The sequence below is a fragment of the Oryctolagus cuniculus genome, chromosome 2 (assembly GCF_051225735.1).
Source record: "Oryctolagus cuniculus isolate XC-2025 breed Fujian yellow rabbit chromosome 2, ASM5122573v1, whole genome shotgun sequence".
Lineage (NCBI taxonomy): Eukaryota > Metazoa > Chordata > Mammalia > Lagomorpha > Leporidae > Oryctolagus > Oryctolagus cuniculus.
The window spans coordinates 155,818,697-155,962,875 of NC_142868.1; the positions used below are offsets into that span (position 1 = coordinate 155,818,697).

A 144,179-nucleotide genomic window follows, 5' to 3' on the forward strand; every position below is an offset into this window, starting at 1 on the left:
TGCCACAGGGCTGGCCCCAAAAGATATTCTTTTTTTTTTTTTTTTTTAAGATTTTTTTTTGACAGGCAGATTTAGACAGTGAGAGGGAGAGAGACAGAGAGAAAGGTCATCCTTTCCGTTGGTTCACCATCAGATGACGGCTATGGCCTTTTGTACTGTGGCTGGCATGCTGCGCCGGCCCGAAGCCAGGAACCAAGTGCTTCCTCCTGGTCTCCCACAGGAGTGCAGGGCCCAAGCACTTGGGCCATCCTCCACTGCCTTCCCGAGCCACAGCAGAGAGTTGGACTGGAAGAGGAGCAACCGGGACAGATCCGGAGCCCCAGAACCTGGGGTGCCGGTGCCACAGGCGGAGAATTAGCCAAGTGAGCCGCGGCGCCGGCCAAAGATTTATTTTTTAAAGATTTATGTATCTGTTTGAAAGTCAGAATTACAGAGAGGCAGAGGCAAAAGCAAATAAAGAGAGGTTGGTCTTCCATCTACTGGTTCACTCCCCAAATGGTCACAATGGCCAGAGCTGAGCCTATCTGAAGCCAGGAGCCAGGAGCTTCTTCCAGGTCTCCCACATGTGTGCAGGGACCCAAGCACTTGGGCCATCTTTCACTGCTTTCCCAGGCCAAAGCAAGGAGCTGGATTGGAAGTGGAGCAACCGGAACTTGAACCGGCGCCCATATGGGATTCTAGCACTGCAGGCCACAGCTTTACCTGCTATGCCACAGTGCCGGTCCCCCAAAAGATATTTTTTTTTTTTTTGACAGGCAGACTTAGTGAGAGAGACACAGAGAAAGGTCTTTCTTTCATTGGTTCACCCCCAAAATGGCTGCTATGCCCAGCATGCTGTGCCAATCCAAAGCCAGGCACTTCCTCCTGGTCTCCCATGCAGGTGCAGGGCCCAAGCACATGGGCCATCCTCCACTGCCCTCCCTGGCCACAGCAGAGAGCTGGACAGGAAGAGGAGCAACCGGGACAGAATCCGGTGCCCTGACCGGGACTAGAACCCAGAATGCTGGCACCGCAGGTAGAGGATTAGCCTAGTGAGCCGCGGCACCAGCCTCAAAAGATATTCTTCAGTAATGGTAAATGATCCACTCTATGTATCATAGATATTCCAGATGCTTAACCCACTATACCACACCACCGGCCTAAAAATAATATTATTTCTAGCTTAATTTTTCATTGTGAAGTAATGAAGAATGCTATAAATTTGTAATGCATGTTCAGAGCAGTCAAACCAGAATCTACATTTTATTTATGTTGGGAACCTGAAAAGTTACTATTAGGATTAGGATGCCATCTTAAGTGTTATATTAATAACCCATTACAAATTAATATTTACTGTCTTTTAACCATATCAGAAATTTATTTTATCATCATTAATCTACATATTTGAATCATCTTATATGTATTTTTAGATACAGAGCCACACACTCATAATCCTCAAAGTTGAAAAAGGAAATAACTGGAAAAGAATTGACTCCACATAGAGCAGGATGGCATTAACCATTTCATCAGAGGATCTTCCATAGTGCATTTTGACTTCAACAAGCAGGGCTTCATTAGGATGAAATAACTAATTCACTGGATGATTTTACATTCAATATTTTATATACTATTTGAATTTTGAGGTATTTGTTTATTTGATTTAATATTTGTCAAATTTCAAAACCTGTGGGGATTACTTTATTTAATCAAAGACATATATTAATGATAGAAGGAAGATACTTCAGAAATAAAGATTTCAATGTTAGGTTTTTCAGACTATTTTTTTAGTTTTATTTATTTATTTGAAAGGCAGAGTTACAGAGAGGCAGACCAGGGTGGACTTGTACCCGCTGGTTCTCTCTCCAAATGGCCGCAATGGCTGGAGCTGGGTTGATCTGAAACCAGGAGCCAGGAGTTTCTTTTGGGTTTCCCAGATGGGTCAGGGGCCCAAGGATTTGGGCCATCTTCTACTGCTTTCCCAGGCCATAGAAGAGAGCTGTATCAGAAGTGCAGCAGCCAGGAATCGTACTGGCATCCATATGGGATACCGTATCTGCAGGCAGTGGCTTTACCCACTACACCACAGTGGTGGCTCCCAGACTTGTTAGAATTGCCTTAAATCCAAAGTACTTCCTGGCATGTCGGGCCTCCTGTCCTTCATAGAAATCATATAACATGACTCAGGAGAAACCTTACCTTTGCTTGCTTCCTGCCCAGAGTTCTAGCTTTCTTACTTTGTTTTGTTTTGTTTTGATGTCTGTCCATAACAGCTTTCTTTGTAATCGCTGAAATCTAGAGACAACACAAATAATCTTTAATAGCAAATGGATAAATAGAATGTGGAGCATGAAGTATAACTTTCTTATTGGAACCACTGGGTTGTTCTAAAAATGGTAGATTGATATTTTTCTAAGATTTGAATTGTGAATACAGAATATATTTAGAAGCAATCTGCTCTGATGATTGATAAAATAGGATTTTTTTTCCTGTACCATTCCATTTATAGCTTAGTTACCACATATCAAAAGCTCATGATGTGGAATTAAGACATGAAGAAGTCCATAATGTTCATCATCTTTTGAACAACATTCAGTTCTCTTTTTAATACATGTTCTAGACCATTAAAAACATGACTGTTGTTTGAGCGAGCCAGTGTCAGTTCTCCTCTTGAGTTCAGATTAATAAACAGACAAACAAACTTGCAGGTAGAGATCATTTTGCTTGTAAAGTTGAAATCATAAGATATGTTTAGGTTTTTGTGCAAATTGATTTCTTTATATTGAAATCTGTGAAATTAGACAGACTTATCCACTGAATTGTGTACACTCCCTAAGGGAGAGTTTATTCTAGAAAAGGACAGACAGGGACAGCAGTCACCTCCTTACTCCATATGATAGAAGGTGGGCAGATTGATTATGTTCATGGCTTTCCTCCACCTCACAGAGACATTGTGTATAGGAAAGAAATTTCTGTACTCACCAACACATTCTTTACATTCTGAGATTGGACTGAATTACCCGGAGCTACAATGAGGGCTTCAGTCTGGGCACTCAAACATTTCTCCCTCAGAACCACTGTTGGGCTACAAAGAAATGTTAAGGATGCAGACTAACTGCTTCAAAGGCAGCACAAAGCAAAAGGTCCAAAGCAAGGACAGACAGAGATACTTAAGACATGGCTGCTATCCCCCTGTTTGGATTGACTATTAAACAGCAAACTTGATTTTACCAAAGAAGCAGATTTGAGAAACAAAGGATGGTATATCACACTTTCATAATGTCTTCCTATATTTTAGAAATAGAGGGCAAACTAGCTTAATTTCAAGTGGGACCACTTTTGTTGAATAAATAACAATCCTGTCAGTGAATCTTACAATTTGACATGTGCAAGCAGTAAGGTGCAGGGTGCTACATGTGTGTGCTGGTAGAAGGAAATGGAGATTTTGCAATCCAAGCATTTTAGCAGGTATTTCAATGGAACATGCTTCATGCTTCTCCCACAGCAGCACATGCTTCTGGTAGGCAGTTTGAATTTGTGCCCCTCAATCTCAGTGATTTCCTCTTGCTTGGCTGTAGATTCTGGCATGCCTGTGCATAAATTGTCAACTTTATTAGAGCTATAAAAGACCCGAGTGTTAACAACAAGCATGCAGATGCAATGCTTGCCCAGCCAAGCACACTTCCTGGGCCACCAAAATGGTACAGCTGCAGCCATTGTGTGCCATTAGCAGTGACAATCTGTAAATCTTAATCTGTTAAACTGTGGCACCGTCATGAGTTGCTCTGGGGTAAACATTTGCTATTTCAATTAGCCAGTGTGCAGACCTCTATAAATATGCTGTGTTTTCCCTTAGAGACCAGGCTATACATTTAAAGTCAAAGAATGTAATTATTTTCAAACGCCTAATTTGTAACTAACTTAACCATATTTTTTATGACTGTTCTTTTAGGCTGAGTCCTTTGCTTTCTCATAGTGTTTCATTTGGAAATTAGAAAATTTATTTCGAGGTTAGGACTTCTATTTAATTCGTTCGTAATGCAAGGTATTTCTTGATTCTTTGTCCTTGAAAGCAAGTAAGTCTGTGGGTCCACTTTATCTTCTACCTTAAAACTGACTCACATCTGTTCAGATAATTCTGTTGAACAGTAGCACAAAGAATGATGAATATGAATACTATATCAGTGACAGACTTTGATTAAGTAGAGAAGCAATAAACCAAACACCATCCTCATACTAACTTATTTGAAGTATTTAGCCAGTAAACAAGGGTTAAGAGGAATGAAAATCAATAAAACTGGTCTGAGAGCCTAAGTATTTAGGAGTTATTAACACAGATATTTGATATATTAATTGAATATTATGAAGATAAATCAATGTGTATACATTTCAAAATATTTGTTTTAAACCTGGGAGTTTGATGAGAAACAAAAGTGTAGCACTCGTCCTCCCTCCTGGAACTTCGATTCTGTCTTACAGTCTCCATGATTACTATATAAACTTTAAAATTCATAGAGTGTCATTTCTTTGAATATGACCATATTTTAGTTGCCAATCTCTAAACTCATAGGTGTTTATTTCTGTATTAGTTGTGTATGGTTCTGGCTGAGGGTGTCTCATACAACTGCAGCCAAGATATCAGTAGAAAGCGCAAACATTTGCAGCTGGTTCTGTGGCACAGTGGGTTAAAACCTTGGCCTGAAGCACTGGCTTGAAGCACCAGCATCCCATATGGGTGCCGGTTCTAGTCCCGGTTGCTCCTCTTCAGATCCAGCTCTCTGCTGTGGCCTGGGAAAGCAGCAGAGGATGGCTCAAGTGCTTGGGCCCGTGCACCTGCATGGGAGACCCAGAAGAAACTTGTCTGCTGGCTCCACATCAGCAGAGCTCGGGCCGTTGCGGCCAGTTGGGGAGTCAACCAGCAGATGTAAGACTTCTCTCCCTCTGCCTCTCCTCTCTCTGTGTAACTCTGACTTTCTTTTTTTGTTTGTTTGTTTTTGTTTTTTGTTTTTTGTTTTTTTTTAACTTTTATTTAATGAATATAAATTTCCAAAGTACAGAATATTGATTACAATGGCTTCCCCCCCATAACATCCCTCCCACCCGCAACCCTCCCCTTTCCCACTCCCTCTCCCCTTCCATTCACATCAAGATTCATTTTCAATTCTCTTTATATACAGAAGATCAGTTTAGAATACATTAAGTAAAGATTTCAACAGTTTGCTCCCACACAGAAACATAAAGTGAAAAATACTGTTTGAGTACTAGTTATAGCATTAAATCTCAATGTACAGCACACTAAGGACAAAGATCCTACATGAGGAGTAAGTGCACAGTGACTCCTGTTGTTGACTTAACAAATTGACACTCTTGTTTATGGCCTCAGTAATCACCCTAGGCTCTTGTCATGAGCTGCCAAGGCTATGGAAGCCCCCTGAGTTCACTGACTCTGATCATATTTAGACAAGGCCATGGTCAAAGTGGAAGTTCTCTCCTCCCTTCAGAGAAAGGTACCTCCTTCTTTGATGACCTGTTCTTTCCACTGGGATCTCACTCGTGGAGATCTTTCATTTAGTTTTTTTTTTTTTTTTTTCCCAGAGTGTCTTGGCTTTCCATGCCTGAAATACTCTCATGGGCATTTATGGACACTATGAGAAACAGTGACTTGATCAGCTCTTGTCCTGACAGTTGATGTACAATGTAATACTTCATCCATTTTAATATTTTTTTTGTTCTAGTATCATTGGTTGAACTCTGTAATTAACACACAATTATTCTTAGGTGTTTAAATTTTAACTGAAAAGTGATCCCTGTTAGGAATTTGGAAAACATTATGTTGAGTGTAATAAGCCAATTCCAAAGGGACAAATACCACTTGTTCTCCTTGATAGGTGACAACTAACTGAGCACCAAAAAGGAAACCTGTTAAAGTGAAATGAACACTATGAGAAACGGTGACTTGATCAGCCCTCACCCTGACTGTTGATGAACAGCTTAATATGTTATCCCTCTTAGTATTTTTTTTGTTTGTTCTACTTAATACTTTTGTTTGAATACTGTAATCAATACACAATGTAACTCTGACTTTCAAATAAATAAAATAAATCTTCTAAAAAAAGTGCAAACACTTGAGGCGTGATTAGGACTGGGTGCTCTGATTCACTTGCGTGGCTCTTGGTTGGAGGCTTCAGTTTCTTGCTTTATGAGCCCGTCTCTATATTTTCCCAGAACATGACAGCTGGCTTTCTCAAAGGTAAATGGCCTAAGATACAGAAAGCTGTGTTGTGCTTCCCTACGTGAGTGAGCAATATAGTCACATTCACACAGTGTCTCTTACTGCTCTGGTTAGTCATTAAAAGCAAGTCAACTTGTTTTAGCCTGCACTCCACTCAAGGGGAAGGGACTGGGGTGTAAATATCTGAAGGCCAGTATCATTGGCATCCTTACTGGAAGCTGGCTATACATACACCTTCACCTCGAGGAGTAAAGGCTTTTGTTAAAATATAGAATATGCCCTATGATTTCCAATGGTGACAAGCAAAGGTGGCAAACTATATCCTACAAGTTAAATCCACCCCAGGGATTATATTTTATGGCTTTTGCATTGAGTTTTTTTTTTAATACCATTAAAAGATTCAACAAAAATAGACCAAAAATAGCACTCAATTGTGGCTGGAAAAGCCTAAAATATTTACTCTTTGTTCCTTCACAAAAAACGGTTGTGCATCCCTGGTAGTCAGGAACAATATCTGTGGCAATGACAGTATCAGATCTGAACTAAGTTAGCCAAATATGGATTAGTTAATTACATTTTCTTAGGCATACATTTTTGTTTTCATTTGTATAATTCAATAATATACTTTTGTTAATATTTTTGTAATAGGATTTCTTTGCTTTAAATTTTACATCAAATCACACTACTATTTAATGATACTGTTGTCTGCTGTAAGATGAAACCACTATCTCTCTTTTTTTAAAGATTTATTTGGGGCCAGCATTGTGGCATAGCTAGTTAAGCATTGCTGGCATCCCATATGGGTGCTGGTTTGTGTCCTGGCTGCTCCTCTTCCAATCCAGCTCTCTGCTGATGGCCTGGAAAAACAGCAGAAGATGACCAAGTGCTTGGGATCCTGCACCCGTTTGGGAGATCCAGAAGAAGCTCCTGGCTCCTGGCTTTGGGTCAGCCCAGCCGCCATCTGGGGAGTGAACCAGCGGATGCAAGATCTCTCTCTGTCTCTGCCTCTCTCTGTGTAACTCTGCCTCTCAAGTGCTGGGTAAGGCAGAAGCCAGGAAGCAGACACTTCACCCTGGTCTCCTATATGGGTGATAGGGGCCCATGTACTTGGAACTTCTGTTGTTTTTACTGGGTCATTAGTAGGGAGCTGGACTGGAAATGGTACAGGTGGAGCAGGAACTAGATCCCATATGGGATGCTGGCGTGGCAGGTAGTAGCTTTACCAACTATGCCACAATGTCAAACTGCTGAAAGCATTTTCTTTTGAGAAGCCCTTTTTGTATTAAATTTGCACTGAATTTCACTATGTCTTTAGCAAAGTCAATGCGAGATGAAATAAGCAGCATAGAGTCATAATTAACACTGGCTTTTCGTATTTTTGTAGTCCTAATATACAGTCCAATCTTCACCATACAACACTCCTCAACTGTTTTACAGACTTTTTTTTTCTCAGAATGATGATTACAACTCTAGATCAGTATTGTAGAGACCAACTTTTAACTCCCATTTATCTCTAAGGTTCTACTGTGTGAGATAATTCTGCACTATACACAAACATAAAGTCAGTCAGCAAATAATTATTAAGAATAAGATGTTATATATATTGCTTTGTATACCATGGGGATTCCAAAGAAATGAAGATTTTGACCACAGAAACTTTTGGCAACTTGGTGAGCATACCTTGGCAAATGTAGTGCCAGCTAACAGTCAAGCCAGTATGAGTTAAGTGCTAAGTACTACAGAGAAGAAAGAGAAGAGAAAAGTTATCCTTCTGGGTTTCTTACATTTTAAAAGTAGGCTGCTGTGTAATGTTTAACCTTATGGTAATGTTAAAACTTTGTTAAAAACCCATGAAGACTGTTTTTTTTTTTTTCAGAAATAGGGTGACGAAAGCTCGATATTTGATTTTGCCTTCTTCAGCTTTAATGTTTTCCTTAGCACTAATGGCCCAGAGTTGCTGACTTTAACTGTCCCAAACCTATTTTTAGCAAGTGCCTGGAAATTATAAATATCATAACAAATAAATAATTCAGCCACTGCTATGATGATACCATGAATATTTTCATCATTCTTAAACAGCTAATGAAATATAACTGAACTATTGAGAAATTAAACGCATAATTGGTGCAGATGCAATGGATGAAGGAATGAGAGAATATCAGAAACAATGAAACAACTAATTATTTAAAAATTACTTTGTGTGTGTATTTAGTTGCCCTCAATTGTAATTCATATGTATTATTGAATGTATGTATCTAATCCTTTTACAAAACAACAAATCAAATACTATTTATGATTTCAAACTCTTAAAATTTTTTTAAACTCTCATTTGTTAGGTTTCCTAAAATATGATTATTTTGTATATTTGATGTATGTTCTTTTAGGAAGCTGAACATTAGAAATAAGAAAGGTGATGTCAGTAACAGAATGTCTTCCCATCCACTCCTAAACTTAGTTAACCTCATTTCTACCTTTTCAAAGCAATTATCTGATATACATATATATATATATATATATATATATATAAATGCTAAATTGACATAAGTAAAAATGTGTATTTGCAGGTCTGCCTGAAATTTCTATCTGATTTGATAACTGGAAATTCTCTGAAAAGTAGAGTTGTTTGTGTTCTTAGGAGAAAATCTAATGTCATACACTTATTTCAGGCAGGTAGAATTTTTTGTAAAGAACACTGAAGAACTAAAAGCATGATGAAGTGTTCAGTTCTAAAAGTTCCTAGACAATTTGAAATGTCAGGACACACATTATTCTGTTTATATTAAACAACCTGTCAGCTCAACGCATTTGTGAAAAATAACAGTGGGGATCTGTTTGGTATTTCCAAGTCCAAATTTAACTTAGCATTCATCCCCTAAACACAGAGGCTGCATTAAACAAAAATTCTTTAAAACTATTGAGTATCCTTCAGTCACATGATGACCGAATTAATATTTAAATTATCAGCAAATTAGTGACAGTGACAGTGTCCTGCAAATCAAAAAGCAGTTAAAAAGAGTACAGGATATGAATAGCAAGTAACACCACAAAAAGTGTCCAAGAAATGACCTTTATATGGAATACAGTGATGACTGATGTTGTGAGTTTATACATGTTTAACAGTACCTAATGCAATTCACCTCAAGACCTTACGTAATGTAAGTTATCTTGTTTCAGCTGGACATGTAGGTGCATATTTTAAATTTTTCTTTCTTTATTTAATTTATTCAGGGAGCAAAGAGAACAACCCAGATAGATATCCTATCCACTAGTTCACTTCCCAAATTTGCAAAACAGGACTGGGTGGGCCATTCCAAAGCCAGGATTTTGGAACTCCATTCTGGTGTTGCAGATGTGAGAGCCATCCTCTGCTCTCTCCCAGGGTACACATTAGCAGGTAGGTAGAACAGAGAAACAGAGTTCGGACTTATACCCACATACTCCACTATGGTACCCAGAGTGTCCCAAGCAGGATCTCAACTATTGGCCAAAAGCCTGCCTTGAATTTAAATTTTTTTTTATCAGTCAAGGGGAATGCCTTGAGGGTGGTACTCTCATCAAGGAAACATAGTAAGTAGACAGTATGGAGGAAACAGGGAGGGCTCTTCCAGACATGGTGCCTGTACCTGTCAAGCTGGAAGCACTGGGAAACTGTAAGAGCTTTGTTTCTAGAAGGATATCAAATATAAACAAAGATAACATGCCAGCAGATGAAGGTGGGATGGGTTGGAACTGAGGTATTCCTGAGAATTGAGGTTCAAGTGGATGAGAATATAGGGTAACAACAGGATTTGCAGGAATATTCGTAATCATAAAATAAGAAAGGTCTTCCACTTCTTTCAATGGATAGTGGATACTCTGAAATATCTAATAGGTAAAAATAAGCCCTAGAAAGATTATCAAAAATGTAGAGCCAATAGCCTCTTAAGAACACAGAGAAAGGGAAACACATAGGGGCCAAACAAAGAAGGAGACAAAATTGAGAACCAGAATGCAAGCATCTTATGGAAGCATTGGAGTTGCCCCGAGGGCTTTTGTATGTTCCAGGAAATCAAGAACCCAGAGCCCTGGATTTACCACCTGCTGCAGACTGGGAAGTTGGAGTTTTAGACTGAGCAATGAGGAAATCTGGAATGAAACTTCCATGTAAATTCAAGACCACAGAGATGAACACTCTAAAGAAAGAACTTTGAAAGGAAGGTTTTTTGATAATTTTCTTTTGCTGGGAAAAGGATTTAACTTAATTATTTTCTTTAATAGGACTTGAGGCTAGATTTACAGTTTGTATGATCAGGAAAGCTGAGAAAGGTAATGAAAGTGCTCATGAATGGCTGGTGGTTTGGGTGTCTGAGAAAAGTAAAACAAAGCTTTTCCAGAAGGGTGCTTTCTCAAAGTGGACTGGGAATATGTCTCTATTAGAGGAACCTGACCATGAGAGATATCAAACACTGAAACTACTAATTAGGAATTATGAAATAATTATTGAAACTAAAAAACAACAACAAACGCTGGGAAATATTTTTAAAAACACTTCAAGTCCTAGGTTAAATAAAAAATTATTTTAAAATGAAATACTCAGAACTGTAACAAATGAATTTGCTATCTAATAGAACAAATAAGATGAAAATTATGTCAAAACTACTTGTAAATTTGTGGTTATATATTTCTGTTATAAGAAAGGCTGAAAATTCAGATAGAAAGTGAGCAGTAAAAATCAAGTAAAAAAAATAAAAACTCTAGAAAAGAAGAATAACAAAGATAAAAGCCTTAACTAATGAAACAACAATAACAACATGATAATAGTTAGCACTTATACAGCTCTTAATATCTGCCAGGTAATGGTTTTACATTTATTAACTCAGTTAATATACCACAAATTATTTAAAGTACAATTACTAGTCCAATTTAAAGCAGGAACGCAAGAACAGTAGAAAGCCAATTACTGTTTACTTGAAAAAGTAGTAAACTAGACACACCTCTGCTGAGATTAATAAAGAAAATAATAGAAGGAAAAATGTAATATTCAGATAAAATGAAGACTATAGATATTAAAATAATTTTGTGGATAATAAAGATAATGCTATGCTAATAAATTAAAAAACTAAGATGAACTGGCTACATGTTTTAAGAATTAGAACATATCAAAAAAACTCAAAATCTCACTAAATTAAAAAGCCATTAAAAAGAAATTGTCTTTTCAGTACTTAAAAATCCAAAACCAAATCATTCTGTCAAGTCAGTATAGTTTTGCAGATATCTGCCAAACTTTCATAGTGAATGGTATTAAAATCTTATCTAAATCTTTCTAGAGAATATAAAAAGAGGAGCCACTCCTCAATTCATCTTCTGTAGACATAACCTTGAAATTGAAACTGAAATTAGGGCAATACAAAAAGTAATGCTACTTAGGCACAGATGTGTGATCATTGTAAGTATTACTAAAGCGAAACACCAATATGTTTATTTTTAAAAGAGTCAAGAAATTCTATGATAGAATGCAATGCAATGATGGCTTAATTTTGAAGTCTACTACTTTATACAGTATTATAAAGACTAAACCACATGACCATCGGAACAGTTAGTAATAATGTTTGATGAGCCTCAAAACATTTATTATAAACATTTAGAAATCTGGCAATAAAATGAACATTCATAGTATAGAATATCTCAAATATACAGCAAGTATGAAAATTACTGGTAAAATATTTGAGCCATTTTAACTCCAAGAATTCATCAAATAAGACAAGCATAAGAAGTAAAAACCAGAAGGATTTGAAAACATATGTGTTTTTAATGTTCTCAATATAGATTGTACTGTGGGAATTATTTTATGGGTTTTAAAATGTTACATAATTAACATCATATCTATTTTTCTGGATAAGAAATTGATATAATTCATCCAAATTAACAGATTACACTCCATTAGAATACACACACACACACACACACACACACAGTTGTGTATGACAATTACATAAAAAAACCCATGAGATATTTCAGATCTGCTATTAAAATTAATATGGTGGTATCTTCTTTGTTGATGCTGGCATACTTGGGGTTTCACCTCTTCTCCTGAGAGAGGCCCTGCTTACTCAACATCTGTAAATCTGTGAATTTGCCTAACTTATGGAGGATGCCCAGACTCTTTGGAAGCCCTAAAATGGTATAATTCTAGAGATCTCCACACGTTTCCAAAACCAAAGAAAATGAATACTTCTCCACATATGGCCAAGTAGATATAAGAAAACATCAGGAGACCCATTAGGTCTGAATAGGGAAAAGACATGCTGATTTTAACCATGGGAAGATAAGAGAAGAAAAGTGAGGGACTGCATTCCCCGAGGAGAGTTGGAGAGAAGGTTTGCAGTGGAAATTCTTGAGACAGAAAGATGTCATGGAGCATCAAGGATAGTACAAACACACAGTAGTGAGTGAAGAAAACATAGGCAACTCCTGCAGCCAAGGGCTGCAGACACCATTTTTATGCAGGAGGTGAGAGGTGACTACAGCAGCCTGTGTCATTGATGATATTGCCTAAGGGAGAATCTTGGAGACCACATTGACTTTGAATCTGGCCTGCAGCATGAGTGGGAGGCAGGGTGCCCACCTAACTCCATGAAGAGAGCACAGTGCTTTGTTCCCATACCCCTACAAGAGCACCCGGCAACTATTGGAGAGGAAATGCCATCTTAGTAACAGCAGTAGAGCCTCTTGGCTCACATATGGGTGACAAGGGGGTTTATCAGAGGGATAAATCTGTGAGCCACACTGACTTTGGAGGGTAGTTAGGAGGCAGGACATCCACTTAGGGCTGTGAAGCGCTCCCTTTCCTTCGATCACAGGTGCCCAGAATCAAACAAGGAAGATAGAGCACTGACAGGCAGCTGGCTCTGGGAACACCTCAGATCACTCTGGAGACTGGGCAGGCTCCAGAGATGACAGTGGACACCCCGCTCACTGTGACTGTGGAAGCCAGGCAGGCTAAGTCTCTGGGAATTCTGTGACTGCATATAGGGTGTGGGGTGTAACTGGGTCTCTGGGCAATGGCTGTGTCTGACTTCAGAGGTTCAGAGTACCATGAGAGCCTGGAGTGGATCATTACAGAGGATTCTGTGCTCACACCGAGCACCCACACGGATCCTTTGTGAGTTTCATGCATCTATGTGAGTGGGGTGTGTATCCCCAATGGACTCCCCCCTGGCATTGAGCACCATGGCAGAGAGGAAGTGAAGCTGTGGTCCTGCCTGCTGATGTGATCATACTCTCTGCTCTGCTGACAATACAGGAGATCTACCAAGCCCAACTTGGGTGTCACCCTGAACTCTTGCCCCACCCTTGAGCACTGACCATAGCTCCCTGGCTGGACTGAGCACAAGCTTGTAAATATGCACTTAAGGAGCAGACACCCCACTAAGCCACAGAGTCATATTTCAAAGATTAATGCCATTAGAGGAGAAAACCAACAAGTTTTTTCCACAAATATCTAAAAATAAATGTAGAAATAAAAGAAACATAAACAAGGAAGGCCGTAAGATTCCTCAAAGAACATAACAACATTTTAATATTAGAATATGAAGACAAAGAGATTCATGCAGTGCCTAAAAATGAATTCAAAAGAATGGTCATAAGATTACTCAAAAACACAGGAAAGCACATACATGAGATAAAGAAACCCATACGTGGCATGGATGAAAAATGCTGTCAAAAGACAGAGATAATGAAGAGAAGCCAAACTCAAATGTTAGGAGTGAAGAATTTAATATGTAAAACAGAAAATACAGTGGAAAGCATTAACAACAGACTTGGTAAGGCAGAAAAGAAGACTATCCAAGCTAGAAGACAAATCCTTGGAAATATCTGAGACAAGAAGGAGGAGGAGGAGAAGAAGCAGGAGGAGGATGAGAACGAGGAGGAGGGAGAAGGGGAGGGGGAGGAGAAGAAGGGGGAGAAGAAGAGAAGAAAAAGGAGAAGGAGAAGGAGAACAAATAATTAGAAAATTTGAAAATATAGTTCAAGATTTGTGGGATACTATCAAACGATCAAATGTATTTGTCTTAGGAGTTTGTGAAGGTGTGGAAACAGAATGGATTTAAAGGTATATTCAGTGAAATAATAGCAGAAAACTTCCCTAATTTGGAGAAAGATAGGGACATACAAGAAAAGGAAATACATAGGACTCTTAATAGATATGATCAGATTACGACACATTATAGTCAAACTTTCAACAGTATATCATAAATGAAAGACTGTAAAATGTGCACAAGAGAAATACCATATTAAATTCAAAGGACCCACAATTATATTAACAGCAGATTTCTTATCAGAAACCCTACAGTCCAGGAGAGAAAGGAGAGAAATAGTCCAAGGCAGAAAGGGAAAATAACCTGTCAACCCAGAATAGTATACAGAGCAAAGCTCTCATTTATAAGTGAAGTGAAATAAAGACAATAAAAATAAACAGAAATTTAAAGAATTTGAAACTCCTTTTCCAGCCTTGCTGATGATACCTAAGGATGTGCTACACACAGAAAGAGACAAAGACAGGCATCATTATGAAAGAATGTAAAGGCAGAAAATCTACTAGTAAAAGTGCAAACAATATCCAAATCAAACACCAGGAATGCTAATGGAAAAATCGCAGGACAAAGTTGTTACTTAGAAATAATAACCTTGAAGGTAAATGACCTAAATTCTCCAATTAAAAGATAAATATTGGCTGAATGGATTAAAACGAGACCCATCTATTTGCTATCTATATGAAAAACACCTCACCAAAAGATACACAGAGGTAAAGTTAAAGGAAGGAAAAAGATAAAGGTGTAGCAATCCTAATATCATACAAACTTGACATTAACAAAAAATCTATTGAAAGAGTCAAAGAAGGGGCAGAGCCAAGATGGCGGAATAGTGAGGGCACGCACCGATAGTCCGGGAAAATTTAGTTTAATAAAAGGGGAGTTACGGTAGCCGCAGAAAATAGAACCAAAAAAAAATTGCAGGGGAAACCCTTCTGGATGGAGCAGCCATGAATCGGAGGACCTACTGGGAGAACAAGGTCGCCCACCGCACGGAAGCCAAGTCATGGGACCGAGCCGCAGAAGCCCCAGGGTCTGCGCGCCAGTGCTCCAAGGGGAGTGCATGCCACACAGACAACAGCGGGAAGGCTTGGGACGCTCAGGGCTCCGAGTCCACACATCGGCGCTAGAAGGGGAGGTGAGCTCAATAACCCGAGACATTGGTGGGGAAACGGGGGTCAGAATCTAGAGGGGGGCCGGAAAGTGCAGCAAACTCACTACCGGAAAGAAGGAAAAAAAAAAAAGCTTCGGGGTTTCTCTTCCCCCTAACCTTGCAAAGGTTACAAGGCTGCAAGGCTTGAAGAATTCCCAAGAGACAAAGAGCAGGCCTCCTCTCTGGATTTACATATCAATGGGGGAGAGCTAAGGAACTGAGTCACTACAATTCAGTAGCCTAGGCAACCCAGTGGGAGTCCAGAGGAGCCAAAGACTGGAAGCTAAATACCATCAATTCTGCACAGTCGGGCCCTGCGGTGTTACTTACCCCCTGAATAAATAAAATAAATAAATAAATAAAAAGAGAGAGATTTACCACGCATAACCTGAGGGTGTCACCTTTGCACACCCTTAACCGGGAAGAACCAGGCAGAGCTCTCAGGCCGCACCCATCTCAAGCCTCCAAGGCTCCTCCAACAGCAGGCAGTCCACTTAACACGGACACAGTATAAAAAAAAAAAAAGAAAAGAAAAGAAAAAAAAAAACGCACAGTCATGCAAGAAGAATTAACTATGCTGAGTAACAAACACAGAAATAGAGGGAGCAAGATCAACGATGACACTATGATGCCTCCACATAAGCAAAACACCCCAAGCCAAGAGTATGAAGATGATGAGATAGAAGAAATGCAAGATACGGATTTCAAAAAATTTATGATAAGAACATTTAGAAGTTTTCAAAAGCAAATCCTTGAACTACAGAAATCCTTAATGGACAAGATTGAAAATCTCTCTCGTGAAAATGAAATTTTAAGGAAGAGTCAAAATGAAACTCAGAAACTAGTAGAACAGGAAAGTGTTATAGTGAAGAGAAATCAAAATGAAATGAAGAGCTCAATAGATCAAATGACAAACACATTAGAAAGCCTTAAAAACAGAATGGGTGAAGCAGAAGAGAGAATATCGGACTTAGAAGATAGAGCACAGGAAAACATACAGTCAAACCAAAGAAAAGAAGAGGAAATTAGAAACCTAAAAAATATTGTTGGGAATCTACAGGATACTATTAAAAAAACCAACATTCGAGTTCTAGGAGTTCCTGAAGGCATGGAGAGAGAGAAAGGATTGGAAGGCCTTTTTAGTGAGATACTAGCAGAGAACTTTCCAGATTTGGAGAAGCACAGAGATATCCTAGTACAGGAAGCTCATAGAACCCCCAATAAACATGACCAAAAGAGATCCTCACCACGACACGTGGTAATTAAACTTACCACAGTGAAACATAAAGAAAAGATCCTAAAATGTGCAAGAGAGAAACGTCAGATTACTCTCAGAGGATCTCCAATCAGACTCACAGCTGACTTCTCATCAGAAACCCTACAAGCTAGGAGGGAATGGCGAGACATAGCATAGGTGCTAAGAGAGAAAAATTGCCAGCCCAGAATATTATATCCTGCCAAGCTCTCATTTGTGAATGAAGGTGAAATAAAGACCTTTCATAGCAAACAGAAATTGAAAGACTTTGTGGCCACTCGTCCGGCCCTGCAAAAGATACTTAAAGATGTGCTACACTCAGAAACACAGAAACACGGCCATCAATATGAAAGAAGGGAAAGGAAGAACACCTACCAGTAAAAGAGCATGGGAAGTTCAAAGCATATACTAGAAAATATTTCCGGGAAAATGGCAGGGCAAAGTCACTACATATCAATAGTCACATTGAACATTAATGGTCTGAATTCTTCAGTTAAAAGACACCATTTGGCTGACTGGCTCACAGAACACAACCCAACTATTTGTTGCCTACAAGAAACACATCTCTCTAACAAAGAGGCATGCAGACTGAAAGTGAAAGGTTGGAAAAAGATATTACATGCCAACAGAAACCAAAAAAAAAGCAGCTGTAGCCATATTAATATCAGACAAAATAAACTTTAAGACAAAAACTGTTAAGAGAGACAAAGAGGGACACTATATAATGATTAAGGGTTCAATTCAACAGGAAGATGTAACTATTATAAATGTATATGCACCTAATTACAGGGCACCGGTCTATTTAAAAGATATGTTAAGGGACTTAAAGGGAGATTTAGATTCCAATACAATAGTACTGGGGGACTTCAATACTCCACTCTCAGAAATAGACAGATCATCCGGACAGAAGATCAACAAGGAAACAGCAGATTTAATTGACACTATTGCCCAAATGGATCTAACAGATATCTACAGAACATTCAATCCTACATCTAAAGACTTCACATTCTTCTCAGCAGCGCATGGAACCTTCTCTAGGATTGATCACATACTAGGCCATAAAGCAAGTCTCAGCAAATTTAAAAGAATTAGAATCATACCATGCAGCTTCTCAGACCACAGCGGAATGAAGCTGGAAATTAGCAACTCAGGAAACCCCAGAAAGTATGCAAACACATGGAGACTGAACAACATGCTCCTGAATGAACACTGGGTCATTCAAGAAATCAAAAGAGAAATCAAAAACTTTCTGGAAGTAAATGAAGACAACAACACAACATATGAAAACTTATGGGATACAGCAAAAGCAGTATTGAGAGGCAAATTTATAGCAATAGGTGCCTATATCAAGAAATTGGAAAGGTACCAAATAAATGAGCTTTCAGCGCACCTCAAGGACCTAGAAAAACTGCAGCAAACCAGACCCAAATCTAGTAGGAGAAGAGAAATAATTAAAACCAGAGAAGAAATCAACAGGATTGAATCCAAAAAAAAACATTACAAAAAATCAGCCAAGCAAGAAGCTGGTTTTTTGAAAAAATAAACAAAATTGACACCCCATTGGCCCAACTAACTAAAAAAAGAAGAGAAAAGACCCAAATCAATAAAATCAGAGATGAAAAAGGAAACGTAACAAAAGACACCACAGAAATAAAAAGAATCATCAGAAATTACTACAAGGACCTGTATGCCAGCAAACAGGAAAACCTATCAGAAATGGATAGATTCCTGGACACGTGCAATCTACCAAAATTGAACCATGAAGACATCGAAAACCTAAATAGACCCATAACTGAAACAGAAATTGAAACAGTAATAAAGGCCCTCCCAACAAAAAAAAGCCCAGGACCAGATGGATTCACTGCTGAATTCTACCAGACATTTAAAGAAGAACTAATCCCATTTCTTCTCAAACTATTCAGAACAATCGAAAAAGAGGGAATCCTCCCAAATTCTTTCTATGAAGCCAGCATCACCTTAATTCCTAAGCCGGAAAAAGATGCAGCACTGAAAGAGAATTACAGACCAATATCCCTGATGAACACAGACGCAAAAATCCTCAATAAAATTCTGGCCAATAGAATACAACAACACATCAGGAAAATCATCCACCCAGACCAAGTAGGATTCATCCCTGGTATGCAGGGATGGTTCAACATTCGCAAATCAATCAATGTGATTCACCACATTAACAGACTGCAGAAGAAAAACCATATGATTATCTCAATTGATGCAGAGAAAGCATTCGATAAAACTCAATACCCTTTCATGATGAAAACTCTAAGCAAATTGGGTATAGAAGGAACATTCCTCAATATAATCAAAGCAATTTATAAAAAACCCACAGCCAGCATCCTATTGAATGGGGAAAAGTTGGAAGCATTTCCACTGAGATCTGGTACCAGGCAGGGATGCCCACTCTCACCACTGCTATTTAACATAGTTCTGGAAGTTTTAGCCAGAGCCATCCGACAAGAAAAAGAAATCAAAGGAATACAAATCGAGAAGGAAGAAGTCACACTATCCCTCTTTGCAGACGATATGATTCTGTACTTAGAGGATCCAAAGAACTCTACTAAGAGACTATTGGAACTCATAGAGGAGTTTGGCAAAGTGGCAGGATATAAAATCAATGCACAAAAATCAACAGCCTTTGTATACACAAGCAATGCCATGACTGAGAAAGAACTGCTAAGATCAATCCCATTCACAATAGCTACAAAAACAATCAAATACCTTGGAGTAAACTTAACCAAGGACGTTAAAGATCTCTACGATGAAAATTACAAAACCTTAAAGAAAGAAATAGAAGAGGATACCAAAAAATGGAAAAATCTTCCATGCTCATGGATTGGAAGAATCAACATCATCAAAATGTCCATTCTCTCAAAAGCAATTTATAGATTCAATGCAATCCCAATCAAGATACCAAAGACATTCTTCTCAGATCTGGAAAAAATGGTGCTGAAATTCATATGGAGGCACAAGAGACCTCGAATAGCTAAAGCAATCTTGTACAACAAAAACAAAGCCGGAGGCATCACAATACCAGACTTCAGGACATACTACAGGGCAGTTGTAATCAAAACAGCATGGTACTGGTACAGAAACAGATGGATAGACCAATGGAACAGAATTGAAACACCAGAAATCAACCCAAACATCTACAGCCAACTTATATTTGATCAAGGATCTAAAACTAATTCCTGGAGCAAGGACAGTCTATTCAATAAATGGTGCTGGGAAAACTGGATTTCCACGTGCAGAAGCATGAAGCAAGACCCCTACCTTACACCTTACACAAAAATCCACTCAACGTGGATTAAAGACCTAAATCTACGTCCTGACACCATTAAGTTATTAGAGAACATTGGAGAAACCCTTCAAGATATTGGCACAGGCAAAGAATTTCTGGAAAAGACCCGGGAGGCACAGGCAGTCAAAGCCAAAATCAACTATTGGGATTGCATCAAATTGAGAAGTTTCTGTACTGCAAAAGAAACAGTCAGGAGAGTGAAGAGACAACCAACAGAATGGGAAAAAATATTTGCAAACTATGCAACAGATAAAGGGTTAATAACCAGAATCTACAAAGAGATCAAGAAACTCCACAAAAACAAAACCAACAACCCACTTAAGAGATGGGCCAAGGACTTCAATAGACATTTTTCAAAAGAGGAAATCCAAATGGCCAACAGGCACATGAAAAAATGTTCAAGGTCACTAGCAATCAGGGAAATACAAATCAAAAGCACAATGAGGTTTCACCTCACCCCAGTTAGAATGGCTCACATACAGAAATCTACCAACAACAGATGCTGGTGAGGATGTGGGGAAAAAGGGACACTAACCCACTGTTGGTGGGAATGCAAACTGGTCAAGCCACTATGGAAATCAGTCTGGAGATTCCTAAGAAACCTGAATATAACCCTACCGTTTGACCCAGCCATCCCACTCCTTGGAATTTACCCAAAGTTTAAATTGATAAACAAAAAAGCGGTCTGCACCCTAATGTTTATTGCAGCACAATTCACAATAGCCAAGACCTGGAACCAACCTAAATGCCCATCAATGGTAGACTGGATAAAGAAATTATGGGATATGTATTCTTTAGAATACTATACCTCAGTAAGAAACAACGAAATCCAGTCATTTGCAACAAAATGGAGGAATCTGGAACACATCATGCTGAGTGAAGTAAGCCAGTCCCAAAGGGACAAATACCATATGTTCTCCCTGATCGGTGACAACTGACTGAACACCAAAAGGAAACCTCCTGAAGTGAAATGGACTCTATGAGAAATGGTGTCTTGATCAGCATAGCCCTGACTGCTAATGGACAACTTAATACATTATCCCTCTTAGTAGTTTTTTTGTCTGTTCTACTTAATATGACTGGTTTAATTCTGTAATTATCACAGTTATTCTTAAGTGTTGAAAATTAACTGAAATGTGATTCCTGTTAAACATAAGAGTGGGAATAAGAGAGGGAAGAGATGTATAATTTGGGGCATGCTCGGGCTGACTTGCCCCAATTGGTAGAGTTGGAAACATACCAGGGGATTCCAATTCAATTCCATCAAGGTGGCATGTGCCAATGCCATCTCACTATTCCAAGTGATCAATTTCAGTTCACAATTGATCATAATGAAAGGACTAAGAGTCAAAGGGAGCACATAAAAAAGTCTAGTATCTGCTAACACTAACCGATAGAATAAATAAAGGGGAGAGTGATCCAACATGGGAAGTGAGATACTCAGCAGACTCATAGAATAGCGGATGTCCTAAATAGCACTCTGGCCTCAGAATCAGCCCTAAAGGCACTCGGATCTGGCTGAAAAGCCCATGAGAATATTTCAGGCATGGAAAGCCAAGACACTCTGGCAAAAAGATCTCTGTGAGTGAGACCCCAGTGGAAAGAACAGGTCTTCAAAGAGGGAGGTGCCTTTCTCTGAAGGGAGGAGAGAACCTCCACTTTGACTATGACCGTGTCTAAACAAGATAAGAGTCGGAGAACTCAAGGGGCTTCCATAGCCTTGGAAACTCATGACTGGTGCATAGGGAGATTACTGATGCCATAAACAGGAGTGTCAATTTGTAAAGTCACTGTGCACTTACTCCTCATGTAGGATCTCTGTCCTTAATGTGCTGTACATTGAGGCTTAATGCTATAACGAGTACGCAAACAGTATATTTCACTTTGTGTTTCTATGGGGGTGCAAACGATTGAAATCTTTACTTAATGTACACTAAACTGATCTTCTGTAAAAAAAAAAAAAAAAAAAAAAAAAAAAAAAAAAAAGAAATTATCAATTCCCAACTTGATTCGCACTGGGATTAAACATGACAATAGGTCTGATCTGATTTCATCATCATTTAAAAAAAAATCATCTATTATTTTTCACTTTATGTTTCTGTGTGGGAGCAAACTGTTGAAATACTTACTTAAGGTATACTAAGCTGATCTTCTGTATATTAAGATAATCAAAAATGAATCTTGATGTGAATGGAAGGGGAGAGGGAGTGGGAAAGGGGAGGGTTGTGGGTGGGAGGGACGGTATGGGGGGGGGGAAGCCATTGTAACCCATGAGTCGTACTTTGGAAATTTATATTCATTAAATAAAAGATAAAAAAAAAAGAGTCAAAGAAGGGCATTAGGGAATGATTAAGGAATTGATTTAACAAGAAGATGTGACTATAGTAAATGTACATGCACCAAATGCCAGTATGACTGCTTATTTAAACAAATATTAATATATCTAAAGGGCCGGCGCCGTGGCTCACTAGGCTAATCCTCCGCCTAGCGGCGCCGGCACACCGGGTTCTAGTCCCAGTCGGGGCGCCGGATTCTGTCCCGGTTGCCCCTCTTCCAGGCCAGCCCTCTGCTGTGGCCAGGGAGTGCAGTGGAGGATGGCCCAGGTGCTTGGGCCCTGCACCCCATGGGAGACCAGGAAAAGCACCTGGCTCCTGGCTCCTGCCATCGGATCAGCGCGGTGCGCCGGCCGCATCGCGCCGGCCGCGGCGGCCATTGGAGGGTGAACCAACGGCAAAGGAAGACCTTTCTCTCTGTCTCTCTCTCTCACTGTCCACTCTGCCTGTCAAAAAAAAAAAAAATATATCTAAAGGGTGATATAGACTACAATACAATAATAATGGGGGTTTCAACACAATATTAATTTACATTGTGGGCCAAATGTACCTAATTTAAAAATAAAAGATATTTCATCACACAACTTCAGAATATACCTTCTTTTCAATGGTGCATGGAACTTGCTCTAGGAGAGAACTTTGGCTAGGCCATAAAGCAAATCTCAACAAATTCTAAAAAAACTGAAATCATGCCATGCATCTTCTGACATCAATAGAATTAAATTGGAAATTAACAACTTAGAAAATTGTAGAAAATATGCAAATATATGGAGACTGAGCAACATGCTCCTGAATGAACAATGGGTTATAGAAGAAATCAAAAGGAAATAAAAAAAAAATTCCTAGAAATAATGAAGATGACAAGATAATGTATCAAAGCTTATATGATACAGCAAGAACAGTGTTAACAGGGAAGTTTATAACAATTAGTGCCTACAACAAGAAATTTGAAAGGCATCAAATAAATGATCTAACAATGCATCTCAAGTACCTAAAAAAAGAAGAACAAGGAAAATCCAAAATTAGTAGGATGAAAGAAATATTTAAAATTAGAGAATAAATAAACAAAATTGAAACAAAAATACAAAACATCAGTGAAATGCAGAGCTGTTAATAATGTAAAAGTATGTTTAATTAAAATAAAATATTAAACCTGATTATAATCTTTAAGACAAATTATGACAAGTTCTTAACTTCATTTACTTTTAGCTACTTCATAAATAATTCAGGAGAAACTGGACAGTTAGTGACAAAAGTTATGCAAATTTCATTTTCCACAAAGCAAAGGGTAAGCCTTTCCCTTCAGTTTCTTCTTCCAAATCTTCACTTTGTTCAGTTCTTTTATTTATTTATTTATTTATTTTTGACAGGCAGAGTTAGACAGTGAGAGAGAGAGAGGGAGAGAGAAAGGTCTTCCTTTTTCCATTGGTTCACCCCCCAAATGGCTGTTACGGCCAGTGCGTTGCGGCCAGCGCACTGTGCCGATCCGAATCCAGGAGCCAGGTGCTTCCTCCTGGTCTCCCATTCAGGTGCAGGGCCCAACCACTTGGTCCATCCTCCACTGCCCTTCCAGGCCACAGCAGAGAGCTGGACTGAAAGAAGAGCAACTGGGACAGAATCTGGCACCCCAACTGGGACTAGAACCTGCGGTGCCAGTGGCTACAGGTAGAGGATTAGCCTAGTGAGTCGCGGCGCCGACCTGTTGAGTTCTTTTAGATTTTTGGTGAGGTGAGTGGTTTCCACATTGACCGGATTCTCCTGGTAGGCTGTGTCTGCATGGAGTTTTCTTGTCACTGGACTTGGCACTTTTCCAACTTTGAAAACAACGTCAGCCACTTCATGTTTCACATGTTTTTTCCATGGGACAGGTCAAGCTTTGAGAGGCACAACATCCCCAACATTGCACTGCTGAAGGGCATCAATAGCAAAGTAAGTTTTTCTCTTATTAAAGTACTTTAATAATTAGGGATCCAGCACAAGCCTGCTCACTCTCACTTTAGCAGGTTTTTTTTTTTTTTTTTTTTTTTTTTTTTTTTTTTTTTTTTTTTTGCATTGCTGTCCCAAACACCTTCTCCATAACCCATTTGGCGTGGACTGAGGAATGAGTTATGGACATAATGTGTCTTTGGTCACTTCTCAGTCCTACAGTGAAAGTTCACAATTGGAGAGCTGATTTTTTAAAAACTAAACAAAATTGATACACCACTGGCCCAACTAACCAAGAAAAGGGAGAAGATCAAAATTAATACAATGAGAGATGAAAAATGAGATTTTAAAAGAGATACCACTGAAATAAAAAGAATCATCAGGAATTAGTATAGACATCTATATGCCAACAAATTAGAAAATCTACAAGAAATGGATAAATTTTAGGACACATGCAATCTATGAAAATTGAGTCATGAAGCAATAGAACATCGAAAAAGACCAAAAACCAAGATGGAGACTGAATCATTAATAAATGATTTTTTTTCCCAACAAAGAAAAGCCCAGGACTGATGGCTTCACTGCTAAATTCTACCAGGCATTTAAATAAGAAATAATTTCAATACTTGTCAAAATATTCAAAACAATTGAAAGGGAGGAAATCCCCCCAAATCCTTCTATGAAGCCAGCATCACCTCAAATTCAAAAGCAGAAGTAGATATAACAAAAAAAATCAGAACTATAGACCAATACCCCTAATGAACACAGTTGAAAAAATCTTCAACAAAATTCTAGCTACTCAGTCCAACAACACATCAGAAAGATGCTAAAATATCCTTCCATGATAAAAATCTTAAGCAAATTGGGTATGAAGGAACATTCCTCAACATTAAGGCAATGTAAGACAAACTCGCAACCCACATCATATTCCAGTGGGGGAAACCTTGGAAACACTTCCACTAAGATCTGGAACCAGACAAGGATGCCCACTTTCACCTTTGTTATGCAACAGAGTTCTGCAATTTTTTTTTTAACTTTTATTTAATGAATATAAATTTCCAAAGTACAGCTTATGGATTACAATGGCTTCCCCCCCATAACGTCCCTCCTACCCGCAACCCTCCCCTTTCCCACTCCCTCTCCCCTTCCATTCACATCAAGATTCATTTTCGATTCTCTTTATATACAGAAGATCAGTTTAGAATACATTAAGTAAAGATTTCAACAGTTTGCTCCCACACAGAAACATAAAGTGAAAAATACTGTTTGAGTACTAGTTATAGCATTAAATCTCAATGTACAGCACACTAAGGACAAAGATCCTACATGAGGAGTAAGTGCACAGTGACTCCTGTTGTTGACTTAACAAATTGACACTCTTGTTTATGGCCTCAGTAATCACCCTAGGCTTTTGTCATGAGCTGCCAAGGCTATGGAAGCCCCCTGAGTTCACTGACTCTGATCATATCTAGACAAGTCCCAAAGGGACAAATATCATATGTTCTCCCTGATCGGCGGCAACTAACTGAGCACCAAGGGGGAAACTTGCTGAAATGAAATGGACACTATGAGAACCAGTGACTTGATCAGCTATTGTCCTGACGGTTGATGTACAATGTAATACTTCATCCATTTTAATATTTTTTTTGTTCTAGTATCATTGGTTGAACTCTGTAATTAACACACAATTATTCTTAGGTGTTTAAATTTTAACTGAAAAGTGATCCCTGTTAGGAATTTGGAAAACACTATGTTGAGTGTAATAAGCCAGTCCCAAAGGGACAAATACCACTTGTTCTCCTTGATAGGTGACAACTAACTGAGCACCAAAAAGGAAACCTGTTAAAGTGAAATGAACACTATGAGAAACAGTGACTTGATCAGCCCTCACCCTGACTGTTGATGAGCAACTTAATATGTTATCCCTCTTAGTATTTTTTTTTTGTTTGTTCTACTTAATACTTTTGGTTGAATACTGTAATCAATACACAATTCTTCTTAAGTGCTGAAACTTAACTGAAAAGTGATCGCTGTTAAATGTAAGAGTGGGAATAAGAGAGGGAAGAGATGTGCAATTCGGGACATGCTCAAGCTGACTTACCTCGAATGGTAGAGTTAGAAACATACCAGGGGATTCCAATTCCATGCCATCAAGGTGGCATGTACCAATGCCATCTCACTAGTCCCAGTGATCAATTTCTGTTCACAATTGATCATAATGATAGGACTAAGAACCAAAGGGATCACATAAACAAGAATAGTGTCTGCAAATACTAGCTGATAGAATAAAAAAGGGAGAGAATGATCCAACATGGGAAGTGAGATACACAGCAGACCCATAGAATGGCAGATGTCCTAAACAGCACTCTGGCCTCAGAATCAGCCCTTAAGGCATGCGGAACCGGCTGAAAAGCCCATGAGACTATTTAAGGCATGGAAAGCCACCCAAGACACTCTAGGGGAAAAAAAAAAAAAACTAAATGAAAAATCTCCACGAGTGAGATCCCAGTGGAAAGAACGGGTCATCAAAGAAGGAGGTACCTTTCTCTGAAAGGAGGAGAGAGTTCTGCAGATTTTAGCCAAAGTCATTAGTGAAGAGAAAGAAATCAAAGGGACACAAATTAAAAAAAGAGAAATTAAATTATCCCTATTTGCAGATGACATGATACTACAAAGAGAGGATCAAAAGACTCCATTAAGAGACTATTGAAATTGGTAAGAGAGTTTGATAAAGTTGCAGGATATAAAAGCAACACACAAAAAACAATAGTCTTTGTATACACAAACAACACCATGGCTGAAAAAGAACTTGTAAAAGCAGTATCATTCACAATAGCTATAAAAATTTAACTACCTTGAAATAAATTTAACCAAGGCTGTGAAAGACCTCCACAATGAAAACACTTAACATTAAAGAAAAAATAGAATAAAAAATTGTAAAAAATCTTCCATGTTCCTGAATTGTAAGAAATAATATTATCAAAATATCCAAATTGCCTAAAGTAATTTATATATTCAATGCAATCTCAATCAAAATACCAAGGACATTCTTCTCAGATCTAGAAAAAATGATGTTAAAATTCATATGGAAACACAAGTGACCTCAAATTGGTAAAGCAATTGTAAATAACCAAAACAAAGCTGGAAGTATCACAATACTAGATTCCAACACATACTACAAGTGTTATAATCAAAACAGCCTGGTACTGGCACAAAAACAATCATGTAGACCAATGAAACAGAATAGAAACTCCAGAAATTAATCCACATATCTATAACCTACTAATTTTTGTTGAACAAGCTAAAATCAATCCCTGGAGAAATGACAGCCTATTCAACAAATGGTCCTGGAAATATTGGATCTATGCTTGCAGAAATATGAAAGAAAATGCCTACCTACAACTTATATAAAAATCAACTCATGGTGGATAAAGGATCTAAATCTATGACCTAATACTATCAAATAACTAGAGGAAAACATCACAGAAACTCTGGAAGACATTGACATAGACAAAGACTTTGTGGAAAAGACCCCAGAAGCACAAGCAATAAAAGTAAAAATGGACAAATAGAATTATATCAAACTAAAGTTTCTGTATTTCAAAATGAAGAGGCAACTGACAGAATGGACGAAAATATCTGCAAACTGCGCAACTGATAAAGGATTAATGCTCAGGATCTGTAAAGAGCACAAGAAACTCAACAACAGAAACAACCCAGTTAAGAAACAGAGAAATGACATGAACAGGCCTTTTCAAAAGATGAAACACAAATGTTCAACAGACACATGAAAAAATTCTCAGAATCACTAGCCATCAGGAAAATGAAAATGAAAGACACAATGAGATTTCACCTCACCTCAGACTAGCTATCACCGCATAATTAAAATATAATAAATTCTGGTGAGCATGTGGGAAGAAAGGTACCCTAATACACTGCTGGTGGGAAGGTAAATAGTACAACCATTGTGGAAGACAGTTTGGTGATTTCGCAGAAATCTGAAAAGAGATCTAACATATGACCAGCCATCCCACTCCTGGGAATTTACCAAAAGGAAATGAAATCAGTGTATGAAAGAGTTATCGGTGGCCCCAGGTTTGTTGCAGCTCAATTCACAATAGCTGTGATATGAAATAAATCCAGATGTCCATCCCTGATGATTGGATAAAGAAAATGTGATATATATTCACTGTGAAACATTACTCAGCTATAAAATATGAAGTCCTGCCTTATCCAACAAAATGGATGAAACTGGAAACCATTATGGTAGTCAAATAAGTCATAATGAAAAAGACAAATATTACATGTTTTCTCTGATATGTGACAGATAATATAGAGTATAAAAACATAGGAATGAAACAGACATATTGTAAAATGATTATTGTTTTAGGCCTTGTCTATACTCCTGTGGAATGTGGTTTTCCTACTTTTTACTTGTTGAATATTACTGTTAGTGGTGAATTAAACTTGTGATTATAGAGTTGATTAAAATTTTGTCTTTGCAGACATTTAAAAAAGAAAGTAAGGATGGCAATTAAAGGAGGAAGAAGCAGAGGGAGGGAAGTATGGTTATCTTCTTAGAACAGTGCATATGAAATGCATGGAATTTGTTTCATTTATATTAATAAAAATAAAAAACAATAAGGGAATTAGATAAATTTACTAATGGCTACAATAGCAATGAAAGAAATTTAACATATATGACATTGAATTTTAAAATGTTTGGATTATATGTCTTCAAGTACTAAGATTAAAAAGTAATAAATGTAATGAAAACTCCAAATATATTTATGGAGAAAATTATAAAACATTAGTGAAATTCTAAACAGTACTTGCCATTCACTTAGAAAAAATGTAAGTGGAAGTTCTCTCCTCCCTTCAGAGAAAGGTACCTCCTTCATTAATGGCCTGTTCTTTCCGCTGGGATCTCACTCACAGAGATCTTTCATTTAGGTCATTTTTTTGCTACAGTGTCATGGCTTTCCATGCCTGAGAAACTCTCATGGGCTTTTTAGCCAGATCCAAATGCCTTAAGGGCTGATTCTGAGGCCAGAGTGCTGTTTAGGACATCTGCCATTCTATGAGTCTGCTGTATATCCTGCTTCCCATGTTGGATCGTTCTCTCCCTTTTTGATTCTATCAGTTAGTATTAGCAGACTAGTCTTGCTTATGTGATCCTTTTGACATTCAATCCTATCATTATGATCTATTATGAACTTAAACTGATCACTTTGACTAGTGAGATGGCATTGGTACATGCCACCTTGATGGGATTGAATTGCAATTACCTGGCATGTTTCTAGCTCTACCATTACAGGTAAGTCCGAGTGAGCAGGTGCTGAACTATACATCTACTCTCTCTCTTATTCCCACTCTTACATTTAGCAGGGATCACTTTTCAGTTAATTTTAAATGCCTAAGAATAATTGTGTGTTAATTAGTTCAACTAATGGTATTAAGTGGAACAAAAAAATACTAAAAAGAAGAAAATAGTAAATTGTTCCTCGAGAGTCAGGACAAGGGCTGATCAAGTCATTGTTTCTCATAGTGTCCATTTCACTTCAACAGGTTTCCTTTTAGGTGCTCAGTTAGTTGCCACAGATCAGGGAGAACATATGTTATTTGTCCCTTGGGGACTGGCTTATTTCACTCAACATGCATGATATTTTCCAGATTCCTCCTTTTTATTGCAAATGACTGGAGACCTTGTCTAAATAAGGTCTGAGTTTGTGAACTCAAGAGGCTTCCATAGCCTTGGCAGCTCATGACAAGAGCCTCGGATGATTATTGACATCATAAATAAGAATGTCAATTGTTAAATCAACAATAGGCGTCACTGTGCACCTACTCCCCATGTAGGATCTTTGTCCTTAATGCATTGCACTATGCGAATTAATGGTAAAACTACTACTCAAACAATACTCTATACTTTGTGTATCTGTGTGAGTGCATTTTACTTAGTATACACTAAGTTGATCTCCTGTATATAAAGATAATTGAAAATGAATCTTGATGAAGAATGGGATGGGAGATGGAGTGGGAGATGGGATGATTGCAGGTGGGAGGGAGGTTATGGGGAGAAAAGCTGCTATAATACAAAAGTTGTACTTTGGAAATTTATATTCGTTAACTAAAAGTTGGAAAAAATATAAAAAGTTTCTTGTGCTTTTGCAACAAGGCAGCCCTGATAATCAAAATGACAATATTAAAATAACAATAACATAAAAAAATCTTCTCTGCTAAAGACATACTAAATGGATGAAAAGATACGCTGAGATTCGAGGGGAAGTATTTACAAGGCATTTCTTTGACAATGAATAAATATTGAGGTTGTATAATCTGATCATACAAATAAATAAAAATAGAATTCAGTTGTGGTAAATACATGAATAGGGATATCATAGAAAAGAAAACAAATAATGACAACAAAATGTCAAGATATTTCAAACCTCTCTAATACTTTTAATAAGAAAATAAAGTAAGTTGAGACAAAATTTTCAATAAATCAAATTTCTGTAGATTTAAAAAAAGAAATAAGTAAAAAATAGTAGTTTGGGTATTGACTTAAACACTTTAAAGAGCAAAATGCTAATATTTGAATAAAATAGAAGATGTGTAGACCAAGAAAATTAGCAATTGTACAAAATGTCTAAAATATGAACATAATTTTTATTTCATTGTAATGTCAAAACTAAAGGAAACAAATATTCATTAAGAGGAATATTGACAATTTTTATAGTTATATATCATAAATAATAATATTGTATATATTCATAGCTATTCTATTATATATAACATGCATTTATTATATAAATTATAGCATATGTATATTTTAGTATATTATCACTTTTCAATGGGAAAAATCCAATTAACAATTCATTGCCCGCATAGAGTATCCCTGCAGTTAATATTGGTGCATGTCCCTTATGACATGTTGCAATATATTTCTATTGGATATATACAAAGAAAAGGAATTGCCGGATCATATAGTATCAGTACTTAAGTTCTTTCAAAAGACTTATGGAATTTCCAAAGTCATTATACCTGTTTACATTCTCACCATACTGTCAAATTCTCAATACATAAGGCTTTAAGTTACTCCTCCTTGCTAGCACTTTCTAGTCTCAGTCTTTTAAAAGTGTTGCCAACGTCGCTACTAGGAATAAGGTTTTAACCCTGTATTTTTTGTTAGACTTAGTTATCACTGTGGTCATCTGGTTATTCCAAAACTTGTCACTTTCCTTTTCTCTTATTTTTAAACTTTTTGAAATTGAAATTCATACTGTTCTTAAAAATTTATTCATAAATGCTCTGAAAAGACGTTCACTGCCTTCTCTTACCATTTATCCGTGCCATTATTCCTTTAGAATTTCAATTCATGGCTACAAAAAAACAACATATATAGGACCTCATGTGCTCCTTCTATCAAACTGACTTCCCATAAAATCTTGATTCAACATTACTTCGTGGCTTTATGTGATCCTTCACAAAAGACAGCCATTATCCTAATTTTCTTTCTCAATAAAATTTCTCACTCTATTACAAGCTCCCAACAAATGGAAAATAAAATTTATCTCATGTACCTTGTTTTGTTTTTCATGCTTCCTAATGCTTCATATGTATTCAAGGATCAGAGTTTGCATATTTGAGAACTAATTTAATAAGTAAATCTATAAGCCTTATTAGCTGTCTTTGAGATTGTGAAGATGAGTTAGCATTTAATGAGTAAATTCAGATGCTGCTGCACTGGAACATTTTTAAATTACTTTCTGTGGCTTGTCTGTGTTGTTGGAACTTACTACTTTAGTTTTTACCTTTTAACTCTTTTTAAAGATATATTTAAATCAATAATGAAATGATTTTCTAAATAATCTTCCTAGGGGCTTGAAAATAATAAAGTCAAAATAATTATTTGATTTTCTGTACAGGGCTGTCTACAATAAATGCATATTTAGAACTATTGAGAAATAATAAAATAGATTTTTGAAGCAAAGACAAAAAATACTCACACACCTCTGATAAGCAGGATTCAGGATACTTGAATATATAGTCCATCCTCCATATCTGTGAGTCCCACATTCAAAGATTCACCAACTGCAGATTGAAAATATTCAAAATAAAAATTGCATCTGTATTGAACATGTACTTTTTAAAAAATAATTATTCCCCGGCACACTGGGTTCTAGTCCCGGTTGGGGCGCCGGTTCTGTCCCAGTTGCTCCTCTTCCAGTCCAGCTCTTCTGTGGCCCGGGAAGGAAGTGGAGGATGGCCCAAGTGCTTGGGCCCTGCACCTGAATGGGAGACCAGGAGGAAGCACCTGGCTCCTGGCTCTGGATTGGCGCATTGTGCCGGCCGTAGCAGCCATTTGGGGTGGGGGGTGAACCAATGGAAGGAAGACCTTTCTGTCTCTCTCTCTCTCTCTCTCTCTCACTGTCTAACTCTGGCTGTCAAAAAAAAATTATTCACTAAACATAGAGTATACTACTATTTCCATCACATTCATACTATATTATGTATCATAAGTAATCTAGAAATCATTTAAAGTATACAGGAGGATATGTATAGGTTATCTGTAAATACTGTCATTTTATATATTTGACATGCATGTTCACAGTTTCTAGTATCCAGAAAGGTTCTGGAAACCATCCCAGCAGCTATGAGGAGTGTCTGTACCAGCAGCTTAACCAATCCATGTGTTATGGACTGAATGTTGGTATCTTCCCAGAATCCGTATGTCAAATCTTAAACTTCCAATGTGACTGTATCTGGAGGTAACACTGTTAAGGATGTGACTAGGGTTAAATGAGGTTGTGAGAATGAATCCTTAATCTGATAGTATTAATTTCCTTATAATTAGATGAAAAGAAAAAGGCATCTCTCACTTTCATTGCTCATACCCTGAAAGGCCTGTGAGCACACAGCCAAAAGGAGACCATTCACAAGCCAGGAAAACATGTCTCACCAGAAATCAGCCCTGCTGGCACCTATTTGGTCATGGCCTTCCAATTTCCAGAACTATATGAAACTGAATTCTAGATGGTTTTTAACTCATGCACAGTGGCTAATTCTAGTTAAGTTTTTCATACTGTAAATTCAGATGACATGAGTGAAAGCTATCCTAAATTATTTATTTAATATACTGACATCCCAGAAATGATGCACAACAAATGATGAAAAGCAACATAAGGAGACAAGGGCAACATTCATCTACCATCTCCTGAGGAAAAAAATCAAAGTTCAATGTTTCTATAGTCACATATTTATGGCAGCATTATTCACAATAGCTAAGATACAGAAATAGGTTAGATGAGCATTGTAGGGTGAATGGAATATTATTTAGTCATAAATAGTGAAATTTTGTCATTTGCAGCAACATGGATGGAAATGGGATGGAATAAGGCAGGCACAGAAAGATACATACCACATGTTGTCACATGTGGAACCTAAAAAGTCAGTCACATAGAAATAGGGAATAGTAGTTACCATGGCCTGGAAAGGACATGGGGAAGCTTTGGGTACAGAGGAATGGGCAGAATGGTTAATAGTTATGGGGGTGCAGTTGGATAGGAGAAATAGCATTTCGTGTCTTAGGATAAGATAACTATGTTTGGGAACAATTGAATATTTCAAAACAACTAATAGAGATGACTTTAAATGCTCCTGACAAAAAGAAATGATAAATATCTTAAGTAATAAATAGACCAGTTATCCTAATCTGATCACTGTACATTGTGTAAATGTTTTAAAATATGAAACTGTACCTCATAATAATTACTGTTAATAAAAATGTATTAATAAAAACCAAATATTCAATATCTCCACTGATACTAATCCATACACATGCTTTCTTTTTTTTTTTTTTTTTTTTTTTGGACAGGCAGAGTGGACAGTGAGAGAGAGAGAGAGACAGAAAGATCTTCCTTTGCCTTTGGTTCACCCTCCAATGGCCGCTGCGGCCGGTGTACCACGCTGATCCGAAGGCAGGAGCCAGGTGCTTCTCCTGGTCTCCCATGGGGTTCAGGGCCCAAGCACTTGGGCCATCCTCCACTGCACTCCCGGGCCACAGCAGAGAGCTGGCCTGGAAGAGGGGCAACCAGGACAGAATCCAGCGCCCTGACCGGGACTAGAACCCAGTGTGCTGGCGCTGCAAGGCGGAGGATTAGCCTATTGAGCTGCGGTGCTGGCCACATACCCATCCTTTCTATGCTAAGTTCTTGACATAAACATTTGCTAATAAATATCAGAATTCCAGTGGTTTGGTATCTTAACAGAAAGGTGTTTAGGGACTGGCATTCTGGCCATAGAAGATTAAGCCATCATTTGTAACACAGACATCTCATATATGGAGTGCTGGTTCAAGTTCTAACTTCTCCATGAGACGCTGCTCCTTGCTTATGTCCCTGGGAAGGAGCAGAGGACAGCCCAAGTATTTGGGCCCCTACCACCCACATGGGAGACCTGGATGTAGTTCCTGCCATCCAGCTTCAGCCTGCCCAACTATGGCTGTTGAGGCTATTTGAGAGTGAATCAGCAGATGTAAAAATCTGTCTTTCCCTTTTTCTGTTACTCTGCCTTTCAAATAAATAAATTTAAAAAATCTTTAAAAAGAAAGAAATTTAAAAGGAAAGATTTAGGCTGGCGTCACGACTCACTAGGCTAATCCTCTGCCTGTGGTGCTAGTACACCGGGTTCTAGTCCCCGTTGGGGCGCCGGTTCTGTCCTGGTTGCTCCTCTTCCAGTCCAGCTCTCTGCTGTGGCCCGGAGTGCAGTGGAGGATGGCCCAAGTGCTTGGGCCCTGCACCTCATGGGAGACCAGGAGAAAGCACCTGGCTCTTGGCTTCAGATCAGAGCAGCGCATCGGCCATAGCGGCCATTTCCAAAGGAAGGAAGACCTGTCTCTCTGTCTCTCTCTCTCTCACAACCTAACTCTGCCTGTCAAAAAAAAAAAATTTAAAAGAAAAAACTTTTAAAAAGAATAGCATTTTTAAGGGAATAAAACCTTTAAAGATTATTTTATTTGAAAGAGTTTCAGAAGGAGAGGCAGAGGGACAGGGAAAGGGGAAGGGAGAGGGAGAATAGCAAGAGAGACAGAGAGAAAGAGTCTATTTGCTGGTTCACTCTCCAGATGGTCACAACAACCAGGGCTGGGCCAGGCAGCAGTCTCCCATATAGCTGGCAGGGATCCAAGCACTGTGGCCATATTCTGCTGTCTTCCCAGGTATGTGAGCAGGGAGCTGGATCAAAAATACTGCATCACAATGCTGGTCCCAAGATTTTACTCATCATGCATTCATTTTTTTTTCTTTTCTTTTTTTTTTTTTTTTATTATTTGACAGAGTTAGATAGAGAGAGAGACAGAAAGAAAGGTCTTCCTTCCGTTGGTTCAGCCCCCAAATGGCCGCTATGGCCGACACTGTGCCGATCTGAAGCCAGGAGCCAGGTGCTTCCTTCTGGTCTCCCATGCAGGTGCAGAGGCCCAAGCACTTGGGCCATCCTCCTCTGTCCTCCTGGGCCACAGCAGAGAGCTGGACTGGAAGAGGAGCAACCGGAACTAGAACCCGGCACCCATATGGAATGCTGGCACTGCAGGTGGAGGAAACCAAGTGAGCCATGGTGCCGGCTCCCAATCATGTATTCATTTTAACCATGAGCATTTTATCCTGTGCTGCTAGAGTCCCTTGCAGAAACCTAATACTTTATAATAGGGAGAAAGTGAGAGAGAAGCTATGTTGACGGGCGGTAGATAAGGGGAGTAGAGAATGTAACGGAATAAAAGATGCCCTTTTCATCAAGAAGTTTGGCCTGTTCATGTTATACAATTGCTTTATTGTACCTTGGAAGGTGTATAGAAATTCTTTGAAAGGGATAAATGGTCATTATTATTATTATTTTACAAAGAAGCATTAATGACTCTTAAACTGTGTCTCCTTTCTATTTATTTTGTTTTTTTTTTTCAAGAAAAATTGACTTCTATGCCTAAAATATTCCATTTCAACTTCAATGTACTTGTTATTATGCAATCAAGTACATCTTTTTCTTTGCTCTAGAAAATTTGACATTGAGTTATAAAGCAGATTAGATACCTCATTTTAATCCTAATATCCTTTACAAGGAGTCAATCAACTGAAACTCATAATCTTCATGTGTGTGTGTGTGTGTGTGTTGTGTGTATTATGTTTGTGTGTGATAGAAGTACAGAGAAGTTTTTGATTTTGCTCTAGATTAGGTTACAATCAAGCAAGTGACAGGTATAGAAATGTAATTATGTAAGACTTCAGGTTAAGGAAAGAACATATCTTGCGCAGGTTTTAAAGAGGATTCATGTAAAAGATGGAACCGCTAGAGATTAGGAAGAGAATAGGAACACAGCTGAGAAAGATGAAAATGTGTGAGTATGTTTGAGATGTCAGGCAGATTCAGACATGGTATGTTCAGAGGAATCATAAGGTATTGGGTGAAAGCTGGGTTACTGCCAGGCTGTTACATAACTCCATCAAGTGAAGAAGAGGAATGTCTGAAATTTTACATAGGAGAAATTGACTTCTATTTTTTGATCACTTCTATGTCCCAGATACTTTCCATTGATAATCTTTTTAATCCTTTGATTAATACTATTGGAAATAGGATTAACTTTCCTATTTCTGGATAGCTGTAATGTGGTAATGATAATTAAATAGGTGTGATGAACATTATGTAGCAGAGTTCTTAAATTAACTATTAATTATGTAATTTGTATCAGGTTTTTATGCTGACACTCCTAGGACTTTAAAATTGGAAAAACTGTCTCCCCTCTCCCTGTCACTGGTGTATCCTTTGTGTTTTGCACAGCATCTGAAACTGAGTAAATAGTCAAATATTTTATCAAAATAAATGAGCAATATGATTGAAAATCTAACAGTAGCATATGTAATGGATGTGAATAGACAGGAAGAATAATTATGTCTTTATGATATTTTCTCTTTTTTTAACGTTTATTTAATGAATATAAATTTCCAAAGTACGAATTATGGATTACAATGGCTCCCCCCCATACCGTCCCTCCCACCCACAACCCTCCCCTTTCCCACTCCCTCTCCCCTTCCATTCACATCAAGATTCATTTTCGATTATCTTAATATACAGAAGATCAGCTTAGTATACATTAAGTAAGGATTTCAACAGTTTGCTCCCACACAGAAACATAAAGTGAAAAATAATAGATGATTTTTTTTAAATGATGATGAAATCAGATCAGACCTATTGTCATGTTTAATCCCAGTGAGAGTCAAGTTGGGAATTGATAATTTCTTTTTTTTTTTACAGAAGATCAGTTTAGTATGCATTAAGTAAAGATTTCAACAGTTTGCACCCCCATAGAAACACAAAGTGAAATATATTGTTTGAGTACTCGTTATAGCATTAAATCTCAATGCACAGCACATTAAGGACAGAGATCCTACATGAGGAGTAAGTGCACAGTGACTCCTGTTGTTGACTTTACCAATTGACACTCCTGTCTATGGCATCAGTAATCTCCCTATGCTCCAGTCATGAGTTTCCAAGGCTATGGAAGCCCTCTGAGTTCTCCGACTCTTATCTTGTTTAGACAAGGTCATAGTCAAAGTAGAGGTTCTCTCCTCCCTTCAGAGAAAGGTACCTCCTTCTTTGATGACCTGTTCTTTCCACTGGGATCTCACTCACAGAGATCTTTTGCCAGAGTGTCTTGGCTTTCCATGCCTGAAATACTCTCATGGGCTTTTCAGCCAGATCCGAATGTCTTTAGGGTTGATTCTGAGGCCAGAGTGCTATTTAGGACATCTGCCATTCTATGAGTCTGCTGAGTTTCTCACTTCCCATGTTGGATCACTCTCCCCTTTATTTATTCTATCGGCTAGTGTATTTTCTTAAAGATGAAAGTGTTAAGAATTTTAATCAAGTTCACTTTAGTGGAAATGAAAAGAATGCACATAAGTTATAAAATGAGCAACTGTACAGGATCTCTGTGAGGATTATATCTCACTGAGAAAAATAATAAAATTGGGCAATTAGCTGTTAGATAAACTGATTTTTATTTTTGTGATTTTATTTTGGCATTATTCTACAATTAATTTATTTTATGCACTACATCTTTAGTCTGAACTTCACAAAGACTCTCTTCATTGGCCAGCTGAGAGAATGGAATAACTTTATTGGTAGAGTGTGTGCAAAATTTTCAGTTTACTGCAGCTGCAATATTAGGTGCACATAAAATTGAGATACAGCTCTTGTTCAAGTCATGTTAGTATTTCCCTGGCTAACATAAAGCCCCGACCTACAGGGAGCACATTTTATTTATTTCACTTTATATTTGTAATTCCCAGACATGGTATGTTGTTTGCAAAATAACTATGGTTGTTTAAGTGAAATAGTATTTTTGGTCTTTAAGGAATATTTTTCAATGACAGCCAACTGATGTAAAACTTGAATATCCAATATGAGTTAAAGGAAACTATTTTCCTAATATCTTAGAGAGACTGCATAGGAATTCATCATTAGCATTATCACTTGGCAGGGTGTTGAGCACCAGAAAAGCTGGATATTATTCACTCTGAAAGCTTTGAGGGCACACTATACATCACCTTGATTCTTTTTCATAGACTTTAATGCAGCAATCAGGGGTGTGCAGAATGAGAATTACAATTATTTTTCATATATTTAGAATTTTTAACAATGAGTATCACTTGTAAAATTGACTTTTTTTCTGATATCAGGAAAGAAATATAAATACATCCACATTACAGCATATTGCTTAGTGTGTTTTCAAGAATCATAGCATTCCTAAAAGTGAAAATTAGATTAGCTATGTTTTAGAGTTCAAGTTAAAATTTTTTTTAAGTATTTTTTTTATTTGACAGATAGAGTTAGACAGTGAGAGAGACAGAGAGAAGGTCTTCCTTTTCTGTTGGTTCACCCTCCAATGGCCACTGCGGCCGGCGCACCGCGCTGATCCGAAGGCAGGAGCCAGGTGCTTCTCCTGATCTCCCATGGGGTGCAGGGCCCAAGCACTTGGGCCATCCTCCACTGCATTCCCGGGCCACAGCAGAGAGCTGGCCTGGAAGAGGGGCAACCAGGACAGAATCCAGCGCCCATATGGGATGCCAGCGCCACAGGCGGAGGATTAACCAAGTGAGCCATGGAGCCGGCCCCCAAGTTAAAATTCTAATATCATAATTTCCTCTCCAGTGTACATTATGTATAGAGGAAAAATAAATATTTTTCTTTAAGTTGTGTGAATCTTAGCCATAATGCAGACAAATATATTTTGGAAGTAAGTTGGTTTTCAAAAATAAAATTCTCATGCTCAAGCTGACTTACCTCAAACGGTAGAGTTAGGAACATACCAGGGGATTCCAATTCAATCCCATCAAGGTGGCATGTACCAATGCCATCTCACTAGTCCAAGTGATCAGTTTAAGTTCATAATAGATCATAATGATAGGACTAAGAACCAAAGGTAGCACATAAACAAGACTAGTGTCTTCAAATACTAGCTGATAGAATAAAAAAGGGAGAGAATGATCCAACATGGGAAGTGAGATACACAGCAGACCCATAGAATGGCAGATGTCCTAAATAGCACTCTGGCCTCAGAATCAGCCCTTAAGGCATGCGCATCCGGCTGAAAAGCCCATGAGACTATTTCAGGCATGGAAAGCCAAGACACGCTGGGGAAAAAAAAACCTAAATGAAAGATCTCTGCGAGTGAGATCCCAGTGGAAAGAATGGGTCATCAAACAAGGAGGTACCTTTCTCTGAAGGGAGGAGAGAACTTCCACTTTGACCATGGCCTTGTCTAAATATGATCAGAGTCAGTGAACTCAGGGGGCTTCCATAGCCTTGGCAGCTCATGACAAGAGCCTAGGGTGATTACTGAGGCCATAAACAAGAGTGTCAATTTGTTAAGTCAACAACAGGAGTCACTGTGCACTTACTCCTCATGTAGGATCTTTGTCCTTAGTGTGCTGTACATTGAGATTTAATGCTATAACTAGTACTCAAACAGTATTTTTCACTTTATGTTTCTGTGTGGGAGCAAACTGTTGAAATCTTTACTTAATGTATGCTAAACTGATCTTCTGTATATAAAGAGAATCGAAAATGAATCTTGATGTGAATGGAAGGGGAGAGGGAGTGGGAAAGGGGAGGGTTGCGGATGGGAGGGACGTTATGGGGGGGAAGTCATTGTAATCCATTGCTGTACTTTGTAAATTTATATTCATTAAATAAAAGTTTGAAAGCAAAAAAATAAGAGAATATTCTGAGGTAAATAGGTTTTTTTTTTATAATTTATTGATTTACTTGAAACACAACCTTATGGGGGTGGGAGAGGGAGGGGGGGAGGGAGAGAGACAGGGAGAGACAAAGAGAAGATTCCAAATCCGCTAGCTCACTCACCAAATTGCCTCAAAGGCTCGATGCACCATTTGGACACCAGTAGCTTCTTCCTGTTCTCTTCAGCCTGGAAGTCAGAAGCTTCGGTTCTCTTCAGAGGCCCAAGCGCTTGGGCCGTCCTCCACTGCTTTCCCAAGTGCACTAGCATGGAGCCCTGCCTGACGTGGAGCAGCAGGACTGCCAGAGCCCACAGGGAATGCCAGCTCCACAGGCAGCGGCTTTTCCCTCCACACCACAGCCCCAGCATCGGTAAATACCGTTTTTTAAACAGTTTGTCAAAATTGTTTACAAAATTTCTCAGGTTATATGAGTGACTCAGGGAGGCCGGCGCCATGGCTCACTTGGGATTGCAGTGGAGGATGGCCCAAGTGCTTGGGCGTCTGCACTCGCGTGGGAGACCGGGAAGAAGCACCTGGCTGCTGGCTTCGGATCGGGGCAGCTCCAGCCGTAGCGACCATTCGGGGGGTGAACCAACGGAAGGAAGACATTCTCTCTGTCTTTCTCACTGTCTGTAACTCTACCTATCAAATAAAAAGAAAATGACTCAGGGAATATAATGTGGAAAGTTAACTACTGACTTGGGAATGGTATCACACTAGGTGTTGAAACTTCTGCAGTTGTGCAGTTATTTCCTTCTGCTTTACCTCTTTCCCATTCCATTAGGGCAGTGCTTCTGAAACGTTACTACATTTAAGATGACTTAAGGAGCTTATAACAAGCCAGTTCCCCAGGCCGCATCTCATGTGAATTAAATCAGAAACTCTGGAGTTAGGACATAAAATTCACTTGACTTTAAAGTTTCCTAGGTGATTCCAATATGTAGACAAGATTGAGAATATGTTCTTTCCCATGATGAAACGTGTTGTATGAGAATATTAAATACTTGGTATAAAGCTAAAGGTCTAATTTCCATATTCAAATAAAGTGTCAAAAGCACAGAACCTTTTACCCAGATGCTCTCACTGCACATTCCTCCTTTTCCTTCTCCGGAGGCAGGTGTCGTGTCAAGGAATTTTTTACTCTTACGGCCCTATGGTAAAGAAGAGACGAGGTCCACCTTTTCTTAATAGATAAGGATCTGTTTTTCCGGATTTCAGTTGCACTTTTCAAGAATTGATTTTATCTAAATAAATGAATGTATTGATTAGTCAGTGATGCCTGCTTGAGGCTTGAAAATCCAAAATGTATTTAATGTTTAAAATGCAGCAATTGAAATAATTGGCAGATATTCACCACAGTTAAAATATCTAGATATAAAATACCAGATTGCTGATAACCCTTCTTTCTTTGAATATGAACATCTGTGTTAAGACTTTGAATGAATATGTAAGCCACCATAGGGGGGAAATGTAGACGCAAAATCAAATACGCTACTTCTATTTTTATAACCTTTATTTGCAAAGGAATAAGTGTTCTAGTGGATTTCATAGTAGAAATAGCAATGTCTCCCTTGAATCAAGCATTTTGCTCAGACCCTTGAAGCAGGTTAAGGGGCTTTATTTATATTAATACATTTACTTTTATAATGACAATTATTTCCATTTCACAGATGAAAAAACCAACATTTATATACTTTAAATGACTCTTTTTCAAGAGATCTATAGCTAATCTAGACTATAAATTCAGTTATATATAATTCTCATGTACTTCATGGTGATCATTATTTTCTACTAATGAGTTATTAAGACTATCGTTTTCAATGATAACAATAGCCCACAAGTTCAAATTAGGCTGATGTAAAAAAAGGAAAATTATGAGTTTTTTTCATGTTCTCTGTAAGTTTTTACGTTACTCTTTCATTGTGTTTAAGCTATCAAATAATAACAAACATACCATTGTAGCCAAATAAAAATGAAATACAGGATCTGCCCCTCTGGAGCATCTTGCAGTTGTGAGGACATGAACGCTTGAGCAGAGAAATTGTCCATTTGTGGATTGTTTGGTGTAGAATGAGGGGGAATGCAATCTTTTTTTTTTTTTTTAAGATTTATTTTTTTGGGAATGCAATCTTGATGCCACAGATGAAACGCACGCCTTGTGGCACAGTCGATTAAACTGCTCCTTGGCACTCTGACGTCCCATAGAGGATTGCCCAGGTTAATGTCCTGACTCTGCTTCTGATCCACTTACCTGCTAATGCACACCAAGTGGCAGTAGTGATGTCTCAAGTAGTTGGATCCCTGCCACCAGTGTGGGAGACCCAGGTGGAACTGCCAATCCTAACTTTAACTCGATCCATTCCAGGCTCTTTTGGGCATTTGGGGAGTGAACCAGTGAATAGAAGATCGATCCCTCTCTCTGCATTTCAAATAATAAATAAGTAAATATATAAATTTTAAAAAAAGTAGTAAAGAATATATACACCTTGAACAAGAAAGTGCTTATCTAATCTGGTAGAAGGTTCAAAACTATTTTGGGTACAGACTGGGGCACTATAAAAGCTTTCCATGTAGTTTTAACTTATCTGAATGGTATGTTATTTGTTTAAAGATTTATTTATTTGAAAGGCAGAGTTACAGAGGCAGAGGCAGAGAGAGAGGTCCTCCATCTGCTTGTTCACTCCCCCAATGGCTGCAACAGCTGGAGCTGCGCTGATCCGAAGCTAGGAGCCAGGAGCTTCTTCCAAGTCTCCCACATGGGTGCAGGGGCCCAGGGATTTGGGCCACCTTCCACTGCTTTCCCAGGCCATAGCAGAAAGCTGGATCAGAAGTGGGGCAGCTGGGACTCGAACTGGCGCCCAAATGGGATGCGGACACTGCAGGTAGCAGCTTTACCCGCTATATCACAGCACCGGTCAGATATGTTATTTTTAATCATAACATAAATATGCACATAAAACTCACAAATACACATACATAAACATATGCTTATAAAATTGGACATATAGTTTAATACATACAGAATAATTCTAGAATTTGTTTTTATCCAGTTATTTTTAATTTATTATTTACATGCAATAAAATATTTACTGGATAGTTCTTTTATTTTTGAGAAATAAGTAAAATTATGTGCCACCAACATAATAAAGATCTTAAAAATTTTAACCAAAAACTTCTCCATTTCTTATATAAATGTGAACATATCTATAAAAATACTTCTAATTTTCAACACAGTTATGTACAAAAACTGTTACAGTAAAAAACCCGAGTTCCATATGAGCAAATAGAATTATTGATGGAAATCTTCACAAAGGTAGGTGGCAGTACTTTATTGTATGTGTACTTCTTTTACAGGACTTTTGTGAGCCATCAGGTTATCAAAAGTGAATAAAAATTACATTAAACTATAAACCTCTCATAAAGAATATTAATGTGAATCAAGAATCAGGGTGGGGGCCGGCGTGGTGGTGCACTAGGCTAATCCTCTGCCTGCGGCGCCAGCATCCCATATGGAGCCGGGTTCTGGTCCTAGTTGCTCCTCTTTCAGTCCAGCTCTCTGCTGTGGCCTGGAAAGGCAGTGGAGGATGGCCCAAGTGCTTGGGCGCCTGCACGCACATGGGAGACCAGGAAGAAGCACCTGGCTCCTGGCTTTGGATTGGCATAGCTCTGACCATGGCAGCAATTTGGAGAGTGAACCAAAGGAAGGAAGACCTTTCTCTCTGTCTGTCTCTCTCACTGTCTGTAACTCTACCTGCCAAATAAATAAATAAAAATCTTAAAAAAAAATCTGGGTGTACAAGTGCTGCAATAAGCTAGGAAAAAAGTGCTAACAAGCAAATATTTAAAAAGCAGATTTCTAAGCAATGAAAAAATTTTACTTTATCATTGAAAAAGGCCATGGGAGGGTGGGAGCATGGCAGGAGGGAAGGTAGTGGGAAAGTACCACTCTACTCTTGAATCTGTATATATGAAATACATGAAACTTGTTCACCTTATATCAATTTTAAAAAATAAATTAGAAACAACAACAACAAAACAGAAGGCCCTGGGCTTACAGGTTAGCACATGATATGGTCCTAGAGAAATTTCTGTTCACTGAAGGGTACAAGTAACTTACAGTCTGAGAGATCATTGATCACTGTAATAGATCATTCCTAGTCAGTCAAAAGTTACTATCAGTGACAGGCATTTAGCGCAGGTTAGGATGCTACTAAGGCCCCCTGTATCTCATATCAAAGTGCCTGGGTTAGAGTCCAGACTCCACTAACAATTTCAGATTCCTGCTAATTGCACCATGGGCAGCTCTAGGGATGGCTTGAGTAGTTGAGTGCCTGACTCCTATGTGGTAGACCTGGTTTGAATTCCCAGTTCCTGGCTTTGACAGACCCAGCCCATGCTTTTTTGGGCTTTTGGGTAGTGAACTGGAGTATGGAAAATCTCTCTCTGCCTCTTTGTCTTCTCTTTGCCTCTTTGTTTTTCAAATAAATAAAATAATGTTATTTAAAATAATTTAAAAATTTTACTAACATTTTTCCAGTCATTGATATGTGCTTTGCTCTTTAGAAAATAATCAAAATACTTGTCATTTGAACTCTTCTTTTCTGATAGGTTTCTTGTTTAACATTTACACTGTTTTCCCCAAATCTTTCTTGTTATTGAGTAGATATGCTAATGCTTATGATAGGGCAAATTCCATTGCATCCCAAGCTACATATAAGCTCTTTGAAACTACACTATTACAAATGTGCTTAAAGTGTGCAGCTTCTGGCATGAATTTTATGGACCAGGTATAAACTGCAGTCATGAAGAAAATAACACCTTCAAATGTAAACCTCATATTAAAACATATTGAAGTACCCAGCTTTTCATCAAGGTATTCTTTCCCAGCTTCATTATTATAGGGCATTTCAAAAAGATAATAGCAAATGGAACTAAAGACTAAATTTGTTTTAGTGTAAAAGTTTTTGAAATCCATGCATAATTTCTTCATAATGTGCATTCATTAGTTTTTGAAGGTCTCTTGCATGGATTCCAAAAAATTTTTGCACCAAAATAAATTTATTTTAATTCCATTTTCTATGAATTCTGTGACATTCCCTCATTTCCCTTTTGATTTTTCAAATAAGAGGATTTGGCCTTTATTTACCTGCTCCTGGGATTGTACCTGTTATTCCCTCATTGTAGTGGTTTAAACATCTAGTTGATAATCTTTGACATTCTTTTTTTTAAAAGGTGGAGACTATCTCTCCTTCCCTATACATGGTTTGCACTTAATTAGCTGTCTGTAACAGAGAGTATAAATGTATCATAATTCACACTATGAAAGCTCTGGGCTAGATCAAAATAGAATAGAGTCTATTGGTTGTTTTCTTGACTTGCTGTCTCTGAGGACAGCCAGTTGCTTTGTCATGATGACACTCAGGTAGTCCTATGGAGATGTCTGTGGGAAGAGAAACTGAGATGTGGGTCCTGGTCATGTCCCTTTTGCCATCTTAAATCAGATCCCTCATTCCTAGTCAGGCCTTCAGGTGACAACAGCCTCAGCTGACGTCATGTCTGTGACTCTGGGAGAACCTAGAGCAGAAGTGCCCAGGGACGAGTCATCTTCATCATTAATCCACAGGTATCAAAGATAACAAATATTTATTTTTTTCTGTTACCTGAATTTGAGTGTAATTTGTCCAATATCAACAGACATAATACAGCTTTTGGTAGCCAGAAGTAGTGAGATTCTGCAAAAAATCATAAACATGTAGGGAAGTGACTTTGAAAATGAGTAGTGGCAAGAACCTGGAAAGCAGAATGGATATTCTTCCTTGCTGTGTCCACAACCTGAAATACCTTCTCTCAGGCAGGGCTTATGGTTGTTGACTCATCTCTTTCTTGTCTTATTTATATGTTATGTTCTTAGTGAGATATTTCCTGAAAACACTGTTTAGAATTTTAAAAGCTGCTAAGTGCCCTCTCTGAATTATTCTTCTACTTAATATTAAATAATATCCAATGTATTATAAAGTTTGATTCTTGTGTTGTACTATGTGAATTAACAGTATAACTAGTACTCAAACAGTATTTTATACTTTGTGTTTCTGTGTGGGTGCAAACTGTTGAAATATTTACTTAGTATATACTAAACTGATCTTCTGTATATAAAGATAATTGAAAATGAATCTTGATGTGAATGGGATTGGAGAGGGAGCGGGAGATGGGATGGTTGTGGGTGGGAGAGAGGTTTTGGGGGGAAAAATCTGCTATAATCCAAAAGTTGTACTATGGAAATTTATCTTTATTAAATAAAAGTTAAAAAATAAAATCTGATTCTTTATAGTGACTTTTTTTTTGTTGCCTTTCTGTTGGATGTAATCACAGTTATCCCAATTCCTAGAGCTGTGACTAACACATAGTAATACTCAATGCATCATTGGCAAATGAAAGAATCATTTTGGAGAAATAGCAAAGCTGCATGCTAATGATTTCAAGAAAACGTCATGTGTGAGGTAGGTATGGACATTTCTATAAGATGAGTGCTTGCCCAGAGCCTGATAGCCAGGAGGGAGATAAACCAGGGTCGGGGGTTGGTGTGAGTGACAGGTAGGTGATGGTGTAGACTCTTTTGTTCATTCAAAGGACACAACTACTGGGGAATTTACCTAAGAGCAAAAAAGAAAACAATATAGAAAACGAAATTACTTCCTGTTTAGAATTCTTGCTAACAGAAATATGTACATAAAATTTCTTATTTCCCAACTATTTTTTATCCAAATAGTTGCTTTCTCTCTCTGTCCCCCTCTATCTCACTTTCCCACCATCCCCCTCCCCCGTCATATGTGTTCACATACACCCCCAAACAGTGTATATGCACATGTGCGTGAAAGCCCAAACCATTATAATCTAACCTTTGTGCTTGATTCTTTAGCACTCTCCTCAATCCAATAAATAATTTATTCTGAGTGCTTTTCTGATGTAACTAGTAGAATCATCCATCTACTTTTTTAATTATTTCTGCCTTTCATTCTTTCTTCTCTCTAATCTTTACTCAGATCATGTGCAAGGTAACTTTTTAAGTTACATATTGCCAACTCTGTCAATGTTGCATTATTACTTTTAGGACAAAGACTAAAATCCTTCACATTTGTGCAGGATTTTTCCTCTTGTCACATTTTATAACTCAGCAGTAAAATCTATAAATTCTAGCAGCCATACCTTGGTGTATATATGTGGGATATTCATCTAAATATTGCCTTTATCATATTTCTCTTAGAATTAGTTTTTCCTTGCCATATTTTTGCAATAACATATGAATAGATTCTTTGGCTATAGGTTATATCTTTTTACACCTTATCTTAACTAATTTAGGAGCTAAGTTGAATGATAAATGATTATAATAAACAGTGTTGATGTAAAAAAATACTTCCTTCCGACTTTCTATGTATGTGCAGAAGCACAAGTTAGGCTATCTCTGTTGCTGGCTGCAACTAAGTTAGATACTTTGCCTATGCCTATTGTGTTTTTGGTATCCCAGGGAGACAGCCAACTAGTGGGAGCAGGAGCTACTAGATAGATCGAACAAAGGAGGCAATTACAAGTAGAACTTGACTTGGATATAGTTATGGAATCTATTTTTCTCAATAAATATGTAAGGCAATATTTTAGGAAAAAAGAATAAAACTGTGATTGAGAAGAATGTAATTATTATTCTCAGTATCCCTGACCACATTTTAAAGGAATTGAGTGGCTGTCAATGAATATAAACACTGTAGCATACTCTGTGTTTTGTTTCCCAAATGAAAGGCACAAACTATCTCATATAGAGGGGAAGAGAGATGGTGACAGGAAAATGCAAAGACAAGAGATAGAGATACAAACAAAATTCTGAGTATCCTTTCTTCTAAATTTTTAAATATCATAGAAATGCTTTCTGTGAGAAATGTTCCCTTTATCTGAAAATTTGCCTAATTTTTTGACAGAACTTTACACATTTGGGGAAGAAATATTTGTTTTTTATAAAAGTCAAAATATACATCTCTCTAATTTTGGATTAAAATGTGTGATATTCCATGTATGTCCACAAAAATTTATATTCTAAAGAAATATTTATTTATTTGTTAAATTCTGAGACAAATTATGCAGTTACCTGCAGTATTATAGAAGGAACTTCCAGAATCTTAGTTACAAGTTTTTTTTTTTTTAATTCATTTTTAGTAATTTGAAAGGCAGAGTTACAGAGGGAGAGATAGATATCAATCTTCCATTGCTCTTTCACTCTCCAAATTGCTGCAACAGCCAGGGCTTTGCCAGGATGAACCTAGGAACCTGCAGCTTCTTCCAGGTCTCCCACGTGGATGCAGGTTCCCAAGCACTTCAACCATTTTCTGCTGTATTCTCAGGCACATTAGTAGGGAGCGGGATTGGAAGTGGAGCAGCTGGGTAGTGAATTGGTGCCAAAAAGGAATGCCAGCATTGCAGGAGGGAGCTTCACTTGCCACATCACAATGCTGGCCCCAAGTCTGTTTATTTTCTAAAACATGAGAGAAAGAGATATATATTTTAACTTTATATGCCTATCCTCCTCAAGGTGAACACATATATACCAAGAAATGTTGAATGTGTGTAGCTATAAAGTTCTAAACAACTCATAAACTTCTCTAGATGTGAACCAAATTTAAAAACAAGAAAAATCTTGTCAGCTCCATTACTCATTTTTTTAAACTTTTATTCAATAAATATAAATTTCCAAAGTACAGCTTTTGGATTATAGTGGCTTTATTCCCTCCGATAACTTCCCTCCATAAACTTCCCTCCCACTGTCCTATCTCCTGTTCCCTCTCCCATTCCATTCACATCAATTTCATTTTAATTATCTTTATATACAAAAGATCAATTTAGTATATATTAAGTAAAGATTTCAACAGTTTGCACCCACACAGAACATGAAGTGTAAAGTACTATTTGAGTATTAGTTATAGCATTAATTCACTTTGTACAACACATTAAGGACAGAGATCCTATATGAGGAGTAAGTGCACAGTGACTCCTGTTGTTTATTTAACAATTGACAATCTTGTTTATGGCGTCAGTAATCACACTTGTCATGAGTTGCCAAGGCTATGGAAGCCTTTTGAGTTTGCCGACTTTGATATTAATTAGACAAGGTCATAGTCAAAGTGGAAGTTCTCTCCTCCCTTCAGAAAAAGGTACCTCCTTCTTTGATGTCCCGATATTTCCACTGGGGTCCCATTCACAGAGATCCTTCATTTAGTTGTTGTTGTTTTTTTTTTTTTTTTTTTTTTTTTTTTTTTTTTTTTTTTTTCCAGAATGTCTTGGCTTTCCATGCCTACAATACTCTCATGGACTCTTCAGCCAGATCTGAATACCCTAAGGGCTGATTCTGAGGCCAGAGTGCTGTTTAGGATATTTGCCATTCTATGAGTCTGCTGTGTATCCCACTTCCCATGTTGGATCGTTCTCTCCTTTTTGATTCTATCAGTTAGTATTAGCAGACACTAGTCTTGTTTATGGGACCCTTTGACTCTTAATCCTATAAATATGATCAGTTTTGAGCTGAAACTGATCACCGGGACTAGTGAGATGGCATTGGTACATGCCACCTTGATGGGATTGAATTGGAATTTCCTGGCAAGACCTTGAATAGCTAAAGCAATCTTGGACAACAAAAACAACACTGGAGGCATCACAATACCAGATTTCAGGACATACTACAGGGCAGTTGTAATCAAAACAGCGTAGTACTGGTACAGAAACAGATGGATAGACCAATGGAACAGAATTGAAACACCAGAAATCAATCCAAACATCTACAACCAACTTATATTTGATCAAGGTGCTAAAACCAATTCCTGGAGCAACGATAGACTATTCAATAAATGGTGCTGGGAAAACTGGATTTCCACGTGCAGAAGAATGGAGCAAGACCCCTTCCTTACACAAAAATCCACTCAACATGGATAAAAGATCTAAATCTATGACCCGACACCATCAAATTATTAGAGAATATTGGAGAAACCCTGCAAGATACAGGCACAGGTAAAGACTTTTTTGAAAAGACCCTGGAGGCACAGGCAGTCAAAGCCAAAATGAACAATTGGGATTGCATCAAATTGAGAAGTTTCTGTACAGCAAAAGAAACAGTCAGGAAAATGAAGAGGCAACCGAGAGAATGGGAAAAAATATTTGAAAACTATGCAACAGATAAAGGGTTAATAACCAGAATCTACAAAGAGATAAAGAAACTCCACAACAAGAAAACAAACAACCCACTTAAGACATGGGCCAAGGACATTTTTCAAAAGAGGAAATCCAAATGGCCAACAGACACATGAAAAAATATTTAGGATCACTAGCAATCAGGGAAAACCAAATCAAACCCATGATGAGGTTTCACCTCACCCCTGTTAGAATGGCTTGCATACAGAAATCTACCAACAACAGATGCTGGCGAGGATGTGGGGAAAAGAGGACACTAACCCACTGTTGGTGGGAATGCAAACTGGTTAAGCCACTATGGAAGTCAGTCTGGAGATTCCTCAGAAACCTGAATATAACCCTACCATAAAACCCAGCCCTCCCACTCCTTGGAATTCACCCAAAAGAAATTAAATTGGCAAATAAAAGAGTTGTCTGCACCTTAATGTTTATTGCAGCTCAATTCACAGTAGCTAAGACCTGGAATCCACCTAAATGCCCATCAACAGTAGACTGGATAAAGAAATTATGGGATATGTACTCTATAGAATACTATACAGTAGTAAAAAACAACGAAACCCGGTCATTTGCAACAAGATGGAGGAATCTGGAAAACTTCATGCTGAGTGAATTAAGCCAGTCCCAAAGGGACAAATATCATATGTTCTCCCTGATTGGCGACAACTAACTGAGCACCAAAAAGGAAACCTGTTGAAGTGATATGGACACTATGAGAAACAGTGACTTGATCAGCCCTTGTCCTGACGGTTGATGTACAATGTAATACTTTATCCCTTTTAGTATTTTTTTTGTTCTACTAAATACCTTTGATTGAACTCTTTAATTAACATGCAATTATTCTTAGGTGTTTAACTGAAAAATGTTAAATATAGGAGTGGGAATAAGAGAGGGAGGAAATATACATTTTGGGACATGCTCAATTGGACTTGCCCCAAATGGTAGAGTTAGCTCCATACGTCATTGATGTAAATGGTTATATTTTTGTTTTATTTTACTCAGTATTTAACTTGTAAAAATTTTCAGTATGTGAAATATTGTGTTGACACTGCTAACCAAATATTTCTGTTATGGGACACATTTTTAGACAGAGAATAGGAGGCCCTTTGTTATTGCTTTTAATTTACCTACATTCTTTTATGGGAGTATATTTCTTTTGTACTTTTTTAATATTATGTTTTTAAAATAGAGACATGTTCATATATTAAATAATTCATATTGTCCTTTTATCAATTACAATTTGTTAATCCTCATCCTCATCCTGAGGTGTCATCCCTTTATTGAAAATTAAGTACATGCATAAACATGCATACTACATATATAGCACTAAAATTTAGCTTTAATTTGAATTATCACCAAGTAGGCAGTGATATGTGTGAATGTGTGTTTGTGAAGCCATTCATTAACCACTAGGCTTGGAGAGTGACTTGTTTACACTGAGACAATAGAAAAGATTAAAGCTAATGGGAAAAAAATAATTTGGATTTTTTTTTTACTTATTTAGGTATCTAAAAGGAAGAATCTATATATGAAAGTTTTAACCATTTTTTATTCTTCTCTATTCTGTCATGATTTAAACTGAGTATTTTCATTGAATTGGGTTAATATGAGAAAACAAAATGTACAATATTGTGATATTAGTGGAACAAAATATATTTTTGAAAATATTTATCAGAGCTTTTTTTTTTTAAAGATTTATTTGATTTATTTGAAAGACAGAGTTACAGAGAGAGGTAGAGACAGAGAGAGAGGTCTTCCATCCGATGGTTCACTCTCCAGATGACCACAATGGTTAGAGTTGCGCCAATCCCAAGCCAGGAGCCAGGAGCTTCTTCTGGGTCTCCCATGTGGGTGCAGGGACCCAAGGACTTGGGCCATCTTCTACTGCTTTCCCAGGCCGTTGCAGAGAGCTGAATAGGAAGAGGAGCAGCCAAGGCTAGAATTGGCACCCATATGGGATGCTGGCGCTTCAGGCAAGGGCTTTAACCTGCTGTGCCCCAGTGCCAGCCCCCCGAGTTTTTCATATAACCAAATTATATAAGGTCTGATACTTCAAACATATATACTATACATTTTCTGAATTTTAAATGATATATCAAAGTTTTTCAAACTTACAAGTTTTATTTTCTGCATTCACAAGGATAACTTTTGTAGAATAAACATGACAGAGAATATCCATATAGACCACTGAGTATTATCTAATGAAATAAGCAGTATTTATATTTGTATAACATTATATATTTTAAAATATCGTTTCATACATCCATGCCACTTAAATAATCCAGTGGAATAAACATGTCACACTGTCGCTCCTCATGTTCATGGAGGAACGACACAGGACCCTGCGTTGTTCTTTTGTCTGCTCGGCCCTCCCCGGGTTTGCTGCTGGTTCTTCCCGGGTTGGCTACCATCCTTTCCACCTCCGTGGAAGGGCGGTTCCCTCTGGCCACTTTCCCCACTTCTGCAGGGGAGCGGCACACCGCCGGCCGGCTCTCTCGGGGGCTGCACAGGTGTTCCTCTTAGATGTTCCCCTTAGATGTTCCTGGTGCATGTTGTCTCTCTCCTCCTTTATAGTCCTCTTCCACCAGTCCCAACTCTGCTACCCACACGCCGAGTACGCTGCTCTCCTCCAATCAGGAGCAGGTCCTACAGTTTATTGGTTGAACTGGAGGCAGCTGTGTAGAAGCTGTTTCTCCCTTCTCAGCGCCATATTGTGGGAGAGCAGATGCATAGAATAAGTTTTAATTCCAGTAACAGTCTAGTCCGAGTTGCTCCCCACATCACACACATACACAGGCATGTATGTATATAAATTAACCATTTTTAAGTATATCAATCTCATTCAGCCCTATTGATGGGCTACCACTTCCAATACTCATCCATCACCTATTTTTTAATCTTCCCAACTGAAATCATGTACCTATTAAAAAAATGTCTCTGTATTCTATTCATATGCTCTGGTGAACTAGGCAAACAAACATTTTACTTTTTATCTTTATGAATATGACTATTCTCAAGTAAGTGAAATCATTCAATATTTGTAATTTTATCTTGATTACCTCACTATAATATCTTTGATGCTATCCCATTTTGTATCATGATTCAGAATTTTATATTTTGTTATCCATTTATTTGTCAACAGACACTTAAGTTACGTCAGACTTTTGGGTATTGTGACTAATGTTGCTATGGACATGTGAATATATTCAAGTCTTACTTTTAAGTCTTTTGGATATATACCCAGAAGTAGAATGGTAGGGCCATATGGAAATTCTCTGTGCAATTTTTGAAGGGACCTCTGTTCTCTTTTCCAAGCTGGCAATACAATTTTATATTCCTACCTGCAATGCATAGAGTTCTAGTTCCTTCACATCCATGTGTCATGAGCACATGGACTTTCTCCAGATCATTGCTTGATTCACATATTTACTATATTTGCATATATTCTTGAGCTCACAATTCTATTCCACTGGTTTTAACATCTCTTTTTATACCTGTACATCACTGTTTTGATTATCACGGATTTGAAGAAAGCTTTGAAATCAGTAAGTGTGAAAGTTCCAAATTTATTCTTTGTTTTCAAGATTTCTTTTAGCTATTTGGGATCTATAAGATTCTATATGAATTTGGATATGGATTTTCCTATTTAAAAATTATCATTAGAATTTTAATTGTGGTTAAATTGAAATTGTAGATCACCCAGAGAAGTATTGGTTTATTAACAATATTAAGTGTCCCAATCCATCCATGAACATCGCATTTATTGTCTTCTTTAATGCCATTTTACATCTTTGGTAGAATCATCCTTTTGTTCCAGGAAAGATCCCACTTGATCATGGTGTAGAATCCTTTTAATTATGTTGAATTCAATTTGCTAGTGATGATTTTAGAAAGTTCATCAGTATTCATGAGGGACATCAATTTGTATTATTTAAAATTTTTCCATAGCTTCTTTGTTTCATTTTGGTATCAGGGTGATGATGGCTTCATAGAATGAGTTTATAAATGCTCCTTATTTTTTGAGTTTTTCTGTATAGTGTTTTCATTTTTGTTCGTTTCTAAGTATTTACTAATTTCATTTGTGATTGCTACTTTAGCCTTTTGATTGTCTAAGAGTTGTTGTCCAATACTCAGATTTTTATAAAATTTATCAATGTTTATTCTGTTATTTTCATTTTGAAATTAATTTGATATTAAAAAGATATGTTATATACTTTATTTTGAAATGTTATTTGTTGTCTTTTAACTTAACATATCAACTATCTTGGAGACTTTCATGAACACTTGATAAAATCTGTTTTCCCTTGTTGGGTGTTGTATTCTGTGTATGTCTGCTAGGTTCTATCATTATACTATTGTTTAAGTTTTTATTCTCTTATTGAACATTCATGTGGTTGCTCTATGCATTATTGTTAATAGGGTATTGAAATCTCCTTTTGTTACTGTACAAAAGCCTATTCCTTCCATGAATCTGCTAATGCTTGTTTCATATCTTGGAGCTCTGATTTTTTTGTCCCATATATATTGGTAATTGCTGTATTTTCTTGGGGTATTGATAGCTTTATCTTTAGATACTGTACTTTTTGTCTCTCATAAATGGGAGGGACGGTATGGGGGGGAAGCCATTGTAATCCATAAATCGTACTTTGGAAATTTATTTCATTAAATAAAAGTTAAAAAAAATAAAATAAAAAAAAATCTCTTGTGTGACATTATTAGAGATTCTCCTGCTGTTTTGATTACCATTTACTTGGCATATCTTTTCCTGTCTTTTCATTTTTAATCCATGAATATCCTTATATCCAAAGTGAATCGCTTGGGGCTGGTGCTGTGGCTCACTTGGTTAATCCTCCTCCTGCGGCACCAGCATCCCATATGGTCGCTGGGTTCTAGTCCCAGTTGCTCTTCTTCCAGTCCAGCTCTCTACTGTGGCCCCGGAGGGCAGTGGAGGATGGCCCAAGTGCTTGGGCACCTGCACCCGCATGGGAGACCAGGAGGAGGCACCTGGCTCCTGGCTTTGGATCGGCACAGTGCGCTGGCCGTAGCAGCCAGTTGGGAGGTGAACCAACAGAAGGAAGACCTTTTTTTCTGTCTCTCTCTCACTGTCTAACTCTATCTGTCTAATAAAAAAATTGAATCTCTTGAGGATAACATAAAGATGGATCCTATTTTATTATCCATTTTGCCAATCATGACATTTGATTGGGTAAATAAATCCATTTACATTTAAAGTAAATACTAATAATGAAGCACACTTTTGCAATTTTGTCATCTGTTTTTTATATATCTTACTTCTGTTATGTCTTTTATTTTCTCTGTTATGTCTTTTATTTTCTCCCCTGCTGCCTGTTCTGCTGATTTTTTTGTAGTGGTATGTTTTGATTCACATATCATTTCATTTTGTGCATATTTTATATATTTTTCTTTGTGGTTACCATGGAGATTTCATGTAACATCTGGAAGTTATGACCATCTGTCTTAAATTAATATAAACTTAATTTTAATCACATACAAATACTTTTCTCATATAAAGTTCTATTCTTCCACCTACTCTTTTTTGTTACTGATGTCAGAAATTACATCATGGGGTAAGCATTTTACATTGCAATTAAGATTCCACTCTAGATGCATGTATCTCATGTTGGGGTGCCTGGGCTCAAGTACCACTGCACTCCTGATTTCAGTTTCCAGCTAACATTTGCCTTAGTAGAGAGCAAGTGATGACTTGTGTGGTTGAATCTGCCACCCATGTGGAGACTGACTTTGAGTTCCAGACTCCTGGCTTGGTATAGGTTAGCACTGTTGGAGACATTTGGGAAGTAAACCAGCAAATGCAAGATATATGAATGTCTGCTTCCCTTCTCTCTCTTTCTCTCATTCTTTCAAATAAATAAAAAAATTTTATAAATGCATCTTTATATATTGCACACCATTAGACATAGATCTGTGATTATTGTGCATTTACCTTTTAAATCTTGTAAAAATAAAAAGTTGAATTATAACTAAAAATTACTATATTGCTTTACTATTTTCTAGCTATTTAACTTTGTTGGAGAGTTTGATATTTTATGTCTTAGTATTACCAAGTTGCCTCCTTTCATTTCAACTTGAAAGAATCTCTTTCATATTTTTTGTAGAGAATGTCTAGTGGTTATACATTCCTGCAGCTATTGTTTGCCTGGGGAATTTCATAAATTCTACCTTATGTTTGAATGACCATTTTTGTCATCTATGGAGATTCAGTAGACTTTTTTACTTTCAGTACCTTAAATGCGTCATTAGACTGGCTCTGGTCTACAAACTTCTGCTGAGAAATGTGCTGATGGTTGTATTGAGTATCATTTCTAGGTGACTAGTCACCTTGCTCTTGTTTCTTTTGAGAGTCTCTGTGTTTCAACATTTTGATTGTTTGAAACAGTAAATGTCTTCATGAATTATTCCTCTTGCAGTTCACTGAGCTTTTAGAAGTTTATGCATCTATGCCTTAACTCAAGTTTGGGAAGTTTTCAGCCATTAGGTCTTCAAGTTATCTTTATTCTCCCTATCTCTTCTCCTTCTAAGACTCCCATAAAGTGAATTCAGTACATTTGAAAATGTTCCATGAATTCCTTAGGGTCTCTTTAATTTTCTTCATTCTTTATTTTATATTTATTTGATATCTTCATTCTTTTTTTGATTTTTTTACACCAATAGCTTCTCGTCAATAATGGTGATTCATTCTGCTGTGTATTCATATCTGTTGTTAAATCCCTCTAGTGTATTTTTCCATTTGGTTATTATAGCTTTCATTCCCAGAATTTCCACTGGGCACAGTTTTTGTTATTTTCATTTATTTGTTCTTCTTTTGTCCATATATTGTTATCCTATATTTTTAGATCTTTGTGGTTCTTTTAATTCTTTATGCATATTTAAGATAGTTACATTAAAGTGGTTTTTTAATATGGATTTTTGTTTCTTCAGGGGGGTTTTCTGTAAATTTCTTTTAATACTTTAAGTAGGCTTTTTCCTGCTTTGTGTTTATGCCTTGTGAGCTTTTAAAGAAAACTGGGCGTTTAGAAAGGTAGCCATCCCTTCCAATCTTTAGACTATTGTAGAAGACCCTTACTAATTAATAGGCCTCTGAGTCCTAAGATCAGTCTTAATATCTTCTCAGCTCTTTTGGTCATGGGTTTTACCTGGGCCTGTTTTTCTTCATTCATTCTATTTTCATTTTCTATTTCCTTCACTTCAGTTAAATGTCTTAATTCCCTAGAATAGCTTACTCCAATTTTTTCTGCAGGCCGTAGATATTCAATTGCATTCTCCTCTCATCGTCTTTTACCTCCAGATATAAGTAAGTATGCTGTGTCCCTATCTTTTTCACGTATTTCAGTGCCAGTTTTTTTCTAAAGATTTATTTATTTATTTGAAAGTCAGAGTTACACAGAAAGAGAAGGAAAAGCAGAAAGAGAGGTCTTACATCCACTGGTTCACCCCCCAGTTGGCCTCAATGGCTGGAGCTGTACTGATCCAAAGCCAGGAGCCAGGAGCTTCTTCTGGGTCTTCCACGTGGGTGCAGGGGCCCAATGACTTGGGCCGTCCTCCACTGCCTTCCCAGGCCATAGCAGAGAGGGCCATCCTCCACTGCCTTCCCAGGCCATAGCAGAGAACTGGATTGGGAAAGGAGCAGCCAGGACTCAAACCGGCATCCATATGGGATGCCGGCACTGCAGGCAGCAGCTTTACCTTGCTTGCTACAGCGCCAGCCCCAACTGTGCCTAGTATTTTTTTCTGCAACTTCCATCCTGAAATTCAAACTATGCCCTAATTCTCTGACCGATCCCAAGTCACTTGAGAGAAAAATCAATCTCCAGAGCATCCTAAACTTAGGCCAATCCATTTTATTTTTTCAAATTTCACTCTTCTTTTTCCATCCTGAAGGATGAAGGATAAAACATGATATTACACTGTTTTCCCCATACCTGAGGTTGTCACATTAGGGACAGATAACACAAGAATAAGTTTAAAATGCCATATAACTTCCTACCATTTTTAATGTAGCTTTCTTTTGATTGGATATTTCCTTCACTGGGCCTTCACTTGATTGCTGTATATATTTGACTGGTTCCCAGTATTCCTTTGTCCACAGTTTCCATGGGAGAAAAAGAATTTGGGGCTTTCTAGTCCACCATCTTTTAGACATCCAAGAATGTACATTTTTTAACTTACATATATAATAAGTGTCAGAAGTATTCTTCTAGGACTTGCTTCATTCTCATTTTAATGAAATACTTTGTCTTTAAAAATGAAATTGCCTTTGATATTAATATAAGAAATTCTGTAAGTTTTAAATTTGAATGTTGAAAATTTGAATGTTGAATTTGAATATTTCAAGGAAATATACTAATTTCATGTTTTTGATCATATTCTTATTCTAAATGCCATAACAAACTTAATTATGTCAAGATATATATTATATAGATAGATAGATAGATAGATAGATAGATTCAAGGTTTTGGGAAATAAATAAATCTCATTTTATGCATAGTTTGTGATTAAGCATTAGAACTGTATGATTACCCATTGTCTAAAATTGGTGGCTTAGCATTTTCATCATCTACTTAAACCCCTTGTCAGCAGATTGGCAATAAAGGCTATGCTAGCTGGTCAGTTTTCTAATCTCGATTGCATGCACTTACACATTGTAGTCTCATTCTTGTATTGTAGATAATTTACAACTGTCAGATGGTAGCTGATTTATGCTGGCCTTGTGGGGCACCATTTAGTAATTTGGCAAGCTATACATCATCGTCTTTCAGCAGATTAGCCTGAGCATACTTTCATGGTGATGTAGAGGTTCAAAAGACCAAAACTCAGTGCACAAGTATGGAAAAAGAAAATCGCATGGTTCAGTCCAGTGTCAGGTGATGGGGTAGGTCCTCTTGATATCAGTGTAAGGACTATGAGGTAACATGGCAAAAAATGTTGGGCCCAGAGAAAATGAAATTTGGTACAATCATTGTAATTAAATATAACATGAGAAGCAGTTTTATGTAAGGTTATTTTTTCTGAAAATTGAATTATTAAACATTTTAACTATTGAAGCTCTGCCTATTTTCTTGCTATATCTTGATATTCCAATTAGCTTTAGTGCTCTTAATTGGAAATATTAGATTTTTTCCTGTATCTTGGTCCTTTGCACCTAAAATAAATGATTAATTCTCACTACTAACAATAGACAATTAATAACTAAGAGGTAAAATAGTTAAAATGATATTTCATAAAAATTTGTCTTTTTACCATGGACTTCTCAGTTAGAATTTTAATTTAGGAGCATAAAAGTTGTGTCTTGTCATACATACTGACCTATGTACCCAGTACCATAAATAAATGGGCTTTATCCAGCACATTGCTTGATTCAATAAATACCTTGAAACTCCCACCAACTGTTGTCACTGCACTGAGTACCATATAAGGCAAATGTGATAATAAACACAAGAAGGCTTCTCATTGAACCAGCTCTCCAGTAACAAAAATCTCAAATCATGATAGCTACTGAAGATGCCACATATTGAAGAAGAATAACAAACTTAAGACCAGTAAACAGGAAAGTATGGAGAGTGTAGAGGAAAATTTAATATAAATGACTAACTTAGAGTAAATGCTCATTTGCCTGCTAACATTGTACCATGTATTACAAGGAAAAACTTATACAATTAAGAGTAAAGTTTAATTGAATTTTGTATTTCACATTCGTAACCAGGCCATATTTTTTCCTTCTAGAAAAATAACAAGAAAGGTTCAGACTATCAAACAGATAAAAGTGGAAAGATTTATTGAATTCCTATTCATTCAGTTTCCTTTTATCCACTCTGCCCCAGCACTCTGAGCAATTTAACAAAACACGGAGTTATTAGTGGGATGCAATTCAAAAGATATTGAATCTGTTGTATTGCAGATAAGAAACTGAGGGGTAATGGAAAAAAGATTAAGAGAGCTAAATTATCAGAGCTATTTACTAATAGAGTGGAAATAGAAGATAAGTCATCCAAATCCTGATAATTGATTATTAAGAAATCTAAGGAGAGTCTTCATGTCTTTGTTTTAGTTTTCGTTTTGTTGGTCATAACTGTTACTACATTTCAAACTTATTTTCTAGGTGGTAATGACTTGAGAGTTTTATTAGAGTAATTGAAGCTCTCAGGCTATTTAAAAGAAAACTAGAATCAAAGTATTTGAAGTTTTATAATTTTCTATTTATCTTTTCTCATGAAAAGCCTCTCACAGCTTTGAGATTTTCAACTGATGAACATCATAGTGGCTGACATATACCTTATTCTAGAAATTGTCAATCATAGAAATAGCAATATAAATGAAAATAAACATCAGAAAAAGCACTGTCCTCCTTGCAGCTATTGTTTATAATTCTTATTGGAAATGAACTTACATTTATTTTAGGATGTTTGTTTTTATGCAATTCTGATATTTAAAATTCTGCAAATCATTAACTACAGATAGACTAGGAATGTAGAGTTCAAACTCATCCTTTTAGATCCTGATAATTACCTAAAATTTTCAAGTTTGAAGTAAATTATCTTCTTAAAAATATCTCTACACCCACAAATTTCTACTTAAGACAAAAAATAAGACTGAGCTCAGCATCCTGGCCCACCATGTGATCCTTTCTCCACAGAAGCCCCACTGTCCTCCTGGATCATGCCATTGGAGCTTGCAGCTCCCCAAACTTTTTCAGAAAGAAGCACATCCTTCATGCTATGGTTTTTACTTTTTTTAAGATTTATTTGTTTTATTTGAATGTTGAGTTACACAAAGAGAGATGGAGTGACAGAGAGGGAGGTCTTCCATCTGCTGGTTCATCCCCAATTGGCCGCAACAGTGGAGCTTCGCTGATCTGAAGCCAGGAGCCAGGATCGTCCTCTGGGTTTCCCACACGGGTGCAGGGGCCCAAGGAATTGGTCCATCTTCTACTGCTTTCCCAGGCCATAGCAGAGAGCTGGATCGGAACTGGAGCAGCTGGTACTGGAACTGGCGCCCATATGGGATGCTGGCACTGCAGGCAGTGGCTTTACAGCGCTGGCCCCTGGTTATTACTTTCTTCTCCATTGACCAATTTATCATCTATCCCAAATGTAGAGTACAAAGCAATTTTGGACTCCTTTAAAAACATTTAAATGAAAACTCTTTACTAATCTTTTGTTTAAGAATAGGAATTTATTTGTCAGGAAGGATAGTCATTGTACTTCTGAAAATGCTGTATGGTTCTCTGTTTGCTACTTCTGTTTTACCTTTCCTGTGCCCTGTTATCTAACTCCAATCAGGGCACCCTAAATATCTTTGGGGAATCACTCTGCCAAGCTATCCATAGATTCATAGCTGGCTCAGCTACCATGAGTTGGCCTGTAACTCAGTCCTGGCCAATCAGTGTAGTACCTCTCAATGGACATAAAAACTTATGCTGGGACAGAAAATGACCCATTTGGAGCATGTGAGAATCAATCTGAGTACCATTTGGAAACTGGGATTTGGAACAGAGTGGAAATCTCCTTTTTTGAGTGTAGATTAATGAAAATACAGTGTGAATTTATAATGCAGCTATCTTGCTACCAGGAAAGGAGTTCATACCCCTTGAGAAATGAGCTAACACAGTGAAGGACTGAAAAACTAAACGAAATTAAGTCCTGATGAAAGGGTATAGGCTGCTACATTCAACTAAGTTTAAAGATGAATACTCTGAGCTTTTTCATTACATAAATCAATTAAGTTGCATTTGCGTACATACTTTCAATTAGATTTTCTATAGCAAGCAATTGGAGGAGCTCAGGTGAATATAAAGACTCTCTCTTATTTTTAATCTATTGATCCTATATAGAAAACAAAATCAAAGAATATCAAGTTAGAAAGCAAAGGAAAAAGTCTTCAAAACATGGAAAAGCTTTGAGATCCAGAGACTTAAACAAGGTAGAAATTTTCTTCAGAGATTCTTATCAGCACTCAAGATTAAACTAGTGTCATCTCCCATGGGAAGAAACATAGAAATCTGATAAATAAAAGAAAAAGTTCATGAAAAAAAATACTGATCTCATGTTAAACACAACATTCAAGCCTAGATGAATAGTTATACAGTTTTCAGGGAAATAAATTAAGATCCAAAGCTATTTTACTCAAATTTTGAATGAAGTGAATAGGAAAAATATTCTCGTGGAATATCACACTTTTGTTTTCATTTTCCATGAACGTTTTTTTCAACTTTTATTTAATAAATATAAATTTCTGAAGTACAACTTTTGGATTATAGCGGCTTTTCCCCCCATAACCTCCCTTCCACCTGCAACCATCCCATCTCCCACTCCCTCCATAATCCCATTCTTCATCAAGATTCATTTTCAATTATCTTTATACACAGAAGATCAACTTAGTGTATACTGAGTAAAGATTTCAACAGACTAAGATGTTCCTGAAAACAAACTCCATGAGAAATCCATCTGAACAAGAAGTGAAGCAAAATAAGGAATTCAGAGATGAAGAGATGAAGAGACTGTTGTAAATTAATGATCTTAAGAAGGAAAACCACTTATAATAGGAACTGAATTTAGCAATTTGGAGAATGGTAGTTGAAAAACAGAATACCTACTTTAAAAATATACTATGGTCTTTCCTCATCTGTGGTTTTGCTTTCCATGGCGTCATTTGACCATGGGTAATGTTATCCAGAAATATGAAATAAGTGAAAAAAAGTGATAAGCGAGAAAAATATGCTGAGATTGTTGATAATGTGTGTTAATCTCTTTCTGTGCCTAATTTATAAATTAAACTTTATCATAGGTGTGTTCACATAGGAAAGAAAAGCATAAAGTATACAGAATTCAGTATCATCCCTAGTTTTGCACATTCACTTGAGATCTTAGAATGTATCTTTTATGTATAATAAGGGACTACTACTTGGGCATATGTAAGAAAGTAAGGCCAATATGTTTGGAAGGATTTCTAAGTGTACAAATCTCTTTGTAATTCAAAGCAGAATATGGAACAAACAAGTATTTCAAAACAGTTTTTTTTCTTTTTTTTAAGATGTGTTTATTGGGAAGGCAGAGTTACAGAGGCAGAGGCAGAGGCAGAGAGAAAGAGATCTTCCATCTGCTGGTTCACTCTCCAAATGATTGCAATGGCTAGAGCTTGGCTGATCCAAAGTCAGGATCCAGGAGCTTTCTCTAAGTCTCCTACACAGGTTCAGGGTCCCAAGAACTTGGGCCATCTACTAGTGCTTTCCCAGACCATAGCAGAGAGCAGGATTAGAAGTGGAGCAGCTGGGTCTCCAACCGGTGCCCATATGGGATGCCAGCACTGCAGGCGGTGACTTTACTCACTACACCACAGTGCTGACCCCTCAGAACAGGTTTTTTTTTTTTTTTTTTTTTTTTTTTTTTTTTTTTTTTTTTTGACAGACAGAGGGGACAGTGAGAGAGAGAGAGAGACAGAGAGAAAGGTCTTCCTTTGCCATTGGTTCACCCTCCAATGGCTGCCGCGGCCAGTGCACTGTGGCCTGCACACCGCTCTGATCCGAAGGCAGGAGCCAGGTGCTTCTCCTGGTCTCCCATGCAGGTGCAGGACCCAAGCACTTGGGCCATCCTCCACTGCACTCCCTGGCCACAGCAAAGAGCTGGCCTGGAAGAGGGGCAACCGGGAAAGAATCCGGCGCCCCGACTGGGACTAGAACCCGGTGTGCTGGCGCCACAGGTGGAGGATTATCCTATTGAGCCTGGGCACCAGCCTTCAGAACAGTTTTTAACATACTCTCATACTTAATTGTTTTCATCATTTTTAAAAATTTAATGAGTTTTATCTTTTTTAACTTCAGAAAGTAGACATTAGACATTTTATATTTTTCTTCCTAAAGGCAGTTTTTATTGACTAAATGATATATACAAATTGCATGTCATTCCAGTACTACAATAACTTTACAAAATAAGTAGGTTTATAATCTACTTATGCAAAAAATGAATCAGACTCTACATCAGTCTTTTTTGATGGCAGATTGCTCATAAAAGGCTGCTTTTGCTTGAGACTTTCATTTAAATTGTTATTATCCAGTTTGTCTATTTCACTTTGATGACCTTTCTTTGAATCAAGATAATACTAATTTAAGCCATATGTCTTAAATGATACTTTTTTCTAAAAACAATTTTTCACCTTTTGTTTTTCTACCTATAACTATGTTGACAAACAGGAATAGATTTCTGAGATCAGGCATGCCATATGTTAAAACTGATAAAAAAAAATTCCTTACATGAAAGATCTCTGCAAGTGAGATCTCAGTGGAAAGAACGGGCCATCAAAGAAGGAGGTACCTTTCTCTGAAGGGAGGAGAGAACTTCCACTTTGACTACGACCTTGTCTACATATGATCAGAGTTGGTGAACTCAAAAGGCTTCCATAGCCTTGGCGACTCATGACAAGAGGCTAGGGTGATTACTGATGCCATAAACAAGAGTGTCAATTTGTTAAGTCAACAACAGGAGTCACTGTGCACTTACTCCTCATGTAGGATCTCTGTCCTTAATGTGGTATACATTGTGATTTAATGCTATAACTAGTACTCAAACAGTATTTTTCACTTTGTGTTTCTGTGTGGGTGCAAACTGTTGAAATCTTTACTTAATGTATGCTAAACTGATCTTCTGTATATAAAGAGAATTGAAAATGAATCTTGATGTGAATGGAAGGTGGGAGGGAGAGGGAAAGTGAGGGTTGCGAGTTGGAGGGACGTTATGGGGGGGAAGCCATTGTAATCCATAAGCTGTACTTTGGAAATTTATATTCATTAAATAAAAGTTAAAAAAATTTTTAAAAAATAAAACTGATTTTCCTTAATAGTAAGTTTGGAACTGATTTTTTTTCTTTCATTATTTTCCTGTAGTGCTTGACATTCCAAATAAGGATCTAAATAATCACTTTTACATAAGTAAACCACAAAACCTCCTTTAATTAGAGCCTATTTCAATAGGCCACTGCATAGTTGGAAGCATCATCTGTAGATTGCCACTTCTGCCCAAGGATTCAGATTCTACTTTCAAGGCTCCAATAAAAAGTAAAAGGGAAGAATCCATCCAAGACCATCCCCACCTATGAACTGGAAATTCAGCAAGGGATGGGGAAAGATGTCCAGAATAACAGTCAGTTTTAAAGCTTCTCTTTCTTTAAAGCTTCTCTTCTTCCCATGTTATCCCCGGAACTCATATGTAACAATAATAACAGAGTATTGCATATATGTATGTCTCATTGTCCAGAATTTTTGGGGAACTTTATCACATAGCCATGTTTGATTACTCACATTGTTGAAATTCAGATCAAATGATAGTATGTGACACTAAATACCCAACACTAAATCACATGGTTGATTTTTTCTGACCAAACTATATTGCAAGACTTAAAGTGTAGTCCCCTGCCTTCCTCATCACATTATTTCTATCAAAGTATGCCAAGACCCTCAGACAAACAAATATACATCCAAGAAGCTGAGATTAAAGGGCAGATCTCTGGGTAAGACCATAGTCTTAAATTCACAGTACCCTATCTAATACATCACTTCCAAAATTTATGTATCAAAGGAATTACTTATACTTAGAGTATGCACTTATTCAACTCTCCTTCACTCTTCAATCTACAAAGTCTGGCTTGTCAAGCTTCATCATCATCACAGTTAGCAGGAGCTGCATCACTAAAACACATGTTGGACATAAACTGTGTGCTAGAAATGATTTATAATTACTATGTTACTCCCTACTCTCAACTTTTCAATTACCTATGCATTAATACAAATGCTTCATGAAGTTCACGGAAAATGTGTATTATGGAAATACTATGAGTAAATTTTGATTTTTCAAACTATAATAAAGATATCTTTTAAATCATTTTTTCATGTTCTATTTGAAATGTTTATTATGCCATTTTACAGATGAAGCAACAAAAGAAGAATAATTCAGTTACCTTTTTATTTTTTAGATCACATAACTGTGAAATAACAAACTCAGGCTTCAAACATACTCTGATTTTAGTATATATAAATTCACCGATAAAGATCAACAAACAAAAGGAACAATACTAAAAAAAGTAAAAGACCAGTTACTTTTAAGTGGCTAAATTTAATATGCACCTTTCATTTCTCATATGCAACCTGTCAAGACATTTGTCACACACACATACACAAATGCATGTTCTCTGACTTTGAACTCAAGTACCTGTATTTCATTCTTATTCTGACACATTCTGAGTAGATTTGGACAAGATTCACAAACTTTTATATTGATCAAATTGAGTTTTGGTGAGAACTAAGTAAAAACATCACTAAGTTCCATTATTCTCTTTGTATGTTCTGTACAAGAAAAAAAAACAACAAACAAAGAAACAAACAGAAAACAACAACTTCTACCTTCCTAAGTTCAATGGCTAGGGCCCAGGAGTCAAAATGATAAAAGACTGATTAATGAAATAGAAAAAAAACGTAATTAATAAATGAATGCTTGTGAATTCACAAAAGAAAAATTGTGTCTCATGGAGATTTTGAGCTTCTGGATGGAGGAGGTCAGGTATGGGAAAGTGAAGGGAAGAGATTAAAGACAAAAATGCTAGTCAGTTGTTTCACAAAGAAGAGTCTCTCAGGTCTTAAGAGTTGTCTCTTTGTAGCCTTGTTTCTGGTATTGACATTTATACTAATGGAAATTTCCTTTATAAATGTCAATATTCCTTACTTATTTTTAAATTTCATTCCTTCCTTCCCCCCTTCCTTCCCCCTTCCTTCCTTCCTTCCTTCCTTCCTTCCTTCCTTCCTTCCTTCCTTCCTTCCTTTCTTCCTTCCTTCCTTCCTTCTCTCCTTCCTTCCCTCCTTCCTTCCTTCCTTCCCTCCTTCCTTCCTTCCTCCCTCCCTCCCTCTCTCTCTCTTTCTTTCTTTCTCTCTATTTCTTTCTTTTACTATTTCTTTCCTTTTTAATTTTTATTTTTATTTTGTTTTTAACAAATTCAATGTGAATTGTAGATACAATTCCAAGAACCTAATGATTCCCTTCCTCCCTCCTCTTCTTTCTTTTCCACCATTCTTCTTTCTCCCTTTCTCTCTTCTCTATTTAGTTTTTCAGATAACATTTTAAATTTACATTACAGTAAAAAGGTTAATAATTCCATGCCTAAGAACTTCAACAAGTAAAAAGCAAAATGACCCTTGCTTAGTGGGAATATAAACAATGTTTTAAACAGTAATTAGATGGAAAAATTCACCATTTCACCTATTTATAGTGAATTTTAAAGTAATCACAGATCATTAAAAATATAGTAGCATCTAACTATTGATTGTACAAGACAAAAATCAGGCCTGCATGGTAAAATAAACCTTTGTTTCTGGATTTCCAGAGTGGCCCCTCACTTTTGGAAGAGGCTCATTACATCCAAGTTCTAGTGTCGCTTTGACTTCTTTCATTCTTCCGGTCACATCCTCCCTCTTGGAGTGTGCCCATGTCACAGACCATACAGCCCCCCTAATCTGAGATCCCTGTGCACATGCAGGGCTGTGTCCTAAAAAGGAAAGACTTAAAAAATATGATTAGACCTATTGTTAAATCATAAAATGGGGACTTTTTTGGGCAAAAGAAGGAGAAGCACAATGAGGATTTTATGTTTGGAGAGTAAAGGAGAAACCAGTAAAAGGGCAGTCTGACATTATCACTATCATTCTTACTCAACTCATTTCAATTGCCTCTTGTTTTCCTTGCTCCTATATACTTTCTTTATTTTTCTTTTTTTTTTCAAGATTTATTTATTTATTTGAAAGGCATAGTTACAGAGAGGGAGTGACAGAGGTGTAGAGAGAGAAGTCTTCCATCTGCTGGCTCACTCCCCAAAAGGCTGCAACTTTTGGATTGATCTGAAGCCAGGAGCCAGGAGCTTTATCCAGGTCTCCACATGCCTGCAGGGGCCCAAGGACTTAGGCCATCTTTTGCTGCTTTCCCAGGCTCCTTAGCAGGGAGCTGGATTAGAAGTAGGGAAGCAGCTGGGACTCAAACCAGCACTCATGTGGGATACTGGTGCTACAGATGGTGGCTTGATCCTCTATGCCACAGCACCATCTCTAGTATAGTTTCTTTTTAACAATAAATTGATAGCATTTCATTGAAAATGACTCTCTTTCAATGTGAAACTTGTGGTACCACTCTGCCTACAATTCTCTGATTGTTTTGTCTTGCTCTTAGAATAAACTTCCAGATCATTAGCATTATCCACCAGTCTCTCTCTACAACTTGTGACCATTGCTGCCTTTACAACCTGTGACCCTTTACTATTTCTGTGCCCTTGATTTATTCTGCATCAACAAAATGTCTTAAACTACTAATGTCTCTCTGGTCTAATGATTTTCACTTTTTAGAACACATACTTCACTTATTTATCTTCCCATATATAGTGGCTAATAACTGTCAAAATTTCAGATATATCTATCTACCTACCTATAATTTATAGCAAAATCATAAAACATAATTCAATATAAGCAATTAATATAGATCAGGGTTCCTTTGAATAGAGAAAACTATTGTCTATGTTCTTCATCTGTTAGTTCTGCAGTAACTACCAAATAATAGGTTATTGATAAATAGTTGTTAAATAAATAAATGACTTAAGGGATGATGATAGATAATTATTCATTTTATCTTCACTTTAATATGAAAAATAAAATGTCTATGCTCATGAAATCCATATACTGTTTTTTTTGACAGGCAGAGTTAGACAGTGAGAGAGAGAGACAGAGAGAAAGGTCTTTCTTCCGTTGGTTCACCCCCCAAATGGCTACTACGGCCAGCGCACTGAGCCGATCTGAAGCCTGGAGCTATGTGCTTCCACCTGGTCTCCCATGTGGGTGCAGGGCCCAAGCACTTGGGCCATCCTCCACTGCCTTCCTGGGCCACAGCAGAAAGCTGGCCTGGAAGAGGGGCAACTGGGACAGAATCCAGTGCCCCGACCGGGACTAGAACCTGGGGTGCTGGTGCCGCAGGCGGAGGATTAGCCTAGTGAGCCGTGGCGCCAGCAAAATCCATATACTTTTGTAGAAGATGCTTTTTCCTGCAGTTGAGACAACCATTTAGCACAGACTGATTACAGCCTACCAGTGTAGGACCGCGAATGAGCCCATAATGAAACAGACTAAGGAGCAGTTCAGACAAGCTTCTATAAGCTTTTGTAAGTTAGCTTTAAATTGTACTGTTCACATGCTAAATATAGAATACAATTATTGTCCACATTGCAACATTAAAGTTCTTCTCATTAACACTCCAAGAGTAGAAACCAAACCTATGTCCCTTAATTCTAAAATAAAATATGCATAATTTAAATATTAACTTTAATTCTATAGGTTAATCCAAACTTATATAAATTTATGGTAATGATAGCAATTAACTCTAACAGAATTATTCTCATTAGAGGAAAAAACAGGTTTGCTGATCACTATGCTGGCTTTAAGCCTCCACAGTTAATGAATGCTAAAATATTAAAATCTCATCCAGTTTACCATGGAGCTATAATTTATAAGAATAAATGCATAATACTCCTTTGGACCTCAGAGATAATTTATGAACTATATTCTCACAGAGGATGATAATTCATTCTCAATTAGCCCAGCTTGATTTAAATCATTGATTGCTCCATGTTTAATAATAATTTAGTAATAATGAAATTAATACTTCCTTCTATTTTGGGATAAAGTTATAAAGAATTCATGATGGTGTTTAACTTTAAACACGAAGCTTATAAAAATCATTCAACTTTTTCGTTTTTGGATTGGTTTCTTCCATGTAATGTTAACTTTAAAAGAAACTGATTGTCTTGTGAATGCCTTAGTGCTATCTTGGGCTGTGCATAAAACTATGTCCCCCTCTCCCATCCCCATTCCAAGATACTTCCAGAGGTGCTAATATCAGGTTTGTAGATATCTGATCCCTCAAATTTTAAACACAATACTCATGTCCAAGATTTGAATAAGACACTGGTAAGATTATCTATTTTTTGTGATTTGTTATTTCAAAATAAAAGAAATTGTTTACACATATTATTCGTAAGAATTACAGAAACTATGTCTGAAATGTATTACAATCATTATTAATTAAGCAGATCTTACCCTGATTCTGTTAAAATGGGCTTGTGGAATAATTTATATATTCAATAATTTTAGCAAATGAACAAAATTTGTCAAAAGTGGCAACATCTAATGAGATTGAACTCATTCCAGATACACTATGTATTTTAATATGTTGTTTGCTTTTCCCCATGGGTTGAGTACCTATTTAGAAGGCATAGATAAAATGTTTGAGTCTTCAAAAGTTTATGGAAAATTCATATTGTGAAAATCTATGCAAGGATTTCAAAATTCCTTTATATCAAATAAATTTACTTTTTAAATTCCATTTTTTTTCCATGAACTTTTTGTATTCTTATGAGTTGTCTGTGTAACACTGAAGTTACCATGCTAGGTTCCATCTTTTTATCTATGTTGGGATGGAAGAAAATGCTCACCCCTCTGCATACTTCAGTGAAAAATCTGAGGGTCCCTCAGGTTGATCAGAAGCACCATCAAAGGATAAGTTTTCACCGCAGAGCCATTGTGATAGCTAGGCAATTTTGACATCTTTAAAACCTTAATGCTACAACTTCTTTTTAAAAAAAATGACATTGCCTATGGAAAAATACAAAGGTGGTAGTAAAATCAAAAGAAAATGGGAAATATATGTGTGCTATTATTTTCTTTCACTAGGAAGTCAGTGTGAATAAAGAGGAAAGATCACCCTGAGATGTCATATAACACCAGTGTTCTCTGTCATGCAGCTTCTCTATCTCCTGGGGAATGTTTTCTGTCAGCATATCGGTTTCATTTATAAGAAGTATGGAAAGGGAATGGTCAAAGAGATCAGGATATTTCAAACAAGAGGGTACAACAGCATTATAATTTGAATTAAACAAAATACAGGCAATGGAGCTTCCTCAAAAATCCAGTGATGTAGGTCATCTATATTTGGGGCCATATATGAACATATTTAAATTCCAGCATTGCTAAATCACATTTTTGACACGGTTTGGTAAGATAGCTCCTGTTGCCCTTTCCAGCTATAATGTTTCTTTCTGAGAGTTTTCTGAATTCTGGTTTATAGGGTAGAGCCTAAAAACACTAAATCAACAGCGAAACTATATCTTTAAGCATTCTTTACATGTGTACTTTTGTATGTGTTTATATCTATGTGTGTGTGTATGTGTGTGTGTATGTATGCATTGAGAGATAGGAGAGTGGGAAAGTTACAGAAACAGACATGAGAGAAACAGATACAGAGACACTGAAAGAAATAAAAAGAAGTCTATACCAGGCACAGTGATGAATAAATGAAAATAATTTATTCTCTGCAACTATGTTAATCAATTTGGGTTACAACAATCATAGAGAAATTATTTCAAATGACAAGTGAAGCAGAGGAATTTAGCAGGTGGTAATAAATCACATGTTGTAAAGTTCAGAAAGTGTCTTACAAAGGGTTAGTTGGTTTTGTTATTAGTCAAAAATAGAAAACTACACTTTAGATGTAAGAAAGGCCTGATAGAAGTTATATGTTGATCAGAAATATATTTTACAGTTAATAAATGAGAAAACATATTCCTGTTCTTGTTTGAGCAACTCTGAATGCAAATTTGCTTTTAACTTAATCAGTAGGCACTAGAAGTTAACTGAATATTTATTATAAGACCAACAATCAGCATTTAAAATTATTTAAGGGTGTTAACTGGAAATGACTTAAAAGTAATCTTCTTTGAGTGCTTGCTAAAGGCCAGTGTTTGTGTTAAGTAGATTGTTTTCTGATTTAATGCAGTAATTCTTTTTGGTAGCTGCTGTTCTCCTCTAGGTCCCAGCTGAGGTCCAGAAAGGAAACATTCCAACCCAGCACAGGAAGATAAAGAGAAATGAGTCTTTAACCTACTACTCAAAATGGGATTCTCTGTGATTCTCCAAGTTTCCTCTGTCAGTGAACACTTAGAATGTTTCTGTATCTTATTGCAAATAACACTAAAATGAACACAGCTCTTCAAGGTCTTGATTTTATTTCCTTTGGGCATGTACCAGAACCGTGACTTCTGGATTAATGATAGTTTTATTTTCAAATCATTATGGAACCACTATAACTTTTTCATTATTGGTGTACTGATATATTCCTCCCAATTATGGGCAAAGGGTTATATAAAGTGCAATGACTATAGTTAATATATATTAAAAATTTTCCAAGAAAGCAGATTTCAGATGAAATCCACAACCACAACTCAAGTTGCAGCTATGGAGGAGATGTGTTACTTTGCTTGGTTATAGTAATCATTTCATTCATTTTATATTTTTCCCTACTACTTACACATTTACCAAAACATATTATTGGGGCTGGCACTATGGTGCAATGGATAAAGCCACTGCCTGCAGTGCCAGCATCCCATATGGGTGCCAGTTCAAGTACCAGCTGTCCCACTTCTGATCCAGCTCTCTGATATGGCCTGGGAAATTAGTATATCTATATATCTATTATTAGGTATATACATCTCTATATATTTGTATTAATACATGATTTATTTATATGTGCATTTGTATATGGTTTGAAATATATGTGTATAGAATATATATAGGATTTAAATGGTACTTAGTAATTAGCTAATTGAGTACATATTGATTGATTCTATAAAAATATTCTAGAGTATCCAATTAATACTTAACACATTACTGGTTTCCTGGGTATAGTGTGAGAAAGGGAATTGACAGTAAATGGGTATCACATTTTTTAGGTGTGATGGAAAAAATGGATTGTGGTAATGAGTATATGGTGAAAAAGTTATTTAAAAAGTCAATTGTATACTTAATAATGAATATTATATTGCATAAATTATACCTCCAAAATGCTGTTAAAGAAACAAAGCAAAAATATGCATAGTATTTTTCTCAGTGAAACACTTTATTTTTATGGGTGGTTATTTTAATTTTCTCCTGTACTCAAGAAGATTGTTCATACTATTCTATCATAATAACCAAGACCTTAACCGCCATGTTATGGAACTTTGTGTCTTCAAGACTAGGCTAAAAATATCTAAATATATTGATTATAACTTCCTGAAGTTTCTGCCATTATAACTATCAAAATAATGGAAAAGGTTTATTTTGTTCTCACTTTCGTTAAAGAATGTTAATATCAAGATTGCCTTGTATGAATTAATCCATGCTGTGTGCATCTGAATTCTTTTGTACAACATAATATACTCTAATTTTATTTAAACATTTGTATTCAACTCATCTGCCCCCCTCCATACAAATAAACAATATGTTTTTATAAAAAAACTTAGTCAAATGGAAAGAATTCCAAGTTAAAGATTTAAGAGTACCAGAAATGAAATTCACATATCCTTGCAAAAATACTTAAACTATTACTTCACATCAAAATTGTGTAATTTTACTTAATAGGTAAAAAAAGAAAATTATATAAATCTTTTTAAATAGGAAATTGATTAAATATGATATACCATGCAGAATAACCTATTCTTGAATAATAATGGGATGGATTCTAGTGATGAATTGGTTCAAATTATATGGTTCCCCTTAATGTCGCTTTAAATTATGTGTAATATATTTTAAAAATATATTTGTTTATTTGAAAGGCAGTGTGACAGAGAGAAAGAGAGGGAGGAAGTGATGGAGAGAGAAGAGCTTTTTCCATTAAATGGTTCACTTTCAAATGGCCAGAACAGCCAGGGCTGGACCAGGCTGAAGAAAGGAGCCAGGAATTTCATTCATGTCCCCCACATGGGTGTCAGGAACCTAAGTATTTGGGCTGTCTTCTACTGCCTTCCCAGGTGCATTAGCAGGAAGCTGGACCATAAGCAGAGCATCTGGCTCTCAAACCAGCACTGTGAAAGGACATGATGACATCTCAAATTCTAACTTAACTTGCTGTGCCACAATGCTGACCCTTTTAGAGCACAATTTTTAAATTTTAATTTTTGATATAATATAATGTGCTTTTAGGGTGATATAGCAACAGAACAATTGTATACACTTCACCAAGCCCAAGGTACTTGCTATCATGAGGTTAAAGGAAGAATTTGAAAAACTGAACAAACGTGTGATAAAAATTACCATAACATTTAAATTTATCAACATAGCTTATTGAATAAAAAGAGAATTATTTATTTTTTAGCATCTTATATTACAACAGAAATTCATTTTCAGGGAAGAAGTTATTTTGACCTGCTACCTGCCGCTCCCTTGCCCGCAAAGGAACGACACTGTTCGCAGCTTATCGGTCTTCAGTAGATTTTAATGAGAAAATAACAGTGACAGAGAAAGAATGAAGGGAGGAGAGTGGACAGAAAAGCCCCCTCCTTCCTCAGCACACAGCTTATATACAAAATCTGACCAATTGCAAGCGGGCTCAAGTCCATGCACAGAACACTCCAATCCGCTGTCTGTTCACGCAGTGTGCACGCATCCTCAGGCCAATCAGATGAGGTGTCACGCAGCAGGCAGGCTCACCGCGCGGTCCTCGGCGCCATCTTGTTGTTTACAACATTCTCAACTCCTCTGGAAAGTCCCGACCGTGGGAAAGCATTGCCCTAACCGAAACTAGCAACATCCGCCTTGTGACAAAGACACAGCAACAGCTATCAGACCGACCTTGACATGAGGGCTCCATGGCTGCGCATCCCATGGAGCCCCACAGCTACCCATTTAGAATTGTTCATTTTTTCCATGCCTAAAATACTCTCATGGGCTCTTCAGCCAGATCCGAATGCCTTAAGGGCTGATTCTGAGGCCAGAGTGCTGTTTAGGACATCTGCCATTCTATGAGTCTGCTGTGTATCCCACTTCCCATGTTGGATCCTTCTCTCCCTTTTTATTCTTTATTTTATTTTATTTTATTTTATTTTATTTTATTTTATTTTTACAGGAAGAGTGGACAGTGAGAGAGAGAGACAGAGAGAAAGGTTTTCCTTTGCCGTTGGTTCACCCCACAATGGCTGCCGCGGCCGGCGCACCACGCTGATCCAATTGCAGGAGCCAGGTGCTTCTCCTGGTCTCCCATGGGGTGCAGGGCCCAAGCACTTGGGACATCCTTCACTGCACTCCCTGGCCACAGCAGAGAGCTGGCCTGGAAGAGGGGCAACCGGGACAGAATCCAGTGCCCCGACTGGGACTAGAACCTGGTGTGCCGGCGCCGCAAGGCAGAGGATTAGCCTAGTGAGCCACGGCGCCGGCCTCCCTTTTTTATTCCATCAGTTAGTATTAGAAGACACTAGTCTTGTTTGTGTGATCCCTTTGACTCTTAATCCTATCATTATGATCAATTGTGAACTGAAATTGATCACTTGGACTAGTGAGATGGCATTGGTACATGCCACCTTGATGGGATTGTATTGGAATCCCCTGGCACATTTCCAACTCCACCATTTGGGGCAAGTCTGATCGAGCATGTTCCAAAATGTATATTTCATCCATTTCTTATTCCCACTCTTATATTTAACAGGGATCAATTTTAAGTTAAATTTACACACCCTAGAATAATTGTTTGTTAATTACAGAGTTCAACCAATAGTACTAGAACAAAAAAATACTAAAAGGGATAAAGCATTACATTGTACATCCACAGTCAGGACAAGGGCTGATCAAGTCACTGTTTCTCATAGTGTCCACTGCAACTTAACAGCTTTCCCCTTTGGTGCTCAGTTAGTTGTCGCCAATCATGGAGAACATATGATATTTCTCCCTTTGGGACTACCTTATTTCACTCAGCATGAAGTTTTCCAGATTCCTCCATCTTGTTGCAAATGACCGGGTTTTGTTGTTTTTGACTGCTGTATAGTATTCGATAGAGTACATGTCCCATAATTTCTTTATCCAGTCTACTGTTGATGGGCATTTGGGTTGGTTCCAGGTCTTAGCTATTGTGAGTTCAGTTGCAATAAACATTAAGGTGCAGGCAGCTTTTTTGTTTACCAGTTTAATTTCCTTTGGGTAAATTCCAAGGAGTGTGATGGCTGGGTTGAATGGTAGGGTTACATTCAGGTTTCTGAGGAATCTCCAGACTGACTTCCCTAGTGGCCCAACCAGTTTGCATTCCCACCAATGGTGGGTTAGTGTCCCTTTTTCCCCACATCCTCACCAGCATCTGTTGTTGGTAGATTTCTGCATGTGAGCCATTCTAACCGGGGTGAGGTGAAAACTCATTGTGGTTTTGATTTGCATTTCCCTGATTGCTAGTGATCTTGAACACTTTTTCATGTGTCTGTTGACCATTTGGATTTCCTCTTTTGAAAAATGTCTATTGAGGTCCTTGGCCCATCTCTTAAGTGGGTTGTTGCTTTTGTTTTTGTGGAGTTTCTTGATTTCTTTGTAGATTCTGGTTATCAGCCCTTTATCTGTTGCATAGTTTGCAAATATTTTTTCCCATTCTGTCAGTTGCCTCTGCACTTTCCTGACTGTTTCTTTGGAAGAACAGAAACTTCAAAGTATTATAGGCATGGAAAGTGAAGACACTCTGGCAAAAAAAAATCCTAAATGAAAGATCTCTGCGAGTGAGATCCCAGTGGAAAGAACGGGGCCATCAAAAAGGAGGTACCTTTCTCTGAAGGGAGGAGAGAACTTCCACTTTGACTATGACCCTGTCGGAATAAGATCGATGTTGGCGAACTCAAAAGGCTTCAATAGCCTTGGCAACTGATGACTAGAGCCTAGGGAGATTTCTGACGCCATAAACAAGAGTGTCAAATTGTTAAGTCAACAACAGCAGTCTCTGTGTACTTACTCCTCATGTGGGATCTGTCCTTAATGTGTTGTCCAATGTGAAGTAATGCTATAACTAGTACTAAAGCAGTATTTTACACTTTGTGTTTCTGTGTGGGTGCAAACTGATGAAATCTTTACTTCACATATACTGAATCAATCTTCTGTTTATAAAGAGAATTGAAAATGAATCTTGATATGAATGGAATGGGAGAGGGAGCAGGAGATGGGAGGGGTGCGAGTGGGAGGGAAGTTGTGTGTGGGGGAAGCCGTTGTAATCCATAAACTGTACTTTGGAAATTTATATTTACTAAATAAAAGTTAAGAAAAAGAATTGTTAATATTTTAAAATAAAAGTCTAACCTTAAGTAAATAAGTAAGTAAATAAGATGGATTTTTCTTCCAGAAATTAGTGCTGAATACAGGAATCCACCAACCAAAGCTTAAAAACACTCTAATCTCTGAAAGAATTGATAGATAATCCCCAGGCTTGAACTTTGGGTTGACTGTGTTAAAGAGTATTCTAAGGATTATAGAAATTTCTGCTAGAATGCTGAGGAGTTTACCAATATTGACTCATGGTCAAAAGTCTGCTGTGATTGATTCCAACATGCTTTAGTAGAGATCTGGGGCATGGATATCACATACCTTCTCCTGAAAGACTCAAAAACTAACATGCATTTGTATGTGGCAGTTAAGATTTAGTAGTTTTCTTTATCAAAATTTTGTAATTAATCTATAAAGAAAAGATTAAACATTTAAGTATTCTATAATAATTCAAATACTTGAAGTTGTACCTAGTCAAAGAGAGGAAAATAATGGTGACATAAAGTTCTCTGTTGTTGACCCCGGTATTTTATCTTCCTTTCATCAAGCTTGTGGTGATTTTCTCAATGTAAAAAGTCTAAGGGTTAAATAAAACCTTGGCCGGTGCCGCGGCTCACTAGGCTAATCCTCCACCTTGCGGCGCCAGCACACCGGGTTCTAGTCCCAGTCAGGGCGCCGGATTCTGTCCTGGTTGCCCCTCTTCCAGGCCAGCTCTCTGCTGTGGCCCAGGAGTACAGTGGAGGATGGCCCAAGTGCTTGGGCCCTGCACCCCATGGGAGACCAGGACAAGCACCTGGCTCCTGCCTTCGGATCAACGCAGTGCGCTGGCCACAGCACGCCAGCCGTGGCGGCCATTGGAGGGTGAACCAACGGCAAAAGGAAGACCTTTCTCTCTGTCTCTCTCTCACTATCCGCTCTGCCGGTCAAAATAAATAAATAAATAAATAAGTAAAACCTTTAACTTTAAGCACTAGTAAAGAAAGATACCAACAAAAATGTATAGACAGTAACTCTAGGAGAAATCATGCTTATTAAGGTTTAATAAAAGTATAGAAATATGACAACCAATATTTTAGCCTTTCATTTCTACATAGTTTGCTCAAATTCCAAGTTACTAATTTTATTATACATATATTTTACAAAATTCTGATATTTGTAAAGAAAGATAGATCTTGAATTTTTTAGTTCAGTAATTCAAACTTTAACTTTTTGTATACTGATTCATACTACATAGGGTTATATTGCATTAACACATAATGAAAATATGGGATTTAGAAATTACTATTGCAAGGAAGTAAAATACACAAATGATAAGAACATTCCCTATAAAGAAAAAAATTGCATCTATTTTCTTTGATTAAGGTAAAAACCAACAAAATGTAAAACAATGAAGATTTATAACACAGCACCAAATGCTGAAGTGGATAAATGAGTCAATTTATTTAACATTTTACCAAGATCACATTAAGGTTCATATTCATCAATAACATTCAATAAATTTAAGGTAAACCATAATTCACAGGAACATTTTAGGTGCATGTGAAAACAGGAGAAGATTCTTGTTTTTCATTCAGAAATTAGGACAGATACATAATATTACTAACCCTGTCAAAACTGACATTTGAAGGGATAACCTCCAATTATAAACTTAATTCTTTTAGTCTCTTTCTATACTTCCTGTGTTAATGAATGAATAATATCGCTAAATTCTTAAATTTGGAGTGTGGAATGCTTTTTATGCTGACTACATGATTATGATTTTGATTTTTTAAAATATAGGTCTTTTGGCATGTTTAACATAGGTTATTTTCAAACAAATTTCAAGATCGTATCTCTTAATATTTAACTATGCCTCAACCTTATTTTTTCTAGTTACTGCTATCCATGAACTTGACAGCAAAAGATTATAAGTTGTGTTGTACTGAGTAACTAGGGGAGATTGCCCCTTAAGTGATGCTAGTTACATGAAAATCTAATATCTATCCCTTTGTTTCCATTGAATTTTAAGGATCCATATTCTATGGTATCAAACATTTTAGAAACCATAGCTATGTCTTTCAACCATAGCTATGTTATTTATTGTAGTCTACAGGTTATGAAATCTCACAGCCATTAGCCATGTATTTCAGCAAACTCATTCTGTCACAAATTCATCTGTCACTTAGGTTTTAGTGAGGACCTACTATGTGCCATACATTATTCTGAGTACTCACTATAAGTAGTGAAGTGAACAAGGATGGTACCCACCCTTGTGATTAAGTTCCATTAAAAAAACAGTAATTATGCAATGAACTGTCAACAAGACTATTGCTTAAGTAGTGGGAAATGGTTATATATACACTGTTGGTGTAAGCTTAGATTGAACAGTAGTGAGGGGCATTCTGAGGACAATTTAATGTTAAAACTGAGACCTATGGAAAGTGTAGTGGTGTTCTAGAGAGACAGCGAATAAAAACTGACAGATCGTTTAGGAAAAAAAAAAAGAGTGTAAGAGTGTTTTAAGAACTTAAATGACACATGATGTCTTGAACATAAATAGACAGCAAAGTGATAGGAAGTGAGATTGTAGGTTGGCAGGAGCTGAACCTACAGGGTGATTTTAGACCACATTTTTCTTAGTGTGATAGAAAGCCTTGAAAGTGTTTAAGTGATATAGCAACATTTGATTTATATTTGAAAAAGATCACTGATATAGGGAGAATATGTTGGAGATGAGTAGAAAGAGAAACCAGAGTATTTCGTGTAGGGAGAGAATTGTGGAGGCAGAAGTAGGAAATAATGGCATGTGTTTTGGTGTTGAAGAGGAAGGGTTAGCAAGATTTCAGAAGCTGACTTCAGAGACCTTAGCAGCATATTGATTTATGATAATGATGAATGTGTAGAGGAAGAGGTCCAAGTTTTTACCTGAGTAACAGAGTGGATGGAGAATTTGAAGCTTAAAGGAAGAGAGAGACTTCGCAGGTAAAATTAAGGATTTATTTGGATGTGTTATATTTGAAATTTGTGCCAGACATTCAAATAACAAGTCTGTTACTTATGTAAGATTTGATCTGAGAAGGTAATTTTGGTTTAGAGATAGAAATTTTGGAAACAGTAACATATAAATAGTATTTAAAGCTGTGGATATATATTAAATGCCTATTTTATGAAAGACTTCCCATTCACAAGATACTTTCAGTCATTAGGGAAACAAGTAACATGTTTGTTCAGAAGATTAATTCAAGGCTAAATAACATTTAATGTAGAATGTTACAAAGTGCTGATTGCTTGTTAGAATTACATCTGATTCAAACACAGAAAGTTCTGCTTTTGCAATTTAAAAATTTAGAAGCTTAATAACCCCATGCAACAGGATGATTTCAGTAAGTCAAGTGAAGGTTAATATTATGGCTTAGTGACAGCATCAAGACACAGGATACAGTACTTTCAGGTTTCTACCTCACCATGCTTCAAGATCTAATTCTTTAAACTAAGGCTTCTCTAGGGCATCAGATGAGTTTTTGCATCTTTAGGTGTCACGTCTGCATCTTGTTCCGTAATAGCTTGAAAAAATGTAACAAGTTCATTCATAGCTGTATGAGCGCCCAGGATACCAAATCTATTCAACTGGGATGTGGCTAAATGGGAGTTCTACTCATAAATAAAAATGGAGCGGCTGGGGCTTCTATTGAAATGATAACACTTATAACCAACTTTGTCTATTATGGTATAATGTCCCTCACATTTGGGAGTCATTGTTTAACTTCTTTTTAATTTTTAAAGACTTATTTATTTATTTGAGAGAGAGAGAGAAATAGAAAGAGAAAGAGATGATCCATCCACTGTTTCACTTCCCAAAGGCTGAAATGATGAGGGCTGGGCCATACCAAAGCTGAGAGCCTGGAGCTTTGTCAAGGTCTCCCACATGGATGGCAGTGATCCGAATGCTTGGGCCATCTTCACTGCTTTTTCAGGCCATTACCATGGAGGTGGATTGGAAATGGGGCAACTGGCAACTGGGTGCAAACAAGTGCCCATAGGGGATGCTGGCAACCAGGCAGCATTTTCACCCATTATGCCACAATGCCAGACCTCATTTTAGTTCTTTTAAACAGTCATTTCTGTAATATTATTTTTACTCATTTGAATTTTTCTCATGGCTCCATTTCTTTTCATTATGCAATGAATTGTAATATCATGTCATAAAACATCTATAAATATTACTCTTCTTTTATGCTCTTTCTTTCTTGTAACATTCTGAAAGATAGATACCATAAAGTAGGAATTATGTTTGATAGATAAGTGCATTGTCTCCCATGGTTTATCTGATGTGGACACTTTTAGTTGGAAAAATCATTCAATCTTAAATAATTTTTTTAATAAATCATATTATTCAGTTTGATGGGCTTTTAAGTGTCATCCAAAAATCATATCTGACTCCATCGTTTATCGCTAAGTTCCCACAAAGATCACTAAAAGTAGGGCCTATCGCATCTCCACTTTCATGGTAAACAGGCTCATTTCTATTTCAGAGAAAACAGGGACTTCCAGGATTTGCTAAGACTTTCTATCCACACTCCGCTGAACATCTTGTAGGCATCAGTACTCACTCTCACTCCTTTTCTTTCAGTTTTGACAAAAGACAGACTTTTTTTCCCTACAGCAGATCTTGTGCTTCCACTCTGGATTCTAAATCTAAGTTCCAAGAAAAGTTTTTTTTTCCTCTCTCTCGTTGGTAGTATAATCTTTTATTTTTTTAATTTTATTTAAGGTATACAAATTTCATGCATTTCACATATATACAGATTTAGTAACACAGTGATATTTCCCACCCTACCCAACCTCTCACCCTCACTCCCACCATTCTTCCACCTCCCTCTCCTATTACCACTCTTAATTTTTACAAAGATCTATTTCAGTTTACTTTATACTCGTAAGATTAACCTTACACTAAGTAAAGAGTTGAACAAGTGGTATGAGAAAAAAAGCACTGTTTCTCAACAGTGAAGACTAGCGCTTTAAAGAATCATTAAATCTCAAAATGTGAATTTCAATCTAATACATTACATTTTAGGTACTCTATTAGTTACCACAGATCAGGGAAAACATAACGGTATTTGACTTTTTGGGACTGGCTTATTTTTTTTTTTAACTTTTATTTAATGAATATAAATTTCCAAACTACGGCTTATGGATTACAATGGCTTCCCCACCATAACATCTCTCCTACCCGCATCCCTCCCCTTTCCCACTCCCTCTCCCCTTCCATTCACATCAAGATTCATTTTCAATTCTCTTTATATACAGAAGATCAGTTTAGCATACATTAAGTAAAGATTTCAACAGTTACCTCCCACACAAACATAAAGTGAAAAATAATAGATGATTTTTTAAATGATGATGAAATCAGATCAGACCTATTGTCATGCTTAATCCCAGCGAGAGTCAAGTTGGGAATTAATAATTTCTTCTTCTTTTTTTTTTTTTTTTTACAGAAGATCAGTTTAGTATACATTAAGTAAAGATTTCAACAGTTTGCACCCCCATAGAAACACAAAGCGAAATATACTGTTTGAGTACCCATTATAGCATTAAGTCTCAATGTACAGCACATTAAGGACAGAGATCCTACATGAGGAGTAAGTGCACAGTGACTCCTGTTGTTGACTTTACCAATTGACACTCCTGTTTATGGCATCAGTAATCTCCGTATGCACCAGTCATGAGTTTCCAAGGCTATGGAAGCCCCTTGAGTTCTCTGACTCTTATCTTGTTTAGACAAGGTCATAGTCAAAGTGGAGGTTCTCTCCTTCCTTCAGAGAAAGGTACCTCCTTCTTTGAAGACCTGTTCTTTCCACTGGGATCTCACTCACAGAGATCTTTTGCCAGAGTGTCTTGGCTTTCCATGCCTGAAATACTCTCATGGGCTTTTCAGCCAGATCCGAATGCCTTTAGGGCTGATTCTGAGGCCAGAGTGCTGTTTAGGACATCCGCCATTCTATGAGTCTGCTGAGTATCTCGCTTCCCATGTTGGATCACTCTCCCCTTTATTTATTCTATCGGTTAGTGTTAGCAGGTACTAGACGTGTTTATGTGCTCCCTTTGACTCTTAGTCCTTTCATTATGATCAATTGTGAACTGAAATTGATCACTTGGACTGGTGAGATGGCATTGGTACATGCCACCTTGATGGGATTAAATTGGAGTCCCCTGGTATGTTTCTAACTCTACCATTTGGGGCAAGTCAGCTTGAGCATGTCCCAAATTGTACATCTCTTCCCTCTCTTATTCCTACTCTTATGTTTAGCAGGGATCACATTTCAGTTAAATTTCAACACTTAAGAATAACTGTGTGATAATTACAGAATTAAACCAGTCATATTAAGTAGAACAGACAAAAAAACTACTAAGAGGGATAATGTATTAAGTTGTTCATTAATAGTCAGGGCTATGCTGATCAAGTCACCGTTTCCCATAGTGTCCATTTCACTTCAACAGGTTTCCTTTTTGGTGTTCAGTCAGTTGTCACCGATCAGGGAGAACATATGGTATTTGTCCCTTTGGGACTGGCTTATTTCACTCAGCATGATGTGTTCCAGATTCCTCCATTTTGTTGCAAATGACTGGATTTCGTTGTTTCTTACTGCGGTATAGTATTCTAAAGAGTACGTATCCCATAATTTCTTTATCCAGTCTACCGTTGATGGGCATTTAGGTTGGTTCCAGGTCTTAGCTATTGTGAATTGAGCTGCAATAAACATTAGGGTGCAGACCGCTTTTTTGTTTGCCAATGTAAACTCCTTTGGGTAAATTCCAAGGAGTGTGATGGCTGGGTTGAATGGTAGGGTTACATTCAGGTTTCTGAGGAATCTCCAGACTGACTTCCATAGTGGCTTGACCAGTTTGCATTCCCACCAACAGTGGGTTAGTGTCCCTTTTTCCCCACATCCTCGCCAGCATCTGTTGTTGGTAGATTTCTGTATGTGAGCCATTCTAACCAGGGTGAAGTGAAACCTCATTGTGGTTTTGATTTGCATTTCCCTGATTGCTAGTGACCTTGAACATTTTTTCATGTGCCTGTTGGCCATTTGGATTTCCTCTTTTGAAAAATGTCTATTGAGGTGCTTGGCCCATCTCTTAAGTGGGTTGTTTGTTTTGTTTTTGTGGAGTTTCTTGATCTCTTTGTAGATTCTGGTTATTAACCCTTTATCTGTTGCATAGTTTGCAAAGATTTTTTCCCATTCTGTCGGTTGTCTCTTCACTCTCCTGACTGTTTCTTTTGCAGTACAGAAACTTCTCAATTTGATGCAATCCCAATTGTTCATTTTGGCTTTGACTGCCTGTGCCTCCAGGGTCTTTTCCAGAAATTCTTTGCCTGTGCCAATATCTTGAAGGGTTTCTCCAATGTTCTCTAATAACTTGATGGTGTCAGGTCATAGATTTAGGTCTTTAATCCATGTTGAGTGGATTTTTGTGTAAGGTGTAAGGTAGGGGTCTTGCTTCATGATTCTGCACGTGGAAATCCAATTTTCCCAGCACCATTTATTGAATAGACAGTCCTTGCTCCAGGAATTAGTTTTAGATACTTGATCAAAGATAAGTTGGCTGTAAATGTTTGGGTTGATTTCTGGTGTTTCAATTCTGTTCCATTGGTCTATCCATCTGTTTCTGTACCAGTACCATGGTGTTTTGATTACAACTGCCCTGTAGTATGTCCTGAAATCTGGTGTCGCTCCCCGTCTTCGTGGAGAAACGACACAGGACCCTGCGCTGTTCTTTTGTCTGCTCGGCCCTCCCCGGGTTTGCTGCTGGTTCTTCCCGGGTTGGCTACCATCCCTTCCACCTCCGTGGAAGGGCGGTTCCCCCTGCCACATTCCCCACTTCCGCAGGGGAGCGGCACACCGCCGGCCGGCTCTCTCGGGGGCTGCACAGGTGTTCCCCTAAGATGTTCCTGGTGCATGTTGTCTCTCTCCTCCTTTATAGTCCTCCTCCTCCAATCCCAACTCGGCTGCCCACACGCCGAGTATGCTGCTCTCCTCCAATCAGGAGCAGGATCAGCTCCTGGAGGTCATCACTCAAGTTGGCAAGAGGCAGCTGCGTAGAAGCTGTTTTCTTCTCTCCCAGCGCCATATTGTGGGAGAGCAGATGCATAGAATAAGTCTTAATTCCAGTAACTCAGTTCAGTCCGGGTTGCTCCCCACATCTGGTATTGTGATGCCTCTGGCTTTGTTTTTGTTGTACAAGATTGCTTTAGCTATTCGAGGTCTCTTGTGCCTCCATATGAATTTCAGCACCATTTTTTCCAGATCTGAGAAGAAGGTCTTCGGTATCTTGATTGGTATTGCATTGAATCTATAAATTGCTTTTGGGAGAATGGACATTTTGATGATATTGATTCTTCCAATCCATGAGCATGGAAGATTTTTCCATTTCTTGGTATCCTCTTCTATTTCTTTCTTTAAGGTTTTGTAATTTTCATCATAGATATCTTTAACGTCCTTGGTTAAGTTTATTCCAAGGTATTTGGTTGTTTTTGTAGCTATTGTGAATGGGATTGATCTTAGAAGTTCTTCCTCAGCCATGGCATTGTCTGTGTATACAAAGGCTGTTGATTTTTGTGCATTGATTTTATACCCTGCTACTTTGCCAAACTCTTCTATGAGTTCCAATAGTCTCTTAGTAGAGTTCTTTGGGTCCCCTAAATATAGAATCATGTCATCTGCAAAGAGGGATAGTTTGAGTTCTTCCTTCCCAATTTGTATCCCTTTAATTTCTTTTTCTTGCCTAATAGCTCTGGCTAGAACCTCCAGAACTATATTGAATAGCAGTGGTGAGAATGGACATCCCTGTCTGGTCCCAGATCTCAGTGGGAATGCTTCCAACTTTTCCCCATTCAATAGGATGTTGGCTGTGGGTTTTTCATAGATTGCTTGATTGTATTGAGGAATGTTCCTTCCAAACCCAGTTTGCTTAGAGTTTTCATCATGAACGGGTGTTGTATTTTATCAAATGCTTTCTCAGCATCTATTGAGATAATCATATGGGTTTTCTTCTGCAGTCTGTTAATGTGGTGTATCACATTGATTGTCTTGCACACATTAAACCATCCCTGCATACCAGGGATAAATCCCACTTGGTCTGGGTGGATGATCTTTCTGATGTGTTGTTGCATTCTATTGGCGAGAATTTTATTGAGGATTTTTGCATCTATGTTCATCAGGGATATTGGTCTGTAATTCTCTTTCAGTGCTGCATCTTTTTCCGGCTTAGGAATTAAGGTGATGCTGGCTTCATAGAAAGAATTTGGGAGGATTCCCTCTTTTTCGATTGTTCTGAATAGTTTGAGAAGAATTGGAGTCAGTTCTCCTTTAAATGTCTGGTAGAATTCAGCAGTGAATCCATCTGGTCCTGGGCTTTTCTTTGTTGGGAGGGCCTTTATTACTGTTTCAATTTCTGTCTCAGTTATGGGTCTGTTTAGGTTTTCTATGTCTTCATGGTTCCATTTAGGTAGGTTGCATGTGTCCAGGAATATATCCATTTCTGATAGTTTTCCCTGTTTGCTGGCATACAACTCCTTGTAGTAATTTCTGATGATTCTTTTTATTTCTGTGGTGTCTATTGTTACATTTCCTTTTTCATCTTTGATTTTATTAATTTGGGTCTTTTCTCTTCTTTTTTTTAGTTAGTTGGGCCAATGGGGTGTCACTTTTGTTTATTTTTTCAAAAAACCAGCTCCTCGTTTGGCTGATTTTTTGTAATGTTTTTTTTGATTCAATCCTGTTGATTTCTTCTCTGATTTTAATTATTTCTCTTCTCCTACTAGATTTGGGTCTGGTTTGCTGTAGGTTTTCTAGATCCTTCAGGTGAATTGAAAGCTCCTCTATTTGGTGCCTTTCCAATTTCTTGATGTAGGCCCCTATTGATATAAACTTTCCTCTTAACACTGCTTTTGCTGCGTCCCATAAGTTTGGTATGTTGTGCTGTTATCCTCATTTACTTCCAGAAAATTTTTGATTTCTCTTTTAATTTCTTCTATGACCCATTGTTCATTCAGGAGCATGTTGTTCAATCTCCATGTGTTTGCGTATGCTCTAGGGATTCCTGAGTTGCTAATTTCCAACTTCATTCCTTTATGGTCTGAGAAGCTGCATGGTATGATTCTAATTCTTTTGAATTTGCTGAGACTTGCTTTATGGCCTAGTATGTGGTCAATCCTAGAGAAGGTTCCATGTACTGCTGAGAAGAATGTAAAATCTTTAGCTGTAGGATTGAAAGTTCTGTATATATCTGTTAGATCCATTTGGGCTATAGTGTCGTTTAAATCTACTGTATCCTTGTTGATCTTCTGTCCTATTGATCTGTCTATTTCTGAGAGTGGAGTATTGAAGTCCCCCAGGGACTGGCTTATTTTACTAAGTATAATAATTTCCATTTCCATCCATTTTGTTAAAACGGACAGGATTTCATTGTTTTTATGGCTGAGTAGTATTCTTATCTAGTAGTGTAAACATACCCAAACCTTACTAATGTAATTAAGAATTATTAAATACATATTTTTGTATATTAATTTTTTCTTTATTCTAAAATATCTTCTAGTGTCTTTTCCAAGAAGCCTTTTCCTATGCCAACATCCCGAGTTTCCTTAGTGTTCTCTGATAATTTGATGGTATAGGGTCATAGATTTAAGTCATTGATCCACTTTGTGTGGATTTTTGTATGGTGTAAGTTAGGGGTCTTGTTTCATAATTCTGCACATGGAGATCCAGTTTTCCTAGGATCCAGAATATTAATGTGCTCTCCAATAAGTTGTGGCTTAACCCACTGTGGCACAGTACTGAGCAGTGAACAACTTACTGAATTACTTAAGCAAGGAAGTGACTTTATCAAATTCTGATTTAGAAGATCACAAGCTTTTCTATACATAGTATGCATCAGCTAATCAATTAAGGCCCTCCTTAGATCTTACTTTCCCTATGAAACCATCAAAGAAACTTCTTGCCAGAAATAATGTTTCTCCACTGTTTTCACAATGCAGTCATTACCTCCATTTGTAATAGCTGTCTAAAGCCTATTTATTTCCTTTTAATATCCAGCATCTTAGTTATTTTGTAAAAGTCATCTTCATATCCCTCAGAGTGTGGAGTACACTGTCATGTTTGTAAAAAAAATCACAAATTATGTTGACTTAAGATATTTTCATTCTGATTATGTAAGGCTCGGATTTGAGTTTTGGACAAAATAATTTCATTGTGCTGAGTCCTGATAAGTTGATAAATTTTATCAAAGAAGTAAAACCCCTGGTTACAAGGAAGGATTTTGTTAGTAGGTTGGATAGAGCTAAATCAGTGACTTCTGGATTGTAATTTTTAAACCCCTTTAAGACAACTCTTATGGAATCTAAGTTTTTGACTTCTTCAATAATGAAGCTACTTCTGTATATAATGAAATTGGGTATACAAATGTTAAGATAGTCTGGTCGACCCTAGCAAGAGGTGGGATGAAAATGTTTAGAAATGTAATTATCAGCTGGTATTGAAGTATGTATGACTGGGAAATATTATGAATTAAAAATTGCAAAAATTTATTGGAGCTAAAAGCCTTAACAGGAGTCATGCTTACCTGGTTTCAGGGAGCAGAGTGTGTGCGCTGCTTCTCACCTTACTTAACTTAAAATGTAAATGTCATGGTACCATGAGGATGTGTTTCTTGCATCCTGACTAATAGATTGTCAAGTGAAATATGAGCTAACTTGTATCCGCAGGTGTCACAACCGATACTGTCTAAACAATATTGTGACTGAGACTACTACTCTGCTCCCAAAGCTATTTTCCCATCTTCTCTGTGACAGTTGAATAAGCAAGGTTTTTATTTTATTTTATTTTATTTGAAAGGTATAGTTACAGAGAAAGGAGGAGAAACAAAGAGAAATCTTCCATCTACTGGTTCTCTCCCCAAATGGCTACAATGGCAAGGGCCAGCCCAGGCCAAAGCCAGGAACCCAGAGCTTCTTCGTGGTCTCCTGTGCAGGTGCAGGGCCCCAAAAACGTGGGCCATTTTCCACTTAAGCAAGGTTTTGAAGCTAAATATTCCACAGTCTTCTCTGCATTCTGCTGTGGCCATGTAATTCTGGACAGCAGGATGTGAATAGAAATGATGAGTTTCACCTCCAATATTTGTTCTTAAAATGCATCTAGATTTATTTCCCTTTTATCCTTCTTCCTTGTCACTGTACTTGCAGCCTTCATAAAGAGTAGGAACTGATATTAGGACACAAATATGAAGATAATAGTCAACCTGTTTCTGTGTTTCTAAATAAAAATATAACAAGGAACTATTATCTATTCCATATTTAGCATGTTAGACAAGTAGAGAAAGAGGAGTAGATGACAAAAAAAACAGAAGTACCTGGATTGGAGTCGGTTCTGTTCCCAATTTAGCTTCCAGCTAATAAATCCTGGAAGGGAGCAGGTGATGGTTCAAATAGTTGTATCCATGCCACTGCCATGGGAGAGCTGGACTGAGTTGCTGGCTCCTGGCTTCAGTCTATCCCTAGACCCAGCTGCAGTGGGCATTTGGAGATGAAGCAGCCAATGGGAGATCTGTTTGTCTGTCTGCCTTTAAAACAAAATAAAATTTTAAAAAAATTGAAAACAGGAAAAAAACAGGATGCAACAATAACAAAATGAAAATTGTACTCTCCCACCAACACACAGATACACACACAGACAGAGAATAAGATTCAAAATGCAGGATTGGCAGATGGAGTAAGCAAAATTAAGTGGAATTTGAATTTCAGGTAAGTGTTTTTAAGGTATGCTCCAAGTAATATTCAGGTCACAATTTTAGGCAAAAACGATTTGATGTTTATCTTAAATAGAACTGAATGTCCTATATTTTATCCAGCCACACTAAATTTAAATCTCACTGGGTGTCCAGTCTTTTATGCAGCCACTCTGGTTAACTTTCAAATGGGAAATATTAGAATTGGGAAAATATGTGCTATTTTGAAATTTAGATGTTGAAAAGATATGTTAAAACAGAAAAAGGATTGGCTTTCAGAGTTGAATAGATGTAAATATTTTAAAGCTGGGAATGATGAATGTGCAAAAACTTAATATAGAATAAAAATATATCAGCTGGAAAGAAAGGGAATATTTTTAGCAGTTGTATCCTACAAAATCTAACACCTTTATTAGGATAATGAAGTCAATAAGGTAAATAATAAAAATAGGTAAAAAAGACATTAGTTATTATTCACTGAAAGGGGAAATAAATACGGTTAATAAAAATATTAAACCTTGAAAACTATTAGGGAAATAATAATGAAGTCATATAAGATACCATATATATCAATTGACAGAATTGAACAATTCTAAAAATACGAATTCCTGGAGAGAATATCAATCAATGGATTTTTAAATACCTGCTGATTTTTTACCAAACTTCTGCTAAAGTATCTCTCAGTATTTTAATTTTAAAATAATTCTGTAATTGTGATTGGCTTTGAATGCTTTTTTCATATATACATGCATATAAATATATATAAACATATATCCCAGTAGTCTGTTCATTTTTTTTTTACTATTATCCATATGGCTTCTGCCTCTCTATTTGCACAAAATCAAATAGGTTGCCATAGCCATCCCGTGTGTGACTCCTATGATTAAATAATGTCTTTGCACACATTATTCTTTTTTAAATTTTATTTAATTTATAAAAGCATCATGTATCACATATGTACAGATTTAGGAACATAGTGACATTTCTCTCCCTACCCTACCCTCCTGCTCCAATCCTTCTTCCTTCTCCCTCTCACATTCTGACTCTTAATTTTTACAAAGATCTATTTCCAGTTTACTTAGTCATCATATAGTTAATCCTACACTAAGTAAAATATTTCAACAAATAGAATGAAGAAGAAAGAAAAGAAAAGGAAATAAAAAGAGAGAAACACTGAAAAAAGACAAGGGAGGTAAACAATTATTGAATCTCACAATGTCTATTTCATCCAGTAAATTACAGTATTCTTTATGCTTCATTTCTTACTTTGTTACTAATACAAATGATTTCCATATTACTCAATTCCTAAAAGATATATTCAAATAGTCCTACATAACAGAGTTTTGAAGAATGAATAAAACAAGAGCAACTCTTACCTATTTGCTTTTTTTCTGCATTTCAAACTTGAATTGGCATCTTTCAATTTAGAACTTAATGCCAGTACTTTTTTTAAAATAAATGAAACATTAAATATTTACTGTCTTTCCAATTAGATTTTATATTTATAGAATAACACTTACCAATCTTTAGATGTTTGAAACTCATGTTTATAAATACAATTTTGTGTGTCTAACCAAAAGGAATTACAAAGTAAGCAGTTGTTCAAAAAAGCAAGTTTAGAGAATATTGTGAAGATCTTCCTTAAGTATTACATATTGACTTGGTCGCCTGTCAGTGATCTCTTATGTTTGAGTGAAAACTAATTCATCTGTGCTTCATTTCTTTATGTAGTTTTGGACATGTTTCTTGGCTTCTGGTTGGTTGTTCTTATGCTTGCTACTTGCTGCAAATTATAATATACTTAAATTTACCATGTTATGTTGTTTGTGATTTTTAGTAAAATTTCACACATTATAATTATTTGAGGTAGAGTTACAGACAGTGAGAGGGAAAGACAGAAAGAAAGGTCTTCTTTCTCTGGTTCACTCCCCAGTTGCCCGCAATGGCCGGAGCTGCACTGAGCCCAAGCACCCTGCAAAGCTCTCATTTATGAATGAAGGTGAAATAAATAAAGATCTTCCAAAACAAACAGAAACTAAGCTAAGTCGTGGAATCAACCTAAATGCCCATCAACAGTAGACTGGATAAAGAAATTATGGGACATGTACTCTATCGAATACTATACAGCAGTCAAAAACAACAAAACCCGGTCATTTGCAACAAGATGGAGGAATCTGGAACACATCATGCTGAGTGAATTGAGCCAGTCCCAAAGGGACAAATATCATATGTTCTCCCTGATCGGCGACTACTAACTGAGCACCAAGGGGGAAACTTGTTGAAATGAAATGGACACTATGAGAAACAGTGACTTGATCAGCCCTTGTCCTGACGGTTGATGTACAATGCAATACTTTATCCATTTTAGTAATTTTTTTGTTCTAGTACCATTGGTTGAACTCTGTAATTCACACACAATTATTCTTAGGTGTTTAAATTTTAACTGAAAAGTGATCCCTGTTAGGAATTTGGAAAACACTATGCTGAGTGAAATAAGCCAATCCCAAAGGGACAAATACCACTTGTTCTCCTTGATAGGTGACAACTAACTGAGCACCAAAAAGGAAACCTGTTAAAGTGAAATGAACACTATGAGAAACGGCGACTTGATCAGCCCTAACACTGACTGTTGATGAGCAACTTGATATGTTATCCCTCTTAGCATTTTTTTTTGTTTGTTCTACTTAATACTTTTGGTTGAATACTGTAATCAATACACAATTCTTCTTAAGTGCTTAAACTTAACTGAAAAGTGATCACTGTTAAATGTAAGAGTGGGAATAAGAGAGGGAAGAGATGTGCAATTCGGGACATGCTCAAGCTGACTTCCCCCAAACGGTAGAGTTAGAAACATACCAGGGGATTCCAATTCAATCCCATCAAGGTGGCATGTACCAATGCCATCTCACTAGTCCCAGTGATCAATTTCTGTTCACAATTGATCATAATGATAGGACTAAGAACCTAAGGGATCACATAAAAAAATAGTGTCTGCAAATACTAGCTGATAGAATAAAAAAGGAGAGAATGATCCAACATGGGAAGTGAGATACACAGCAGACCCATAGAATGGCGGATGTCCTAAACAGCACTCTGGCCTCAGAATCAGCCCTTAAGGCATGCGGATCTGGCTGAAAAGCCCATGAGAGTATTTCAGGCATGGAAAGCCAAGACACTCTGGGGAAATAAAAAAAACCTAAATGAAAGATTTCTGCGAGTAAGATCCCAGTGGATAGAATGGGTCATCAAAGAAGGAGGTACCTTTCTCTGAAGGGAGGAGAGAACTTCCACTCTGTCCATGGCCTTGTCTAAATATGATCAGAGTCAGTGAACTCAGGGGGCTTCCATAGCCTTGGCAGCTCAACAAGAGCCTAGGGTGATTACTGAGGCCATAAACAAGTGTGTCAATTTGTTAAGTCAACAACAGGAGTCACTGTGCACTTATTCCTCATGTAGGATCTTTGTCCTTAGTGTGCTGTACATTGAGATTTAATGCTATAACTAGTACTCAAACAGTATTTTTCACTTTATGTTTCTGTGTGTGACCAACTGTTGAAATCTTTACTTAATGTATGCTAAACTGATCTTCTGTATATAAAGAGAAACGAAAATGAATCTTGATGTGAATGGAAGGGGAGAGGGAGTGGGAAAGGGGAGGGTTGCGGGTGGGAGGGACATTATGGGGGGAAGCCATTGTAATCCATAATCTGTACTTTGGAAATTTATATTCATTAAATAAAAGTTTGAAAGCAAAAATAAATAAATAAATCTTTCTTGGTCATTGCTTTCTTTCTTAATCTCCTCAATAATTTTTGCAAATCACTGCAATGCTCCTCTAAATTTGTAGAAAATTGTAGATATTAACATTAATCATCCATATTATATCACCATTATAGGAGACAAATACAAGTATATAATTAAGAATATGTCCTATACATTAGGCTGTGTTCTAACAGTTGATTATATAAAAGCATACTTGCAGGACTGCTTTGATGACTCCCCAACATAGAAGAGGTTATCTAAATGCACAAGGTAGAAAACAAAGCATTTTCAGATAAATGGAGAAATATATACGGGTAATATTTACCTTTTAAACACCAGTTTCCTTGTAAGTCACATTCTTTTTTTTTTTTTTTTTTGAAAGGCAGAGTGGACAGTGAGAGAGAGAGACAGAGAGAAAGGTTTTCCTTTGCCGTTGGTTCACCCCACAATGGCCGCTGCGGCCATTGCCGGCGCACAGCACTGATTGAAGGCAGGAGCCAGGTGCTTCTCCTGGTCTCCCATGGGGTGCAGGGCCCAAGCACTTGGTCCATCCTCCACTGCACTCCCAGGCCATAGCAGAGAGCTGGCCTGGAAAAGGAGCAACCGGGACAGAATCCCGTGCCCCGACAGGGACTAGAACCCAGTGTGCCGGCGCCACAAGGTGGATTAGCTTAGTGAGCCACGGCGCCGACCGTAACTCACATTCTAACCCTTGCTCAATCCCTGTCTGTCTCTTAGCCATTAACTCCATGTCATTTGGATTCTTCTGAGTTAGCCTACCTGAGAGCTTTCTGCCACCATAGCCAAAAGGTAAAAGCTCTATAAAATGATTCTCCTCTTATTCTGTGCATGGTGGCATGAAAGGCTGGATTCCTAACTTCACTCAAATAGAAGTAAATGTTTTACCAAATAGAAAGATCAAGGAACTATCTGTGAATTTTCTCCCCTACATGGAAATTCAGTATTGCCAGAATCTAGATGAAAGAAAATCTGACCAGACTTTTCAATGTAGTGGGCAATATTTAGCAAATACCTTATCATGGGCAATACTATAGGACAGGAGGGTGGTGAATCTTACACTGATGTTTGTGCAAATTAGAAAATCGTAGATACCTTTGTTCTATTTGAACTTTAAACACCACAATAATGAGTTTTTTTAAAAAAAAACAAAAAACAACTACTTCTTAACTAAAATACAGGCCACAAATTTTTCATTGGAAATTTTATCAAACATCCAAATGAACAGAAAATTTTTAATATTGAAATTATTGCATGGCAAATAAGGAAGCAATCTGGAATGTTTTTATAATAGTTAATTATATGGAATATTTTTGAAAGATCACATTGTATTCAGTAAGAACTAAAATAATAGACAAACTCACATAAATACTGTTGTGCATATCCTACTAAAATAGTAGCAGAACATATTTTTAAAATCATAGTCATCAAGGATATTGTTCAAATTAGGATGATTTATCATGGTTTAATTTTAGGAAGTCTTGTATTAGAATGATTACAATAAGAGACACAAAGTAAAGGCCACCTCAACATATGATGTGTTATGTGATTACATTCAATTGTTTTTCCTTATGAAAGGATGTGACAAAATAGAAATTTGATGTGCATTTCAACATGGCAAAAATGACTGTTCTCCCAAATTTAAGTTATAAATTTAAAACATAGACTCAGAACCCTAAGAGGAGTTTATTTAAACTATGAGGGAGAGTGCGGTATCAATTCTCATATTACAAGTGAAATAACATGACAGACTTGGACAAGAGAAACAACAGGCCATTTCCCTTTTGAAGCATCGCATGTCTCATAATATCATGCAATGGGAAGTAGGCATCAGTCTCATTAGAGGGTCTTTGCCTACAAAATTGAAAATGAATCTAACTTTAGTTGCAATTCACAAAGGAGCCAGTCAACTGATATTAGTCTTTTAAGTTGCCTATAAGAATACATATTATCTTTATAACTGGAGAAAATAATGTGATTTTCACATTTTTCTCAAGACTGATATTTTTAAAAACACACTGTGTTCTTGTTTGTGCCCCATGACCGTGTGGAGCCACCTTGGTTGCTACCTGCCTTGCCTCTTATCTTGAGAATTAGCTTTCATTAGTGATATTTCTTTGATTTTACTCTTGTATCAGATCTTAACCACCTTAATTTATAGTGCCTTTGCCCTTACATCCAGCATGTCAGATGCCATTTGTATTTTTCCACTCCAGTTTTCTGGGCCAGCTCAAACACTTCCATCTCTAGACTCAGTATCCTAAATCACAGGCTTGTCCAGCCAGAGATAGGGTTCAGGAATTTTTCTCTATGTGAACATTTTCTTTGTCCTAGTAGAAAAATGCATATAGGCAATTTAATTAAAAAATATTCTCTTGAAACCAGAATAGCCTTTTCCCTAGCCTTCTCCATCTAACTGTGCAGTTGGTTCTGTTCCCACATCCTTGCAGCCTACCACAAGGTCACTAGCTGAAGTTCTCTGTGCCAACTCCTTCCTGAGACACTGCATACAAATAACACTGTGACTGAAGCATGATCTGCTTCCTTGTACAGCAGATTGGAAGTGTCGTGTTAGTATCTTGGACAACTTTCAACCACCAGGGGAAGGGAAATAGTGGATTCATAGAGCAGATTGTTAGTCCCTCAGTGGCCCAATTCTGAGCTGTATTCCTTACAGGTTCACAGAAATAAGGCATTGCCTTTGTTCAGGAGGAGTGTCAGGACTTGTGACATTCCCTTCTCATTTCTCCAGTCTGGTGAAGTCTGTTCCTCTCCAACCCCTAGAACAGGATTTGCTGGAATTACCGCAAGATTCTTTCAGTGCTCCTGTGGAGTCTAACCCTGCCCTGGCTTGAGCAATACATTGCTTACCACAGAAAAGATAAAAATATATTTGTAAAATTCTCCCGTCTTCCTGAATCATCAGTCTTTCTACCATGTTCTATGTAACTTTGTCCATCTCTCATCTTACACGTGTGCATTAGCCTGCATGGATACATGCATGTGCACACCGCAAGTAAACAACTCTGATCTCACATGCTGTTCTAGCCTGTGGCATATACTACTGCCTCATTTACTTCTCCTTATACTCATTATATATATTCTGAAATACACATCCTAACCAAATCCTCTTTTTTCCTCCCTAGAGCCTACAGGATACAGTTCATCTCCTTCATGTGTTTATTGATGATCTGAACACTGCTTTCCTCTCCTGCACCTCATCTCACACATTCCCCTCTAGGGTTAATGAAACTCTGCACACTCTTCCTGTGTCCTTCCACCATGTCTTTTGATATACTTCAGTCTGTTTAAAATGACTTGTTATTTCCAATACTGTAACTGGTTAACTTCTTTTTAGTGTTTTAAATTCCTCCAAGCTGATAAAATTATCTACTCCTTGTCTGTTTCTTTAATGGTGGATACATTACTTTTCATAAGAACAACCTGTGGGGGAGGAGTTATCCTTCTCACTAGTTTTTAAATTGCTTATAGATTTAGTCTGATTTATCCTGTTCTTCATGTAGTGCATGGCACAAAGAGGGACTTTTCAAATATTCTTAATATATTAATAAGTTGATTAATTTATTATGAATAAATGGATCACTGGAAAATTTCTTATTTTCTCTGTATCAAAGCTGCCTCATATTGTTAAAGGGTATTATTAATGACTTCCACAAATGATCTTTAGCATTACAAGTATTTTTTAAAAGATTTGATTGAATGATTTAACAGGCAGAGGAGAGAGGGAGGGAGGGAGGGAGGGAGGGAGGGAGGAAGAGGGAGATAGGAGAGAGAGACAGAGAATATTCCATCTTTCCATCTGCTGTTTCACTCCCTAATATCTGTTACAGCTGGGGCTGGTCCAGGCAGAAGCCAGGAACCTCAAACTTCATCTGGCCCTCCCGTATGGGTGGCAGAGGCCCAAGTACTTGGGGCATCTTCCTCTGCTTTCCAGTCATATTAGCAAGGAGTTGGATCAGAAACAGAGCACTTGGGACTTGAACTACCACTCTAATACGAGATGTCTGCAGTGCAAGTTGCTTCTTAATCTGCAGTATTCCACTTTGTATGTATATGTATAATCAAATGTAAAGAAATTAGAAAACACTGAAATTGTGGACTTCCTGAGAGGGAAAAAAAACCACTATCCTTCAAAATAAACATTTATCAAGTTTTATATATTGGTAGACATACATAGATAATTGAAGTTTGCTATTAAATTGAAAATAAATCATTTGGTTTTCAAGTTAGATAATCGAGAATAATGAACAGAAAATTATTTTTATCATATTTCAGTTAAATATTGCTTGAGATTCTTTTGAATTCCTTTATTATTTAATTGGGAGAGACTTCTCATTTCTGCCAAACCAAGAGTTGGGAAGGAGCAGAAGAAAATTTTATACCTTTGGCATTAAAAAATATATTATTATTTCAGATTCTAGATAACAATCAGAGTCAATTCATGTCCTTACTTCATTCAACATTTTCTGAAACTTTGCTATAACCCAAACATGCTGTGCATCAGGAATGTTAATGTTTCATGGAAATCTCACATTTTAGTGGGGAGGAGGGGATCAGGTAACCATTTAGGAAAAATTTTACAAATGTTATCATAAGAATTTTTTTGTCTTTTTCCAGGAAGTGTAAAATTTTCTACATGACCCTGAGCCATCTAAAATTTTTAAAAATGGGTATTTTTCTATCTCAAGACTTTTAATGCATAGGTTATTTTAAGTATATCTTAGTGTCCTTTTGATCCTTCATGGAGGAAATATGTATCAAACGTTACCTACTTTTGTTTAGCTTCAAACTCACTCTTCTGTGATCTATGATTCAGTGACTGTAATTCTGAAAACTAGACAATTTTGCCATTTGGTTTCCTCTTAGATTTTGAAAACTGGGGTATCAAAAAGAACTGGAAAATATGCAGTAAGAAGCAACTTTAATCTGTTATCTAGTGGTGGCAATTGTAGATCTTAAATAATTTTAAATTTCTGTAATAAGTCTCATCCACAAGCCATCCCTCATTCCCAGCCCTTCCACCATTGAAGTAGCAGACAAACCATGTACATTCATAGAGGATTGAGCCAAATTTCACAAGAAATTTATTAGAATTCTCATATCAAAAATGCTCTGTTGAAATGCTTAATGTGTTTGTTTTCCAAAATAGAACTTAACTAAAAAATTCTACAGATGTATAGAAACAAATACACCACCAGAAGAAATTCACATATCTTTGAATACAACCAACAATTTACTTGATCATTCTTTCCTGCCGGGCATTTTTGTGTTTTTCCAGTATTTTGTCACATGAGTAGAATTTTTTCTGTGTGTGTGAATAAATAATAAATCACATAGACTCTACAAAATAGTTTTACCAAATATCATGCTATATGTCCACTCTAATTTCATGTTTTGTGTCACATCTGTTCTCCCTGGCATTTCTCCTATTTATGGGAGATAATTCAGAACAAATGATAGTGTATAGCAATGAATCAGGAATACTCATCTGAATTTCTGTTTAAATTATTTTCAGTAATACACAGGAGTAACATTTCTATACATTAAGTTTTTTTTTCTTCTTAAAGATTTATTTATTTGAGAGGCAGAGTTACAGACAGAGAGGGAGAAACAGAGAGGTATTCTATCTAATGGTTCACTCTGCAGATGGCTACAACACCTGGAGCTAGACCAATCTAAAGCCAAGAGCCAGAAGCTTCTTCCAGGTATACCATGTGAGTGCAGGGACCCAAGCACCTGGGCCATCCTCTACTGCTTTCCCAGGCCATCAGCAGGGAGCTGTATTGGGAGTGGAACAGCTGGGACTCAAACCAACATGACCAATGCCCATAAGGGATGCTGGCACCACACCCAGTATACCACAGTGCTGGCCCCTTAAATATTATATTTTACAAAAATCTGGAAGAGTGAATAAATTTAGCCACGCAGTTGAGATGATCATGACCCACATCACAGTAACTGGGTTCCGTTTCTAACACCAGCTCTTGACTCCAGCTTCTTGCAACTGCAGCTATGGGGAAGCAGAAGAGATGGATGGAGTACTTGGGCTCCTGCTACCCACATGAGTTACCTGGTTTCTGTTCTCAGTTTCCAACCTTTGCCCTGAACCAACTTTGGTGTTACAGGTATTTGGAGAATGAACCAGCAGATGGGGTCTCTGTATCTGTTTCTCCCTGCCTCTCAAATTAAAAAAAAAAAAAAAATTGATTTAATTGCTTTTTTACATAAGAAGGGAGCTAAGATATTTAGATATATGCTGAGAGAACAAAATCAAAATGATTAACTACATTAAGCTTGCAAAAATCACTTCATTTTAAATTTTATACTTTACATGTGAGATTTTTGCCTTGTAATCTCTAGACAATGGGAAGATATTAAGGAGAATTATCTCATATTTTACCATATTATTAACTAGAACTGATTTGGAGAAATCGGTGTCTTAAAATTGTGAGAGTAATGAATTACAAATTCTAAATAAATATCATTTTTCCCTTTAGATACTTAGTTCAATTAACTGCAATGAAACATTTTAGAAGTTGAGATTTTGTCAGGCCAGCTTTAATGATTAGATGAGACACATTTGGAATTAATCTCATCCATTTTCTTTTTAAATGATATTCAAAAGACAATTTTATAAGGAATTTAAAATGTTTCCTATTTATCTGTCTGCACAATAGAATTTATATCCAACCAGTTATTTAGATAGTAAGAATGAATTCTTCATTCCAATAAGTTAAATATCATCTCCTATGAAATAGTTAAATGGTCTGCTATTCATGTATAAAAATCATGATGGGTTATTTGTTAAATACGTACATTTTTAGGTCATAATATAGAACACTAAATAAAGATTTGGGGAAGAGAAGCAGAAATTTCAACACTTACAACAAGCATATAATTTACTTCTAATACTAGTGGTCTATAAAGAGCATTTATACAAACACCTGAGTAGTTTTGATTTCTTTATATGTTTCTTACTACTTGAATAAACAAGTGACTAAGATTAGCTGAGATGTTGCAGTAAGAATACATTTTCAGTATATTACATGTAATTCAGTGTTTAAGGTTATCACCTATTCCAGTGATCAGAATCATCTCTTTCAAAATCATGTTTTCCAAAAGTAGGCCCTCCGACACTTTAGAAAATACTCTTTGCAAGGAATACGTCCTGTTCCCATCTTGGACTCAAACAAAATAGGTTCTCTGTGGTTTCCAAAATACATTTAAATATATTTAAATTTAGCTCCCTAATAAAATTCTGTCTCAGAAATGGCTATTGAACTCACATGAATCATTTAAAAATTCTTATTTATAGTCCATGCATTCCAAAGATCAAGAGTAAGGCACTAAGTTTATTTTCATACTGAATCATGTATGTGTTTGTTAAGGAATGAGGTGGGTTTACCAGTGAGAAACATAACTCACAGAGCAGAGAATTTCTTCTAAACTTCAGATATTTTGTGTTGTGATCATCATTTATAAATGTCAAGTGAGTTGTTGATTTTTTTTTTTTGACAGGCAGAGTTAGACAGTGAGAGAGAGAGAGAGAGAGAGAGAGAGAGAGAGAGAAATGTCTTCCTATTCATTGGTTCACCTCCCAAATGGCCTCCACAGTTGGCACGCTGCGCGATCTGAAGCCAGGAGCCAGGTGCTTCCTCCTGGTCTCCCATGTGGGTGCAGGGCCCAAAGACTTGGGCCATCGTCCACTCTACTCTCAGGCCACAGCAGAGAGCTGGACTGGAAGAGGAGCAACCAGGATAGAATCTGGCGCCCCAACTGGGACTAGAACCCAGGGTGCTGGCGCTGCAGGTGGAGGATTAGCCTAGTGAGCCACGGCACTGGACAGAGTTGATTTTTGCTTACCTGGTTTCATATTTTAGCTTCGAAGTGTGCCTAGGATCTTTCTAGCATTATAACTATTGGACCTTTGGGCACATTTTCTGTACTATACACATAAATACTTTTTAGCAGCAGACACCTGGGCTTTCTATCCAAACTCACCCATTTTGCAAATTAGATAGAATGCAAACATAAATAGAAAAAAAGAATTGGAATTTTGCTTCTGTCACAATGTATCCCCAGGTTATTCAAAGATATCAGTCTCTCACTCAGTATAGACATCACATAAGAGGGATACAAAATTAAAAGGCATTACAAAAGCTGTCATTGAAACATTGAAATTCAATGGCCTTAAAAGTCTGGAGTGACTTAATCCCAATACAGGACCATGTATAGTACTCGATAGGATACCTATGTGTCACTATGTAACAGCCACATACAAGTAATGATGTTAATAGTTAAAATGAATCTGTTCCTCCATCAAATAAAAACACAATTGATTGTCTATGTGGTTGTCAGAAAACTGTTCTGTGCACTTTAGAAATATATTTATTCCCGGTGATGTTTTGATGATTAGAGAGCTAAACCTCAATTGCTTGACAAATCAATGCTGGTAGAATTCAGTATTCTTTGACAATAGTGAGTAAATGTGCTTTTGCTCTCAGTTGAGTAGCAGTTGCTGCTCTATTTAATTGGATTTTCAGTAGTTTCACAAATTATGAGAAAATGTAGCAGTGCTTCAAAACAGTCATACAGTTTTTTCATTACACTGCTTTTTAATTATTAAAATCAACAGTTGACAGAGAATGTCAACAATTCAGTCCCATCAAGATGGCATGTACCAATGCCATCTCACTAGTCCCAGTGATCAATTTCTGTTCACAATTGATCATACTGATAGGTCTAAGAGTCAAAGGGATCACATAAACAAGACTAGTGTCTGCTAATACTAACTGATAGAATAAAAAAGGGAGAGAACGATCCAACATGGGAAGTGGGATACACAGCAGACTCATAGAGTGGCAGATGTCCTAAACAGCACTCTGGCCTCAGAATCAGCCCTTAAGGCATTTGCATCTGGCTGAAGAGCCCATGTGAGTATTTTAAGATGGAAATCCCAGTAGAAAGAACGGGCCATCAAAGAAGGAGGTACCTTTCTCTGAAGGGAGGAGTGAACCTCCACTTTGACTATGACCTTGTCTAAATAAGATCAGAGTTGGCGAACTCAAAAGGCTTCCATAGCCTTGGCAACTCATGACAAGAGCCTAGGGAGATTACTGACGCCATAAACAAGAGTGTCAAATTGTTAAGTCAACAACAGGAGTCACTGTGCACTGTCCTCATGTAGGATCTCTGTCCTTAATGTGTTGTTCAATGTGAATTAATGCTATAACTTGTACTCAAACAGTATTTTACACTTTATGTTCTGTGTGGGTGCAAACTGTTGAAATCTTTACTTAATATATACTAAATTGATCTTCTGTATATAAAGATAATTGAAAATGAATCTTGATGTGAATGGAATGGGAGAGGGAGTGAAGTTGGGAGGGTTGCGGGCAGAAGGGATGTTGGGGGGGGGGGGAAGCCATAGTAATCCATAAACTCTACTTTGGAAATTTATATTTGCTAAGTAAAAGTTAAAAAAAAATCAACAGTTGACAGAGAATGACTAACTCCTCCTTTCCTGTTTTTTTTTTTTTTCACTTTGTACAATAACTGAAAGATCAAATTAGGAATATAGTATTCCTTTCATATTGCAGAAGTTATGGTTTGCCTCTGACTGCCAGCAGCTTGTAGATTTGGAAATTAGTATCTGTGGCATTCTCAGTCACTGGAGACAGCTTCTCTTTTCTTCAGGATTTTCTGAAGGGGAGGACAGCACCCCAAGTTGGACCAACGAATGAAGACGGGAAGAACAGCTTAAAATAGTCAGTGTTTCAGAAAGTTCCTAACAGCTAAGTAGTATTATTGGACAAAACAGGCACACTTTCTAGATCCTGATGGTAACAGTTTGTAACTTTTTTCTTGAAATAGACAAGTCAGATTAAATGGTCTATCACTTTTGTGACAATGAAAGAAAACAAATCTCACTTTATTAATAGCAATTAAGCATTGGTTGCTACTTTATTTAATAATACTTTCAAAGAATTCACAAACTATTAGTGAGGAAAATGTAATTGTGCTTCAACACAGTACCAATTTTATACCTCAGTAAATCTAAGAACATGAGTCATTATTTTTTTAAAAAGTGCTCTTGCTAACATTTTCGAGGAGCATTGTAACATTCTTTCAGTTGATTATATTAAAAATGTTCAGATATATTTTGTCTTTCAAGGAAAACAAATGCCCTTCTTGAAAAAAGAAAAACTAACAATTATCTCTGGACAATTTTATACTAAGATTCTTACAAATATGTGAAAAACAGGACTGGAAAGTCCCTTCTGATCTATTTATAACCATGTATGGAAGATAAATGATGAGGAACTGAGGGGAAAGCCCAAGGGAAAAACCTATGTTTGAAAATCTGAATTTGTCTCTATTCCAAATAAATGCATTGCCAACAACTTTTAAAGATAATTTGCTTCAGCTGCAAAAGAAATGCGATTATAACTTACATAATAGTGACTTTGATCATATATCCATTGATCTAAAAAAAAGTACACTTTTATAGGGTGGTTGATATTTTCAGGTACTTCATATGAATTTTGGATAATTATATGTAACTTCCTTTTAAATGTCCTGAAAAAATTTGGTACATAGCCAAGGAACCTCAACGTTGGCACCCTTACCAGTATTTTGTCTTTGACCTTTCTTAAAATAGTGCCATTCTTTTTAAAATTTGTGTTATTTTCAAAATTTCTTTTGTCTAATTTGGAACTAATAGTAGAAAGTCTGTATGTAAATGACTGGCTTGTATTTTCCTGATTTTTTTTAAAAAATTTATGTTTCTAAAGTCTATAATTAATCTGCTTCATTTCTTTGCATCCGTTCTTTCCCTGCCTTCTTCTCCACCTCCTCCTCCTTCTCATATTTCCTTCCTCCTCTGCTAGCCTTCCCTTCTTTCTTACTTTTACTTTCTTTCTACAACTGCATTCATAGCACTTTTGGAGACTTTACATGAGTCCATTCAAAACAATGTAAAACTCAGACACTGGGTTCATGGATTAAAACAGACACTCACACTTTAATTTAGGTCATAATATTTCAGGTCATAATATCCAGTATTGCAGGTATATCTAGGACAAAATCCAATATTTTAATTGTTATATATGTATATATAACAAATCATTATATATGTTTATATATATTATCTATGATCAATTTTTTTCCTAAGCAATAGTTTCTATTGAACAGATTTTTACTGAGTATTTAGTGTATCCAAAGCCTATCTTAGATGACTACAAATTATGGAGTAGTAAATGTAGCAGAAAAGCAAAAGTATTTTACTTTACCCACTGTTTATCCATTTTTAAAATTACTCCCTTCACTGATTTTCAAAAGACTTCTTTGTCTCTTTTCTTAAAAAAAAAAAATCTAAATGTTGCAACCTTTAAAATGACATTTATTCCAGGACTGATGGAAAAACTTTATGTATATTTGATTCTGTTGCCTTCTATTTAAGAATAACCTAGTAATAATTTGCCTCCCATATCCTTTCAAAATGTGAGCTGTAATATTGTTTCTAGTATTTATGTTCTTGCATCCATATGTCTTTAATACTTAGCAACAGTAACTTTCTTTAGCATTTTCATGTAATAGAACCATTGTCACCTCTCATGCAAAGGCAGAGGATTTCATACTTTTGGCCAGTTTAGTTTTTATATGAAATTTGACTTCTGAATTTTTTTGCCTAATGGTCTACAAGTCTGAGTTCACCTGTTGTCTGATTTACTTTTCTCTTCAATGATTAAAAAGCTTTTTCCTGGCATATAGATACATGGCAGAGCATTTACTTTTGGCTTATAGAATCAACAAGAAGAAATTATTTCTCAATTCAACAATATTATAAATATAAACTTTCAATATGGATATCAAATCAGAGTTAGATCAGAGTAATAATTTCCTAGTGTTACACAACATAATGGATGACTATACTTCACATTATCCCGAGTATGTATTTGAAGAACAGAAGAAAGAACCAAGCTTCCAATCATAAAGTAGTATCACAGAAGTGGAATTGTTTATTACCCTGATTTGATTAGTACACATTGTAGACATGAATTGAGCTGTCACAACAGATTTCAAGATGGCAGAAAAGCGAAGGAGCTTACTGCTGTAGTCTAGTGGAAGATAGTTAACAAGAAAGTAGAGGGAGTGCAATTTCAGGAAAGAGTTATGGAAAAAACTACAGTGGAAACTCCATGCAATTATAGGGATGCTTGTGTTTTATATGGAGTGTGAAGATGCACAATATGAACATGGACACAGCAGAGGATCCCAGCAGCTGAGAACTGCAGTATAATCTTTGGAGAGTGAGGTGAGATCAACTGCAGCAGTCCAAGCCACTGGTGATAAAGCTGAAGGGAGAGCCTAGCATGTGTCCATCTTAGAGCCCTGTCAGGGACATTGTACTTGCCAATCTATAGAGAAAAAAGGGGGCATGTTTCTCTCTTCCTGACCATCTGCAAAGGCATCCTGTAACTAGTAGAAAGAGGGCAGGTGCCATCTTGGATACATGTAGCAGCTGCACTAGCTTGTGTCCACACACCAGCAACCAGCTGAGAGGAGCCTCCTGAGTCTGGCTGGGAGAACTGAGAAGCTCTGTGGGAGCCTTGTATGCTGAGACTGTGAAACACTGTGGCTGTGTGGGAGGGAAGAGGGTGTGTCTGGGTCTCTGGGTGGTTGGTGTGGGTGGTTCCACACACATGGGGGTTATTGATTGCCTGGGGAGAGTCATTGCTGCAGGATCTGCGTTCACACTGAGGACTGAATGGATCCTTTGTGTGGTTCTGGATGAATATCGGACCTGCTGGGGCTAGCACACTAGCACCCGGCCATTGGTAGCCTTGGAGAAGAAGCAAAGGTAAGATTATGCCAACAGAGTTGAACAAACCTTATACTCTGAGAAAAAAAAGAAGTTCGGGGGCCAGCACTGTTTCGCAATGGGTTAACACCCTGGCCTGAAGCACTGGCATCCATTATGAGTACTGGTTTTAGTCCTGGCTGCTTCTCTTCCAACCCAACTCTCTGCTATGGCCTGGGAAAGCAGTAGAAGATGGACAAAGTCCTTGGGCCTCTGCACCCACGTGAGAGACCCGGAAGAAGCTCTGGCTCCTGGTTTTGGATTGGCGCAACTCCGGACATTGAGGCCAACTGGGGAGCAAACCAGCGGATGGAAGATCTCTGTCTCTACCTTTCTCTGTAATTCTGTCTTTCAAATAAATAAAACAAATCTTTAAAGAAGAAGAAATTTACAATGCCCAACTTAAGTGTCACCTTGTTAGCTCCCCTCAACCTGGAGCATTGAACAAAGCTCCCTGGGTACACCAAACACATGCCTCTGGGTAATCACTGAAAGAACATAAACTCCACTAAGCCTCAGCAGCATCATTCAAAGATAAAAGCTATCAGAGGGAAAAAAATAAAAATCAACAAGTATCTTCACAAATACTTAAAAATAAAAGCAGAAATTCAAAAAAAATCAAGAATAAGTAGAACAACATCATACCCCCAAAGGGACATAACAGCACGTTAATAATAAAATGTGATGAAGAAGAGATTGAAGAAATGCTGGAAATGGAATTCAATACATCGATCACAGGATTACTTAGAAGAAATCAGAAGAAAAACTGCAAATTAAAGAAATGCATACATGAGTTGAGTGAAAATTTTTTCCATCAAATTGAGATTTTAAAGAGAAATCAAAATGAAATATTAGAAATGAAGAAATAGTCACATAAAAATGTGCTGGAAAGCCTTAACAACAGACTCAGTAAGGAAGAAAAAAAGAATATCCGAGTTAGAAGACATATCCATATAAATTTTATAGTTAGAACAAGAAAAAGAGAAGAAGAAATTAGAAAAATTAAAAACAGTGTTTGAAATTTATAGGATGCTATCAAATGGCCAATATATGGGTCTTTGGGGTTCATGAAGGCGTGGAAAGAAATAATCAATTAGAAGGACTTTTTAGGCCGGCGCCACAGCTCAATAGGCTAATCCTCCACCTAGTGGCACCAGCACACCGGGTTCTAGTCCTGGTCGGGGCACTGGATTCTTTCTCTTCCAGGCCAGCTCTCTGCTGTGGCCAGGGAGTGCAGTGGAGGATGGCCCAAGTGCTTGGGCCCTGCACCCCATGGGAGACCAGGACAAGCACCTGGCTCCTGCCTTTGGATCAGCACGGTGCACCAGCTGTGGCGGCCATTGGAGGGTGAACCAACGGCAAAGGAAGACCTTTCTCTCTGTCTCTCTCTCTCACTATCCACTCTGCCTGTCAAAAGAAAAAGAAGGACTTTTTAGTGAAATAGTTACAGAAAACTGCCCTAATTTGGAGACAGAAAGGGACATCCAAGTACGAGAAGCACAAATAACTCCTAACAGACGTGACCAGAAAAGATATTCATCACTACACATTGTATTCAAACTTCTCACAGTAAACATAAAGAAAAGATTCTAAAATGTGTACAACAAAAACACCAGATTACTTTCAGAGGATCTCTACTTACACTCACAACTGACTTCTCAAGAACCTGTAGGCTAGAAGAGAATGGCAAGATATATTCCAAGTCTTCAGACAAAAACTGTCAACACAGAATACTGTATCCTGCAAAGGTCTCATTTATGAATGAAGGTGAAATAAAGACCTTCCATGACAAATAGAAATTGAAGGAATTTGTCACTACTTCTGCAGCCTTACAAAAGATGCTTAAGGATATGCTACGTACAGAGACACAGGAAGATGGTCATCACTATGAAAGAAGGTGAAGGCAGAAAACCTCTCAGTAAAAGTACAACAAAAATCCAAAGTAAACAGTAGAAATATTTATGGAAAAATGGCAGGGACAAGTCATTATTTACCCGTACTCACCTTGAATGTAAATGGCCTCAACTTTCCAGTTAAAAGATATAGGCTGGCTGAATGGATGAAAAAATAAGACCCATCTATTTGCTGCCAACAAGAAACACATATCAACAACAAAGATACATGCAGAGTGAAAGTGAAAGTCTGGAAAAAAGATACTCCATGCTAACAGAATCCAAAAAAGAGTTAGTTTAGTCATCCTAATATCAGATAAAATAGATTTTAGCACAACATTTGTTAAAAGAGACAAAGAAGGTGCTATGTGATGATTAATGGATCAATTGAACAGGAAGATGTGACTATAATAAATGTATTTGCACCCAATTACAGGGCACTTGGCTATTTTAAAGAAATGTTAATGAATCTAAAGAGAGGCACATACTCCAAAACTATAGTAATGGGGAACTTCAGTGCCTCACTTTCAGCAATATAGAGATTAACCAGACAGAAAACCAGCAAGGAAACAACAGATTTAACTGACAATATAGACCAAATGGACCTAATGGCTATCTAGTAGAACTTTTCATCCTACAGCTTCAGAATACACATTCTTACCAGTGCATGGAACTGTCTTTAGGATAGACCACATGTTAGGTCATAAAGTAAGTCTCAGCAAATTAAAAAAAAAATAGAAAATATACCAAACATCTTTTTGGACCACAGTGGAATGAAGCTGTAAATCATAAATTCAAGAACTCTAGCATATATGCAAGCACATGAGACTGAAAAAAACATGCAACTTAATGAACCATGGGCCATAGAAGAAATCAAAAGAGAATTCAAAATTTTTCAGGAAATGAATGAAGATGACAGTAGTACATATTAAAACTTATGGGATAGAAGATGGCGGAATAGTGAGGGCGCGCACTGATAGTCCGGGAAAATTTAGTTTAATAAAAGGGGAGTTATGGTAGCCTCAGAAAAAAGAACCAGGAAAATATTGCAGAGGAAACTCTTCTGGATCAAGTGGCTGTGAATTGGAGGACCTACTGGGAGAACAAGGTTGCCCAACGCGCGGAAGCCGAGCCGCGGGAGCCGCGGGTGCCGTGGAAGCCGCAGGGTCTGCACGCCAGTGCAGGAAGGGGAGTGCATGTCACACAGACAACAGCGGGGAGAGTTGCAACATCCAGGGCTCCAAGTCCACACATCGGCGCTGGAAGGGGAGGTGAGCTCAATAACCCGAGACATTGGCGGGGAAACGGGGGTCAGAATCTAGAGAGGGGCCGGAAAGTGCAGCAAACTCACTACCGGAAAGAAGGAAAAAAAAAAAGCTTGGGGTTTCTCTTTCCCCTAACCTTGCAAAGGCTGCAAGGCTGCAAGGCTTGAAGAATTCGCAAGAGACAAAGAGCAGGCCCCCTCTCTGGATTTACATATCAACAGCGGAGAGCTAAGGAACTGAGTCACTACAATTCAGTAGCCTAGGCAACCCAGTGGAAGTCCAGAGGAGCCTACAAAGACTCTTTGGGTAGAAGCCAGAGACTGGAAGCTAAATACCATCAATTCTGCACAGCCATGCCTTGCGGTGTTACTTACCCCCTGAATAAATAAAATAAATAAATAAATAAATAAATAAATAAAAAGAGAGAGATTTACCACGCATAACCTGAGGGTGTCACCTTTGCACACCCTTAACCAGGAAGAACCAAGCAGAGCTCTCAGGCCACACCCATCTCAAGCCCCCAAGGCACCTCCAACAGCAGGCAGTCCACTTAACACGAACATAGTATAAAATAAAAAAAAAATAATAAAATAAAATTAAAAAAAAACGCACAGTGACGAAAGAAGAATTAACCATGCCAAGCAACAAACACAGAAATTGAGGGAACAAGATCAACGATGACACTATGATGCCTCCAAATAAACAAACACCCCAAACCAAGATTATGAAGATGATGAGATAGAAGAAATGCAAGATACGGATTTCAAAAAATTTATGATAAGAACATTTAGAAGTTTTCAAAAGCAAATCCTTGAACTACAGAAATCCTTATTGGACAGGATTGAAAATCTCTCTCGTGAAAATGAAATTTTAAGGAAGAATCAAAATGAAATGCAGAAACTAGTAGAACAGGAAAGTGTGATAGTGAAGAGAAATCAAAATGAAATGAAGAGCTCAATAGATCAAATGACAAACACATTAGAAAGCCTTAAAAACAGAATGGGTGAAGCAGAAGAGAGAATATCGGACTTAGAAGATAGAGCACAGGAAAACATACAGTCAAACCAAAGAAAAGAAGAGGAAATTGGAAATCTAAAAAACATTGTTGGGAATCTACAGGATACTATTAAAAAAACCAACATTCGAGTTCTAGGAGTTCCTGAAGGCATGGAGAGAGAGAAAGGATTAGAAGGCCTTTTTAGTGAGATACTAGCAGAGAACTTTCCAGGTTTGGAGAAGGACAGAGACATCCTAGTACAGGAAGCTCATAGAACCCCCAATAAACATCACCAAAACAGATCCTCACCACGACACGTGGAAATTAAACTTACCACAGTGAAACATAAAGAAAAGATCCTAAAATGTGCAAGAGAGAAACGTCAGATTACTCTCAGAGGATCTCCAATCAGACTCACAGCAGATTTCTCATCAGAAACACTACAGGCTAGGAGGGAAAGGCGAGACATAGCACAGGTGCTAAGAGAGAAAAATTGCCAGCCCAGAATATTATATCCTGCCAAGCTCTCATTTGTGAATGAAGGTGAAATGAAGACCTTTCATAGCAAACAGAAATTGAAAGACTTTGCCACCACTCGTCCAGCCCTGCAAAAGATACTTAAAGATGTGCTACACTCAGAAACACAGAAACACGGCCATCAATATGAAAGAAGGGAAAGGAAGAACACCTACCAGTAAAAGAGCATGGGAAGCTCAAAGCATATACTAGAAAATATTTCCAGGAAAATGGCAGGGCAAAGTCACTACGCATCAATAGTCACATTGTACATTAATGGTCTGAATTCTTCAGTTAAAAGACACCGTTTGGCTGACTGGCTCACAGAACACAACCCAACTATTTGTTGCCTACAAGAAACACATCTCTCTAACAAAGAGGATGCAGACTGAAAGTGAAAGGTTGGAAAAAGATATTCCATGCCAACAGAAACCAAAAAAAGCAGGTGTAGCCATATTAATATCAGACAAAATAAACTTTAATACAAAAACTGTTAAGAGAGACAAAGACGGACACTATATAATGATTAAGGGTTCAGTTCAACAGGAAGATGTAACTATTATAAATGTATATGCACCTAATTACAGGGCACTGGTCTATTTAAAAGATATGTTAAGGGACTTAAAGGGAGATTTAGATTCCAATACAATAGTACTGGGGGACTTCAATACTCCACTCTCAGAAATAGACAGATCATCCAGACAGAAGATCAACAAGGAAACAGCAGATTTAATTGACACTATTGCCCAAATGGATCTAACAGATATCTACAGAACTTTCAACCCTACATCTACAGACTTCACATTCTTCTCAGCAGTGCATGGAACCTTCTCTAGGATTGATCACATACTAGGCCATAAAGCAAGTCTCAGCAAATTCAAAAGAATTAGAATCATACCATGCAGCTTCTCAGACCACAGCGGAATGAAGCTGGAAATTAGCAACTCAAGAAACCCCAGAAAGTATGCAAACACATGGAGGTTGAACAACATGCTCCTGAATGAACACTGGGTCATTCAAGAAATCAAAAGAGAAATCAAAAACTTTCTGGAAGTAAATGAAGATAACAACACAACATATCAAAACTTATGGGTTACAGCAAAAGCAGTATTGAGAGGCAAATTTATAGCAATAGGTGCCTATATCAAGAAATTGGAAAGGTACCAAATAAATGAGCTTTCAGCGTATCTCAAGGACCTAGAAAAACTGCAGCAAACAAAACCCAAATCTAGTAGGAGAAGAGAAAAAATTAAAACCAGAGAAGAAATTAACAGGATTGAATCCAAAAAAACACTACAAAAAATCACCCAAGCGAGAAGCTGTTTTTTTGAAAAAATAAATAATATTGACACCCCATTGGCCCAAATAACTAAAAAAAGAAAAGACCCAAATCAATAAAATCAGAGATGAAAAAGGAAACGTAACAGCAGACACCAAAGAAATAAAAAGAATCATCAGAAATTACTACAAGGACCTGTATGCCAGCAAACAGGAAAACCTATCAGAAATGGATAGATTCCTGGACACATGCAATCTACCAAAATTGAACCATGAAGACATAGAAAACCTAAATAGACCCATAACTGAAACAGAAATTGAAACAGCAATAAAGGCCATCCCAACAAAGAAAAGCCCAGGACCAGATGGATTCAATGCTGAATTCTACCAGACATTTAAAGAAGAACTGACTCCAATTCTTCTCAAACTATTCAGAACAATCGAAAAAGAGGGAATCCTCCCAAATTCTTTCTATGAAGCCAGCATCACCTTAATTCCTAAGCCGGAAAAAGATGCAGCACTGAAAGAGAATTACAGACCAATATCCCTGATGAACATAGACACAAAAATCCTCAATAAAATTCTGGCCAATAGAGTACAACAACACATCAGGAAAATCATCCACCCAGACCAAGTGGGATTCATCCCTGGTATGCAGGGATGGTTCAACATTCGCAAATCAATCAATGTGATTCACCACATTAACAGACTGCAAAAGAAAAACCATATGATTATCTCAATTGATGCAGAGAAAGCATTCGATAAAATTCAATACCCTTTCATGATGAAAACTCTAAGAAAATTGGGTATAGAAGGAACATTCCTCAATATAATCAAAGCAATTTATAAAAAACCCACAGCCAGCATCCTATTGAATGGGGAAAAGTTGGAAGCATTTCCACTGAGATCTGGCACCAGGCAGGGATGCTCACTCTCACTATTTAACATAGTTCTGGAAGTTTTAGCCAGAGCCATCAGACAAGAAAAAGAAATGAAAGGAATACAAATTGAGAAGGAAGAAGTCAAACTATCCCTCTTTGCAGACGATATGATTCTTTACTTAGAGGATCCAAAGAACTCTACTAAAAGACTATTGGAACTCATAGAGCAGTTTGGTAAAGTGGCGGGAAATAAAATCAATGCACAAAAATCAACAGCCTTTGTATACACAAGCAATGCCATGACTGAGAAAGAACTGCTAAGATCAATCCCATTCACAATAGCTACAAAAACAATCAAATACCTTGGAATAAACTTAACCAAGGATGTTAAAGATATCTACGATGAGAATTACAAAATCTTAAAGAAAGAAATAGAAGAGGATACCAAAAAATGGAAAAAATCTTCCATGCTCATGGATTGGAAGAATCAACATCATCAAAATGTCCATTCTCCCAAAAGGAATTTATAGATTCAATGCAATCCCAATCAAGATACCAAAGACATTCTTCTCAGATCTAGAAAAAATGATGCTGTAATTCATATGGAGGCACAAGAGACCTCAAACAGCTAAAACAATCTTGTACAACAAAACAAAGCTGGAGGCATCACAATACCAGAATTCAGGACATACTACAGGGCAGTTGTTATCAAAACAGCATGGTACTGGTACAGAAATAGATGGATAGACCAATGGAACAGAATTGAAACACCAGAAATCAACCCAAACATCTACAGCCAACTTATATTTGACCAAGGATCCAAAACCAATCCCTGGAGCAAGGACAGTCTATTCAATAAATGGTGCTGGGAAAACTGGAATTCCACGTGCAGAATCATGAAGCAAGACCCCTACCTTACACCTTACACAAAAATCCACTCAACATGGATTAAAGACCTAAATCTACGTCCTGACACCATTAAGTTATTAGAGAACATTGGAGAAACCCTTCAAGATATTGGCACAGGCAAAGAATTTCTGGAAAAGTCCAGGGAGGCACAGGCAGTCAAAGCCAAAATCAACTATTGGGATTGCATCAAATTGAGAAGTTTCTGTACTGCAAAAGAAACAGTCAGGAGAGTGAAGAGACAACCGAGAGAATGGGAAAAAATATTTGCAAACTATGCAACAGATAAAGGGTTAATAACCAGAATCTACAAAGAGATCAAGAAACTCCACAAAAACAAAACAAACAACCCACTTAAGAGATGGGCCAAGCACCTCAATAGACATTTTTCAAAAGAGGAAATCCAAATGGCCAACAGGCACATGAAAAAATGTTCAAGGTCACTAGCCATCAGGGAAATGCAAATCAAAACCACAATGAGGTTTCACTTCACCCCGGTTAAAATGGCTCACATTCAGAAATCTACCAACAACAGATGCTGGCGAGGATGTGGGGAAAAAGGGACACTAACCCACTGTTGGTGGGAATGCAAACTGGTCAAGCCACTATGGAAGTCAGTCTGGAGATTCCTCAGAAAGCTGAAGATAACCCTACTGTTCGACCCAGCCATCCCACTCCTTGGAATTTACCCAAAGGAATTTAAATTGGCAAACAAAAAAGCGGTCTGCACCCTAATGTTTATCGCAGCACAATTCACAATAGCCAAGACCTGGAACCAACTTAAATGCCCATCAACTGTAGACTGGATAAAGAAATTATGGGATACGTACTCTTTAGAATACTATACCGCAGTAAGAAACAACGAAATCCAGTCATTTGCAACAAAATGGAAGAATCTGGAACACATCATGCTGAGTGAAATAAGCCAGTCCCAAAGGGACAAATACCATATGTTCTCCCTGATCGGTGACAACTGACTGAACACCAAAAAGGAAAACTCCTGAAGTGAAATGGACACTATGAGAAATGGTTACTTGATCAGCATAGCCCTGACTGTTAATGAACAACTTAATACATTATCCCTCTTAGTATTTTTTTTTGTCTGTTCTACTTAATATGACTGGTTTAATTCTGTAATTATCACACAGTTATTCTTAAGTGTTGAAAATTAACTGAAATGTGATCCCTGTTAAACATAAGAGTGGGAATAAGAGAGGGAAGAGATGTACAATTTGGGACATGCTCAAGCTGACTTGCCCCAAATGGTAGAGTTAGAAACATACCAGGGGATTCCAATTCAATCCCATCAAGGTGGCATGTACCAATGCCATCTCACTACTCCAAGTGATCAATTTCAGTTCACAATTGATCATAATGAAAGGACTAAGAGTCAAAGGGAGCACATAAACACGTCTAGTACCTGCTAACACTAACTGATAGAATAAATAAAGGGGAGAGTGATCCAACATGGGAAGTGAGATACTCAGCAGACTCATAGAATGGCAGATGTCCTAAATAGCACTCTGGCCTCAGAATCAGCCCTAAAGGCATTCGGATCTGGCTGAAAAGCCCATGAGAGTATTTCAGGCATGGAAAGCCAAGACACTCTGGCAAAAGATCTCTGTGAGTGAGATCCCAGTGGAAAGAACAGGTCTTCAAAGAAGGAGGTACCTTTCTCTGAAGGGAGGAGAGAACCTCCACTTTGACTATGACCTTGTCTAAACAAGATAAGAGTCGGAGAACTCAGAGGGCTTCCATAGCCTTGGAAACTCATGACTGGTGCATAGGGAGATTACTGATGCCATAGACAAGAGTGTCAATTGGTAAAGTCAACAGCAGGAGTCACTGTGCACTTACTCCTCATGTAGGATCTCTGTCCTTAATGTGCTGTACATTGAGATGTAATGCTATAACGAGTACTCAAACAATGTATTTCACTTTGTGTTTCTATGGGGGTGCAAACTGTTGAAATCTTTACTTAATGCATACTAAACTGATCTTCTGTAAAAAAAAAAAAAAAAAGAAATTATCAATTCCCAACTTGACTCTCACTGGGATTAAACATGACAATAGGTCTGATCTGATTTCATCATCATTTAAAAAAATCATCTATTATTTTTCACTTTATGTTTCTGTGTGTGAGCAAACTGTTGAAATCCTTACTTAATGTATACTAAGCTGATCTTCTGTATATTAAGATAATCGAAAATGAATCTTGATGTGAATGGAAGGGGAGAGGGGTGGGAATGGGGAGGGTTGTGGGTGGGAGGGACAGTATGGGGGGGAAGCCATTGTAATCCATAAGTAGTACTTTGGAAATTTATATTCATTAAATAAAAGTTAAAAAAAGAAAAAGAAAAAAAACTTATGGGATACAACAAAAGCGGTGTTAAGAGGAAATTTTATAACAGTTGGTGCCTACATCAAAATTGATACACAATTGGCCCAAGTAACCAAAAAAAAAAAAAAAAAAAAGAGGGAGAATGCTCAAAGCTCAGATCTATGAAATTAGAGATGAAAAAGAAGATGTGAAAACATTTACCACAGAAATAAAAAGAATCAGCAGAAATTACTACAAAGAGCTGTATGCAAATATATCAGGAAAATCTAGAAGAAATGGATAGACTCCTGAACATGTACAACCTATATAAATTGAGCCATGAAGACATAGAAAACCCAACTAGACCAATAACCAATAAATAAATTGAATCAGTAAAGACTCTCCCAACAAAGAAAAACCCAGGATCAGATAGCTACACTGCTGAATTCTAGAAGACATTTAAAGAACTAACTCTAAGACTTTTCAAGCTATCCAAAATTATTGAAAGGGAAGGAATCCTCCCAAACTCCTTCTTTGAATCCAGCATCAGCTTAATTCCTAAAACTGAAAGATACAACATAGAAAGAGAACTACAGATATATTTCTCTGATGAACATAGATGCAAAAATGCTCAACAATCAAGTTCAACAATACATCAGAAAGATCATTTACCATGACCAAATGAGATTTAGCCCTGTTAGGCAGGAGTGGTTCAACATTATCAGATCAATCAATCTGAAACATCACATTAAGATACTGAAAGAAAAAAAACATATTTTTATCTCAGTAGATGCACAGAAAGCATTCAATAAAATACAACATCCTTTCATGACGAAAACCTTAAGCAAATTGGGCATAGAAGGAACATCCCTCAGCATAGTCAAGGCATACGAAAAACCCATGGCCAGCATCCTATGGAATGGGGAAAAGTTGAAAGCTTTCCCCCTAAGATCCAGAACCAGAGAAGGATGCCAACTCTCACCATTGCTATTCAATATAATCCTGGAAATTTTAGCCAGAGCCACGCGGCAAGAAAAAGAAATGAAGAGATAAAAATTGGAAAGAAGGAAGTCAAAATATTCCTATTTGCATATGACATGATTCTATGCATAGGGGATCCAAAAGACTAAATTAATAGACTATTGGAACTCATAAAAGAGTTTGATAAATTGGCAGGATATAAAATTATCACACAGTAATCAATATCCTTTGTGTATCAACAATGATATATCTTGTACCTTGTAGCTGTTCACAATAGCTAAAAAAAAACACCTTAAATACATTGTAATAAATTTAACCAAGGAAGTCATAAATCTCTACAATGAAAATTATAAAATATTAAAGAAAGAAATAGAAGATGACACCAAAAATTGGAAAAATCTCTATGTTCATGGATTGGAAGAATCAATATTACCAAGATATGCATATTACTGAAAGCAATTTACAGATTCAATGTGATATCAGTCAAAACACCAAGGACATTATTCTCAGATATAGAAAAAAGTGATGCTAAAATGCATATGGAAATATAGCAGACCCCGAGTAGCTAAAGAAATTTTATGCAACAAAGACAAACCTGGAGGCATCACAGTTGCTGATTCCGAGACATACTTACAGGGCAGTTATATTCAGAACAGTGGCAAAAGTAGAATGAGATATAGACCAATGGAACAGAATAGAAGAGAAACTCCCGAAATTAATCTACACATCAACCACAAATTTACCTTTGGCAAAGAAACTAAAAACAATCTGTAGCAACAATAGTCACTTCAACAAATTGTGCTGTGAAAACTGCATCTCCGTGTGCAGAAGGATCAAACTAGACACATACCTTACACCTCACTAAAAAATCCACTCAAATGGACCAAAGACCTTAATCTACAACCTGATACCATCAAATTATCAGAAAATATTGGGGAGACTCTGCAAGATGTTGACATAGGCAAAGACTTCTTGCAAAAGACCCCAGAAGCACAGGCAATCAAAGCCAAAATTGACAAATGGGAATACATCAAGCTGAGAGGTTTCTGAACTGCAAAAGAAAACACTCAGCAAAGTGAAGAGGCAACTGAAATAATGGGAGAAAATATTTTCAACCTATGCAACTGATAAATGGTTAACATCCAGAATATATAAAGAGCTCACAAAATTCAGTAACAACTAAACAAACAATCCAGTTAAGAAATTGGCAAATGACTTAACTGGCACTTTTCAGGAGAGGAAATTCAAATGGCCAACAGACATTTGAGAAAATGCTCAGGATCACTAACCTTCAGGGAAATGCAAATCAAAACCATAATGAAGTTTCACTTCACCACAATTAGAACAGCTTTCATACAGAAATCAACAAATAACAAATGCTGGTAAGGGTGTGGGGGAAAATGTACCCTAATCCACTGTTGGTGGGAATGTAAACTGGTGCAGCCACTGTGGAAGACAGTATGGAGATACCTCAGAAATCTTAATAAAGACCTACCATTTGACCCAGCCATTCTACACCTGGGAATTTACCCAAAGGAAATAAAATCAGCATATGAAAGAATGATCTATACCCTCATCTTCATTGCAGCTCAATTCACAATAGCTTAGATATGGAATCAACCCAGATGTCAACTGCTGACTGGAAAACATTAGACTTAGTGAAAGAAGCCAGTCTGAAAAAGATAAGTATAATGTGTTCTCCATGATCTGTGGTAACTTATAGATTGCCTAAATGTAATCTATTGAAGTGAAATTGAGATTTTTAGATGCGAGAACTTTGAATAGCCCTCGTCTCAACTGTTGAGAAACAGGTTTTTTTTTTTTTTAATATTATTTGTTGAACTCTTTACTTAGTATAGGTTTAATCTTATGTGTATGAAATTAACTGAAAATATATCTTAGTTAAAAAATGAGAGTAGGAGAGGGAGGAGAAAGATGGGTGGGAATGAGGGTAGGGTGGTAAGAATCACTGTGTTCCAAAGTACATTTGTGAAATGCATGGAGTTTATATACCTTAAATAAAGTCACTGGGGAAAAAAGTCACCCCATAGCTCATAAACATGTACAATTATTGTTAATAATTTTCAAATTAAAATAAATTTTAATAATGAAATAAAACATGGCATTTCTCGTATATTTTCTTTTTAATTTTTTTAATTTTTTTAATTTTTAAATTTGAGATGAATTATTACTGGCAGATAATTTCAGCATGTTCCTCATTTCTGTTTCAATTTTGAAAGTTGCTTGATACTATGAGATTTTTAGCAATATGGGTAGAAAAATCTGTTTTCTAAAATTAGGTCTTTATATGGTTTGGAGATTTGTTAACAAGGCAAGCAAGTGTATAGAGTAACTAGTACTTACTACAAGGCTCCTTTTTTCCCCACTAATTTCAGTTGTTCCTGGCCACAGAGCTTAATTTTCAAACATTAGCATTTTATTCCCTCATGCAGCTTGATTTGACTGCACGACTCATTTCTCACCAATGGAGTGTGAATGGAAATGAGCATGCAGTGTCTGTCTCACAGTGTCTGTGTAGTCAGCTAAGAAATAGCAAGAGTTGTTCATGGTAACAAACCATATAGACGTCTCATGAATCATTTATCTGATTCTACATTTTAAAATCTATGGATCAGCTAAAGATTGTTTTATGTCTTCTCATTGTGGGAAGACTGGAGCCAGGAGCACTATCTGGGACCTGGCATTCTTAGGAGGACGGATGTGTAGATTATGAAGTAAATGATAAATGCAAGTTGAGGATCACATTGCCCTGACAAGGGAAGGTCACATGGCTAAGTCTAAACTAAAGTGGCTAGAGAGTGCACACTATTGTAGCGAATCATGTTAAGAGGAAAAAGGCAAGAGGTAACAAATACTTGCTATCAAATAAAGACTCCTATACTTGTTAAAGCAGAGTATTTTCACGTTATCTTTATTCCATTCATTCTTTGAGGATTTGAATGTGAATATTCCAACAATAAATTTTTCTTTCTTTTTTTTAACTTTTATTTAATGAATATAAATTTCCAAAGTACAGAATATTGATTACAATGGCTTCCCCCCTATAACGTCCCTCCCACCCACAACCCTCCCCTTATCCACTCCCTCTCCCCTTCCATTCATATCAAGATTCATTTTTGATTCTCTTTATATACAGAAGATCAGTTTAGCATACATTAAGTAAAGATTTCAACAGTTTGCTCCCACACAGAAACATAAAGTGAAAAATACTGTTTGAGTGCTAGTTATAGCATTAAATCTCAATGTACAGCACAGTAAGGACAAAGATATTAAATGAGGAGTAAGTGCACAGTGACTCCTGTTGTTGACTTAACAAATTGACACTCTTGTTTATGGCCTCAGTAATCACCCTAGGCTCTTGTCATGAGTTGCCAAGGCTATGGAAGCCCCCTGAGTTCACTGTCTCTGACCATTTTTAGACAAGGCCATGGTCAAAGTGGAAGTTCTCTCCTCCCTTCAGAGAAAGGTACCTCCTTCTTTGATGACCCGTTCTTTCCACTGGGATCTCACTCACAGAGATCTTTCATTTAGTTTTTTTTTTTTTTTTTTTTTTTTTTTTTTTTTTTTGCCAGAGTGTCTTGGCTTTCCATGCCTGAAATACTCTCATGGGCATTTCAGCCGGATCCGCATGCCTTAAGGGCTGATTATGAGGCCAGAGTGCTGTTTAGGACATTTGCCATTCTATGGGTCTGCTGTGTATCTCACTTCCCATGCTGGATCATTCTCTCCCTTTTTGATTCTATCAGCTAGTATTTGCAGACACTATTCTTGTTTCTGTGATCCCTTTGGTTCTTAATCCTATCATTACGATCAATTGTGAACAGAAATTGATCACTGGGACTAGTGAGATGGCATTGGTACATGCCACCTTGATGGGATTGAATTCGAATCCCCTGATATGTTTCTAACTCTACCGTTTGAGGTAAGTCAGCTTGAGCATGTCCCGAATTGCACATCTCTTCCCTCTCTTATTCCCACTCTTATATTTAACAGCAATCACTTTTCAGTTAAGTTTCAGCACTTAAGAAGAATTGTGTATTGATTACAGTATTCAACCAAAAGTCCAACAATAAATTTTTCATCATGAAGATAAGGGCTATGGAAAGGAATGAAAGACAGGAAATGAAATAATGAAAGATAAAAAGACACTTGTCAGTTGAATAAACTCTTGGATTATAGCTACCCTGACTTCCAAGCCCCCCCCCCCAAAAAAATACCTGATTTTGTTCATCTTACATAAATAAAAGTTATTACAAAGAAAGCAACAACAACCAAAAAACTCTCTGTAATATATATTTTAATGAAATGAAACTGAAATTTTAACACAGCAGCCACTGTGGAAGACAGTATATGGAGATACTGGATCTCCACAGATAGTCCCTCTCCCTCTCCCTCTCCCTCACCCTCTCCCTCTCCCAAGCTGTTCACAAGGTGTTGTAAAAATAAGATAGAGATTTCATAATATTACAAGCAAGATAATAATATACAAAACAACTGCAATCCTGGTAGCATTTTTGTTTTTGTGCTTTTATAACCAAAGTCAGCTTCTATCACCACATAATCTATCCAAATCTCTATCACCCAATTTCCTGTGCTTACCTCCGAGCAACCACTAATCTGTTCTCCATGTCTATAGTTTGTAATTGCAAAAGTGTTATATCAATGCAGTAATACATAACTTTTTGTATTAGCTTTGCTTACTCAGCATAATGCTTAGAAACTTAACCTAAATAGATGCATATGTCAACTGTCTTTATTTTGAGTAGTATTCCACTGCTTGGTTATAGCAAAGTTGTTTCCACTTATTTGTTTGATTCCTTATTTTCATTGAAAGATACCTTGTTTTTTTTTTCCAACTTGAGAATATTATGAATTAAACTTCTATTAACATTTATGTATAGATTTTCAACTAAACGTAATATTTTATTTCTGTGAGATTAATTCTTGGTTATATGTTATGTGCATTTTTGTTTTTCAGCCAAGAGTGGCAATGTTGTTTTATTTCTCACTGGCAATTTATGAGTGATCCAGTTTCAATGTATCTTTTTTAGATTTGGTGTTCCTCTTAAAAATTGTGGTATTATATACCGTTTATACTACTAATATTTGTTTTAATTTTAGTTTTCCTATTTACTGTTATTGAATAAATTTCTAATTGTATATTTGTCCTTTATATGTAACTGTACATCTATTTCTATGCAAGTTTTTCCCCAGTTTCTTTACTGAATTTTGAAAGTTCTTTAAATATTCTAGACATAACTCCCTCATTGGATATGTGGCTTGCAACTATAATGGCTTGATCCAGCCTAAAACTTGTCTCATTATCATCTTTTTTATTGTGATTGATGAAGATAGTATTTCAAACAATAGTTACAGAATGAATATTTATTTATTATTTATCTAACTAATTTCTGATAGGGTGTTTTGGAGAGTAAAAGTTTAAATTTTGATAAAATGTAATTTTTCAATGTTTCCTTCTATGAAATGGGTTTTTGGTATAAAGCTTAACTTTTGCTTAGTCCAAATCCTGGAATTTTTCTGTTTTGTATTTTCTAGGATTTCAGTTTTATATTTTATACTTAAGTCATTGATCCATGCTTAGTTAATTTTATTAATACGATCTGTCACTTAGTTTAATGATTCCTTTTATGTGTATAGATGGCCAGGTGCTCCAGTAGTATTTGTTGAATTGCTTTTCCACCATGGCCAAAAATCACTGGGCATGTTTATATGGGTCTATTGCTGGAATATCTATTCTATTCCAATGATGAGTGTGATATATAAAAAGCTGCAAGGCTGGAGCTGCATCAGATAGAAGACAGGAGCCTGGAACACCAGATTGCCCACCTGAGTGTCAGGGACACAAGTACTTGGTCCATCTTCTGCTGACTTCCCAGTCACATCAGCAGGGAACTGGATCAGAAAGCAGAATGGCTATAATAGGAACTGACCCTCATATAGGATGCCAGCATTGCAGGTGGAGGCTTAACTCACAACACTGGCTCCTTGTTCTTTATTTTTACAATTATTTGAACTAGATTGATGACTTTGTTTTTCCCATTTTTGAATAATGTTTATTTGCAAAAATTGTTGCTGGGAATGTGACATGAATTATGTAAATTTTTATATTTATTTGAAAACAACTGGAATTGTTACTACTTTGCATCTCCCAATCTTTAATCAAAATATGAACTAAACCTTGGCCTTTTTTTCCCCTGACTTCATTCTTTGGCTCATTAGAAATGTTGATGGAATTCCCATTATATTTCAGGCTTTTATGATGGCCATTTTTGTTATTTCATGGTATTCTCATAAAATATTTTGACATTATTTATTACTTCCTCTATTTTTCAGGTAAGAAATTTAAGAACAAATTGTATGAACTAACTTGTTCATATCACACATCTGATAACATTTCCAAATCCGCTTTTTTCTGAATAACAAAGCCTCCCTTGGATAAAACAGAGAATTCTCACAATCTGTAATCTCAATTCCTTATTACCTGTAGAATTCTTTTTCACTAGTATAGAAGAATTTTTCTTTTCCACCTCGAACTTGCAAGCATATTATTATTGCTAATAATAATATGATCTCTGTATTACTTGGTTCGACTTTTGACTCTATTGAAATGCAATCTATTTTTTTCTCTATTAAGTATCACACAATTTACAAAATGTTGACAACTAAATAACCTTATTTCTCTACTTTTCTTCCAATTAGATACTGAGAATATTAAAGGCAGTGTAAGTTCTTAATTTCCTTTTGTATCCAACCTGCTCCACTGTACCAGCAACTAAGTATTAAAATGATAAATATAGGCACAAAGAATATTTCAATAATGATAATCCCCATGTTATTGCCAGTTTGTGCTATTGATATCTATGCCTATCATACTGACAAAATATCCTTAGATAGTTGTGTTCATAAATTCATTCCACATACTTCATGTTTGTGTCAAAAATATAGTAAAAGACTAGTCAAAATCTGCCAAATCTCTAAACAGTTTTTGATTAATTAAACAGAACTGGAGTAATACATCTGATATGCAACAAAACAATTAATTAACTCTTGAGAATATGTGTATCACCACCAATGTTGTCATCATTTTTCAGTAAGCTGTGTTACTTACATGGCTTCCTGGGGCATTACTAGCTATTTTCTATGTGGATTATATTGACATTATACATTCTTATATGCTAAATGTATAAGGCAGTTTCCCTTGATTTTTTTGTATTGTTTATCTCTCCTTTTCCGGGGGTTGAAAATTTTGTCTTACCGAATTTTAGTAACCCTATTACATAAATTTTGGTTTTTTACTGTCTTTGTCAGTCTTATTAATTTATTTCCCAAATCAGATTTGTAATTGCTGAAGGATTAAAAAGTTTTTGGTGTATTTTCCACACTGTCTAAAATGTATTTTACTCTTCAATTAATATGCTTAAAAATTGACACCTATGACAATTTTGTTTGTTTTGAACATAATATGTAAAAAGACTAATGCCCACTCTGGAATATAATTGTCATATTATATTTTATGGTGACTTAGAGCCATGGAAATATGTCAGTTAATGTATATAACCTTGTTGGACAAAATTACAAAAGGAATGAGGCTGCTAATTAACTATTTTAAATTGATGTATCACCTCCAGGTGGCTTTTTGTGAAAGTTTGCAATAAAGGTGAAAGTTAATGATAGTCTGATCAAGCATGAATACTGGCGTAGTTTAAGAAAGACATTTGGAGTTTATAAACAATAATGGCATCAAAGGATTCTCTGAAAATTGACAAAACTATGTTTTAGGCCCACACAATATTGATTTGCCCAAGTGCTTTACTGACCAATAAGAAGTAGAATCCAACAATTGCAGAGATCCAGGAAATTATAAATTACAGTTACTTTATAACTGTAAGGGATCTGGAGAGAAGAGCGAATGATCATCACAGCAGTTTACCTTAGAAGTGCAAATGAGAACAGTAATTAGGAAAATTGAGAAAACCAGTTATATCAACATTATTTCATCCTAAATGGAAATTTAGACTTTTCCTTATTAGCAAACTTTCATAAGCCATTGTGATAACCAAGAGTCAAACATAAATATAACAAATTAGTATCAAGGTACAAATACATAATCATATACAAATTGCAATATTAAGAAAAATATACTTGTTAAAATAATATTCACATTTTTGTATTCTTCATGGTAATACTGGATACCCAAAGATATAGAAAGAGGATGGTGAAATGTTATTACAAGAGAATTAAATGAAAAATGCAGTGTTCGCATTGGTACAGCAGTTATGTTGCTGCTTGGGATTCCTGCATGCCATATCAGAGTGTCTGGTTTATGTTCCGTCTGCTGCACTCCAGTCATGCTTCCTTGCTAAAGCATATCTTGGAAGGCAATGGATGATGGCTGAAGTACTTGGGTCCCTGCTACCCATGTGAGAGATTCAGACTGAATCCCAACCTTCTGGCTTCAGCCTGAATCAACCGTAACTATTATGGGCATTTGGGGATTAGACCAGTAGGTGGAAATTCACACATGTTAATGGTGACACACATGTTCTCCATCTGTCCTGTCACTCTGCCTTTCAAATAAAAAATACAAAAAAAAAATAACAAATTTAAAAGAGAAAAATAAGGACTAAATTGGTATCAAAAAAAGGTAGGAACATGTATCCATATATGAAGGAAATGAGAATGTGAGAATAGAAAGAACACTTAGAAAAGGTGAATGAAGGCTAAAGTATTATGAACTATTAGTAAATCATTTTGTAAATTCCCATCTATTTCCTTGGGTTATGAGTTACAGTGTAAAACAGCTCTTCCCATTACCCTCTGAAAGTCTAGCTCATCAACAACTTTTGACAGCTCTGCATCTTTTCTTTGACTTTAAATTCTCTTATGGGTCTCACATTGAATAGTGAAGTTGTCACACTCTACAGCTTGGGGTTTATTATATTCCCAAAGTTCATTTTACATAAAGTTGGGGTTATCTTTTCAGAATATTTTTTCACATTAAATTTTTTACAAAATAATAAATGCAACATTTTGTAGAAGTCATCCTTTCAGAATAATTTTTCACAGTTCTTTATAAAACAATAAATGTATCATTTTATAGAAGTCATTTTTCATAAATTCTGAGTAAAATATACAGATCAGAAGATATACAACACTTGTAAAAGCAATATGGAAAAATAACATCTCATCTGCAGTTTAATAAAATGTCTTTAATTTCATGTGCTTTCCAACTAGGTACAAAATCAAATATAACTACTATTCAGTACTTATTTATATGACTGACATCATCCCAAATACTTAATATATATTAGCTTAGTTAATCTTCTACAGGCATAAGAGGTAGATACTACTCTTGCTTTCATTTTATGTACCAGTACACTAGGACATAAAGGATCTTTAACAACTTAGCCAAAAACATACAACTAATAAGAAACACCTCTATATTACTAATCATCTGGGAGATACAAATCAAGCCACAATGGCGGAATGCCATCTCACTCTAGTTGGAATAACTATTATCAAAAATAACAAAAGCTAACATGTGCTTGCTAGAATGTAAAGAAGAGGGAAACAGGCTGGCGCTTTGGCGCACCAGGTTAATCCTCCACCTGCGGTGCTGGCATCCCATATGGGTGCTGGGTTCTAGTCCCTGTTGCTCCTCTTCCAGCCCAGCTCTCTGCTGTGGCCTGGGATAGCAGTGGAGGATGGCCCTGGTGCTTGGGCCCCTGCACCCGCATGGGAGACCAGGAAGAGACTCCTGGCTCCTGGCTTCAGATTGGCATAGCTCTGGCCGTTGAGGCCATTTGGAGAGTGAACCAACGGAAGGAAGGCCTTTCTCTTTGTCTCTCTCTCTCTCACTATCTGTAAACTCTACCTGTCAAATGAATTAAAAAAAAAAAAAAAGAAGAGGGAAACATTTTATATTTCTGGTGAGAATTTAAATTTGTATAGTCATTGGAAAAGTATGGAGTTTCTTCAAAACTGAAAATAAAACTACTGTGTTAGTCAGATTTTCATTATTTCAACTGAAATGCCAGAGAAGAGCTTTTTGGTAAAGAAATTGTTCACTTCAGCCTACAGTTTGGAGGCTTATGATTCAAGATCAGGCAGCCTCATGAATCTGGCATGTAGGACAGGCTGACCATTGGGAAGAAGGTATAAACAATTGCATGGTGATCAAAGAAACAGAGAGAGCTATGCCAAACTCAGAATTAATAAATAGCCTCTCAAAAGACCTATTTTGTGAAGGCAAGCCTTCAATGACTTAAAGACTCCATATGCCATAATCATACCAGGGCTCAGCTATATTAATCCATGAACAATGAACATAAGACTTCAGAGTTTAAACATCTGAATGAGTGTAGGGAGCCAAGTCTTGCTCATTCCATATCAACTATCTTAGGATCCAGCAATCCCACTCCTGGGTATATATATTTAGGGAATTGAAGTCACTCTGTCAAAAACCCGTTTGCACTCCCATGTTAATTGAAATACCAGGAAATGGGAATAGCCCAAATAAGATGTTATACACATACACAGTGGACTACTATTCAGTCACATAAATGTAAACTCTTTCCATTTGCAACAACATGGGTGAAATTGGACATTATTATGTCAGCTGAAATAAACCAGGCACAGAAAGACAAATACCACATTATCTCATGTTTATGTGGAATCTGAAGAAGTTGATCTTATAGAAGTAGAGATTATGATGGCAGTTACCAAAAACTTGGATTCTAGCAGAGAAAGGAAGAGTAGGAGGAATGAGGAATGGTCACTTAGGGCCGGCGCCGTGGCTCAATAGGCTAATCCTCCACCTTGCGGCGCCGGCACACCGGGTTCTAGTCCCGGTCGGGGCGCCGGATTCTGTCCCGGTTGCCCCTCTTCCAGGCCAGCTCTCTGCTATGGCCAGGGAGTGCAGTGGAGGATGGCCCAGGTGCTTGGGCCCTGCACCCCATGGGAGACCAGGAAAAGCACCTGGCTCCTGGCTCCTGCCATCGGATCAGCGCGGTGCGCCGGCTGCAGCGGCGGCCATTGGAGGGTGAACCAACGGCAAAGGAAGACCTTTCTCTCTCTGTCTCTCTCTCTCACTGTCCACTCTGCCTGTCAAAAATAAAAAAAAATAAAATAAAAAAAAAATAAAAAATAAGGAATGGTCACTTAAAGGGCACTAAACTATAGCTAAATAGAATAAGAGGATCCAGTGTCCTATTGCATACTAAGCTTACTATAATAATAATGGTAATGTACTTTATATTCTCTGAAAGATAAATCTGGAAGAAAAATTTAAAAAAAAATTTCACCATGAAGAAATATTAGATGTTTAAGTAGATAAATTGTTTTACCCTGACTAGGAATTGTACAATGTAGACACTGGGAATCACAGAATACATGCTCATTAATTTTTTACATGATAGCTATAAAAATAAGTGAAAAAGAAGAAACCCTAAACTATAATATGGCAGCCAATTTTCAGATCCTTTGCTCTTAAGCATAGCTAGCCATTGTCTTAAAACTTATCATTACAATCAAACATCAAACATTCTGTTATATATTCAACATGTTTTTGGATGTTTTATATCATATTCTCTTCTGTTACCTGACTCAACTTATCTACTTGTGAAATTGTCTTAATATGGAAATAAGTCTTCACTCAAAGTATCGACTGAAATATAAACAATACAAATAAAAACATACTTTATATGAGAGAACGCCAAAAAATTTACAAAAAATATTATAAACAAATCATGCTGGAATTTCAAAAATCTTTACATCAAATAAGTTTATCTTTCAATGCTATTTTCCAGTATCTTTATGAAGTCCCCTAATAACAGTAACAACAACAATAACAAGTAACAATAACAGTGCTTGTGATAATATGTTGCCATAAAGTTCAGAAATAATTTAATTTTCATAGACGAGAGATGTGCACTCATCTGTCTATCCATGTGAGACCTTTCATACATAATTAGAAAGGCAATTATCTTGTCTTTAGAAAAGTGATCAGAACTCCCTTATATTGGAATGGGCACTGAACAGTCTCAGAAAGTGCCAAGTTTTGTACCTAGGCCCATCAATATGATCGCGAGGACATCATATAAACCCCTCATTCCTCTGTTCTTTTGATGTTAGTGCTGTATTTATCCACACTACCTCTCTACGTTTTGTGAGTATCAAAATCATAGTATTATAAAGTGGGTCTTTGGGGCTGATGCTTTAGTGTCGTGGGTTAAGCTGCTGCTTGTTATGGCATCCCATATCTGAGTCACAGTTTGAGTTCTGGCTTCTCCACTTCCTATCCAGCTTCCAGCTAATGAGTCTGGGAATGTAGCAAATGATGGCCGAAGTACTTGAGCCCCTGCCAACCAGGAAGGAGAACAGGATGGAGTCCCTGGCTTCAAGCTTTATTCTGGGCCAGATCTGAAGTGTTTGGGGCTTTTGAGGAGTCAACCAGTGGAAAAATATGTCTCTATCTTACTCTGTCATCCTGTCCTTCAAATAAATAAATAAATCTTTAAAAAAAAGGGAGTATGTAAAGCAGCATTAATTTCTTCACATAAAATGAAATACAATGATGAATAAAACACTAAATTAAATTTCAGAATAATAGCAAGGGGTAGATTGTAGAACAGATTACTTGTTTTCAACTCTATCCAAATATTAAATAAAACTCATGGTCTGCCGTGGCTGAGCAAACCCATATTAACATTTTTAATAGCTCTGACCAAGTCATTTAAGAAGCACTTTCATGAAATGAGGATAATTCCAATCCCTCATGGCTTCCCCTCAGTGAAGTAGAAATAGATATAATTGTAGGGGTAGCCCCAGTGAGTTTTAAAAGAACAGGAAAAATTTAAAAGACATGAAAATAAATATTTGCATTTTTATTTGTGAGAACAATTTTCTTCCATATTTCATTGCTGACGAAAGTGTCTGTGACTAACTAGAAATCTGTTTATATTGCAGTTTCATGTTAGCTACCTCAATGCCAATGTGGAGGAGATTCTCCTATGTATTTGTTGTCACTGATGATGACTTGTTTCCTTTAGTCAGATTTTTGATATAATTTAACTTTATATAATTTCATTTCACAAATACCTTCTTATAATAATAATGAGTTTTTTGCCTCCCACTTCACTGATTTTGCAAATAAATTGTAATACCTGTTTACTTGACCTGTGAAACTTCAACTCAAGAATTCCTTATAGATTGCATTATTGTTTTTTGTTGTTGACAGAAGATTAGAGGAGTTTTTATGCTTGGTGAATTTCATTTTGAATGCATTTAATTACAAGAAAATGATTTTTATTTCACACCAGTGCTAAGTGTGCTTGGGAAATGAGGAAATCTGATGGAGGAGGAGGAGGCAAAATGCAAAGTCTGTCGCACAATTGCACCTTGGGAAATCAAGGTGAGACAAAATTAGAAACTGCAGAGACTCTGTGCAAGCACTATTGGTTCGTTACCCTTGATTTGAAAGGCTGCTTCCAAAGTAAATTAGCAATAAACTTTCCATAAAGATTTCTAAAATCAAAGAGTATGGATAGAAATATAAGCATTTTATCCCTCTCCCAACTTTCTATAACAATTTGGAGAATCCTTTCTGCAGAAATGCTATTATTATTATTTGTATTTTAGCAATCTTTCATATTTTGTAATGTTAAATGGTGGGATGGTGGGTGATAAGAGGCCCCAAATATGTAGAATAATGCACAGGAAGCATTGTTAAGTTATCAATATTGTGAAGGCAATAAGAAGATGCAGAAGACAGAGAAATTTTCATGACAAGGTTATTTAAGTGGAACATGCGAGATTTGATGGCAATTTTGCAGATTGAGATGGATGTATACTAATTCTGTATGTTAGAAGTATGGATCCAACATGGGTGAGACATAAACTGAATTGGAAGCGTAATTAGGCTATGAAGTTGTGCTCAGCTTCTTAATCACAATGGGTGTTTTCTTATAGCACCCTCTATTGAATAACCTTAACATTACATCATTATTCAAAGAAAATAATTTATTTTCTACCTTTCTCTCTTACCATCCATAACTTCTAGTGATCTCTTTTTTACTCTCTACTTCTGTATGATCGAAGTTCTAGCTTCACAAGTATGTGAGAACATGTAGTAGTTATCATTCTGCGTCCAGTTTATTTCACTTAATAAACTCCAGTTCCATCCATGTTTTTGTACATGACAGAATTTCCTCCTTTTATATTTATTTTAACTTCTCATCCATTGATAGACATATTGGCTGATTACATTTTTTGCCTATTGTGATTAGTACTGCAATAAATATAGACATGCAGTTATGCCTTTGACATACGTATTTAGTTTCTTTGGATATAAACCCAGTAATGGCATTGCTAGAACATACAGTGGATGTATTTTAGGTTGTTTTACAAAACCCCATTCTGTTTCCTACAATTATTTGTACTGATTCACATTGCTACCAAAAATATGTAAGTATTGCCTTTTCTCAGTATTTAAGCAAGAATTTGTTATATTTTGATTTTTGATAATAGCCATTCGTATTATGGTAAGTTATGTTTAATTATGATTTAGATTTGAATTTCCCTGTTGATTAGAGGTATTAAATATGTTGTTGTATACTTCTTTACCATTTATATATCTTATTTTGAGAAATATCTATTCAAGTCATTTGCCCATTTTTAAAATCAGATTATTATTTTTCTGTTGTTTGAGTTTACTGAATATATTAGTCACTTATCACATACATAGTTCGCAGTTTTCCCCATTATATGGGTTATCTCATTACTGTCTTGCTTCCTTAGCTGTACAGAAGCTTGCTTGTTTGATATAATATCATATATTTAGTTTTGCTTTTGTTGCTTTGTGCTTTTGGGGTCAAATCCTCCCAAAATCTTTGCCTATAACAATGTCTTAGTTTTTCCCTATTTATTTCTAGTAGTTTCATCCACTTTCTGCATATATATATATATATATATATATAAACAGTTCTCTCAGGGTCATTTATTGAAGAAATCATCCTTTCTCCAATGTATGCTCTTGGCACCCTGTCAAACATCAGTTGGGTATGACTACATGCATTAATTTCTCTGTGTTCTGTTCTGTTCCGTTGGATTATCTGTCCCATATGTTTTGAATACGAGAGATTTGTGGTGTTTTGAAGTCAGCTATTTTGTTGCATCTAGCTTTCTTTTTGCTCAAGATTTCTTTGAGTATTTTGGCTCCTTTTTGATGCAATATGAATTTTGTGATATTTTTCTAGTTATGAGATGACAGTGTTTTTATGGGAATTTCATTGTAGATTACTTTGGGTAGAATGAAGATTTTGGTAATATTAATTCTTCTAATCCACAAAGTAGAATGCTGTTCTAGTTGTGTGTGTGTCCTTTAATTTCTTTCATTCATGTTTTATAGTTTTTATTATAGATATCTTTAACCTTTTAGGTTAAATTATTTCCATGATTATTATTATTATTGTAAACATTGTGAATGGGAATTTTAAAATGTTGTCTCCCTTTCTCTCCTTGCCTAATTTTTGTGAAGACAGAGACATTCAGTTAGTTCATTAGCATTTCCTGAGTACACCAGACAGTGTTTCTACCAGATTGACACTAGAAAAACTTTCCCTTATTCTTTTATGTTCTTCTCCCTTCTTTCAACCTCCTTTTTATAACTGGAGACTATATAGTACTAGTATAGTAAGCAAAGTATGGAAGAAGCAACATTAATGGAAAGAATTCATAGCAGAGTGTGATAAGAGTTAGGTGAATCTATACAAACACAAAAATAACATAATTTTTCACATTTAAGGTACTGGAGAAAAAATCTTAACGCTACATCCCATGATTATACTAATGTGCTTATCGTTCCCGAAAATTTTGGTTTTAGAGCTCCTGAAAATCAGGTTGTTAATTAATGAAATAATGTAATCTAGATCATTTTTAATGAAAGACATTCTGTCATTTAATATATGTTGTCTCTTTTGCCCTTTTTGTGTGGCATCAACTTTAAATTACACAATTTTTCTTACAATACATTCCAGAAAAAGTAAGGTAGATTATGTTTGCCAATGTTTTTTCAATTAATTACATTTTGGGTTTAATTTTTTCTGTTAATTCTTGTGTCTGGCTTGTTTGAGTTTTCAGTAAGCATGGAGATATGCTTAAAATTCATGTATTAATTAATTCAAATTTTAAAGCACCAACTTATGCAGACACAACAATGAACAAAGTGAAACCCCAGATCTCTACTGCTTGTACACTATTATATCATTCTTTGATGAGAAATTTGTCTCAGAGTGTTATTTTCTTCTTAAGGAAAGAAGACAAAAAATATACTTGACACAACAAAGATACAAAGGAATGTAAAGAATGGAGGAGTCTGTGTTCTCTTGCTATCTAGTCTTTATATTTTCATCTTTAAATTTAATGTGGAATAGACCAATGCTGCCTGAGCTTTAAAGTGCATATGAATCAGTGGATCCTGAATGGAACAAGTAGATTCTACCTTTCTAAAAATCTCCTGCGTCAGGGATGATTTATTAGACTTTTCAATGTTTTTATTTGAAAGAAAAACAATATGTGATTACAAAATTAAATGCATACAACAGAAATATATTCCTTATACTTCTTTACATTGCTTTTCACAATTCTAAGAATTTTTAAAACATTGTGTCTTAATGTGGATGTGTTGATGATGGCCTGAAAAAAAATTAGCAAAAATGAAAGTGAATAGTACCTGAATGATCATCTTTTAACCAAATATTGTCAGATTTTATCTACGCCTACATTTCCTGAGAACCCAGAATTTGGAACTTAGATTTTCTTTTATATATATATATATTTGACAGGTAGAGTTAAACAGTGAGAGAGAGAAAGGTCTTCCTTCCATTGGTTCACCCACCAAATGGCTGCTTCTGCCGGTTCTGCACCAATATGAAGCGCTGATCAGAAGCCAGGAGCCAGGTGCTCTTCCTGGTCTCCCATGCCGGTGCAGGGGCCCAAACACTCGGGCCATCCTCCACTGCACTCCTGGGCCACAGCAGAGAGCTGGACTGGAAGAGGAGCAACTGGGACTAGAACCCGGTGCCCATATGGAATGGCGGCGCCTCAGGCAGAGGATTAACCAAGTGAGCCACGGCGCCGGCCCCTGGAACTTAGATTTTCTAAAAACCTTCAATGCTTTAGTTTTTGCCCACATCAATCTATTTGTATAGGAGAAGGCCTGAAGTATTATCATAAACTATAACTCAGAGCATAATATTTCCTGGTTCAAAAATCTCTAAGTCCTTCCTATTTCACATAACTATTTCCTAAGTAACACTGCATCATCTGGTCTCATTTATCTCTTTGTCTCATACTATTAAACCTTGCTCACAGTGTTAAAGTCTCTGTTACAACTCAAACAAGCAGAGCCCATCACAAGCTGTCTCATTCCTCTCAGTTATTCTTTCCTATTCCCTATGTAGTTCTTGTATTCTTTTTACTTCCTTTGGATTCTAACTGAAGCTCATTTTTCAATGAAGCCTTCCTAGAACACACTCTACAAAACTAAAACCTATCTCCTCTCAACAGGGCTTAGCCCTCCTCACTGCCCTGGTTTTCTCAAAGGCACATTATGATATAGTATATTTTCTTTAGAGTTAGTGTTTAGCATCTGTCATTTCAACAGAAAGTAAGAGCTACAACATCTGGAATTTTAGTCCATTTTTGTTCGCTATTCCCCCCAGCTCATAGAATAATGCCTAATGTAGTGTTTTTTTTTTTAATTTTTATATTTTTTTTACAGGCAGAGTTAGACCGTGAGAGATAGAGAGACAGAGAGAAAGGTCTTCCTTTTCCATTGGTTCACCCCCCAAATGGCCACCACAGCCAGCACGCTGCACCAATCCAGAGGCAGGAGCCAGGTGCCTCCTCCTGATCTCCCATGCGGGTGCAGGGCCCAAGCACTTGGGCCTTCCTCCACAGCAGAGAGCTGGACTGGAAGAGGAGCAACCAGGACAGAATCTGGCGCCCTGACCAGGACTAGAACCCCAGGGTGCCGGCGCCGCAGGCGGATGATTAGCCAAGTGAGCCACGGCACCGTCCTAACATAGTGGTTTTTTAGTTTTTTTTTTTTTTTTTTTTTTTTTTTTTGACAGGCAGAGTAGACAGTGAGACAGAGAGACAGAGAGAAAGGTCTTCCTTTGCCGTTGGTTCACCCTCCAATGGCCGCCGCGGCTGGTGCGCTGCGGCCTGCGCACCACGCTGATCCCATGGCAGGAGCAGGTGCCTATCCTGGTCTCCCATGCGGGTGCAGGGCCCAAGCACTTGGGCCATCCTCCACTGCCTTCCCAGGCCACAGCAGAGAGCTGGTCTGGAAGAGGGGCAACCAGGACAGAATCCGGCGCCCCAACCGGGACTAGAACCCGGTATGCCAGTGCCACAAGGCAGAGGATTAGCCTAGTGAGCAGCGGCGCCGGCCACGTAGTAGTTTTAAAAACAAGATTATATATGTGTTTGTGCATGTGTGTGTGTGTGTATATATATAATAAACAATTACTCTAAAACAAAAACAACAAAAATTAATTTGCCTGAAGCCAAGATATGTTTTAGAAATTTTTGTTTATGTTTACACTTGTATTCCATAAGTTTCTTTTATATTTTTGCACCTTTGTGTATCACTTCTTAAGGCATCTTTTGGTGAGAGTTCTGTTAATCTTATAGCCTTATCTGTGGTATACTTCTAAGGAAGCATTATTGGGTTTGACTCTGATAATATTTTTGCTTATTTTGTTATTAGATTATTTTGGAGAGACTAAATTGTTCAACATTTTAAAATATTTTTCTTAGGCCATTTTCTCTTTTCTCTTGGTTTAAGCTTTCTACCTTCTGTGCAGATGGCAATTAATCATCTTAGGTTTGCTGGCAGTAGCCTGATGATTTGGCTCCTTTATAGAACATACCTTATGTTTCTCTGCTACTCTCGTCCACTGCATTGGGATCTCTCTCTCTCTCTCTCTCTCTCTCTCTCTTGTTTTGTGTGTATGTGTATGTGTTTCTTTAAAGGGAGCAAGAGATTGTTTGAAGTCATTGGAGGGAACCAGAATGGGAAGAATCACTTCTAGTGTCTTCTCCTAGCCAGAAAGCATGATAGCTTGTTGAAAATGTTCATGTCAGAAAATAATATCCCTCTTTCTCTTTGTTTCCACCATCCTCTGTGTGTGTGTGTGTGGGTGGGTGTGTGTAGAGAGAGAGAGAGAGGTGATGAATTAGAGAACAGTTGTTTTCAGCAGGAATCTTGTTCTTGGTGCAAATATATTTATGAAATTATTTTTCCTTATGTCAGCATTGAATTTATAATGTAGTTTCCGGCCGGCGCTGTGGCTCAATAGGCTAATCCTCCGCCTTGCGGCGCTGGCACACCGGGTTCTAGTCCCAGTCGGGGCACCGGATTCCAGGCCAGCCCTCTGCTATGGCCCAGGAGTGCAGTGGAGGATGGCCCAAGTCCTTGGGCCCTGCACCCACATGGGAGACCAGGCGAAGCACCTGGCTCCTGGCTTTGGATCAGCGTGATGTGCTGGCAGCAGCGCCGGCTGTGCCGGCCATTGGAGGGTGAATCAACAGCAAAAAAAAGGAAGACCTTTCTCTCTGTCTCTCTCTCTCTCACTGTCCACTCTGCCTGTCAAAAACAAAACAAAAACAAAAAAAAACCTATTATTATGTAGTTTCCAAAACAAATTGACTTTATGTGATCTTATTATTTTTAAAGATGTTCCAGATTTCCTGTCCTTACCATCTGCTCTGTGTATTGGTTTCATGTAAAAGTACAGTTGTGAAGATAAGTAATAGTACTGATTAATTAACCTCTAGGCAATTGCCTTGGGACTTTATGATGTTTTCCTATTCTGATCTAAAGCCATAGACCTTTTACATGAATGTCATCACAGAGCTGAATTTTTCATATTCCTGTTCTAGAAAAGATCCAACAGAGTTGTAATGGAAAGGCTAATTTAAGGTTAATATTCCTACTACATTAAATGGAAGAACCTAGAAAATAATTTTACATTGTTTTGAAGTTTGAATAATAAGGTTTTTTTATTCTATAAGTAATTTCCATCTCTCCCCTTCATCTTTTCCTTTAACAGAAATAAAATAAAAGTATTCAGAATGGAGAACTGAAGATACAATGAAAGCACACTGACTCTGATTTATATCAAGTGCATTTAGTCATTCATTTATGTATTTATTTATTGTCTGAGGAATAGCAAACTAATTAATCAGCAACTAGGCCTTTTGGTGACTTAATCTGATAAAGGATGGAGATATTTGCCCTTATTTTGTAAAGTAGGTCAGCTCAGCATGGTTGCTTATGTAAAAGTTTGTCACAGTGTGGTAGAATATTTCTTAGCACATGTTTATTTATCCTAAATTGGGATTTTAGTTCTCCTTGACCTCTTGCAACATTTGTTTATAAAACTTACTGCAACTTTTGTTCTCACTATTTCCTCTTTTTGTTGGTCCTTTTCATACGCATGGGTGTTTTTGTGTTTCCACCCAAATTGTGAAAACCAGGTGTGCACTACCTCAAATCAGAGTCATTCTTAAAATATGTAGTAAGTATCTTGAAATGTGCTCAGTATTTACCACACAAATTGTTCTTCATAGTTACTCTTTTGAAAATTCCTAAAACCACATTTTAGCCAAACTATAAAGCGTGTTAGATATTTGAGTCTAACAAATCTTGAAGAATTTAAAGTTCCAAGAATTCATTATTCTCAGAAAGTCAAAGCGCTATTTAGTTACTTAATATAGCAAGAAAAAAAATAAAAGAACACATGGCAAGATAATATGTCAAAAATAAAACCGTGTGAAATACTTTGTTTATACTCAGGTGATTACTTGGGAATTGAGTTATATCCCATAAAACAAGAATGGTGTGTGATAGATTATTAATTCAAACTTTTGTTTCTCCAAGATGATCAGGTTATGGAACAGAAAAGCACAAATAAAAATTAAAAGCTCTGAGGCAGGTGTTGCGGTACAGTGAATTAAACTGTTGATTGTAATGTCAGCATCCCATATTGAATTGCCAGTTGAAGTCATGGCTACTCTGCTTCTAATCCTGCTTTCTGCCAATGCAACGTACATTGCAGGAGAGGAAGGCCCAAGCACTTGGACCTCTGCCTGGCATGTGGGAAACCAGGATGGAGTTCCTAGCTCCTGTATTTGACCTTGCCCATCCTTTGCTGTTGCAGCCCTTTGGGGAAAAGAGCAATGGAAAATATTTCTCCCTATGTTGCTCTGCCTTTCAAATAAATAAATATTTTAAAAATGCTATGCATTAGTGTTATTACATTAATAGCATAACAAACGGTATTAAAATATTCAGATGTAAGTCTCAGTATTAAAATTAGTATATATATATTTATAGCAACTCTATTTTCGTGGGATGTCACAACAAGTTATCAGAAATTGTGGGTTTAAATAACAGAATACCTTTCTCTTAGTTCTAGAGGCTAGAAATCCAGGAATAAGCCCACTGTACAGTGTTCACGCCTACTTAATCACTACTTTAAGTATCCTATCTCAAAACGCAGTCACCTCCTGAGATATTTGGGTAAAGCCTGAAACATACGAATTTTAGGGGAGCAAATTCAGCCCATATGAATAAAAAGACCTCCTAGAGTTTTTTGTTCTGAAATCAGATTGGAAAATATAATTTAATTTTTTGAAGAATGTTAGAGTGTTAGAGCAGTTTTTAAATTAATATTATCTATTAGATGTTCATAAAATGAAAATGTAAAAGCTTAATAAGAACTTGCAAGGTAAAAAATAACTTAAAAGTTATATAAATTGAAGACTGTACTATTCTTTCTTTTTTTAAAAGATTTTCTTTTTTGAAAGTCAGAGTTACACAGTGAGAGGAGAGGCAGAAAGAGAGAGAGAGGTCTTCCATCCGATGGTTCACTCCCCAGATGGCCGCAACCACTGGAACTGCGCTGATCCGAAACCAGGAGCCAGGAGCTTCTTCCAGGGCTCCTACACAGGTGCAGGGGCCCAAGGACTTCAGCCATCTTCTACTGCTTTCCCAGGCCATGGCAGAGAGCTGGATTGGAAGTGGAGCAGATGAGTCTCGAACTGGCGCCCATATGGGATGCAGGCACTTCAGGCCAGGACGTTAACCCGCTGCGCCATAGTGCCAGCCCCAGAAGACTGTACTTTTCTATTTGTTTATGTTTCTGTAGTTAGTGGTTTAAAAAAAAAAAACTGCCTGATCTGTATCTGCTAAGAGGTCTGTATAACTCCTTTTCTTAAGAGCATGGACCTTCATATCTGAGTTCTAATTTCTCCAAAGGCAGCCTTTGCATGCAAACAGTGATAATAAGCACACCTGTATTAATTTCTAAGTTTGTTATACTCTCTGTAAGGGACATCTCTAAGTATATGTTCTAGGTAGTAACTATACAAGGAATACATAGAGGATGCCTCCTTGTCTTTCAACATATTTTGTGTTAGCCTGTTTCTTATAATAGAAGTAAAATAACCTACATTATATCTACATCTTAGTCTGCTTTTGTTATTTTTGATCACCATCCAGTCACTATATATTTGATATAGATATCTCTAAGTTCATACATTTGTCTAGGTCAGTAATTTTGCATAATGTAGAACATCAATGCATTTATCATGGTAGAAAATTAACACCCATTTCAGTTAACTCATTTCTATAATGCCCTTCTCATTTTGCATCCCTGTGGGTCTCTATTTCTGTTCCTTTAACAGTTGAATAGGATCTTATTTCTGCCTTTCCAAGCTATATTAAATCAACAAATTATGCTTTTCCTAGGTTTTTGATAAAGGTGGTATATTGGGCAGTTCATGGAGTTTTAAACATTCCCATTCCTATAGCTTGTGTATGAGAAAAATTTATCACAAAGTCTTTCTGTTCATATGTTGACCCTTGCCTCACCAAATTGGAGAAGAATATTCACTGTTGCCCATGAGACATTCTCTTGATGGTCTCTGCCTAATATGTGGTTCCATATGAAATGATCAGTTATTCATCAACTTAGCTCTTAAATCAAGGAATTATGGATAAGAAATTCCTAGGAAAAGCAGCCATACCAATAGGCAGAAAAATGAGATTGAGAAAACCACTATGATAAAAGTGCAGCGTTTCCTTGCTCTTGTGCAGTTGTCTTGACTAAGATTTGCCTTGGCGTGATTTAAACTCCTAGGAATTTCTGAGTATGGCGGCAAGATGGCTCCATTCCCTGTAGGTAATGCTTCCCTAGTGCAAGATGATAGAAGCAAAAATGTGGGGCCGGCGCCATGGCTCAGTTGGTTAATCCTCTGCCTGCGGCGCCAGCATCCCATATGGGCACTGGGTTCTAGTCCCGGTTGCTCCTCTTCTAGTCCAGCTCTCTGCTGTGGCCTGGGAGGGCAGTGGAGGATGGCCCAAGTGCTTGGGCGCCTGCACCCGCATGGGAGACCAGGAGGAAGCACCTGGCTCCTGGCTTCGGTTTGGCGTAGCTCCAGCTGTAGCAGCCATTTGGAGAGTGAACCAACGGAAGGAAGACCTTTCTCTCTGTCTCTCTCTCTCTCACTGTCTAACTCAGCCTGTCAAATAATAATAATAAAAAAAGAAGCAAAAATGCATAGTGTGTGTAGGAAGAGGATACAGAGTTCACCTCATCTTTCTTATTTAATCCAAGACAATTAACTAGGAATAAAAAGCTCCCAAGTAAGCAACTAATTTAAACATGTTCTTGAAAAAAAGATTTGCTTTTCAACCCTACTTACCAGAGGCATTTAGACTAAAGCTTTGCCTTAGCCAGACATCTTATTAAAAAAAAAAAAAAAGATTTAAGCAACCTCACTATGCTTTGTCTCGGTGTAAATTTGCATAGACATCATTCTGCTGCATGTTGAATGGGTTTTTTTTGTCCAATAGAAGCTTCCTAGGACAGACTGCCACCCAAATTATCATAGCAAATGCATTGAGGGACGCATGCATCCATCTAATTTTCCTTATCTGAGTTTCCCTCCATGTTTGTTTACTATATAAGATTGATGGTGCTAATCATCTACTTAAAAATTGATTTCTACTTATCACACCAAGAGATTGGCTATTATGTGGATGAATTTGATGCTTCTTCACCATTTATTTTCAACGAAAATTAATGATAGTATCTCAGAACACATAGTGCTAAATAGTCTGGTATTTCCTTCAATTCCCGATTACTGAAGCGTTAGTAAAGACAACTATTGAATGGCTAATAGGCTATGTTCTGTACTTGAATGATCAGTTTTCAGTCACTTAAGTCCTGTTCCATATACTGACATCAGGTACAATGCATGTTCTTAGCTAACTCTTCAACATAGATATTTCATAGTATGAGAAAATATTTAATGTGAGTCAGAGAGCTACTCGATTGATTAAATCAGCCTTCTGATTATTAATGCTAGTCAGTGCTTCATATTTGTGATTTCAATGTTCTTTTTAAGTACTTAAATGTAAACTTAATGTAAAACTCCATTTAGAAAATGGAATGTCTATTCATTTTTATCTCTTTTTCTTCCTATAGGAGTTGGAAGCTATTTAGTATAGAATGGAGATTCTATGAGCTCGTTTTCATTGTCTTGACTGAGATACCCAAGAGGAACTTTCTGAGAAAGAAAAAGTTTATTTCAGTTTACAGTTCAGAGGATACAGTTTAGAGTTTAGAGTTCAGTTTAGCCTGAACATGCCCATAGTATTTCATCTGGTGGATGATGGTCATGTTGAGTGTGGTAGAGCAATCACATTGTGACTCAGGAAGGAAAATAAATGCTCCACAGAACATGAGCACTAATAATGAAACCTTTCATGAGAACTGACTACCTAGGGCAAGCCCCCAACGATGGCCACTGGATGGTACAGGCTACTATACCCTGCAGTAGCAAGGAACTGGAGAAGCTCCAAGTGCTATGGTAGCCTGAGGTCGGAGTTACTGCTTACAGTGCAGCAGCTCAGTATTGGGGAAGCTAAACTTTGTAGCAGCCTGCATAAGAAACTGAAGATTTTTAGACAAAGCAAATCCTTTCCTCCTGACATTTCTCTTCACCATTCTACCTAAAAAGCTTACTAGTGTGCCAGGACACTCTATGTTCCAGAGTTAACAATTCCAGTGGGGCCGGCGCTGGGGCACAGAGGGTTAGAATCCTGGTCTGAAGCGGGGGCATCCCATATGGGTACCGGTTCTAGTCCCAGTTGCTCCTCTTCCAATCCAGCTCTTTTCTGTGGCCTGGGAGAGCAGTGGAGGATGGCCCAAGTCCTTGGGACCCTGCACCCACATAGGAGACCCGGAAGAAGTTCCTGGCTCCTGGCTTTGGATCAGCTAAGGTCTGGTCGTTGCCGCCAACTGGGGGAGTGAACCAGCAGACGGAGACCTCTCTATCTGTCTCTACCTTTGTCTGTAACTCTTTTAAATAAATAAAATAAATCTTTAAAATGTTACAATTCCAACTTCAACCTTTGTACTCTTTTTCAAGTTGGCAGAAAGGAAGATAGGACAAAATGAAGGTAACCCCTCCTCTTCTCCAAACAATTACTGGAATTCACATCTATGGATTTTTTTGTCCCATTAGCCAAAAAGTACATGCATGATCATACTTAGAAGCCAGGAGTGAAATATTTTGTTTAGTTTTAAGTATTCACTGGTATTGCAGAACCTGAATATTACTTGATCTTCAGCAAATTGACTAAATTCATCTTACACCCATAAAGCACCAAATATGCCATAT

The 144,179-nt window shown here is 37.1% G+C and overlaps 1 pseudogene; it reads right to left on the minus strand.

Annotated features, from left to right (window-relative positions):
• Positions 1 to 23,996: 23,996 nt before the first annotated feature.
• On the minus strand, positions 23,997 to 24,453 carry LOC138848738 (small ribosomal subunit protein uS17m pseudogene; annotated as a pseudogene).
• Positions 24,454 to 144,179: the final 119,726 nt, after the last annotated feature.